The sequence below is a fragment of the Cucumis melo genome, chromosome 6, assembly GCF_025177605.1.
Source record: "Cucumis melo cultivar AY chromosome 6, USDA_Cmelo_AY_1.0, whole genome shotgun sequence".
Classification (NCBI taxonomy): domain Eukaryota; kingdom Viridiplantae; phylum Streptophyta; class Magnoliopsida; order Cucurbitales; family Cucurbitaceae; genus Cucumis; species Cucumis melo.
The window spans coordinates 30,316,402-30,434,315 of NC_066862.1; the positions used below are offsets into that span (position 1 = coordinate 30,316,402).

At 32.7% G+C, this 117,914-nt stretch overlaps 17 protein-coding genes and 1 long non-coding RNA gene across 31 annotated transcripts in view; 6 read left to right on the forward strand and 12 right to left on the reverse strand.

Annotated features, from left to right (window-relative positions):
* The window catches only part of LOC103490950 (probable LRR receptor-like serine/threonine-protein kinase At1g12460), a 3,862-nt gene extending 2,690 nt beyond the window's left edge, over window positions 1-1,172 (forward strand). Inside the window, exon 2 of the mRNA XM_008450709.3 lies at window positions 1-1,172. This exon is cut by the window's left edge and continues 510 nt beyond it. Within this exon, the coding sequence (XP_008448931.1) occupies window positions 1-976 (976 nt within the window). The 3' untranslated portion in view covers window positions 977-1,172.
* Window positions 1,173-19,635: 18,463 nt separating this feature from the next.
* Window positions 19,636-24,786, forward strand: LOC103490953 (protein TPX2). 2 transcript variants are annotated; one of them, XM_008450711.3, is made up of 17 exons: window positions 19,636-19,983; window positions 20,351-20,494; window positions 20,598-20,687; window positions 20,911-21,064; window positions 21,397-21,502; window positions 22,007-22,057; window positions 22,401-22,498; window positions 22,597-22,672; window positions 22,770-22,832; window positions 22,986-23,101; window positions 23,198-23,276; window positions 23,355-23,420; window positions 23,506-23,565; window positions 23,674-23,751; window positions 23,878-23,922; window positions 24,161-24,264; window positions 24,355-24,786. In XM_008450711.3, the coding sequence occupies exons 1-17, from the start codon at window positions 19,815-19,817 to the stop codon at window positions 24,371-24,373; spliced, it is 1,518 nt and encodes a 505-aa protein (XP_008448933.1). In that variant the 5' UTR covers window positions 19,636-19,814; the 3' UTR covers window positions 24,374-24,786. The 2 variants fall into 2 exon arrangements, with proteins under 2 accessions (XP_008448933.1, XP_008448936.1); XM_008450714.3 differs by having other exon boundaries at window positions 19,637-19,983; window positions 24,148-24,264.
* LOC103490952 (guard cell S-type anion channel SLAC1) lies at window positions 24,476-29,526 on the reverse strand. Its single transcript, XM_008450710.2, has 4 exons — window positions 28,890-29,526; window positions 27,773-28,234; window positions 26,230-26,573; window positions 24,476-25,249 (listed from the first exon to the last, which is right to left on the reverse strand). The coding sequence occupies exons 1-4, from the start codon at window positions 29,442-29,444 to the stop codon at window positions 24,886-24,888; spliced, it is 1,725 nt and encodes a 574-aa protein (XP_008448932.1). The 5' UTR covers window positions 29,445-29,526; the 3' UTR covers window positions 24,476-24,885.
* A 2,873-nt stretch (window positions 29,527-32,399) lies between these two features.
* LOC103490954 (probable sugar phosphate/phosphate translocator At1g12500) lies at window positions 32,400-33,957 on the reverse strand. The gene has a single exon (XM_008450716.3). It carries the CDS (start codon window positions 33,844-33,846, stop codon window positions 32,770-32,772), a length of 1,077 nt encoding a protein of 358 aa, XP_008448938.1. The 5' UTR covers window positions 33,847-33,957; the 3' UTR covers window positions 32,400-32,769.
* A 3,879-nt stretch (window positions 33,958-37,836) lies between these two features.
* On the reverse strand, window positions 37,837-43,054 carry LOC103490955 (uncharacterized). Of its 12 annotated transcripts, none has more exons than XR_007821866.1 (8): window positions 41,290-43,045; window positions 41,020-41,170; window positions 40,770-40,917; window positions 40,434-40,679; window positions 39,740-40,019; window positions 39,385-39,561; window positions 39,015-39,147; window positions 37,837-38,405 (listed from the first exon to the last, which is right to left on the reverse strand). XR_007821866.1 is itself a non-coding variant. In XM_051086502.1 (7 exons), exons 1-6 carry the CDS (start codon window positions 42,932-42,934, stop codon window positions 39,741-39,743), a joined length of 2,370 nt encoding a protein of 789 aa, XP_050942459.1. In that variant the 5' UTR covers window positions 42,935-43,045; the 3' UTR covers window positions 37,837-38,405; window position 39,740. The 12 variants fall into 12 exon arrangements, 4 of the variants coding, with proteins under 4 accessions (XP_050942459.1, XP_008448939.1, XP_008448940.1 ...); XR_537978.3 differs by having other exon boundaries at window positions 39,015-39,170; XR_007821865.1 differs by having other exon boundaries at window positions 39,381-39,561.
* A 1,176-nt stretch (window positions 43,055-44,230) lies between these two features.
* Window positions 44,231-47,778, reverse strand: LOC103490957 (copper chaperone for superoxide dismutase, chloroplastic/cytosolic). 2 transcript variants are annotated; one of them, NM_001328450.1, is made up of 6 exons: window positions 47,515-47,778; window positions 47,386-47,412; window positions 47,097-47,169; window positions 46,569-46,703; window positions 45,524-45,747; window positions 44,478-44,741 (listed from the first exon to the last, which is right to left on the reverse strand). In NM_001328450.1, exons 1-6 carry the CDS (start codon window positions 47,776-47,778, stop codon window positions 44,478-44,480), a joined length of 987 nt encoding a protein of 328 aa, NP_001315379.1. The 2 variants fall into 2 exon arrangements, with proteins under 2 accessions (XP_016900661.1, NP_001315379.1); XM_017045172.2 differs by lacking the exon at window positions 47,515-47,778 and having other exon boundaries at window positions 44,231-44,741; window positions 46,569-46,714; window positions 47,386-47,402.
* Window positions 47,779-48,915: 1,137 nt separating this feature from the next.
* On the reverse strand, window positions 48,916-51,873 carry LOC103490958 (uncharacterized). The gene is made up of 3 exons (XM_008450720.3): window positions 51,612-51,873; window positions 51,120-51,235; window positions 48,916-49,658 (listed from the first exon to the last, which is right to left on the reverse strand). The coding sequence occupies exons 1-3, from the start codon at window positions 51,717-51,719 to the stop codon at window positions 49,169-49,171; spliced, it is 714 nt and encodes a 237-aa protein (XP_008448942.1). The 5' UTR covers window positions 51,720-51,873; the 3' UTR covers window positions 48,916-49,168.
* Window positions 51,874-54,420: 2,547 nt separating this feature from the next.
* LOC103490960 (PGR5-like protein 1B, chloroplastic) lies at window positions 54,421-61,374 on the forward strand. The gene is made up of 11 exons (XM_008450723.3): window positions 54,421-54,757; window positions 56,544-56,656; window positions 57,231-57,327; window positions 57,415-57,515; window positions 59,126-59,182; window positions 59,430-59,506; window positions 59,809-59,860; window positions 60,437-60,547; window positions 60,650-60,747; window positions 60,830-60,906; window positions 61,116-61,374. Exons 1-10 carry the CDS (start codon window positions 54,562-54,564, stop codon window positions 60,897-60,899), a joined length of 972 nt encoding a protein of 323 aa, XP_008448945.1. The 5' UTR covers window positions 54,421-54,561; the 3' UTR covers window positions 60,900-60,906; window positions 61,116-61,374.
* A 60-nt stretch (window positions 61,375-61,434) lies between these two features.
* On the reverse strand, window positions 61,435-63,089 carry LOC103490959 (histone deacetylase complex subunit SAP18-like). The gene is made up of 6 exons (XM_008450722.3): window positions 62,858-63,089; window positions 62,697-62,729; window positions 62,293-62,403; window positions 62,094-62,189; window positions 61,845-61,919; window positions 61,435-61,755 (listed from the first exon to the last, which is right to left on the reverse strand). The coding sequence occupies exons 1-6, from the start codon at window positions 63,008-63,010 to the stop codon at window positions 61,723-61,725; spliced, it is 501 nt and encodes a 166-aa protein (XP_008448944.1). The 5' UTR covers window positions 63,011-63,089; the 3' UTR covers window positions 61,435-61,722.
* A 1,412-nt stretch (window positions 63,090-64,501) lies between these two features.
* Window positions 64,502-67,357, forward strand: LOC103490961 (transcription initiation factor TFIID subunit 11). The gene is made up of 4 exons (XM_017045088.2): window positions 64,502-65,055; window positions 66,589-66,676; window positions 66,881-66,980; window positions 67,108-67,357. Exons 1-4 carry the CDS (start codon window positions 64,709-64,711, stop codon window positions 67,233-67,235), a joined length of 663 nt encoding a protein of 220 aa, XP_016900577.1. The 5' UTR covers window positions 64,502-64,708; the 3' UTR covers window positions 67,236-67,357.
* A 1,884-nt stretch (window positions 67,358-69,241) lies between these two features.
* Window positions 69,242-69,781, reverse strand: LOC103491125 (putative CCR4-associated factor 1 homolog 8). The gene has a single exon (XM_008450953.2). The coding sequence runs from the start codon at window positions 69,779-69,781 to the stop codon at window positions 69,242-69,244; it is 540 nt and encodes a 179-aa protein (XP_008449175.2).
* Window positions 69,782-72,219: 2,438 nt separating this feature from the next.
* On the reverse strand, window positions 72,220-72,681 carry LOC103491126 (probable CCR4-associated factor 1 homolog 9). Its single transcript, XM_008450954.3, has one exon. The coding sequence runs from the start codon at window positions 72,679-72,681 to the stop codon at window positions 72,220-72,222; it is 462 nt and encodes a 153-aa protein (XP_008449176.3).
* A 2,911-nt stretch (window positions 72,682-75,592) lies between these two features.
* Window positions 75,593-76,231, reverse strand: LOC103491127 (putative CCR4-associated factor 1 homolog 8). Its single transcript, XM_008450955.1, has 2 exons — window positions 75,996-76,231; window positions 75,593-75,842 (listed from the first exon to the last, which is right to left on the reverse strand). The coding sequence occupies exons 1-2, from the start codon at window positions 76,229-76,231 to the stop codon at window positions 75,593-75,595; spliced, it is 486 nt and encodes a 161-aa protein (XP_008449177.1).
* A 1,001-nt stretch (window positions 76,232-77,232) lies between these two features.
* On the reverse strand, window positions 77,233-78,630 carry LOC103490962 (expansin-A18). Its single transcript, XM_008450726.2, has 2 exons — window positions 78,429-78,630; window positions 77,233-78,322 (listed from the first exon to the last, which is right to left on the reverse strand). The coding sequence occupies exons 1-2, from the start codon at window positions 78,592-78,594 to the stop codon at window positions 77,694-77,696; spliced, it is 795 nt and encodes a 264-aa protein (XP_008448948.1). The 5' UTR covers window positions 78,595-78,630; the 3' UTR covers window positions 77,233-77,693.
* Window positions 78,631-86,199: 7,569 nt separating this feature from the next.
* On the forward strand, window positions 86,200-87,405 carry LOC103491129 (uncharacterized). Its single transcript, XM_008450956.1, has one exon. The coding sequence runs from the start codon at window positions 86,200-86,202 to the stop codon at window positions 87,403-87,405; it is 1,206 nt and encodes a 401-aa protein (XP_008449178.1).
* A 3,862-nt stretch (window positions 87,406-91,267) lies between these two features.
* LOC103490963 (uncharacterized) lies at window positions 91,268-93,301 on the reverse strand. The gene is made up of 4 exons (XR_007821868.1): window positions 92,794-93,301; window positions 92,620-92,695; window positions 92,483-92,539; window positions 91,268-91,856 (listed from the first exon to the last, which is right to left on the reverse strand). It is a non-coding gene; the product is annotated as an uncharacterized LOC103490963 (long non-coding RNA).
* A 3,055-nt stretch (window positions 93,302-96,356) lies between these two features.
* On the forward strand, window positions 96,357-102,356 carry LOC103490965 (phospholipase D beta 1-like). The gene is made up of 10 exons (XM_008450729.3): window positions 96,357-97,590; window positions 97,995-98,111; window positions 98,696-98,890; window positions 99,627-99,875; window positions 99,986-100,054; window positions 100,159-100,306; window positions 100,614-100,762; window positions 101,128-101,298; window positions 101,412-101,612; window positions 101,917-102,356. Exons 1-10 carry the CDS (start codon window positions 96,628-96,630, stop codon window positions 102,208-102,210), a joined length of 2,556 nt encoding a protein of 851 aa, XP_008448951.1. The 5' UTR covers window positions 96,357-96,627; the 3' UTR covers window positions 102,211-102,356.
* Window positions 102,357-104,408: 2,052 nt separating this feature from the next.
* LOC103490966 (hydroxymethylglutaryl-CoA synthase) lies at window positions 104,409-109,171 on the reverse strand. Its single transcript, XM_008450730.3, has 13 exons — window positions 109,012-109,171; window positions 108,856-108,927; window positions 108,088-108,194; window positions 107,805-107,937; window positions 106,944-107,087; window positions 106,618-106,776; window positions 106,334-106,407; window positions 106,178-106,253; window positions 105,992-106,047; window positions 105,801-105,888; window positions 105,581-105,721; window positions 105,351-105,500; window positions 104,409-104,880 (listed from the first exon to the last, which is right to left on the reverse strand). The coding sequence occupies exons 2-13, from the start codon at window positions 108,916-108,918 to the stop codon at window positions 104,674-104,676; spliced, it is 1,398 nt and encodes a 465-aa protein (XP_008448952.1). The 5' UTR covers window positions 108,919-108,927; window positions 109,012-109,171; the 3' UTR covers window positions 104,409-104,673.
* Window positions 109,172-117,914: the final 8,743 nt, after the last annotated feature.

Sequence of the window (117,914 nt, forward strand, 5' to 3'; positions counted from 1 at the left end):
TACACCGCTTGGTTCAACCGATTCAGGCGTCATAATTGGGAAACTGGTTCTTTTCAGCAAAACTTTGCCTTCCAAGTATGAAGACTGGGAGGCTGGCACCAAAGCATTGCTTGACAAGGAATGCCTAATAGGGGGTGGCTCGATCGGCACCGTCTACAGAACAAGTTTTGAGGGCGGCATCTCCATTGCTGTGAAGAAGCTGGAGACTCTAGGGAGGATCAGAAGTCAAGATGAGTTCGAGACTGAAATCGGACGTTTAGGAAACATCAAACACCCAAACTTAGTCGCTTTCCAGGGCTACTATTGGTCGTCATCAATGCAGTTGATTCTATCCGAATTCGTCACGAACGGCAATTTGTACGACAATCTACATAGTCTGAATTATCCAGGCACCAGCACAGGCATTGGCAATGCGGAGTTACATTGGTCTAGAAGATATAAAATTGCACTTGGAACAGCTAGAGCTCTTGCTTATCTTCACCATGATTGTAGACCTCCAATTCTTCACCTCAACATAAAATCAACTAACATACTGTTAGATGAAAACTACGAAGCCAAGTTATCCGATTACGGGTTGGGGAAGTTGCTTCCAGTTTTGGACAATTATATCTTAACAAAGTACCATAGTGCCGTAGGGTACGTTGCACCAGAGTTAGCACAAAGTTTGAGAGCTAGTGAAAAGTGCGATGTGTATAGTTTCGGAGTGATTCTACTGGAGTTGGTAACAGGGAGGAAGCCAGTTGAGAGTCCAAGAGCAAATCAGGTAGTGATTTTGTGTGAATATGTAAGGGAGTTGTTGGAAAGTGGTTCTGCTTCTGACTGTTTCGATCGTAACTTACGTGGCATTGCTGAAAACGAGCTCATCCAAGTGATGAAGTTAGGATTGATTTGTACATCTGAGATCCCTTCAAAGAGACCAAGCATGGCTGAGGTTGTTCAAGTTCTTGAGTCGATACGAAATGGATTAGGATCATAGGAATAACAATGCTGGGATAGAGTTGTAAGGAATGGATAGTAGCAGAAGCTCAAAGCTTTTTTATTTTTCCCTGAGGATTCTTTTGCATTCTTTCTTCTATTGTTTTGTGATTAACATCATCGATCGATCAGGTTGTTCCTTCGTTCGTGAAATATTGTAACTGTTGAGCAATAAAATTCTTTATTTATTGCACTCAGATGGATCATCTTCATCTTTCTAAACACTATGCAATTCCCTCCCAATGTTAGTATGCAAAACTCCATGAAAGTCTTATTTAAGAATGATAGATGACTCATTTTGTTTGAGTTTTCTCTTACAAATAAACTACATATGTTTTATGTTGAATTGGTTCTTAGGTTTCAAAATTAAACAATTAAGTCCGAACATCGGAAAAAAAAACTCGATTTTGATCCCTCAGTTAACATCGTTAATTATTTACGAATGACTAATGTGATAATTTTAATGATAATAAAATAATTAGAATTAAAGTAACAAAATCAATTATTAAGGTTGTTAAGTAAGTTAGAGAATTAAAATTGATTTTACAAATGAATCAATATATAAGTATAGAACAAGAAACAGCATAGAGGAGGAAAGGGAAAAATCTATTCATCTTTATCAAATCTTGAACTCAACATATTCCACAATGAGATAAGTAGATGAAGTTTGGATAGTTGGACAGCCCAATTAGATTGGACACAATGGGCCTACCCAAAAGATTGATGGGCTTAGGTTTAAAGCATGTGACCCATAATCCATGGATATATATATATATGGACACTTTAATAGATATATAGCCTACATTAAAATACAAATTTGATTCTTACATTATGGATAGGAAAGAAATTATAAATATTTAGAATTTTTTTAAACAATGGTAAAAATGTTAAATTGGTGCAAAATTAAACTTCAATTTCTTTTTTAACAAAATAATTCAAAATCTAGAACATTTATAAAATATATGATGTCCAATGAGTTTCCATCAAAAAATTTCTTAAGCTAATTATGAATTAATGAAATAGTTGTAAGAGTATTAGTGAAATGTAAATTTAAAACATTTCAAATCATCCAATAGAAATAAATTAAAAAAAAAACACACACACACACACACAACACAACACAACACAAAAATCTACATGCAAAAATATTACAAAATAAAGAAAGTCATTTATGCATGTCATCTAAAGATTTAGAATATCTACCTTCCTTGCAAACAAACAACTCCTATTTCCATATGTATATTCTAAAATTCTATTTAACTCTATAAGCTTTTTCGATACACTAATTAATGGTCGTGAGATTGAAACCTCTAGAGACAAAAGTCATGCTAATGTCACTTAATCAAATTCACTTTTAGGAGTGAATTTTGTGATTAAAATTGCTATTTAACTTGGTTTGATGCAAAAGACTAAAAAACTAAATCAACTTAAATGGGTTAAAATAAAATGAACTTAATCTACCTCAACTCGTCCAAAATTCTACTTAATATCTTTTAAATATTTTGGATTGTTTAGTTTCTTCCTAACATATCTACCATTAATAACGATGTCGAATGAATTTTTCTAAAAGAGATATTTTGAATACTTCATGACTAAAACGTAGAATAAGTTTAAAAAGATAAAAACTAGGATATAAACTTTTTAAGTCAAAATTATGAGACAACCCTTTTAAGCTTGATAGGTCAATGGGTATCTAACCATTGGAAACTTCTCAAAAGTTAATATAATAAGTGAAGGTATAAAAATATGAATATTATTCAATTACTGTTAGAATCCATAATTTCTTGAAAACTTAACTAAACCTACAAAAAAAATGAAATGGGTGAGTTGTTTTGTTGTGGGGGCATGTGTGTGTGTAAGTATATGTATGGTTCATTAATATGTTTGAAAGTGATTATGCAAATAGAAAAGAGAGATAACTTAGAGACAATGTCAGGCTGAGAAATGGACCATAAATTATTTATTAAATTATCAACTTCAAAAAAATTGGAAACAAAAAGAAGAAGAAGAAGAAGAAAAGAATAGAAATAGAAGAAAAAGTAGGTAAAAATATTCAAGTGAAAACCATGACATTATTTAATTCCACATTTGTCTTATTCATTCAATAGCTTATTATTATAGCATATAAAAAGAAACAATGAATATTTTCTGAAAATCTTTAGCTGCCATCCAATTTAATTCCACATTTAATTTGATGTGTAAGTTTTGAGCAATCTCATCCCATCAACAAACACATTGAAGAAAGAAAGAAAGAAAGAAAAGAAAAGAAAAAAAAAAAAGGACACAATTTAAGTCTACTTTTGAAAACTAGTAGTTGAATTGGTCGTAAAAGTCAATTTTTTATTTGGAGTATAGTTTAAATTGTCGAAACCATATCGATGGCACAAAATTTCTAATACTATCATTTTTACTCGTTTTGAGAATAATTCAAGAAAAAAAAAACAGTCTCACTTAATGACGTGCCAAATCTTGACGGTATGTATAATTATTGGAGGATAGTGAAATTTAATTTAAATAAAAAATTTGGTTGACTAAAGTTTTTTTTTTTTTGGGTTGAAAGTGTTTCTGATTTTAGAAACAAGTTTTAATATTTTGTAGGTGAGTAGTTAATAATGTTGATATTGTATTTAATATGGTAGTATGTTATTGTTAGTGATTTTGTTATTAGAGCTTTTAGTTGAAAAGATATTGGGAAATTTTGATTAAATGTGATGTTTGAAAAATAGATTGATGAATTAATGAGGGCAATGAATGTGTTTACTCAAAAGAAGTTTGAGAACGAATGTTTTGATTAATTTTTGCTTTGTGTTTGCCTTTATGTGGAGGATATCATAATAACTAAAATGCTTACGATTACGAGTAATTTTGTTTTAAGCTTTTTGAGTAAAATAAAATAAATATTTTAAATATAACAAAATGACCGTGAAATTATCGATTCTATTAATGATAGATATTGAACAGTATCTATCTATCGGTTTGTAAATATCAGTGATAGATTCGAAATTTTGATATATTTTATAGTTATTTTCGATAGTTTTATTATTTACGATAATTCTTCTAAATAGCATTATAAGCGATATATATATATATACTTTTAAAAGAGTATAAAGTTAGTTTTTGAAAACATGTAATTATTCGGCGGTGTTTGGTAACTAATTTATTTTCTAAATATAAAATCTACTTATAATTAATTTCTTACCAATGATTTGCATATTTCTTATATATTCAAACTTTAATGAATCTATGATGTGAATTGAAAATCAAATTTGAAAAATTACCTTGTGAAGAGTTAAAAAATGACTCAATTTGGTGGCTTTCGCGAGCAATACACAATTCACATATTTTGCAACATCGGCATTAAAAAGGAACAATCTCGATCTTAATGCTATTAAGCTTACACCAATTATATAAAAATATCTTAAAAGACAATTAAGAATAGACCCATCGAATAAAATTGTGTAAAGAAAGTAGTGATCAAATCCTAACTGACTTTGTATTAAGTTAAGAAGGACTGTTTGTTGCTCGGCTAAGTGCTCTATATTGTTTTCCTTTCTTTACGGAAGAAGATTAAACTCCCTGTAATTATTGTATTAAAAAAATAGATTAAAAAGGTGTCATAAAATAAACTCGTTTGTCATTTTCTTATTTAGCCAACTTTTTTTTTTTTTTGATGTGAAGGATTATATGAAGAATATATATATATATATATATATCCACTTTTGATTTGAGGGGCATCTCATGAGTGAAACCTTTATAGAAAGTATTTGTTTCAACTTTTAGTACTAATATTCCTCAAATCAAACTAATAACCTTTGGTACTTTTCAATTTGGAGAATATAATTCAAAAGGAATCTTCTATTTATATATATATATATATATATATATATATAACCTAATTGGTTAACAAAGTATTATGTGTCACACCAACTTAGTTCAATTCACACATTACTTTTATATCAAATGTTATATTTTAATATATAAAATATTCCTTTTTCTTTTCCTTAAAAAGATCAATAATTTTAATAATTTATTTGACCTTTATTTTCTTTGCATTTTCAAAAATAATAAAATATTGAAACTATTTACAAAATATAGCAAAATCAAAATTCATCAAATTCTCTATTGCACATTTGAAAATTTTGCTATACTTTGTAAATAGTTTCATTTTTTGGATTATTCATTACAGTTTTCTTACCATTTATTTGGGTTTTATTTTATGTTTTTAAATTAAAATGGTTAACCATAACATACAAAAGATAAATTATCTTAAATGACAAAATTAATACATTTTTTATTTTATAAATTAATTATGTAAATTAATAAAAATTAAATTTGTAAATTAATTATATAGGATATTATTTTTAGGCATATTGTGTAAATTAATTATGTAAATTAATTCAATTTCTTCTATGTCCACTCTCTTTTCTCTTTTCTCCCTTTAATACATTTTTTATTTTATAAATTAATTAAAAATAATTATGTAAAAATAAAATTTGTGTTTATAAAATTAGGTTAAATTTTAAATTATTGTGTATGTATTTAACTACCCTAATTTAATAAATTAATATATACTTTCTTGTTATTTTAATTTAATAAATTAGTTTATATATACACATATATATTCATACTCATTTTTAAATACGATCAAATAAAGTATTAATTAATGAAGTTAGTATGAATTTATTTCTTAATGATTTTATAATTAATTAGTTTATTATTGATTAATTCGAATTTAGAATTATTTTATTGATTAATGCATCATAATTATATCCGCCTATCAATTTTTTCTTATCAAATTGCTCTTTAAATCCTAATAATTAATAATTTAATTTATATTATTATTTGATTGTTAAATAATTAATTTCGATATGTACAAAAAAGTTTATAGAATTTTCATGATTACTCTTACAAATAAAACAAAAACAAATTTATTTCTATATACATTTACGTTGTACCAGAACATCTTTAATTCTCAATAATCTTATTTTCATCCAAAATTTTTTAATTCAAACGACCCTTAAAATAATTGTAATTATAGGTTCTAGAAAGTGCTAAATTGTCAAAATGAGTACAACTATTTAAATAGTGTCTGTATTGTCAACCTTAAAGTTAGATTCTCCCATCAACCTATTTAATTTAATGTCTTTTGAAAAAAAAAATGTTGATTCATGCATTATAAAAGAAAACATATGAGCTTTCCCTTTGGTTCCAAATCATCCCAAATTAATTTGGTGAAATTTAAGGATTTTTTTTTAGATAATGCTATTTAAATTATTATGAAATAGGATAGGGGTAAATGTATTGTAAAAAATAGGTGGCGAAGTTGTATACCGAGGCACATGACTACCAGATGTACTGGAAGTCATGTATACGGTAAACAACTTCACCGTCATGTCTGCGACTGACTCATCGATGTTGTAGTCAAGTACGAAGTCATGGACTAGGTACATAACTTCAATTCTTTCTCATTACCTAAAACATTTATCATGTGTAATTATATTTTTCCATAAATAATAATAATAATGTAAAAGGTGAGATTTTTCTAATTAATTTTGAAAAAATTTTTGTTTGTCAAACTTAATTTTTGGTACTCATCAGGTTAGATAACAAGGAAACTCAATGATTTCAATCTATTTAAATTACTTTTTATATATTTTTAAGAGATTTTTTTTTAAATATAAAAATTTGACAAGCTATTTAGTTTGCATATAATAAAATCACAAAATTTATTACAATTGATTTTTTTCATAAAGTGTAAATACTTTATCAAATATTATACTTTTAACAATTTTCCTATTTGTAATTACAACCTCAACTAATTTAGATTTGCATTCTCAAAAGAAAATATTTAAATATTTTCATCATTTTACTTTTAAACTTCATCGCGATAATATATTTCTTTAGAAATCTAGGAATAGTTTTAGGTCACCAAATCTTAAATTTCTTTAAATTTTTTTATAAAATTTATATTTAATATGTCCATTTTAAACTATCAATAAAAATTCAAGATTAAAATCGTAACTTTTGAAATTAGTTATACATTTTTAACGCAAATAATAAGGTTTTAACTTTTTTAATAATAGTTAAATTAGTGCATATATATTCCATTTTTAAAAGAATAATAATAAAAAAAATAAAAAAAATAGTGGTGCATCTCTTTGGTTAATCTAGTCTTCAATTACATGAGTTGTGACTAGAGAAATCGTGTATCAAGCACACGACTTCTCCCACAACATTATTTTGTTTATCTTTTTATAGTTACTTTACTTTTGTCGTTATTTTAAAAAAAACATTATTCTTGATTTGATATATTAGTTCAATAATGAATGGTTTAATGCTTATATATGTGGAAGGGTTGCTTTGAACTTCATCTCTTGCTTGAATGAGAATGTAACGACCCAACTCCTTATGCTGAATCGAAGTCATTACTAAATATAGAACAAGTGGTTTAAGTCTAAAAAATTTTATTAAAAGCATACGGTTCAAGAAATTCATTTATAAAAACATAAACAAGGTGGTCATGCAAAAATGTAAAAACGTTCTGAAATCCTACTCGGGCCCTATCTACATAAAAGATAGTGAAAAATAAAAAGTACTCAAACTCAAATGCTAAAATCTGAAATAAGAAATAAGCGGAAGCGGTAGTCCCTATGGCCCTCCTCGGTCTCACTTCGGGTCGCTCGCCAGCTTGCCCTTGCCCTTGCCCCGTCCTCTACCTGAAAACATAAAATGGAGAGAATGAGTATAAAAATACTCAGTAAGGGACCCACTACTAGTCCCACTAGGTGCCTGTTAACTTCCTGTTAGAGTCCTGATAACTGGTACCCAATCTCTGGCACGTTCCCGAACACGTGCAATCATGCGCTCCCGTAGGAACGTAACTCTGGTCTTCGGTGCCCGGGGACACCTAGGACAGTCGGGATGCGAGGACCCCGTCGAGTCACTCGAGTCATGTCTATATCATGCTAGACTGGCGTCCCGTCGGACCACACAGTCCTCAATAGGTGGTGATCCCGAAGGACACCCATGCAGGTACGACTCTAACAGAATCAAGCTAACAGGTACCCTAATTTGCAGTATACATACACATGGCATCAGCATATAACATGTCACATAAATCATTTCTACACTCTCCGTCCCGACATTCGTCGTAACCATAATAAATCTTGCCACGCATAACAGGCTATAGCACAACTATATCGTCATTTGCATCATACTAACATTTATTTCAGGCATCATACTGTCAAACTCTCAATATGCAACATAGGGCATACACAGTCTCATACTTCAAACATGAAACTAGTAGTAGAATCTCTTACCTGGAGATCTACTTGTCGAGTCCTAACCGCGAGGCAGTACGCTTTCCAAGCGACGAAGTCCTAACTGTTTAATAAGTCAAAATTCGTAAACAGGTCGCCAACGACCAACGGTTCGAGACTCAATTGAATTTAACTTACCCTAGAAGGAGGTTGCAGTGCTCGAGCCCCTACTGAAGGAAATCCCGCGCTGCAGTAATTTCTTGGTCCAAGACGTCCCTTGAGGAAAATAATATAATTTAGATCCAAATTAATTTAACTAACGTCCGAGCATGGAGTCTTACCGGAAAAACCACAATAATTAATTAGCTTACCAAAATATAGGTGGATGGAGCCAATTTAGTCCTGGCGGCTCGGCTGGAAGAAGACAGGACCGGCTCGGCTTGGGCAGACGCGGCTCGGCTCGGTACAGGGATTTCGCGTGCGGCTCGGCTTGCAACAGGGGGAGACGCGGCTCGGCTTGCAACAGGGAAGACGCGGCTCGGCTACACAGAAGCGCGCGGCGCGGCTTCACACGCGGACGCGGCTCTTCGGTTTCGGCTTCGGGCGCGCGGGCGTGGAGCGGCTCCGGGTTCGTTCGTCGGCTGGAGGCACGCGCGGCGGATCGGCTTCGAGTGGCGGCTGCGGGAGACGGCTGGGCGCGGATCGAAGTGGCTCCCTTCGGCTCGATCGGAGCGACGCGGCTGACGGAGCTTCTCGGATCGACGCGGCTGACGGAGCTTCTCGGATCGACGCGGCTGACGGAGCTTCTCGGATCGACGCGGCTGACGGAGCTTCTCGGCTACACAGATCGGCTCGATCGAAGCGACGCGACGCGGCTCGGCTATCCTCCTGATCGGAGCGGCGCGGCGTCGGCGGTCTTCCTTAGGTCGAAACGGCGCGGCGGGTTCCGGCTCGGCTGGCGGCTGCGGATTCGGCTGCAGACGCGCGGAGGATGGCTCGGCTTCCACTCGGCTTGCAGACGCGCGGTGGGTCGGCTCTACTACGGCCGGCTCCGAGGGTTATTCTTTCAGCTGGCGGCGGCGGCGTGCGGCGGCGTGCGGCGGCGTGCGGCGGCGTGCGGCGGCGGCTAGGGTTTCCTCTTCTATTTTTTTTTTCTTTCTTTTCTTTGGGAAGGTGAAGAGTCTCACACTTCCCCATGCCTCTTTTTAAAAGAAATAAAAATAATAAAAATAATAAAAGAATCTTTAAAACCCTCTTTCCTCTCTCCTCCAATAACCACTTTTGACCCTTTCCAAGGCCATTTATTTGTTAAGCCAATAATTTATTTCACCCCCCTAACTTCATAATTAAACCATAAAAACTTTAGTTTAATACCAATAATAAACACACTTAGGATTAATATTATTAGTGGTCCAAAATAACAAAGGAAACCGAAAATGTTGGGCGTTACAATCTTCCCTCCAAAAAAAAAACTTTCGTCCTCGAAAGTTCTAATCCTCGAACAGCTCGGGGTGCTGGGCTCTCATATCCTCTTCTTTCTCCCACGTTGCCTCTTCCACTCCATGGTTTTGCCAAAGGATTTTAACCAGTGGGATTTCTCGACTGCGAAGCTTCTTGACCTCCCTTGCCAGGACCTCGACAGGCTGCTCCTCGTAGCTCAGGTTCTCGCTAACCTGCAGTGGCTCGAAGTCCACCACATGTGTTGGGTCTGCGACATATTTCCTCAGCATGGAGATATGGAATACGTCGTGCACTGCAGCAAACGATGGGGGTAGCGCCAAGCGGTAAGCCACGGGGCCAATCCGCTCCAATATCTCGAACGGCCCTACGAAGCGTGGGCTCAGCTTCCCCTTCTTCGCGAACCTCAGAACACCCTTCATGGGTGCAACCTTCAGAAAGACCATATCTCCCACTTCAAACTCGAGGTCCTTACGTCGTACATCAGCGTAACTCTTCTGTCTGCTCTGGGCTGTCAGCATACGAGCTCGGATCTTCTGTATGGCTGCGTTGGTCGTCTGCACTAATTCGGGGCCTAGCATCCTCTGCTCTCCAACCTCGCCCCAGCAGACAGGGGATCTACAGCACTTGCCATACAGAGCCTCGAACGGTGCCATACCGATAGTAGCCTGGTAGCTGTTGTTATAGGCAAACTCCATCAGATGCAGATGGGAGTCCCAACTTCCTGAAAACTCTAGTACGCAGGCTCGCAGCATGTCTTCTAAAATCTGGTTCAATCTCTCTGTCTGACCATCAGTCTGAGGGTGGAATGCCGTGCTGAAGTCCAACCTTGTACCTAATGCAATTTGAAGTCCTTTCCAGAACTTCGATGTGAAACGGGCGTCTCTGTCTGAAATGATGGATACGGGTACTCCATGTAGTCTCACAATCTCTGTCATATATAGCTGCCCCCACTTACTGGCAGTGTAAGTGGATTTCCCTGGCACGAAATGGGCCGACTTCGTGAGTCTGTCGACCACGACCCAGATCACCGTGTAGCCCCTTAGGGTCTTGGGCAGTCCCGTAATAAAATCCATCGACACACTCTCCCACTTCCACCCTGGCACACTCAAGGGTTGCAACAACCCTGCTGGATGCTGCCTAGGTGCCTTCACCTGCTGGCACACCAAGCATCTACTGACAAAGTCTGCCACATCCCTCTTCATGCCCCTCCACCAATAGACACTCCTTAAGTCCTGGTACATCTTCGTACTCCCAGGGTGCATGGTAAACGGGGAACTGTGAGCCTCAGTCAAAAGCTCCGTCTTAACTGCGCTGTCTTCCGGCACACAGAGGCGTCCTTCAAACATAAGGCCATCGTCAGAGGATATGGAGAAGCCTTCACCTTGCTCTGTCTCTACCACGCGACGCTTCTCTGCCAGATAAGGATCATTCAGCTGAGCAGCAGTGATCTTTTGCCTCAAGGTTGGCTGGACTGTCAACTGAGCCAACTGTGCGGTAACCTCACCTACTGAGACTGCAATCTCTGCCCTCTCAAAGTCCCTGAGTAAGGGGGTCTGCTTGGTGATTAGCGCTGCTGAATGTGCAACTTTCCTACTTAGCGCATCAGCCACTACATTCGCTTTACCTGGGTGGTATAGGATCTCGCAGTCGTAGTCTTTCACCAACTCAAGCCACCTCCTCTGCCTCATGTTCAACTCCTTCTGGGTGAAGAAGTACTTTAGGCTCTTATGATCGGTGTAAATCTGAATCTTCTCACCGTACAGATAGTGCCTCCATATCTTCAGTGCAAAGACTACAGCTGCCAACTCCAAGTCATGGGTAGGGTAGTTCTGCTCATGGATCTTCAACTGGCGGGAGGCATAAGCAACTACCTTACCCTGCTGCATCAGGACACAACCTAGTCCCTTCTTGGAGGCGTCACTATAGATTACAAAGTTTCCCGAACCATCGGGCACTGTCAGGACCGGTGCAGTCACTAGCTTCTGTTTGAGCTCCTGAAAGCTCCTCTCGCAAGCTGGGCTCCAGACAAAAGGGGTTCCCTTCTTGGTCAACTGGGTCAACGGGCTGGCTATACGTGAGAAGTCTTCCACGAACCTCCTGTAGTAACCTGCCAAGCCCAGAAAACTTCGAATTTCACTAACCGTGGACGGTCGGGTCCAGTTGGTCACCGCTTCAATCTTTGCGGGATCTACTGAAACTCCCTCACTGGAAACCACGTGGCCAAGAAACGTCACCTTCCTTAACCAGAATTCACACTTGGAGAACTTGGCATACAACTTGTTGGCTCGAAGGGTCTCCAGAACTTGGTGTAAGTGCTCCTCGTGCTCAGCCTCAGTTTTTGAGTAAATGAGGATGTCGTCAATGAAGACTATGACGAACGAGTCTAGAAACTCCTTAAACACCCTGTTCATCAGATCCATGAATACTGCAGGAGCGTTAGTCAAGCCGAAAGACATCACAACGAATTCGTAATGTCCGTACCTCGATCGAAAGGCCGTCTTGGGGATGTCACCGTCCCTAATCCTCAACTGGTGATAGCCTGATCGCAGGTCGATCTTGGAGAAGACGGTGGCTCCCTGCAACTGATCGAACAGGTCATCAATCCTGGGCAAGGGGTAGCGGTTTTTGACTGTCACCTTGTTCAGTTCTCGGTAGTCAATACAAAGGCGCATTGACCCATCCTTCTTCTTCACGAACAATACTGGGGCTCCCCAAGGCGACACACTGGGCCGGATGAAGCCTTTGTCCAGCAACTCCTGTAACTGGACCTTCAACTCCTTTAGTTCGGCTGGAGCCATTCTGTAAGGGGCCCTCGAGATTGGGGCAGTGCCCGGCTCTAACTCGATAGCGAAGTCTACTTCTCTGGGAGGCGGAAGTCCTGGAAGTTCGTCTGGAAAAACGTCGGGGTACTCTCTTACCACTGGTTCGGAAGATAGGGAAACTTCCGGCTCTCTCACATCCACTACGCTTGCCAAAATACCCCAAGTACCCTGGCTGAGTAGTTTACTAGCCTTCATGGCTGAGATGACCTTGGGTATACATACCATGCCTGCCCCCCTGAATTTGAAACTAGCCTCGGAGGGAGGGTTGAAGACAACTTCCTTGCCATAACAGTCTATATTTGCATGGTTGGCTGATAGCCAATCCATGCCTAGTATCACATCAAAATCCTGCATGTCTAACACTAGCAAGGTCACGTCTAACATACGATTCGCTATCTCTACCCGACATGCCTTTATTTGTTCTTTGGATAACAGGACCTCCCCAGATGGAGTAGAAACCGACAAAACACTACCCAAAGGCTCTACCTCTAAACCCACATGCTGAACGAAAACGGAGGATATAAACGAGTGGGATGACCCAGAGTCAAATAGCACAAAAGCATAGTGCCCCAAAATTGGGAGCGTACCTGTCACCATAGTGCCAGCTCGCTCAGCCTCCTGCCGGGTAGTGGCGAAAACTCTCCCCTGCTGGGCCGCAGAAGGCTGGGGCGGTGTCGTCTCAAAGGGTTTCCGAGGACACATATCAGCAGTGTGCCCCGGCTGTCTGCACCTAAAGCAGACTCCACTTCCAGCCAAGCAACGACCTCCGTGGACTCTCCCGCAGGTAGTACAAGCGGGTAGCTCTCTCAGAGTCCTCCCGGCTGCTGCAAGCTCCCGTCGGTGTCTCTGGAAGACACCTCCTGACCTCAGTGTTCGCTGCGGTGCTACGTCAGGCTGCGTCTCAACCTTTCTCTTCTGTCCCAAGGCTGACCCTCTGCCGGCAGCCTTAGACGCATCGGCTCTCTCAGGCAGGCTCAAATCCAGTGCTATACGTAGTGCATCAGCATGCGTGGCTGGGCGGAGGGCTCTGACAATGCCCTGAAGGTCTAGCCTGAGTCCTCTAACAAATTTCTCCGTCCTGGCAGCCTCATCTCTTACCATATCGGGAGCAAAGCGGGACAGCATATCGAACTCGGCGTCGTACTGCTCCACCGTCATGTCGCCTTGCTCCAAGTTTAGGAACTCTTGCAGCTTGGCGTGCTTCACATTGGCGGAGAAAAACTTAGCATAGAAGTTCTCCTTGAACTGCTCCCATGTTATTTTGCTTACATCGCCCCCTAGCATTCTCTCCGCGGTCTCCCACCAGGCGGTGCCCCTGTCCTCCAAGAAGAAGACTGCACACTGCACCTTCTGGTCTTCTGGGCACTTCATGTACCGGAAAATAGTCTCTATGGACGTCAACCACATTTGGGCCTTTGTGGGGTTGTCCATGGATCCGTCAAAGGTCTTGGGATTATACTTCCTGAAATCCCGTAAGTGTTTCGCCTCGGCCGACAGTTGAACTGGTACTGGTTGAGCTTCCTCAGGGGCTGGAGGAGCGACGGCCTGAGCCTGAACAGGGGCGGCCTGGGCCTGAGCAGGGGCGGCCTCGGCCTGAACAGGGGCGGCCTGGTTCTGCTGGGCGGCAAGGAAAGGCGCCAAAGCAGCTTGCAGCATGTCCTGATAACGCTGCTCCATTGCGGCGAGATCCGCCTGGGTGACCGGTGCGTTTGGGTCGACTGCCGGTGCAACAGGTGGCGCCTCCGGCTGGCCACGACCGGCTCCTCTGCCTCCCCTACCACCTCCTCGGCGTGTACCTCTACGTGGCGGCATTCTCCCTAAAATTCACCAACAAACTTCTCACCACAAGAACTTAACACCCTATATCTAGGTCTTAGACTATTCAGGCAAAATTGTAATCTTAACATTAGCAAGGCTTTAGACATACCTGGCGAGTGCCGAAGGACCGTATAGCCATAGGGTGAAGTAAAACCAAACAAAAATGACTTACATCGTAGGTCAGTCTACAGAACCTAAAACACTGTGCTCTGATACCAACTGTAACGACCCAACTCCTTATGCTGAATCGAAGTCATTACTAAATATAGAACAAGTGGTTTAAGTCTAAAAAATTTTATTAAAAGCATACGGTTCAAGAAATTCATTTATAAAAACATAAACAAGGTGGTCATGCAAAAATGTAAAAACGTTCTGAAATCCTACTCGGGCCCTATCTACATAAAAGATAGTGAAAAATAAAAAGTACTCAAACTCAAATGCTAAAATCTGAAATAAGAAATAAGCGGAAGCGGTAGTCCCTATGGCCCTCCTCGGTCTCACTTCGGGTCGCTCGCCAGCTTGCCCTTGCCCTTGCCCCGTCCTCTACCTGAAAACATAAAATGGAGAGAATGAGTATAAAAATACTCAGTAAGGGACCCACTACTAGTCCCACTAGGTGCCTGTTAACTTCCTGTTAGAGTCCTGATAACTGGTACCCAATCTCTGGCACGTTCCCGAACACGTGCAATCATGCGCTCCCGTAGGAACGTAACTCTGGTCTTCGGTGCCCGGGGACACCTAGGACAGTCGGGATGCGAGGACCCCGTCGAGTCACTCGAGTCATGTCTATATCATGCTAGACTGGCGTCCCGTCGGACCACACAGTCCTCAATAGGTGGTGATCCCGAAGGACACCCATGCAGGTACGACTCTAACAGAATCAAGCTAACAGGTACCCTAATTTGCAGTATACATACACATGGCATCAGCATATAACATGTCACATAAATCATTTCTACACTCTCCGTCCCGACATTCGTCGTAACCATAATAAATCTTGCCACGCATAACAGGCTATAGCACAACTATATCGTCATTTGCATCATACTAACATTTATTTCAGGCATCATACTGTCAAACTCTCAATATGCAACATAGGGCATACACAGTCTCATACTTCAAACATGAAACTAGTAGTAGAATCTCTTACCTGGAGATCTACTTGTCGAGTCCTAACCGCGAGGCAGTACGCTTTCCAAGCGACGAAGTCCTAACTGTTTAATAAGTCAAAATTCGTAAACAGGTCGCCAACGACCAACGGTTCGAGACTCAATTGAATTTAACTTACCCTAGAAGGAGGTTGCAGTGCTCGAGCCCCTACTGAAGGAAATCCCGCGCTGCAGTAATTTCTTGGTCCAAGACGTCCCTTGAGGAAAATAATATAATTTAGATCCAAATTAATTTAACTAACGTCCGAGCATGGAGTCTTACCGGAAAAACCACAATAATTAATTAGCTTACCAAAATATAGGTGGATGGAGCCAATTTAGTCCTGGCGGCTCGGCTGGAAGAAGACAGGACCGGCTCGGCTTGGGCAGACGCGGCTCGGCTCGGTACAGGGATTTCGCGTGCGGCTCGGCTTGCAACAGGGGGAGACGCGGCTCGGCTTGCAACAGGGAAGACGCGGCTCGGCTACACAGAAGCGCGCGGCGCGGCTTCACACGCGGACGCGGCTCTTCGGTTTCGGCTTCGGGCGCGCGGGCGTGGAGCGGCTCCGGGTTCGTTCGTCGGCTGGAGGCACGCGCGGCGGATCGGCTTCGAGTGGCGGCTGCGGGAGACGGCTGGGCGCGGATCGAAGTGGCTCCCTTCGGCTCGATCGGAGCGACGCGGCTGACGGAGCTTCTCGGATCGACGCGGCTGACGGAGCTTCTCGGATCGACGCGGCTGACGGAGCTTCTCGGATCGACGCGGCTGACGGAGCTTCTCGGCTACACAGATCGGCTCGATCGAAGCGACGCGACGCGGCTCGGCTATCCTCCTGATCGGAGCGGCGCGGCGTCGGCGGTCTTCCTTAGGTCGAAACGGCGCGGCGGGTTCCGGCTCGGCTGGCGGCTGCGGATTCGGCTGCAGACGCGCGGAGGATGGCTCGGCTTCCACTCGGCTTGCAGACGCGCGGTGGGTCGGCTCTACTACGGCCGGCTCCGAGGGTTATTCTTTCAGCTGGCGGCGGCGGCGTGCGGCGGCGTGCGGCGGCGTGCGGCGGCGGCTAGGGTTTCCTCTTCTATTTTTTTTTTCTTTCTTTTCTTTGGGAAGGTGAAGAGTCTCACACTTCCCCATGCCTCTTTTTAAAAGAAATAAAAATAATAAAAATAATAAAAGAATCTTTAAAACCCTCTTTCCTCTCTCCTCCAATAACCACTTTTGACCCTTTCCAAGGCCATTTATTTGTTAAGCCAATAATTTATTTCACCCCCCTAACTTCATAATTAAACCATAAAAACTTTAGTTTAATACCAATAATAAACACACTTAGGATTAATATTATTAGTGGTCCAAAATAACAAAGGAAACCGAAAATGTTGGGCGTTACAGAGAAGATGTCACATAATAATATAAAACAAAACTATATCATATAAAAAAGACAAAACAAGATGTTACCAAATATTCTTTGCGCAAAAGATATGGTTAAAATACCATATTCGAATCGATTCAAACACAATTTAAATAATTAATTTTGTTTAATAACTATTTGATTTTTTCTTTCAAAGTTTGTAAATACTTTTTTCCATCTATTACTTTTTATGTTACGTTTCAAAATTGTCTTCAAAATTAAAGTCAAAATCAGAAAATCAATGTCTCATTTGGTAACTACTTGTTTTTTGGTATTTGGTGAAACATGTTCTTTCTCAATTTTATTTTACAATAATTTGCGTATTTCTTTAAATTCTTAACCAAAAATTAAAAAGAAAAAAAAAATACTTTAAACCTTTTTAGCTTTCAACATTTAGCTTGATTATTGACAATATTGGTAAAAAGTAGGTAAAAAAAAAGTAAAAAATTTAGACGTGAAAATTAGTGTTTAAATGCTTAACTTTCGTTAAAAAGCGAAGGCCTCGTTTGATAACCATTCAGTTTTTTGTTTTTAAATATTAAATTTACAAACATCAACTTTACCTCTAATTTTTTTGCTTTGCTATCTACCTTTTACAGGTGTTTTTTAAAAACCAAGTTAATTTTTTAAAACAATTTTCTGGAAACATGTTATATCCCCAAATAACCATTATTGTGTGTATATATATTTCTTTAGATTTGGTTGTAAATCAACGGTTTGAAAATATTTATTAGATTATCGTAGTTTCTAATAGGTCGAATGTTGAATCCAAGACATTGGAGAGAGAAACTAAAACTCCCACATTCTTCTAAATATTTTCACAACTACAATATATCATTAATTATTTTTAAAAACTACAATATTTATTCATATTTACCGTAAATCAATTATTATAAGTCGAATGAGTCTATAAAAAATAATTATTGATAATTTATTTTTATTTTAAAAAGTTTAACTAAAAATTCAAATTCCAAACTAACTATCTTCAAATAATCTAACAATCTAAATACCTCGAATTATCCAAAGGATGGGGTCCAAGAAATCTTTTTAACACATCAACCCAATCCATAAATCCAAATTATGAAAATGACAAGTAAGAAATTATGAGAAAGAAAAAAAAAAAGCAAAAATATCAATAAATCCAAAGAGCAAAAAAGAAAAAAAAAAAAAACGCTTCAAGCAAATAAAAAACAATGTTATTATTTAAAAAGAAAGAGTTTCAATGGCCTTTATATAAATATTTAAATTTAAAAACTTAACGTATCACATGCAAAAGAACCATAAAAAAGAAAAAAAAATATAAAAAAGGAAGACTGACAAAGGAAAAATAAAAACCCATTGAATTACCGAAAGTACCCTTTTGGTCCAACGTTCCATTTCCACAATTCATTTGAATTCTCCCCTTCGCGGGCCCGGCCCCTTTCCTTCCCCTTATAAAACGGCTAAAAACCGTTGGTGGCATTCTCGTAAATTACTCCAAGTTACGAGCCCAAATAGACGAAGGAGCCGAAATTTTGCTCAGTCTTCCACATCAAAGAATATCGCCCGCCGCCCGAAATCAGAAGAAAAGCTCGAACCCCCACGTTTCTGTTCCCTCACTTTCAACCCTAACTTATCTCAAATCACCCTTTTGCCCTTCCCAATATTTGAATTTCGAATCTCTCTCCACCTCCTTTTCCATAACGCTTAGGGGTGTAATCGGAAGAATGTTTTGAATCATTTTTATTTGTTCTTAATTTTTATTTTATGTATAAATTTTCAAATTTTTGTTATTTTGGAATCGCAAACTCCCATGAACGTTATATAAGAAATAAAAATAAAAACAATTTAACATATAGTTTGATTTTTTTTTTTTTTTTTTTGTCTTTTCTAAGTTTGATTGATCGGTGATATCTATTTACAAAAATAAAAATAAAAATGATATATTAAAATAACTTTTTTATAAATAATAAATTAGTAAAAATATTTCTAAAAAATACTATTATTACAATAACAATAAACATATTTAGACTTTTGGTTTCCTTGGTTTCAAATAAATTGAAATATTCTTTTATAGGAAATATTTAATAAAAAATAAAATAAAAATTATATCTAATAAATTTAATTTGAGTTTTAAAACAATTTTTTTTTTGAATTTGATGTCAAGGTATAATTGATTTAGTGATATTGGCATGCTCTTAATAAGTAGAGGTTGCAGATTTGATTTTTTATCCTGTAATTATTGGGTTAGAAAATATATTTTAGAGTTTGACAACATGTGAGGGGAGAAGTTCAAATATATCAAACACAATTTAACTATAAATTTCGAAGTATATTTACCTCTAACGGAATGAAAAATAAAATTAAATGATTATAGTTAAAAAAAAATTAGTGTTTAGTTTATCTCAAATATTTTTAAAATTTGTAAAATTATTAGATATTTGTTTAGGCCCAAAATAATAAAAAGTTTTTTAAGAATTTAAATAAAAAGAAAAGTTAAGGGATTAAGGGCTAAAATAAATAATGAACTCAAAAAAGGTAAAATAGCATTGTTTCTTTTTGTTAAGCCTTTTGAGAACTTATATATTCCACATTTAGGAGTTTGTCCCCATCGGGTTATTTTTCAAAAAAGAGTAAAAGTTTTTCTTTTTTTTCTTTTTTCTTTTTTCCCATATTGTTAATATAAAAATATTTTAATTTTTTTTTTTTTTTGTGGGGGCAAATAAATATTAAATTGATTCGATATTCCATAGATTTTCGCTACAGTGAAAAACCCACGCTCCTCCTCCTCCTCCTCGTCTCGTCTTCTCTTCTTCCTTCTTCTACAAATCGATTATTCGATTTCTGAACTTAGGGCTTTATTGGCGTGTTTTCCGATACACATTGCTGCTGCTTGTTTCTTCTTTTACCAACAAGAAGGCGATCGCCATTTCATTAACAGTGAAGAAAATGGATGAGGAAATGGAGGTTGAGCCGGTTATTTTTGAGGCTTATGAAGTTGACATTGAGTATGAGTTTGATGCGGCTAGGTATTTTGATTTCACTCGTGAGGAGAGTTTTGATGAGGCTTCTCAAGCTGAGCTTTGGTTCCAGTCTGCTGGAAGTTACCCTCCTTCTCGTGAGTGTTGTGTTTTTTTGGATTTTATTTGACTTTTTTGTTTCTGTTTTCTGACTTGCTTATCGTTTTCTGGAGGATTTCATTATCATAGGGATTTTTCTGACTAATGTGCTTATTGACATTTTCGTTTTTTGAATCTTAATGATGTTTTGATTTGGTTGTTTTAGCTGTGGAGTTTGTTTCTTTGGTTTTTGAGGAGTGAGGAGTGTTTTAAGGGGACTGGGATTTGTGATTTTCTTGAAATGTTTTTCATGAGCGTGTCCGACGAACTGGAATTCATGATTTTCTTGAAATAATGTGTGTCATTTTCACTGGGTTCATTTCGTTTCTTTGAATTTTCTTTTTATTTTTTTATTTTTTTTGTCAGCGTTTGTAGCGAAACTGTTTTTGAGGGAAGAGTGTCTTTTCGCTATTGGAAATGCTTCTAAAAAATCTGAGGACCAGAATAACACAGTTGATTCCCTTAACGGCGGCCCCCAAGAAGGTGGATCAGTACGCGAGAATGAAAGAGGTATGTTTTTGGTTTAAGGACGTTCTGTTTTCTGTTCATCTCTGCTTTGATATGCTATTCTGGTTGTTGGTTGACGATAACCAATTACGAGATTATCATGTAGATTGCCAAGGAGCAAATAGAGGAATCTTCACCAACTTGCGGGATGGAGACGTACAAAAAATTCACAATCAACAGCTTCAATTTACATCAGGTGGTCTGTCTTTTTCTGAAGAAGTAACTAGTGAATGTAGAACATGAAATCAAAATCTTTAATTAGCTGCATTTTGCTTCTGTCAAAACATATAATTTTCATCAAATATGAATGAACTTTACGGTTGGGGTTGGGTGAGGGGACTATATATGGGTATATGTATTTAAGACTTTTTCCCCCCTTTTTAATATGTTTCTTTTCTATCTTTATTTCTGTTTTCCAGGATCTACATCACACAATCATCTATCTTTGAACAAACCAAAAGTCAAACCCCCATCTTGTGTCAAACCATCTAAACCCCGGGGGACTACTCTGATGAAACCAACAGCAAGCCACTTGGCGAGACAAAATTTCCCTACTCATTATACTGATACCAAGTGAGTACTAGTGATGGTCTCTTCATTTCATTTTCTTGTTTGTCTCGAACCTTTTTCTATTATTGCTGTTTATTATTCTACGTTTTTGTTTGCATAATTTCACCAATCTTTTTGTATTGCACAAACTATCAGGAAAACTACTTTAACTTGTTTGCAGATTCTTCTAATGTATACAATTGTCACAATGGCCTCTGAGTTTGGCTAGAGTGGTCCTTCGTCCTTATTTATTTTCTGAAAAGCCTATTTGGTTACTGAGGCTAGTAATGATTCTGTTAAAAGAAGTCTTCAAAGAGTAACTGACTTGGGTGTATTCATTCTTCTACTAATTTTAGGTTGCAGAGAGTACTTGTTAAGAACAATGAGACAAGTGTCTGTAGCTCTGGAATGGAAAGTCAAGCTATCAAGAAGCAGAAGTTGGATGGAGGTCACTCACGTAAGGTATAATTTCGTCAATTTGTCTCCATAACTTTCTCGCCATACATCATCAGTATTTTTTATTTCTACTCAATCTTTAGTTGAATTGATGCCTAAGTTTAATCACTGTTTTAAAAGGCATCTTTAGGTCTAGGCTCATGGAAGTGCACCTTTGGATGTTGTCGGATGGAAATTGAGATAATCTCACTCAAATGGTTAAATTGTATATCTCAGTAATATCACCATGGGGTTTTCGCCCTTCTTTTTCTTTTTTGTTATAGAAGTTATAAGATACAAACTATTATTTGGCCTAGAATAGTTTGTACGTAAGACAGTCATTTTGTAGATAACTTATTTCATATGATCTTTGCATGCATTGTTGATGAGTTTATCTCACCCTTCAATGGCTTGCATTGTGCATGCTTCAGTGTGAAGTTAGCTAAGTACTTTGGTAATCATGGAATCTTTTGAACAATTCTGCTATGCACTTAAACTTTGCATGAGTTCTAATTTTAACCTTGCATACAGGTGAATGAAATAAAGCAACAGACTAGTTTAGTCCACAAGCTTCCCAAACAGGTGTGCTTTTATTATTATCATTATTAATATTTATCAGCTCTATCTCCTTGGATAAAGTTCATTTATGAAAGATGAAGTCCATGACATCTTTCAAATGACCAAGTAGTATGAGCATGTTCTTAGAGATAAATGCAAGTGTGTATCTTCAAATTTTGGCATTTTAGACTGTATATTCTGTAGATTTTCCATACTATTGTATGTGTTATCAGCCTTTTATTTTTTCTTTGCCTGCACTATTCTTAATTCAAATTTGAGGCGTTTCAACTGATTCAGGATTCTAATTATTGAACAAGAGACTTAGTTTATTATACGCAACTATCTGAGTATCTTGATGTATTGGCAGGATGGAGTTGCTGAAAGAACTACTTTGAATGCCAAACCGAAGATTACAGTTCCTAGGCAGCCTGACCTTGAAACAGCCCATAGGGCACATAGAATAAGGTTTGAAATTGATGCTTCTTTAGTTTACTTTAGTTAGAAAAATGTAGGTCCCAGATTATTCATAGGGTTTACAGTTACTTAAATTGCTTTGATGCCAGACTGAAAAGTAGGATGGAAGAAGATTATGAGATACCAAGTACTCGAAGATTTAGAGCCCGCCCGTTAAACAGAAAAGTTGGTACTTGTATCCGATAATATTATTAAATAATATAATATTTTATTGATGTTTCCTGTTTTCTGATTGGCGATGCACGCCCTTTTCATATCGCAGATTTTAGAGGCTCCCTCACTTCCGCTTCCGAAGAAAAGCACTCCCAAATTGCCTGAGTTTCAAGTAAGACATTTTCTGTCTTGTTCAACGAGGATACTTATAAGAAGTGTCCTTGAAGAAGAATAAAAAAAGCAGCAATAAAATGTAGAGTGAGATGTGACAAGCTTTTATACTATTCCTCATGTTGTCTTTTGTGTTTGTTGCCATACCTCTTAGGAATTTCACTTGAGAACGTTGGAGAGGGCCATGCAAAATACTTCGGCTGTTTCGTCTTCAGCCTTTCATCATGATTATTCTGACATTACTGTCACTAGAAATTTGGAGTCCAGAAGGTATTAAAATGAAAAAAGAATCTTGTACTGCTCCCAGTAAAATACAAATACCGACTCTTTCGTCACAATACTGATCGGTTGTATTTGTCTGTCTAGATCAAATGCCATTGATGCTCAAAAGAATGATGAGTATCATGTAATGCAAAATTTCAAGGCATGCCCTCTTAATAGGAAGGTAAATAAAATAATTTATCGATGCTTTGCATGATAATGCTGAGCAATTAGGCTTTTATTTATGGCGTGACTGGTGCAGATATTTTCAAGTAAAGGTGAAATGGGTGTTTTTAGAAATAGCAAGCAGGAAACCACAATACTAATCGTAAGCTCTTATTTTTCCCCATATTTTCCTAATGCACATTCTTATCTTTCCTATTCCTAAATCTGTAAGATGACATCATATTCAGGAATTTAAATTCCATAACGAGAAGAGAATTCTCCAACCACCAACAGAACTTTTCAACAAGGTAGTTATAGGTTAATTTGTTGTTGTTTTTATTAATTAATAATTGATTAATTATAATTCTGTCTCTTTAGTTTTATGACTAATGTGATTGTTTTAATATTCTTACTAGCTTTCGCTGACATCTCAACTCCACTCAAATAATGGACCCTTAACAAAAGTTCCTTCCCGTCCATCCATACCTTTGAAGGTATTAATTCATTTTCATAATTTCATAGTTTCCTGGATTCGCTTAGAATTTTCTCAGTCATCTTTCTTTAGAAATTAAAATTTTCTAACGTCTAAATTCTTTTATTCTCGATCTTTTTGGGATAAGAGCTCAAAGGAAAATAATTCGGTGTTGTTTCAACCAGAACATAAGGTAAATGCTGTACCTTCTTTTGGAAAAGATCTTTCCTCCTTGTTCAATTTCATTTTAATGACCGACACTGGTAGAAGTGTCGTTTCAACCAGAAACAATAATTCGGTGTTGCTTCAACCTTATGGGTTTCTTTTATGGGCTCATAAGATTCTGCCTTCACTGGTAGAAGCAAGTTTTTTTTTATTTTTTTATTTTTTTATTTTTAACTTTTGTCTTATGCATTAGCATTCTATTGCAGATAACTCAATTGGTGAAAGAAACACCTGCAATTGCGGCAAAGCAGATTTATATGGGAAATAATGGATGCATATCTGATTCCTGCAACAATCAGTTGACCGTGAGGTATGCCATATAGATAGTCGTGAATGTGATAGTATTGCTAATCATCTTACCACTTGAAATCAACTAAAGATAAATCTCTTAACCATACAGGAATCCGGGAATTCGCTAAGCACATTCAAAATTCGGAAAGAGTAGTTTCTTTCTGCTGGGGCATCTGATTTTTGGTTTCAGCCATTAAATAGAAACCATTACATGATGTTGATAACAACAGTACAGAAAAGGTTGTCGAGCTATTTTTTCTTCATAGAAATCAATTGAAGTCCATAATAGTACAGGAAAAGTTGTCAAACAGTTGTTCTCTAGATTTATCTAACCCCCAACTCCTTATGTTTCCCCCAACTTGTATCCAAATCCAAATAAAGCATGCAAGTTTTCCGAATATGTATAGCCCCCATTCTCCCCCCCCCCCCCCCCCCCCCCTTCCAGCTTCTTTGTACCCCTCGTAAATGTATTGTTCGCTACTTGAAAAAATATAGATACACAGCTTCATCTTCACAGTTACATCCTCATGTTTAAAACAAATCTTCGAATCATTAAACCGGTCGTGGAAACACTGGTGTATACATTTATATATATTGATGAACTGGTTGAGGCATATTTGTGTAGGGAGGAGGAAGAGTTTCAAAATGGCTCATTATGTGATGTTTGTTGTGCATCAAAATCATCTTTATTGTTGTTGTTATGTTTGGTAAGAGCTTGCTTTGTCCAGCGTTTAAGGTCGTAAGCCTTTTTGAATGGTCTTCTGTCCTTGATAAGTCTCTTCTTTGTGATAGCAATGGCCAGGTCGTTGGGGAACAGTGTCTTCCAAACAAAAGCATGAAGAAGAGTGGAGACAAAGAGAAGAGACACCATAGTTGAGGACATGAAAGAAAGGGTAAGTGCTAAACCTTTACTTACAACTGTAGGGACATGCTCTGCATACTTTATGGTTGCTACTGAAGCTGTTGTCATTGGAAATGTGTAAGACCACCAAGCTACTGAAAACCTGCAAAGGAAATTCACATGTTTTCAGGTATATTAATGAAAATAATAATTATTTTTGATTTGATTGGTTTCTCTTGAAATCCAAAATTTTATTCAAATCTCTGTTCAAATTTTCAATCAGTAGTAGTGATGGGGTTGTTGGTGTGATCCAAGGCAGTTTCTTGGGTTTGATGGAATGAAATGGTGGTTTCAGAATGGGGCATAATACAAAAAGTAGATTCTATGGTTGCCCACTTGTTTTTTTTTTCTTTTTTCTTTTTTAATAAATAATCAAAAGTTGGTTGAATCATCATGTATCTGAACTTTTAAAATCAATGATTAGGTGTAATTTCTATGCATCTAATTTTTTAAAATCTTTCGCATGACATTTTTTTTTATCAAGGTGTCGTTTTGACTACAATTCTGGATGCACTAAACTTTTCTTTTGTATTTAATAAGTTTTGTACCCTTTTTAAAAACTTGTAAGATCCATTTTTGTAACAATGTCGAAAGGGACTAAATGGAGAAACTGAAAATTTTAAATTAGATTCTACGAATGATTTTTTTTTTTTTTAAATAGTAGCAAATAATCTCCGAATTTTCTCTTGATTTAGGACATCCCTATATTTTCAAAACAATAGCATTAAACTTTCGTACAAAAACTCTAGAACTGAACATCAACAGTGTAACATGTTGGGTCGAGTTCAAACATTCATTCATAGTCACTTTCTATATCACCTAAAAATCAGAACTCGATTTCTATTTTACCGTAAATATATTTTTTAAATGTACATAAAAGCACAATTGCATTTTTAAAACAAATAACAAAGTTTAGGAGTAATTTTTATGCCCTAACCGTTATTTATCACATCAACCATCAAGTTCAATTCAATCAACGTGTCACATCAACCAACAATAGCAGTCATACCATTAAAAGAAAAGGAGAGCTTTTAAGAATCTTTAAAAAGGAAAAAAGAAAAGAAAGAAACAACAAGCTCTGACCTGAATCCAGTGAAGAAGTTGAGCCTAACAACGAGAGAAATATAGAGAAACAGAGCAATGAAGAAGCAAGTTCTTGATAAGCCATCAAAGTCATCATAAATGGTCTGCCAAGCAATGCTGGCTGCAGAAGGGGCAGCTATGAACATTGAGTAAACAGGATGCAGTTCCTTAGGCAATGCCTCACTCGTCGGCAGCCTTTGATAAAGTGTCACAAACACTACTAAATAATGTGCAAACCCAACTGACCATAAGAACTTTGCTGCCTCCAACCACCCACATTTCGCCGCTAGTATCGCCCCCACGAAGTTCCCGACCACTGACAAGTGCGACGACGGGTTCACCACCTAACAACGTATGAATCAATCATTAAATTTTATTGCAGTTTTTTGAACTTCAAACTTTTGGATTTGGTGGTAATAATTTTAGTAGGATTTCGTGCCTTTCGAATCATTAATTTTCCATTCAAATTAGTATTGATACCCATTTCTTTGTTAAGTTGGGTGCTTTTACGAGTAACTTAGTGGTTATCCTTATTGGATTTTTAAGTTTATTTTGATATGATGCTTCCAAACGTTCGAATTGTTTATTTAAGGGACTGTTTAGACATATTGAGTTGGTTATTATAGTATGTGGGTATTATATTTGGGTTATAATATTCTGCGTTTAGGGTATAAGCTATTTTAGTTTGAGTTATAATAATTAAGAATTTCAACTTGCATATAATTTGTTTATAAATAGGCCTCTTTTCAAATGGAAAGATTTTTGGCCATTTTGCTATTTTTGAATTTTCAAAATATATTTTTTCCTCTCTTCAAAAATAAATAAATCTCAACCCTAAATTTAATCTCCAATTTCCATCACTCTCTCATTTCCTTCACTTAATCGGGTCCCACAACCCGGTTTTAAGTTTTAGTGGGTCAATACTAGTGGTGGTCTCAGTTCGAGTTTGTGAGAAGATTACGAGGATTTGGGAAGCTACATATGTTATTCTTTCAACCTTAATTTAGCTTAATTAGGGTGGTTATTGATACACGTTAATCTCTAAGTAGTTTGATGTATCTAGACTAAATTTGATTTCTATCATATGCTACTATTATAATAGGAGATCCAAACATTGAATGGACTATAGCAGACCATTCTACACTCAAAGGATGTAGGGGTCTCAAACTTCTTTGAAATTTTTTGAATATCATGGTAGTATGAAAATTTTTCATACTACCTTTGATTCATTGCTTGCCATGATAGCATCATTTAAGAATGACGTGAGATCCACAAAATTAGTTAACAATAAAGTAGTACATAATTCGACAACATATCAAGTCACGAGGGAGAGTAGTTACGGTAATACGAGAAAATTTTCCAAACACCCCTATATGAAAACAAAAAACTAACTTTCCCCTTGCATTTTTCTTTTTGAATAAATTATAATATAGATATGGTTGTGAGTTGATTAAACTAAAATAAGATCTCTAAACCAAGATTAGACAAGCGTAACATATAAATTAAAGCTTTTGGGTTTAGTGGTAGTTTAATTCAAACGCACCTTACAAAGACGACGTTTCCCACCGGATAGCCATTGGCCGTAAATCTTAAGCTCGAGCAAGAAGTATGGGCCCATGAAGGCACACCAAACAGCCGGGTGAAGCGGACCGGACACAAACCGAGGCGGGACGCTGATGGCAAGGAACATACAGACGACCCAAGGGGCAAAGAAGAAGTTAACACGAACAGGATGGAAATACTCTCTTCTAACAGCTTCAAAGTAGAAGATGCACTTGAGAACGTAAGCAAATGTAACTGAGCAAAGGGCAGCTGTGGCCAAGAGCCAAATCGCAAGGTTGATGAACGGGGAAATGTGAAGGAACTCCGTGGCAGGGCTCGTCGAGAGCGCACGCCACAACACGGCCTGGCTGCTGAGACCAAGGCAGATACCGTAGCATCCGATCGGGAATCGGAGAAGGAATGGCCATTTTTCGTCTTTAGGGAGTAGAATGTCTTCATAGTCCTACATGAAAAATCATATTTCAAGAGTTTAAATATAAGTCTTGTCGTTGTTAAGATATATTTATTACATTATTTCATCGTTGAGTCAAAAGCTTAATTAGCAATAAGTTATGACAAAACTTTGAATTTTTAGTACTAGGATGAAGTACCGCTTAGCCTAAGTACGGTTTGACATAATTGATTGTGTTAAAGTTGTGTTGAGTTGGTAACTTTGATGTGTTGGCATCATAAAATTTGTCAAAAAAGAAAACTCTTTAGATGACGGTTAAAATACCATTTAAGTTATCTACTTTGATTTTTATTTTTTATTTTGTAACTTTCAATAAATCTTAAATTTAGTTTTTTATAGTTAATTTTTTTTTATTAAAATCGATTAAAAAATAATTTTTATGTAATTAAATATAATACGTGAATATGTTTTCAAAATTTAAAATAAAAAGGCTTATAAACTAAATAAAGTATTTTTAAAAATTTGATTCGATTATTAGAATATGACTAAAAATTCAAAATATATATACAAATAAACGAAAACAACAAAGTTGTAAACCGTTATTAAAAGTTTGAGAAGAAACAAAAAAGAAATGTATAGTTCAAAAACAGAAAACAAAAAACGAAATGAACATGAAACGGATAAAAAAGAGATGATTATTATATACCTTGACTTGATCAAGTTCAGGTCCTCTAAGAGCAGCAAAATATCTTCCAACAGGAACACTTTTATTCTCAGATTCATCCCTTCCTTCACAACTTTGATCCATTTGATGATCTTTCTTCAATGGCAATAGAGAATTTTGCTTACTAAGAGTTGATTTTGTTCTAAACATACTAAAATCACCTTTCTTCCCTTCAATTATTGTTGAATCAAACCCTCCAAAACTTCTTCCACTCCTTGGAAGAGCCATCCTCTCAATTCCCTTCCCTTTCGAAACCCTATTCAAACCCGTTTCCAACGACATCTGTCGTTCAAACCCCCCCGTCGATCGCGGTGGCGGTGGTGGTGGCCGAACCCGATTATTATTGTTATTATTGTTGTTGTGTTTCTTCGACCGCTTCTCAACTGCATCGGCCAATGCAGATGTCAATATTGTTGGCTGAGCGTTGTGTTGTTGTTGTTCTTCTTCTTCCTTCCCTTCGTCATCCTCTTCTAGAATGTCGACGAAATTAGGGTCATTTGCATGAGAAATGAAAAATGGGGTTTGTTTCTTGTCCATTTTCTCCTCTCTATATGTTCGTTTGGTTGTTTTTTGAAAATTTGAAATTGTTTCAATGGAGGAGATGATATACTATATATATTGTTTTGAATTGAGTTTAGATTTCATATGTTCATGAGGTGTTCTTGATCTTATTGTGTTCACGAGATTTTGGTAAAAGTAGGGATTTTTTTTAGTAGGTGAAGGATTGATATGTTAAATGAAATTGAGACCAATAATAATACTTTGGTGAAGGGATATATCTCGTGGGGTGACATTTATTGTTTTTACTAAGTAACATTTGTGGCCATTATTTTATGCCTCCTACTAAGGTCGGTTGCTTTCAAAATTCAAATTGAGTTTGTTTAAAGAATAATAAAGCTTAAATTATATATATAAATATCTTTAGGTATAATATCTATAAATTGTAATATATATTTTAACAATGTTAGAAATTCGGATTGGGTTGGGTCAACCCGAGAAAATGTAACTCCAATCCAATCTAACCCCCCAAAAAAAAATAAGAAATTTAACTCAATCCAATCCTTATCATTGAAGTTGGGTAGTTCGAGGGTTGGTCGGGTTCTCGAGTTATTTGAACACTACTAATATAAGATGGTTTGTAATAATAATAAAAGTAACAAAGAAGGGAAGAAAGAAAGAAATAATAAAGAAAGAAAGAAGGACAGTAGAAAAAGCACAATTAATTAAAACTCACAGGTTGAATATGGAAACCATAGAAAAAGAAAGAAGCTTTTTAGAAAAGTATCAAAGTAGGATTCATATTGATTTAATGCATTCAATTGTCTATTTGGAAAGACAAAGGTTATGGCTGTCAATATGTTTTGTGTTAAGGAAAGTTTGGTTTCAAATAATTAATATAAATATTTAATTTATAATTAATCTCCACCACTACTTTAAATTTTATGTTCGAAAGGTTGCTCAAAGCCAAAGTCGATGTAAGTCCAAAGATATATCAAGAGTTTTTAGGGAAATTACATGTTTCAAAGATTCAAACCGTCAATCCCCAAAGTTGGCCAATTGAACTTGTTTCATTTCACCAAAAAGAAAACAATTGACTAACAATTTGCAACTTCGAGTGTGACCCCTACATTAATATCATGGATATTGCATACACCTCAAGTGGATTTCCACCTTAAGGAGGTAAGCAATATTCTAAGTGATCCGATAAACTAATTACGTTTCGTGTATTATCTATGTTTAAATAAATGATACATTACCCTTTTACCTCTCTTTGCTATGAATCTAAAACTTCTTAATTTTGATTTATTTTCAATTTAAAGGTAATACATAATTTCATTAATTCATAAGTCAATTTAAAATAAAATAAGTGAATCATATTGGTAACTTTTTTTTTCAATAAAAGACATACAATTTTGATACACAGAAGAATAGGTGGACATAAAGCAGTGGTCAATCTTTATCAAAGTCTCAATTTGTTCATTATTGTTTTAAAGAGAAACAAAATAAACCCACATGGCCAAGTTTTTTTTTTTTTTTTTTTTTCTTGATGTAGATAATCCACTATTCACCAAATCAAATATATAAATTTGATGGATAAATTTTACTCATTTTAATTCTGTATTGTTCAATAAATCAAAATAAAATGTTGATTCTTAATCTTTTTTACCCAATCCTACTTCATACTTCTGAATTTAATATTACCCAACAATTTGTTGATTCAAAGTGTTAATTAAACTTTTAAACTCAGTCAGATTTAGTGAATATATAATTTACGGTCATACAACTAAAAATAAGTTCTTCAAAGTTTGAACTACAATTAACATAATAAAACATATTTTTGATAATTATGATTTATTAAAATAAAAGTAAGGAAATAGAATAGAATAGTTTTTTGCTTCGAGAAATATTGGAAGTTTAATAGTAAAATTAGTATAACCAATATAAACATGACTCGTGAAACAAGTTACAAATTATCATCGTAAATACTTTTTCACTTGTGGAATAAGATCATTGTTTTCTAGAGAAGCTAATGACTAATCCAAACTCAAAGCAACAAGGTTAGTTCGTAGCGTAATTCATTTGTTGAGAGTTGAATTGTGGGTTAGGTCTTGAATCATTTTCACCTAAAGAATACAACACTTGATGAGAAGGAAATTTAGCCTCAACAATCTTTTGAAAATGAACGGCAGAGTTTGGAGTTCAAAGCCTTTGATAATGAACTTCTTGATTACTGAAAGAGATCTCATAATCTCAAGCAACCAACCATGGGGACGAATTCAATCCAATACATAATTGAGATTATCTAAAATGATTAACTACAGTTTCTCCAAGATTAAGCCAAATATGGTTTCTAAATTTTTTGAATCTCTTACTTTTAAATTGAAAGCATATGCCCACAATTGGTTTTCTCTAATGGGCTTCCAGAGGAGAGGATGGTAGATTCCTAGCTCATGAAAAAGCACAAATGGAGATGAAAAGAGCATAAATGTAAGTAATAAGGTTATGAGCGTTTCGACACAATAAAAGAGCAAGAACTCAGTGATCAGAAGCAGTTGGAAATTCTAAAGAACAATTGCTTTTCATGGGAGGAAACAATATCTTAGGAGTTTTTATTAGCTATAAACACACAGAAATTTTGTAGAAAAAGTATATACATTTAAGGATTATGAAACAAGGAAAGAAATCAAAAGGTGAAAAATCATAGCATGTGATAATAAAGTAGACAGCCAGAACACGGATGGGCATTTGAAGCAATAGCAACAAAAAAAAGTTATTCAAATATGAGACAAAAGAATAAATTGACATATTAACAAAGAACAGTAGATTATATACATATATTTGACAGTGGATTACATTGATTTTGAAAACTACGCAAGTTCAACTCTGTATAATCCTTTTCATGTAACCCTCCTATTTTATCAACCATTAAAATTTACATACATTAGTAAAAAATTGTTCAATTGAAAGTAATGTACTCTAAGAAGAGAGAAATTTTCAACAAAATGGAGGTGGGGAGAAGAAATTACTTCCCTCCCCACAGAATCAAATTGAACATTTATATATTTGAATCATCTTCGTGTTTCTCAATATGCAGCAGAAGTATACAAGCTACAAGAGGGCCCCAAAAGGAGAGGGAATTCACTCTTAGTAGTGGCCACTCCAATCGAGAAGAATTCAAAGAAGAAAAGAAGAGATCAATAAACTTCCCTATTCTCCATGAATCCTATACATTCCATTCTCTACTTGAAAAGATTTAGCCAAAAAAGCAATAAATCAAAGAAAAATGGACGCACCCTTATTTCCATAGTGCTCAGACCAGATCAATGGGCATATAAAGTTAATCCAATTCATATCTTTATCTTCAATGGGTTGTCACTTTGGACCTCTTCTTGGCCTCACTGTAAAGCACTACACCCATGATAGTCACAGCAAATCCAGCCATACCCATCACCGTAACAGGGTTCCTGAAGATCAAAACAGAAACAACAGCCGCTACGGCAGCCTTTGCATTCCCAAGAACCTGCAATGTGAGGGCACTTGTGTGCTTGGTGACCAAGAAATTGGTCAAATTCACCAAATAAGCCACCGTAGCATTGCCAAGCAACAAGAACACAATAAACGAATTCCCTCGAGCTTTTTCGACAGTAATTGCAGCTACATTCCCTTCAATATAAAGACTAAAAGGAAGCAAAATCATAGCAGCCATTGGAGCCATGTACAACAACAAATTCATAGAGTGAAGTTTTTCAGCTTCTGAGGTTAACAAAATCCCTTGAACCACAGATTTCAATGCCCGCCCAGCAGTAGAGCCAACACAAACCAAAAACCCAAAGAAATGAAACAATGGCTCACTATTACTAGCCAAAACAATCCCAAAAACCACAGGCAAAAGCGCAAGATAAACCTCAGCAGACTCCTTCTTACAAGTAATCAAAAAAGCAAAAATGGCAGTGAAAAACGGGGTGGTAGCACCAATAGCTTGGTTAAACGAAACGGGAAGGTAACGAAGAGATGTATTTCCACAAACAACGGAGAAACAGAAAATGGCGCTAAGAGCAAAGATTTTAAAAAACTGTTTACGAGAAAGAATGTGTTGCAACGGAACAATCTCAAGAAAATTAATCGCAATATAACTATAAGCCGCACAAGCCAGCATGTGAAGCATTGTAAGGAAGATCGGGTACCGATAGCCATAGAAGCTTAGAAGGTATTTGTTGAGAAGAAGAACACCAATGTTGGATAAGTACCATGAGAGTATAATTACCATCGTCAATAAATTGGGCGATAGGTATGATCCGATGGGGAAACCGGCGGCACTGTTCCGAACGTCGCTAGGTGGCGTCATTGGAATGTCGACGACCTGGTCGGCGGCGGCCGTGGAGGAGTCCAGGCGAGGGTTGCTCATACGACGAGTGGTCCATGTCTGAGCCTCCACCATGGCCAAAAAAAAATGGAAAGAGAAAGAGGAAGCTAAGACTTTCTCTCTCTAGAGAGGTATGAGGTTATAGAGAGAGAAAGAGAGATCGGATCTGAAGGAAGAAGAAGAAAGAGACGAAGACGATTGATAAACGAAGAAGAACGTGAAAGGTTTTTGGAGGGCTATTTGATCGGACGGTCTATCTTTAGATTTGGGACAGCTATGGATGTCAGCCGTTGGATTAGGATAAAAGGTATTTTTTTTTTCTTTTACTTTTATAATTATTTATATACATTGTCGGTATATTATTGGATCAATTTTGGAGACTTCGGTCTCACGCTTAATTACTAGCTTTGCTTATTAAATCAAATCCTTTTATTCATTTACGGGTCTTTTAAAAAATATAATACCACCATATATTTAAGCTAAAACAATTTCAAACATTCACGATAGATTTGACTATCGATTATTTAGATTTGATATACGTACACGATCCTTTAATTTAAATTTACATATACGATCCTATAGATTTAGTTAAATAAAATTTTTTGAGGAAAAGATGATCGAAATAAATCAGATTTAGCTACCACGTAAAAAAACGAAAGAGGAAAAAGAAGAAAACAACGAAAAAAGAAAGAAAAAGAAAAAAGATGATAGAAAAAAATTAGAGTGGAGAAGAGAAAAGATGGAAGGGTAAACATGTAATATTTAAAAAATGACTAACATGTATATAACACGACCAATAATATTTCTCAAATTTATTTATTTATTTATTGAAATAACTCAACGAATAAAAGAAAAATAATAAATAAAATAAAATAAAATATAGTATTAGTTATTAATAACAATTTTATTTACTTACTAGAAAAAGGAAGCATTTAAGAATTGGGTTAAACTCATAAATTAGAAAAATAAAATTAATTCACACAAATCTAATCTTCTATCGTAAGATAAAATATTTACTCGTGTGATTAATAAAAAGGAAAAGTGTAATATTTGATCAAATATTTATACTTTATAAAAAAAATTAAGTATAATAAATTTTATGTTTTCGTAGTTTTATTTTATAAAGTACAAATAATCTATCAATTTTTATCTATTTTTGAAAAAATCACACACATATATAGTAACAATTTATTAAAATTGGAAACTCATATGATATATGATTCTCATTTTAGTAAACTCATGTTTCTTTAGAATCCAAATAATCTTAAATATGTCTCATTACTTTGCATCATTACTCCAATTCTACCTAAATATCTATTTTTTTTTATTTACATTATTAAAATTATTTTTTTCCAAAACTATTCTAAAAATTTCATTTACCTTTTAAAACAAATTATTCATGAACTTAAGATTTCAAAATATAAAGATGGAGTGATACTTTAAACAAATATTTAATTCAAAACATCAAATAAGGCATTCTTAAGTATATAATTAAAAATGTTTGGGGTAAAAAAAAAATGTGTCGATTGTATCTAAATCTTTTTTTTCTAAATCACTTTTCTAACTATCGCTTTCAAATACATTCTTAAAATAATCAGTTGTAAAAATAAGTAAATAGTCACTTAAACTAAGAAAAGGTAGGTTATAGTATTTTTTTTTAAATGCAAAAAAACATCTCATTTTTAGATATGATATCTATAATAAACTTCTAAACAAATACAAAAAATTTTTGATTTTAGATATAATAACTAAAATAGACTTCAAATAAATTTCTTTTAAAATTTTTATTTTGATAATTTAAAATTTAAAATTATTGTTTAATGTGATAAAATTTGTTTGCTATAAATTAGTTTTGGAGTCATTTTCAAAAATAGTAAAATCTATCCATCTTTAGTCCATTTAAATGTTAGTATTTTTTTTTTTTTCTAATCATAACAATTTTCCTCTAGTTTTTTAAAATATTAAGAAAATAGTTTATTTTTTTATATTAAAAAAAATCAACATGGTAATGTATTTAACAAACGAAAAATAGAAAATGTATTTGTATAAGTGAGAAATAGGTAAATATATCAAACAAATTAATGTAGTTTTAAAAATATTAAGATTTTCTTTTTTTCAAATGACTTTTTAATTGTAGTCAACGCAAAGCCAAACATAGCCTTATTTTATATCAAATATTCAAAGTTACACAAATGAGCTAAGCTTTTAAAATGTAATAATAATAATAGAAAAAGAAAACAAAGATGACAATCCCATGTGTGAATGTGATTGTAGTCTTCCAAAGATTTTAATATTGAATGAAAAAAAAAAAAGCTTCCAAACGAAGGAATTAACATTTCAATTTTTAATCCGAGTACATCTGAATTTGAAATCACATTCAATATTTCAAAAAATTACAGTTATAACAAAATCTATCAATTCTATTACTGATAGACTCTTGTTGTTTGTCATAGATCAAAATTTGTAACATGAACTATGAGTGATATACTTTATCGATAGGTTATGATAAATTTAACTATGTTTATAATTTTTTTTTAAAATGATAATTTTTAAATCTATTTGTTATATTTGTAACTTTTGTTCATGTATTTATTATTTAGTAAAATAATGTGCATTGTATTTATTGGGATTTAATAAGATCACATGGGGATCATAGATTCAAAACATAAAATAGGAAATTGTAATTTAAAATTGAAGAAGATTGATGCTTTTAAGTTTCAATAAATAGATGATAGCATTATTGCGAGTCATAGTTGCAAAGTTAGTAGTTGTTGTTGTTCTTTTTAAATGGAGTTCATGTCTTTACACACAAACTTCTTAGATCTAAGACCAAGACTGCTGTTTTTTTTTTCAAACCAACACAATGTGGAGCTTTAGTGTTGTAGCCACTTGAGAGTAAATGAAATCTAAAAAAGTTAGCACAAAAAATACTTCGTTTTAAAAGTACTCCTCAAATGATAAAAGTGACTCGATCGGTTTTTTAAATAAAAGAAAACGTCAAATGGTTTTTTGTTGATGGTCTGTATATATTTTCTTTTCTCCGGCACTCTTACTTTCTTTCTTTTTTCTTCCTCTACACAGTCTTCTTCATCTCCGGCACGAAGAGTCCAAGTGGGCAGCTTCGATATGACCAACTTTTGGTGACCAAGAGCAAAAGAGGGGCATGATTGTGAGTGAGACCGAGATTGAGCAAGAGACATAGAGAGAGAGAGAATTTTTTAACACTGAAAATTAGATTAATGAAGTACTTGAAGAAAAATAATGGTTGTTTCTAAAATGCACCTTTGGAGGAACCCTCTTTTTCGTGAGTTGAATGATTTTGTAGTTTGATTTAAATTTATGTTTTAGTCTGGGAAGTGGGGGATGATATATTTTTAAGACTATTTTAGTAATGTCCCTCGAATTTAGTGTAAACAAAGGGTGATTCGGTTATTATTTTTTTTCATTTTTTGGGTCATCCATAAATTTCTTTTATTATTATTTTAACAAAATTGATCCAAAGATGTTCTTTGTTATCATCTACCAAAATTTACACTTGATCCCACTCAAATGTAATATATATATAATTTGTCACCAGCTACATAGTGTATGAGACAAACTAAACGTTTACATTTTGCTTAGGGTTGTGAGTCTAATCTATAGTTTCGATTTCGACTATAACATGTTTTTCTGATTCAAAATCAAATATCCAATAAGATCCTAAACTTCTTCAATAAATATTTAACTGGTTTCTATATTCAATTTCATGTTTAATAAATGCTTAAGTTTGAAAATAACTAATAATTCTCTCATTAAAAAAAAAAAAAAAAAAAATCTCATAAACTTCTCGTTCACAAAATTGTAAGACCCAACAATCAAATATAAACCAAATAGTTTGGATATGCAAAAACCTATTATACAAATTAAGCCATTATTCACAAATCATAGAACTACAAAAAGGGAGGGAAAATAACATAAACAGGAAGGAGGAACATCCTCTTATTCTTATGAAATTAGCACAAGTTTAGAGGAATATACTGCATCTAATAAAAAGAAAGAAAAGAAAGAACATAATGAGTCAGATCATGGAACAAGCAAGGAAAAGGCTAATATATACAATACCATAGTCAAGGAGGAATGCATCTTCCATCGTGGATTATAACAGAAACAAAATAATCATAACATTATATTACACGTACATGCTCTTATTCCTCTTCCGGTGGTAAAAAATTGATGGTTGGAGAGACTGATCACAGCCCTTCCATTCTAGTTGAGGGAGATTTAATCATAATGGAATAAAAGATCAGCTGCGACGCCTTTGATGCGAACGTGTGGTTCTCGTACAATAACTAACATAAGAATGGGTTGACTATATCATAAATGTACCTGTGCTGGAGTTGCGTTGCATGGCTTCTCATTTGTTATGGTTCGGCCTCTGCCCTTTTGTTTTGTAAACAATTCCTTTTAAGGTAACTAAAAGAATGGGAAAAACTCTACTGAAATACAAAGACCGAGACTGGGGATGTTTCAAAGCTTTTCTCATCTTACATGCTTTGCAGTTTGACTAAAATGGAGTGCAATCCTCAGATTAACTAGGGACAGTAGCTTGATTGAAATATGTTGTGCTCCCGGCAAGCAAGTTTTGACAACAAAACCTACGTAGAACACATAGTAAGATCGGAATTAGATGCGATGAGTGAAGCCATGACATTAAAACACGGGTGGAGTTTAGTTCAAGTTTCAGTTCTATCAACTAAGAATACATATAGAAGCAGCAAAAGTGATATATCAATTGGAGTTTCATTAACTATGTTGGAAGTCAAGCACAAAGAGATTTTCTTCACCAGCACATGCCATTGCATCAAAACAGAAGACAGATAACCATATTAAATTTCCAAGAACTTGTAATTGTAAGATGGTTAGATTCAGAAGGGGAGATTCACAAGAGAAGGCACTCAGAATTGTCAAATGAGCCCTTTTACTGTTCAAATCAAGTCCAATAACATCAACTTTTTGTCCAAGGCAAACCCAGCTATCCATTTTTCTGACAAATTCCTCCAAGCACCAAATCCCAGTTATCATGTTCTGGATTCCAGCAGTCACACTCACCGTCAGTTTTTCAGGGTAGAGGTGATATAAATGAGAGGAGCACAGAAACAGAAAGGAAAACATTAAATGAGAGAAACAAAGCTACTAATCCTTAAAAAAATTGATTTTCTGTCTATTCTCTAGCTTAAATCCGAGGAAACGACTGAGAAACTCACCATATTTAGGAGTGGCCAAGGGCAGCCAATCTTGCTTCTTTAAGAACCTTTGTCAACCAACCCTTGCCTTCTAGACCACATGTTCTAAGTCAGCCTTGAACTTGAGAGTGCAGATTGAGCAAATGTGAACCATCTACCTTTACGGATATGAGCAATCTATTTAACTAAGTTAGCCTTGAACTTATACCAATAGGTCTCTTTAGGGTTATCATCAGGGTGAAAGGAAGACAACAAATTGATTTTACATCATAAAATTCTATTTAAATGTTCATTGTTGCAATGCAAATGTTCGAAATTCTTAATAGTAGGATTTTTTTTTTCTAATTAAATTGATAAGGAAGACTTTAAAAATGAAATAAAAGAAACCTACAGGTTAAGCAGCTTAGAAGAGAGTGAAACTTTTGGATCACTCTCCCTCACGTGCTCTTGTGGCATCTTTGTTTTCGAGTAATTGGTGCCATTCCTGAATTATTGAGTTATTCATGCAATGTTCTTGGCCAATTTGGTTGGAAAGAGGGCAGTGAACTTTTGAAGAATTCCCAACAAACTTTGAGGTAAAAAGAGACATAACTCACATAATTAGAGGCAAAAACGAACATAATCCACATAAATGAACAAACTACATACATCCCAACCATAAATTTCTGCTTCTTTAACACAAATACACAGAGCTTCCAAACAAAAAGCACGATTAGGATATTAGAAAAATTAAAACAGACAATTACCTCAAAGTCGTGCATAGGATCGAATACGGTTCAACGGGTCAACAAGCCATGCAAAGTTTGCAAGCCGTGTACTTTGCTTCTCATCGGAACGTGCCTCTGCACTCTTAGATAGGGAACAAAGATAAGATAACGACTGTAGCCATGAGACTAACATAGGTTTACGGGTGACATCATCGGCTTCCGAAACGAGAGAGTATAACTGATCAAGAACCAGATTTTGGCCTTCTGTAGGTAACTTGATGATCAGTTGTGCTAAACTCTTCATCAAGCTTGGTAGGACCTAAAACATGTCAGATACACAATCCAAACTACACAAATTCAGATAGAAATTTTGCAGCTGATGCATGGTCTATTTCATTCCTCGATCAAAATTCTTCCTAGATAGGCAAATATAGTGCAGTGAAATCCTGGTAGATTTGAACAATCCCAGATCCCACCATCACTAGGCTAGGTTAGTTCAGCAGTAACTACTAATTTGAGTTTATCAAATACATGAATTTGGCTACACTAACAAATAACTGTAAGCCACCAACATTTAATTTAATAGTATCTTGGCTACAGAATTAATTTCATGAAATTAACATCCCAACTTATAAAATAAGTTAATATATTGTTTAAAATAGTGAAAATAAAATGCCTACTGCACTAAAAATGGACAGACAAACATCTTAGGTCGTACAAAGTAAAATGGTACCTGTATATCAACGAGAGAAATGAGCCGTAATAGCATGTCTAAAATTTTCTTGGAAGGCTCCAAGTCTCCTTGCCAAGTCTTCCACAAATCTCCGTCATCCATGAAGTTTTCACTGCAAAGGCTAGTAGCTTTTACAGTAAGACTGTCAATACAATAAAAGATTGCTGGACTTCCTGCAGGAAGATATCGAACCAAAGCTGCAACTCCTGAAGCCATGCCCTCGAATGGTGTAATGCCAGGATACCCCTAAAATCATAGAAGTTGAAAATTTAACATCAGGTCAAGTTATTGAGTTGATAACAAATAAAGAAAGAAGGGTTTAGTTGAGAGTGATACTGATAAAGATCTCTCAACGTAGTAGAAAACAAGCTCCTCCTTCAATGTTGCTCTCTTTTCATCGTCAATGTCATCCTTCCCGGACATGAAAGCTGTAAACACAGAGTGTGAAGCACGGGCAACTTTTGCATTTTGATGTCCCATATATCTTATTGACTTAGTAATAAGGAACTAAAAAGTTCACGAGGGAAAAAATAAAGAAGGAAGAAAGAAGAAACAAGGAGAATTTGCACATTTTAGAACAGGATACAAAAACATTGTTGGAGCTACCACCTTCCCATACACTTGAGTAGGAACATGCTCGACGCAAGTTGGAATGACTCGTATATAAAACAACATACGTGCAGTTTGCACTTCGTCCTTCACCCATGAATATTTTATTTTCTGCCCAATAGAGTTATCTGGAAAATGTTGAATTTTAAATTTCAAATGCTTGCTTCTACAATATCAGAATAATTGAATCGAACCATCAAGTAACATAATCTAATCTTTACAAAGTAAAATAACTTGAAACCAGTACCAGGGCCATTTGTTTGATCTTGGTATGTGGGCATTGACTCGATGAAAGAGACACAGGCAGACTCATTCCCCTGAATGCTCGCAACAACACCTCGGATAGTTTCCATATATTCTTGCAAGCGAATACGCCTAAAGTATTCCATACAAGAGAATGAAACAAGTATTCTTACCGATACATCAAACTGACTTTCTAGTGTATATTTGGAATCCAACTTTTCTTTTGTGACAGCTAATGCAAAAACTACAACCATGAGAAAAGCAGACTCTGCAATTTTCTCGATATTCTCTAGTAATTCATCCTCTCTGCCACGAAGCACCAAACCAACTAGTCTGTGCCTTGAGTAGACATCTCGACAGTAATCCCATACAAGATTCTCCACAATACTTCTTTCCTCTTCCCCAAGTGAAGCATACTGACTGCAAAGAACACCAGCAATGGCCCCGGCTTCCTTAAAAGGAATACTACCCAGATGCTCCTTCACTAGAGTAAGCCCCAAAACACCCAACTCGGCAAAAGAAAATTCATTGATTTTGGCATATAAACGCTGCAAAGGAAATATTTCAGTCAACAAACCATAAACAACGGAAATGAGCACAGGCGGGCGAGCTGACACAGGGCCACAACGTGCTATTGCCAATGAAATACACAATAGAAGCACGCTCCTTCTATGGTCATTGCCTGTAATTGAAGATGCTTCCATAGTAGAAATAAAATTCCTTGCTATTGATTCTAAACAATCCTGAGCTGCAATCCTTATTCTAGATATCGTTTCTCTTTCTGAACTATTCAACAAGCCTTTGTAAGTATTAAAACCCCTCAATATTCCAGCAGCAGCCATTACAACAGCAAATGAAGCATAACTTTCCTTTGAAGACACTAAAGTCGCATGGCTAAAGACATCTAATTTCTCAAAAGAATGAAGATTAATCAAACCAGAGGTCACCCATTCAATCATGTGAAGAATCATTAACCCACTAGAAAGAGTATCAATAGGGCCATTTACCTTACTCCAAATTCCTAACAAAGAATCTAACAATCTAACAACATGAGCATTTACTGATGAAGATAAAGCATAACCAATCCCAGCGAGAAATTCTGGAACTATCCCTCCAACCAGTAGGTAATCTTCTTCCAAAACCCTGCAAAGTAACTCCAAACAGCATAATTTTGACTTTTCTGAAGCCGAAAGCTGATACGAAATTGCACCCAAAACTAAAACCCCTTCAGAGATAAACAAAGGTTTCTTCCGCAATTCAATTTTGGAAGAGAAAATCTGAGAGAGAACCTCAACGGATGAATCGAGAAGAACTAAAGAGGGTCGGAGAGATTTTCTGACCCAGATATAAAGAATCCTCAAAAAGAGGGGATAGGATTCATCAGAAATAGAGAAATTAGGAGAAGAAAGTAAAGAAATCACCAACTTAGCTTGAGGGTCTGCAACATAGAGTGAAGACTGAGAGTTAACAAGAATTTTAAGGGATTGAATGTGACGATCATCGAACAATTGATGCTCCAAAGAGCTTCTAAGCTCAGCCCAGGCTTGGATAATTTCTCGAGCAGAAGAGGAAGTGGGTTTGGAGTTATCAATACCGCTGATGCTCTTCAACCATTCTTCGAGGAAAACTGAACTCCCCTGCTTTGCCATCTTATCATTTGGAGGTGCAAAAATGGTGGACAGAGAGAGATATGATGGAATTGAAAAGGAAGAAGACGAGGGAAGTAAATCATTTATATATGTAATTGGGTTGTGGTTCGATTGTCTAATGGCTTTAAAGTTTCAAACAATCAAAATTATTTCGGCCATAATTCAAAGTTCAAAGCAAAACAATCTTAAATGACTAAACATCACTAACAACAAAAACCTCTTCAAAACAATCTCTTATTTTGTAAAATCAAATTAAGATTTCAAATTTAAATTTTTTTCCTTTAAATATATGAGTTTTAAAAAAGTTGTTTTCTCATTTTTTATTTTAATTTTTAATATATATTTTTGGGAAAATTACTCTTTTAGTTTTCAGGTTTTGATTTGCATGTAATTTTAGTCCTTAAGTTTTAAAAATGTACATTTTTAATTTTCGAGTTTTTAAAAATAGATCAATTTGGTCTCTTAGTTTCAAAAAGTACATTTTTTGTGTCGAGTTTTTAAAAATATATTTAAATGGTTTTAGAAGTAGATTTTTACTGGAAATATGATTTATATAATTCATACTTCTAATTTTAAATATCATATAATTATTTAAATTGAAAGTATAAAATTATTTGAGAGGCCTTTTAAACCTATTTTTAAAAACTCACGTATTCAATTTGTTTATTTTGAAAACCCTAAAATCTAACAAGTCTATTTTTATAAACCTAGGAGCTAAAAATGTACATTTTAGCACATATTCTTCAAAACTTGGGAATTAAAAAGGTACTTTTCCCTACGGTTTTTCTTTAGCATTCAAGCTAACCGACTTTTCCCTACGGTTTTCCAAAAAGTTCCAAATTTTTATATCAATTTCGGACTTAGTTGTAGTTGAAAACGATCATAACATATCGACCAAAGTCAAATTTTCAAATTTCCAAAATTAATGTCAATGAAAGAGGTATCAATGACGGTCTAATGAGAAAAAGAATACAAGACCCCAATCAATCTAGTTGGTGAGGTAGTTATCGTTGTTTGAATATGGTATAATCCTAGACAACCTAAGATATGTAGACATACTTGAAGATTAGACAAGTGCTCTTCCAACGGTGAGAAAGCTCATCGCATGTGGAACAAAACCTAGAAGACATACTTGAAAAGATGACTTAGAATTGAGGTATGTTAGTTGCGTAGAAAAGAATGGTCGACGGGTTTAGTTCTCACAAGGGGACTACAATTAATTTGTAATTATTGAAATTAAAATTCAATTTTTGAAATTCATCTATGGAACACATATCTAAAAACATGAAATACAACTTGTCTAAAAAACTTGATATATGACCTTTTTATTCTTTAACAGAGAAGCCCAGAACAGAACTGTCACAGCAAAACATAAAATATTACATGATGTGACAAAAAGCAAGAGGATGAGTACATGTGCCCCTCACAATTGGGACTTAACTTCTTTCTTCTATGAAGACACCAAACAAAAAGAAAAAGTGAAGTAGATGCCTTTGCTAAGGTAGGGCTAGTTTAAGTGTGCTTGTTTAGTATGAAGATACCATTAGACTTTGCTGGTGACAAAATCCCTGTCACTTGCTTCCCATATGGTAGTCCCATCACAGGTGCATAGCTGCTTGTAGTTTTCTCCAACACCGGCACTTCGAGCAACTACTGCTGCTGCAATGCCTGGCACCGACTTGTCTTCGGTCTCATACACAGCTATTGACCGTCCAATAAGGTCAGAAACTCGCAGCTTCTGTTTGATGCCAGAGAAAAAGGCTTCACCCTTTTCATTAACATCTAATGTTCCCAGGTCACCCAGAGGCTGAAAATGCATTGCGATCAACACGACATCATGTTAGTTTGAAAGAAACCCATAAAGTACATATAGAAATCATAGGTTAATTTACCGATTTGGTCTTATGGTTTAAGCTTAGTTTCAATTGGGAGTTTTTGGTCTTTAGGAGACTCATAAAGAACATATAGAAATCATATATTAACTTACCGATTTGGTCTTATGCTTCAGGGCCTTTAGGCTTAGTTTCAATTTGGCCATTTTGTTTCTTGTCTTGAATTTGGTACCATAAACTAATTATCCGCCAGGTGTTGTTATCTTGAATTGGAGGACTTTTTGTATAGTTAGGATCGGCTTTTCTGGGGTGCTATCTTTTTTGTATGTCCTTCTGTATTCTTTCATTTTATCATAACGAGCGCCTCGATATTTCGTAAAAGCAAAAAATTCATTCCTGCTGTTATAAATCATTACTAAATTGAATACATGGCGCACTTCGTTCCACATAACTTAGCCTTTTGTTCATTTGTTCAATTGACTCTATTAGGAGATAGTTTAGATCGATTATGAGATTTATGGACTAAATTGAAACTTTGACTGGTAAGATAAACTAAACCCAGACCCTAAAATCTAAATTGGTAACTTCACCTAAATTATGACATACTTATCAACAGACCTACGAGCTGATAACAGCCAATCATCCCAACAGTAACAATAAAAATATAGCAGAAGCATGGTCCCAAAGAACAGCCACATGAAATTTATGGAAAAATAAGAAAAGGAATGGCATTAAAAGTCATAAGTTGAAAGGTAACCTCATTGCTAGGGTCAGAATCTGCAGAGCCAAAGATTTTTCCTGTGCTAGCAGCACCTTTTGTCAGATCACCAAATTCATTGATTGACCAACCATGTTTTCCAGGTGATAATCCACTAAAATTGGCCTCAACCCTGGCCAATTCCATATTTACCTGAGCCAATCTAACCACACCAAATATATTTGGGCCTTTAAATTCAGCAACAGCAGCAGAAATTAGGAAATCTGCAAATATAGGGCAGTGATTTTTTAGATCAATGACTGCATATATAGAAACATTTTATTAAATTAAATGAAATAGGGAAAATACAATACCTAAAACGACATGAAAGCTTTTCTAATTAGAAAGAAGAAAAAAGATAAACTCTAGTGGGTAAAAGGAACCTTAGATTTACACCAAAGAAAAACATTAGTAAGAATTATTAAACTACCAATTCACCCAAAAGCTTAAGCTGGTGGTGGAAGGCAAATTTAATTATATATCACTAACAATAACAAATTCATAAAATGAAGTAGAGGTCAAATCCCAGAAAAAACAGCCGCTTCGGTCACCCCAAAGAGTCCAAAAGAATGCACGTGCGTGGCCAACCAAATTGCCCATTGCAAACTGTTACATACTGGCGCATGCATACTTCGTATAGCTAGATTTTGCCCTTTCATTTATCTCAATGGAGCTGGTTTTCTTGTTAAAAGAGTCGATCAATTCTCATAAAAAAGATTTATCAAATGAAAAAGTGTACTAAGGCCATCCACACCACACAATAAAGACAATGTCAACCTCACAGCGTAAAACAGTACTGCATTCAACCCATCCACATCAGGGCTTAGAATAAAGAAACTTAAGCAATTTTTTAAACAAGTCATAACAAAAATCAATTAAAATTGAGTTAAAGTTTAACGTCTACTTATCAATTCGAAGGCTTTCCAGAAGCAGCATTAATAAAATATTCAGAGAAATCCAAAATATTCAAAGACGCTTTATCATCACAAAACAGATAACCATCAGATTTAGAGGAAGGAGAGGGGGCAAATTTTGTTAGACATACCCTCGGGAACCCCTTGCCCAATTAACCGAGCTTTTCGACCTGTCTGCTCCAGAGCTTCTGTCATTATCTTCACAGGCGTTGCACCCAATATCCTAACCACTTGATTACTCAAGTCCACATCTACACTCTTTACACCTGAAACAAAACTTCAAGAAATGCAACTAATGTACAACAAACAAATAAGAGTGTGCTTAAAAATTCTCCTAACACAATTTATAAAAGTAGTTTAATTATAAGCACTTTAACGAGAAGTGTTTAACAAGAAATCATTTCAAGACCTGGTTCTATGGACTCTTAAACGTGCAATTTTCGGGTGCTTTTGGGTGGCCAAAAGTACTCCACTAGTAATTTCTTCGTTAAGAAGAACACCTTACGCTACTTCTAAACATAAGTAAATTAAAGGCATTCACAAACATAGTCTAACAAGAGATCAGAAACCAACCAAAAGGTGAAACGATTAGAAATTAAAACTTGAAACTTAAACATCAAATAAGATTTTAAGAAAAAATCTTCTTCTAAAACACTTACCATCAACACCCTGTAATTTGTTCTTGACGGCATTAACGCAGCCCTCACATTTCATATCCACCATATACTCGGTCTATCACCCAAACAGAATCAAAGAGTTATCAACGACAGACCAACCAGCACACTAAAAGCAGATTTAAAATCTCATATCAATCCATAACTAAAAGACCCTTAAGAATTTTGACCAACAAAGTTCCTTAATTTTTTTTTTTAAAAAAACATCAATAGCCTGAAAGCTACGAAGTAACACACCCACAAGAGGGGGAAAAGTAAAAAGAACTAAACTCACCAAAAGTTCAGGCAGATCAACATTGTTCTGCATCAACCAACACCAATTAAGAGGAATTAAAACTGAAACACGTATGATAACGAAAAATTGAGGGAAAATAAGAGATGAGTTTAAGAAATCAGAGGAAACCTGAGAGGAAGAGATTGATTCCGAAGTGGGTGTTTCCATACGAACAGCAGAGGGAGGAGGGGCAAAGTTTCTGACGAATCCGAAGGAATTTGAAGTTGGGAATGGAGGGGAATATAAAGAAAGGGAAATGGGTTTGAAGGATTGAGGGAAATGAAAAGGGAGGGAAGATGAAGAAGGGCCGGTGAAGATGAAAGCTGCAGGTAAAGCAGATGCTGCCGCTACGGCAAAGCTAGTTGTTGTTGCTGTGGACCGTAGAAATGCCATTAAGATGGAATATTTTTTGTTGCTGATTTTCTTTTACACATTTGTCAGCGAAACGAGCAAAAATAAGAGAACAGTTGAACAGAATAGTTTTTTTTGGAGAAAACTTGAAAATTTCTCGAAATTTCTATTAACTTTGCTGCTGGGTATTGGGATGGCTGTTTTGGAATTTTACTTTAAGCATTGTAATTTCCTGGAGAAATTACTCTAGTTTTTCTCTTCTTTTTTAGCTACCACAGACAAACAAGCATGGCGTTTGGTCACCTGTGATGACATTGGAATACATTGCAAATTTTCATATTGTTTTGAGTCCAATATTAAATGATTTTTACTTTTTACATTTTATTTTTTTCCTTAATTTTATGCATTCTAACATTCCTCTAACCACATTATAGAGATGTCTGATTTTTTTAGTATGATAAGTTATATCACAGCACCAAAATTATAGTTTGAAAGACAAAAGGAGAAATCTAGAATAGATAGAAAATATTACCTCTGTTTTCCGTAAAATTAAATTACAATTAGAGTATCAAAATGAACATGGTGATAACTAACACGTACTGTTGTTAAGGTCGATGTTAATTCTCATGCTCCTTACTTAAAGAATGCAAATTTGTAATTTGAGTTACTGTTTTTTAAGAAATTGTGTTTTACGATTCAAAATAAAATAGATATTTTAAAAGAAGAATATTAGGATAAAATGCATTTTAAGAACATAAATCGAAAATAATCGATCATTTCAGATTTGGTCTAGAACATTAATCAATCAAAGATGGACACAACATTACATATTTAAGATAACTAAGCAAATTTATAGGATGAAGAAAGACAATCACCTCAAGACAGAAAAGAATTCTAATTAATCGCTAAACACGACAATTTCTTTCCAATTTCTATGGATCAAAAGTATTGTTTTTAGAATCTCGCAAATCAAATAAACTTTACGCTTAACAACTAAATCTGTATTTTGCCTTCGACACTACTACTTTTTCGATTAAAAATTTGTCAGAGTCAGGTTTGCTTAAAAATCAAGGAAATGTTATGATTTTTTTATGCCATCAATTTTAAGTTCAAGGAAAATGCACAGCAATTTAGGATAACAGAAACATCTCGTATGGTTAGATATTTCTATCAAACATCTTATACCTTAAATATGAACTAGGTTCTATTCTCAACATAGTGTTTCACAATTCAATCCACATGGAACTCAGACTTTATACATTATAACCATCACCTGCATCCATTACAAACCATGGGAGACGAGATGATCAGTTGTTCAATCCCGACTTTGTTCATCACGTAGCAACACAAGATTTGATCAAATACTTGTTGCTATATGCTCAAAACTGGTGACTGCATAATAAGAAGAAAACCGAAGTAAAAATCTAGTTTTTCAACCGAAGCCAGGGGGAACATCTGGGTCTTCATCATCATCAACATCTGGGTTGTGCTTCCTGTTAGAAACAAAGCCTGGCGGCAGATCAACATTATCTGCATCGGACACGTTGTTTGGATTATGTCCCTCTAAGTTTCGACTATCGTTGCTGTGTCTTCCTTCACGATGTTTTGGAAATTGCAGATCCTCTATGTGCTGCTTTCCATTGTTTGTATGATTACCAGCAAAAGAAAAACCGGGAGGTTCTTCCGGATCAGCCTCAGAATGTTCTAACTGACTGGTGGAGGCCTTCATAGAACCATTATTATCACCTTCCTTCCAAACTGGTACAGCATGGTGGGTAGATGCTTCGGCATTTTCCTCCGCTTTCGGGTTCGCTAACTTATTGTAGACAGATTGCACCGTTTCAGTGATTTCATTTTTCATGCCATCAGCTGATCTGATTATCTCCCATAAGTTATCAGAAACCTTGCTCATTATTTCTTCCCTAAAGACAAGGAAAATACATCATTACCTTCTATCTCTGAATGGAGACTTTAATTTTCTTCAAAATTAAAGATCATTTCGGTACAGACTATTAAAAGAGGAGAACAGCGATATATTGGTAAATTGTATAAGAAAATTGACCTATCTTGCAGCCTTCTTAACAATTATATCTGTCGATGCTTATCCAACTAATTCAGCACTAGATAAGACTTACTGATCCTAAAATTCTATAGAACCACATGCCAACAAACAAAGGTATCCAACGTATTTTGGTCTAAGGCATAGATAACTTGGGTCATTCATCCACTCAGATTTTGAAGTTAATTTAGTTAATGGACAATTCGAGAAATAGTCAGACTCAAGGGTGTATATTTCTCTATCTTTTGGAGCAATTCAGTCAACAAGAAAAAGACAACGCACTTTGGAATATGAAGGATATGCTGTCCACAATATTAACGTTGGCAGAATCGATGAGGAAGTAATGGAATCCATTGAGTCGTGAAGGATGAATTAGTGCACTTCTCAAAATTCGTTTTTGGACATGTTTTCTTAGCTTGGTGGGAGTAGTTTTGGTTGCTCTAGCTTGTTGATTGGTTGAATAACTCTGGAGTATTTTGTTAAAAGATATATACAATACAATATTACAATATTTAGAGTTTTCCGCTTTTTTTGTAATTTGGTTTTTTTTTCACTCTATTAGGAAGTTCGTTTTTCTATCCCTTCATCTATCAATAAACGATTTGTTTCTTTTTTTAATAAACAACTGCATTCACCGAGAAAAACAAAAGAATACATGGACATACAAAACAACAAGTCTACAAAAACCCTTAGAGAAAGGGTTTTGAACTAAGGAAGACCTAGGTGTTGTAACAAAAAGTCTTTAAAACTAAAGCCCATAGAGAGGTATGGAACGTCACCAAGGACCGAACCTCACAAGGATATCCACACCTCTAAACACTATGGGTTGACAGGAGGGCCTCTAACAGGATCCAAAGCTCAAGTTTGGATGGACTGTTTTGAGCCGATTTGTAATACCAAACTCACTCTATTCTCGTAGTTTTCAACCTAACCTGTTTTCACGCTCCACAATTCCATTTCTACTCTACCCTCGACTCCTCACTCATTCCAACATCCCTCAAATTTCCAATATTCCTAATTACATTCCATCCTCCCAAACAACCCCCAACATACGGGGATTTTATAGAATTTCATAGTGAGAAATGTATTAATGTGAAACAATTACTTCATCTGGCTGGGATGAAACTTTCAAGTACCACGGTACAAAGTCGACCAATCCTATCCCATCCAAATTTTAACTATCACAGCACAAAATAAGCAGTCATCATCCCATCTCCACAGCCTACTTCAACTAAAGAAACTCAATAAAAGTCACAATAACTATAATATAACTAACGCCAAAGAAAACAAATAAGAACATGGGATGACAGGAATTTGGTCTTACCCAACCTCATCATATATCGCATCAGAAATTTGCCGAGGCTTCACATTTTCAGTTCCTGCCCGATTAAGTGCTGCCGATTGCTTCACTATTGCAACAATATTATTGCGCAATTCTTCCTATAATTAAACATACTTTTCTATAAGAATCCAAAATTCAACAACTACGTCAGCATTCTTGGAACTTCCATTATACTACCACTAAGTGAAGTCAAATTTCTCCAATTTTCTCCCTTAAAACCCTAAACAAATATAGTTCATTTGGAATGAGACGAATGAAAGAAGGAATAGCTCAAATAAATCAGCAAATCCCTCTTTCGGCAGAGTTTCATTCTCTATCACACGAATTCCATGCGAATGATTAGTAATTACGACTGGATGGATAGAATTAATGAAACTATTAAGAGAAAAAATGAATGAATAGCGAAAACTATAGAACAAAAACCTAGGAAACAGAGGAAATCGGGACGGAAATAAAATAGTAAAACGAGGATACATTGTCTTTCAGCTTGCGAATGATTTTGAGACGGAGTTTGTCGAAGTCGCCGTCATCCTTGAGCTTTTCAATAACAGCTTCTCCACTAATCTTGGGGCCGACCTCCATTAACAACAATCAGTGTTTTTCTTTCAAGCTTCGAAGGTCTACGTGTCTTCTATTGTCGTGATCGTCTTTGCCCTACAAAAGATAGCTTTGTAAAATTATCATTATTATTATTATTGTTAAAGAGAACGTAAACAAAAACAAAGCAAAGTCTTTCAACAATTTCTTTTTTTTTTTTTCTTTTAAATAGCGAAATAAACTTTTTTTTTTTCTTTTCCGTGAAATATAGAAAAATTTCATATTTTATCGTAGATAGATATTAATAAACTTATATAAGTGTTTGATAAAATCTTATAGAAGTCTTTCAAATATTTTGTAAATATTTTTATTAATTTTGCTATTTACAATATTTTTTTAAATCATACGCAACGAAAACAAAATAATTACACAATAACGCCACGAGACAAAGCTAGAATAATGAACACTATGAGTGAAGAATAGCGATCTTCCAATACTTATGTGCAACGTAGAGTGCTAAAACATTATGACTAACTTGAGCATGAGAAAAATTGATCATCTCCATCTTTTCAACAAGATTTTAGAGTTCTTAATGGAGAAGGAGACTTCAGATTAAATCAATAATCACATTGTTTATAATGTTGATAAACTCTAAGCAGTCAGATTCAACTATCACATTTGATATATGAATAGTAGAAATACACTATAATCCAACACAAACCATCATTTCTTAAGTTTTGTCTCCTTGCGTAGGAGAACAAACTTCAAACCATCCATACAAACACACAACTTAAATAGTCTCAAGTCACTGTACTCAAACGATTGGAGTTTGAGCTAAAGCTCCAAGCAACAATTAGAATAAACTATAAGTAACGATTAGAATTCAACTTCCAAAAATCAGCCTCATGGGATATTTAAAGAAAACGTAAATTAAAATTAGCATCATTTCATATTGAACAAACTACAAAAATTAACTCTAAAAGATGATGGTAACTACAACTAAACCTTCAATTTTTCATTGTAAAAATCGAACTCTTAAACTTGTTCAAATATTAAAATTTGACCCTCAAACTTAAAAGAGCTAAAAAAAGACCTTCAAATAGTAAAAGTAGAACTCTCAAGCTTATAGAATTATTACGGTTATGATTATAGCCATAGATGATTCAATCGATTTTCCTCCAAGATGATGGAGTATAATTCTTCAAATCTAGCTGCTTAGATGTTATCACGATAATGAAATCATATGGGAACTCAACAAAAAGAAAGCACTTAATGTTGAAAGACATTATTCTTTGGGTGTTGAGTTGGGCGAACTTGATTTTTTATTATTAATCCGCAAAGGACCTTTTGAGTAAGTTGTGGCAATCTTTATTGGAGTGCTAAGATTTGTTATTCGAAATTTCTTGTTTTGATATTTTTCCAACTAAAACTAATTTTTTTAAGAAATGCACCTTCAACTGATTTCATGCGTGTCCTTTTGCAAGACTCGCATGGGACATAACACATCATCTTATATGGCAAGGCCTATGTGTCAGTGGAGATTTGACGTCAATTTCTTTCCACTGAGAGTCGTCCTCTTTGTGATGGCAGAACTTTGGAGAGTCATCAAAATTGGTTCTTTGAAAATGTTTCTTATTTTGATTTTTTTTTTTGAAAGAAATGAGAGGAATAAGATATTTTTACGAGGACTCTACTAGTGGGTCAATTTGCCCGCATATGGATATGCATAAGAGTCCTTTTGGAGAGAAAGGGTATGATGGAAAGACATTGCAAAGGCCCGTCCACTAACTTTCTATTATACAATTAGGTGGAAGCCACCCATAGCAATGTCTTGGTTGAACACTGATATTACTTGAAACCATGCATTTAAGATGTGAAATCTCGACTAGATGCTTTAGGAATTTGGATTGTGTCTGTTTTGTTGAATTCAAGTTCATTCCTAAATACCATGAAGTTAAGATCCTTGAAGCAATGAAGACCATTTATTTAGATCCTTAATTCAAATCTCTTTACTAAAGATGATTGTTTATAAATGATCAATTTGTTGAATGATGTTCTACTTGATATCTCTAAAGCATCTCTTTTCGGTGAGAAGCCCACAACTTGAATAGTATTCCATAAATCATCTATTTTTAGTTTCTATCATGTTCTTTAACATCAAAACATTTTAGCGCACTCTCTTATAACTAAGACTTAGAAAAACACGAATCTTCCTTTCTTACGATATATATCCTAAATGGTTTTCTATATTTGTGCCTTACAATATAATCAATTCTTTTTCTATTTGATATTGTCATAAAATAATACTGATAACATAGTTTTTATGTTTTATTAACACCTAACAAGAAATATGGAAGACGTTAATATATCTTCAATGTCGATATTGAATCATTTTATTTATGAATATATCCACGCGTCAAAAAATATTTTAATCATTAACTTCTAGGACTAAATTCAAACATTCTTGGAACCATAGACAAAAGAACAAAATTTGCAACTTCAACAAACAAAATTTTATCTTTACATTTGCGGCTACAATTCACAAATTCCCAAACCATGATAGAAAGGCCCCAATCTCCCACGTGATAAACACACATATGGCACGTGACCAAATCAAAATCATCCACATGATGAAAACTTAATGGACAGCTCGGATCCCAACACCCAATAAAAAGCAGCCATGAAGCTGACGTGGCAAATTTCCCCGAAAACCTTTTAAATAATAAACAATAAAAAAATATATACATAACCGTTGGCAACGTTTTTCCCTCCACACATTTTCCCATTGCCTTATCTTTCTTTCCCTCCAAACAGCGAGGGAAGAAGAATCCAATCATCTTCTTCCAATAATTTCTAAAACGAAATTCTGCTCGATTTTCCCTCTCCAATGGCGACCAAATTGACTCTCTCCTTACCCTCCTCGAGTTCGCTCGCTGTTCCGTTTCAGAATCAGAAACCGGCAGTTCCTCTGCTTCCCTCTTCCTCAAGGTCGTCGTCCCAATTGATTAGGGTTTCTAGTCGCCGCCTGTTCCTTCGCCGGAAAGTCGTTCTTCCACCTCCTCGAGCAACTACTGATCAACCAGGTTAGGGTTTTATTTGTTTTACCAAAGCTACTGAACCAATATATCAGTGTGTGCGATTTGCTGACTTTTAAGGTTGCTGGAAGTGAGGGGCAGGGCTAGAAAGATTGGCGTGTGTTTGGGATCATATTGTCGTCTTGAAACTATCATACCACTCGTTTGAACTTCTACGGATTTTTGAGCCTACGGGAGTGTTGAAGTATTTATATAATGAAATTTAAAGTAATCCGTCTGATTAAGTTTTTTGGGTTACTTGGTATTTAGCATTGATGTATGTTCTATGGTGCTTGTGTTCAATATTTGGCAGTGTTTTGTCGGAACTTTGATGGATGCTTTTAACCAATAGAGAAAAGGATAAGTTAAAGTAGTTTGATAATCTCTGAAAACAGATAAAAATGAACTGAAAAATGCTTTTGGATGAAACAATTTCTTTGTAGAAGAGATGTTTCAATGCTTTTTGTTCAAAGGACATTTCAAATCCACCCTTAGTTTGAAAGTTAAGGTTACTTGGGGAAAAAATTGTGTTAAAACATGAAATATTTATGCGGTTTGTTTCTTTCATTTTCCTAGTGTTTTGTTCTTTACTAATATGTTTTTCCCCCTAATTTAAGGGCCTTTTTACCTGGTTTTGAAAGGTTTGGATCACCTTTTCCCCTTCAAAATCACAACGAAAATTGTTTCTAATCAATTAAAATCATTTTGGTTTCATAAAAATCACTAGAAGTGTAAAGCCGAACATTAGATCAAATTTTGAACAACTAAAAACATGTTTTGAATGGAGTGGTTTATAACAATTTTAAAACAACTCTCAAGTATGCCCAATGGCACTCTGTATTTCGGTTATAATATTTGAGGGTGTTTACTTCTAATTAAAAGTACAAACCAGAAGTAGAGACTACGCTTAGGATTTATTGAAGCATATGAAATAGAATAAGTCCCAAAAGTACAAGGACCTAAATTGTATTTTAACCTAAAAATTACTTGAATTAGCAAATAAGTTAGGTAAAGTTATAAATTTACTCCCTCGACTTCCCAATGTTTTTAAAATTCATGTGTTTACTTATACAAAATTTTAAGTTTTCGGCTACATTAAACATAAAATTCAAATTTTATCTAATTGTTCAATTAATACTAAAAAATTTTGAATCCATGAATGATTTATCAGACACAAAATTTTAAGTGTATGAAACTTTTAAACACAAAATTGAAAGTTTAAAGAATCTATTAGACACCTTTGAAAATTTATTTTTAAAGTTCTACTGGATAATTTCTAAACAAAAACATGCATGTTAACCATTTCTTGTTTTCTTAGTTAAAAATGAAAAATTCAATATAAAAATTAGCTTATAAAATTAAAAATCCAAATTTTCTGTGTTATATTTTTTTAAGCATTTTATAAGTTAAGTAATGATAAAAAAATTCTTCTATTTATATTTTGGAAAAAAAATCTGGAAACAGCAGTAAAAAGTTGATTTTGTGGTTTCCAAAATTTCTACACACTTAGAAACAAAAATAGTTCTCAAACGCTTTTATATCTAAAATACTGGACACAAAAACACGAAAAACAGGAATGAAACTCATAAAATTAGTCCTGTGAGATCGGTATTGACCAAACATCTAATTCTATAATTTTATGAAAGGTTTGGTATGGCCACGGGAAGATAATATTGAGAACTTCTTGGCTTTCGCACCATCTTGTTTGCCTCTAGAGAAGCTTCAGAAAGGAAAATTTCATTAATCTTTGATTGCAAGACCAAAATGCAATGTGCTGAGATCAACTCTCTTTCAGGTCAGGTTGAGGGAGATGAGGTTGTTGATAGTAATGTCCTTCGATATTGTAGCATAGACAAGGAGAAAAAGACCATTGGAGAACTTGAGCAAGAATTTCTTCAAGCTCTACAGGTACTTTGTAAACAAATTTTCAACATTCAATTTTGAATCTCTTTATCAATGTTTTCTTTTAGTTTAAGCAAGATTTGATATATGATTATAAATTTGGCCCCATGACAGATGAAATTCTAGCTTATAAAACTATATTGACTAGATTCTAACCTTTTTTGAAGGATTAGGACTAAATTTGTAATTTAACCTATTTTTTATGAGAATCAGAATTGATCCAGTTTGAACTCGGTAAACTTATAGTGCTTTTATGCCTCTAAAAGTTAGATATCTTAGATTGTATGCACTCTTGAATTAGAATTTTCATATTTGGATTTGTTTTAAGAAAGTCGAAAGCAAGTTTCTAAGAAAGCACTTGTAAGAGTACTTTTTGGTTCAAATAATTGATGAAAACCACTTCTAAAGTACTTAAGAGCATAGAATTAAGAATTAAAATGATTTGTTAATATCAAAAACAGTACTTAACAATTAGAAGTACCTTTAAAGTACTTTTAACTAAATGTACATATTCTTCAAGCATAACCAAATACATCCTAAAATAGTTTCTCATAGTTTCTCATCGCTTCGCTTGGTGCAGGCATTCTATTATGAGGGTAAAGCAATTATGTCAAATGAGGAATTTGATAATCTCAAGGAAGAACTCATGTGGGAAGGCAGCAGTGTTGTAATGCTGAGTACTTACCTGATCAAACAATCAAATCTCTCCTTTATTACTTAATTCAATTGAAGATTGATCAGATACTTACAATTTTTTTATGCAGGTTCTGATGAACAAAAGTTTTTGGAAGCTTCAATGGCATATGTGTCTGGAAATCCAATTATGACGGATAAAGAATTTGACGATTTGAAGCTGAGACTTAAGGTATGTTTAACTAGTTATAGTTTTGAACTCTATTGGAAAGATTGAATTGGAACTTTATCTTGATTGATGCCTACATGGTTTTAAAGATTGAAGCTGGAACTTTATCTTGATTAACGCCCACAAGAAGTTATTAGAAGAGGCTGCCACAATGTGGAGAAATGTATTTGAAAATTATTAGGGGCATGCATATTTTTTAATCCACATCCAACTGAATAATGTTTCCTACATTATCCCTTCCTTTGGTTGATGATTTCTAATGAGTGGATCAAACATTTTGTTTTTTCTGGACTTGGATTAGTATAGTTGCTAGGGGACTAATATAATTATGCTCATAAACTAAGAATGCCTTATGGGATTTTATCCATGTAACCCTGTTTCTTCTACTGTCCTTTTCAAGCTCATTTCACTTCACAATCAACAGTCCTCAAAAGGCTCAAGAATTTGTTTGTACCATGACCCTCATTATATAGTTACTGCCTTACTGGATTCGAAAGAGAAGTTCCAAAGGAGGTGCCCAATGTGCATTTTGTCCCAACCCAACCTTAGATGGAAGATGATTTTATGAATATACAGTGGAGAAATGTGTGTTCTACTCATTTTCAGGAATTTTGGAAGTTTAAGAATAGATGCACATGAGGACTTGGGATAGCTCAAGCCAAAGACGCTACCTTTTTCTACCTCGTTCTTTAATATTCTTTTTATTTTGGTAAAAGATAACAATAGAAAAATTAGCCTTGGTTTGTGAGTCAAGTGCAAGAAATATCAATACTCTACCCATGTTTGGGGCTTGTTAAATATCTATCTAATCTTATTCCATGTTTTGGAGTAGAAAACGATGTGAAGATAATAGTGGCTTACATAAGATAGAGACATAACTTGGAACTACATAGATCCATAATCATGAACCATCTACTCTTAGCTTGGTGGTTTGACACTCATTACAAAATTATATTGCTACCATTCCTTCCAAGAACCTAGGTGCCTCATCTCTAAGGTTCATTTCTTCATGAACTTGCGTACCAAGGCCAAAGCGAGAATGCATGCTACTTATTATATGCATGTCTTAAACATTGGATTCCATCTCACAATTATACTCCTAAGCATGTCATTCAACATGTCCAAATAAGCATGAGCATGATCATAACTGCACCTTGTATCTTATTAAGACAATGAACCTATAGATATCATTGCAATGGTATGATATTGTCCACTTTCAGCATACACCTTATACCTCATGACTTTGCTCTAAAAGCCTCATATCATTAGACCTAGTTCTCCACCCGTATACTTGATCACCCTCTTATCTAGTCAATGTAGAATGTTGGTTGCATTTTCACATATCTCTATCATTGTATGTTGACTTGCTAAGAGGGGCCTATGCCTAAAGAAAAGGCACTTGCATTGACTGAATTCATGTGCCAAATTCAAATAATTCTACAAATCTTTATAAATGAACAAACAGGACACTGAACTCTTTTTCTTTTTGCAACCGTTCCTACTATCCTACTACTAAAGCATATAGAGAGAACAAATAAAATCAAGTTACTACATGAAAATTTGATCGGTATTAAATCTCTTATGTGATAAACTTGAATATATTGAATTTTCAGATGGAAGGGAGTGAAATTGTGGTTGAGGGTCCCCGATGCAGTCTCCGGAGTAGAAAGGTATGTATAATTGAGTATGTGGTTTCAATCCATTTTAGAATTGCGTGAGTTTAGAATGGTGAAGAATGTTTGTTTAGTCAAAAGCAATTTTGGATTCCTATCCAAAAGTCCTTATAGATAAAATGTTCTTTTTATTTCTTTCAATGCAAGTGCAGTTTCTTATGGATATATGTATTTACATATATATAATGATTCTTCAATGACCAGAACGGGTTTGTATGAACTCTTCTGTTTACATTTCTTACAGGTTTATAGTGACCTTTCTGTGGACTACTTTAAAATGTTCCTCTTGAATGTTCCAGCCACCGTAGTTGCACTGGGATTGTAAGTATCCAACTAACTATTTCAATTTAGTCTTTTTTTTAAGAACCATCTCACTCAACCAAAAGATTTATCAGAATATGTGATAATACCTGTTTTAGAAAATCTTGAAAGGCACATAAAATTGTTTAAAAGAAGGAAACCCAAAGTAATATTATTATGTTAATAAGTGCGGCTTAAAACTAGAATATTAAAACTATGCTATGGTAACTCGTGATATTGCTATTTTATCATGCTTTACCACTATTTGTTTGCATATTCACTTATAAAATCTAAGACATTCATTCACTTATGGATCATTTTAGGTTCTTCTTCCTGGATGATATCACTGGATTTGAGATTACATACTTGTTGGAGGTAAATATTCATCTTTTTCTTTAATAGCTTCCCCTATTTCTAATTCTGTCAAAATGATATCTTAAATTGATTTATAATTCTCAAGCCCTTTTGAATTTTCCTTAACCATATTTTGATCATAACGGCATCTCCAACGGAATTCGAATTTTGTTCAGCACTTCAAAACTACATAGTTCTTTTTTTCTTTTTTTTTCCGGAAAGGTATTATAATAAATGCAGGGGTAGGGAGATTTGAACCCGGTACCTCTAGTTCACATGTACATATAGGTGCAACTAAACTTATGTCGGCAAAAATTACGTAGTTCTTGTCACACAAAGAACTAAATTCTTTGTAAGCTTTACAGAACTAGTTTTTAGCAAGCTATATTAATGACTACCATGATCTCTCTCTTTCTATTGCCATATGCATTGTCAATCAATTCTTTTTGGAGAAAGTTCTATTGCTGAAGAATAAGGTAGCAAAGAGCCTCCACCAAACTTTGTAGCATTTGTTTAATTCTGAACTCTCATAAGACATAATAACGTCTCCTTTATGCTTTTATAACTTGGAATTTGTTCACACTGAGTTGTATGCAGCTTCCAGAGCCATTCAGTTTCATCTTCACTTGGTTTGCTGCTGTACCATTTCTTGTCTGGTTAGCGCTCACCCTTACAAATGCAGTTGTTAGAGACTCTTTGATCCTGAAGGTAGTTCTTTGTCACCGTTTTTATTATTATTATTCTTATTTGCCAATTTACACCTTGAAATGGCATATGAACCAATCTTGACTGAAGAAGAATCTTGTTTAGGGACCTTGTCCGAACTGTGGAACTGAGAATGTCTCCTTCTTTGGCACCATACTATCAGTTTCAAGTGGTGGCAACACAAACAATATCAAGTGCACAAAGTAAGTACGAAGCTCATAAATTTGCAGTCATTTGCAGCACAAGCTTCTTTTAACTTTTCGATGTAAAAACTATGTATTTCAGCTGTGGAAGTGAGCTGGTTTACAACTCAAAAACCCGACTGATCACGTTACCAGAAGGAAGCAACGCCTAAGTGAGAGGTACACATGAATATCTTCAATCCCCCAAGGGAATTGTCTTTTAACATGCCATCTATTAAAACATTAATTTCTATGTAAACGAATGTCCCCCCAGTTACCTCCTTGGTTTGACATTAGAGAACTCTTGCCCTTTCTCCCAAACTACATCTCATTCAAGTCATAAAAGACTTTCATGCTACTTACTATTATATCTGTTGACAAAATTCCAGGAATCGTTAACTGTAATTCCGGGAGAAACAAGACCAAGGGATATCATAAGGTATTGCAAGAATTCTCCATGGTTGGATATGAATGATATTAAGATATTTAAAACCCTGCCTTGTAGAGAGAGGATTTTTCCAGCTGTTGTACAACATTGTATCTTGGTGTACAAATTTGTGAATACTCATCATGTATAAACGATACCTAGAGAAGGGTGTGATGAAGTTTCAAAATGCCATCCAATAAAACATAATTCATGTATGTAAATCATCAATCTAGTTGAATATTTCAAGAATTTGCAGTAGAACGGAAAGGAAAAGTATGTCCTTTGAGAAATAAAGTTTCTATTATACATAGAGATCTAACAATACAATCTCTGGGGAAATAAGAGGTCATTAAATAATGGCAAATCGTACAAGAACCAGATGACCGAATGAAAATTCACAATCAATACAATCTATTCTTCTACCTCTCATGACATCTCAATATAGAAAATAAAAAATGCAGAACAGAATCGATACTACAGAGGGCGCCAAATCCAATCTTCTAAGGTAGCAAACAAATAACACTCGCTCTCCAACTAATTAACAGCATGCTTCAACATAACCAAGATTTCTACAGGATTGCAACGTCCAAATAGTCTCCAATCTACATTTGTAAAGTTAAAACAGATTCAGAGGATATATTAGTTTCCTCATAAACTTTCAAACAATTTAATTCATAAACCCTAATTTTACCTGGAAGTCCAATTCACCCAATGCCTTGCTATCATCTAATCTCCTCCCATTTCCATAAGAATGTGTCATCCCCACCTTAAAAATGAGCATATCGGTTTTCATATTAAGAAAATGACAACAATTTATCCAAACAAGTAGTGCATTTAAGAAGTAAACACCTAGCATATCGTTTAGTACAACTGTAAATGAGAATGTATAATTTAAATTCCATTGCAGTTGCAGGTGATGTTTTTGTAAACATTCACTAACCTGTTTTAAAACAAATCGACCACGCTTGTCGGGATAAACAAAAGCAAAAGAAAGCTTCGCATTTCTTCTTCTAGCCTCTGGAGCAACCTCCTTAACCTAAAATTAGATGGTCATTTGTCAAATACAGTACACAGCAGCAGCAAGAATAGGTAGAAAAACACTAGAAGAAGAAACGAAATAATGTAGGTTTTCAGCATACTAGATCGGTCAGCTCCCGGAGTGTTGCATCTTTCCATGTATAAATCTGAACCTCATCTTTGGGTTCCTTACCCCTAATTGCAAAATCCTCATCGGTATGATGACCTCCAACCTGAAAAAAATATGTAAATGAAGCACATTTTGCATGCAGTATACTAATGCAATAAGATGAAACTACATGGAAAGATGAACCCCACTCAATTCTATATCAAAGTTCTCCCAACTGCACCAATCAGGAAAAAAAAACATGGGGACAACAAGAAAACCTCCATACTGATTAACGACGAAGTATCATCAAAGGTAATGGCAAGTCAATAATGTCAAACAGATAACTCCATTATCTCAATTTTCAGAAGAACAAAGATTAAATTTAACAAGAAAGCTTCTCGATGAATTCAAACATACCTTAGTAAAAACGCGAAGCAACAAAGGGCAAGTCTTGAATGCAAGAAACGAAAAGAAGAGAAGTGTTAGTGGAAATAACGAACCTAGATTTCAGAAACCAAAAACTTATCTGAGTGATGTAAATAAAAATAGGAGAGGAAGCAGGAAGCCCTAAGAGAAACCTTTTCGCGGTCGACGGGTTCGAAACGAGGACGAGGATTCGGCGGCGGAGCTTTGGTCTGAGACGGTGGAGGGAGTGGCCGCCCTGACGGTCTCCCTTGCGTCGGAGCAGCTGCAGCTCCGCTCGTCTTCTCATCTCTGCTTCTCTTGTCCATGGTCGCAGTGTTACAAAGCTTCCGATTCCTCCATGTTTGGTTTAGCCATTTCTTCGTCTCGTTTTGGGCTTTTGGAATGGGTTGGACCCAATTTGGGAGAAGCTAAGCCCACACAATTTTCATGTATAAAAGCCCTAAATTTTTATTTTTAAAAAATATCAAATTGTTTTCACCATGGTTAAGATAAAAAAATTGTTTTCACCATAGTTAAGATAAAAAAAAATGTTTTAAATGTAAAACTTCTCATCATATTTACATGTATAAACTTTCAAGGCGTTTTTGCTTTTTTTTCTACCTTGTTCTTTGGAGGCTTTCCCCACATTAGAATCTTAGCTACTCACCTTTTGAACGACCGTTCTTTGCTTTTTGAGTTCTGGTCAAACTGTCTTTTGGCTTTGTTGTTGTCGTCCTTATTGAGAGTTATAACTTATTTCAATTGAGGTACTCTTAGTTAGAGCCATTGTAACATTGAAGTAAAATGTGTCCTACCTTGAACGAAGATGAATAGAGACTCCTTGTGACGTCAAGTTTGGATCTTGACCTTTCCTATCCGCCAATAACCATTGCTTTGCATATCCTAAATTATCGTCGATAGAACTACTATTTGGGTCTATAGCAGTCATTTTTGCTATATATATATATACATTGGTTCATTTTGCTATATTTGAAAACAATCTACCAATTTTTAAATAAAAAATATTAATTAATTAACATCTTAATAAAACTTGAAACTTTGTTATGTTCTCGTATTACTCAATGTTCTTTTCTTTGCTCTAGTGCAAGATTCATCGTTAGCTTTTTAGATTTTTTCTATTTTGTTTCAAACATTTTTAGAAATTTCATAAATGTTTTTATGTTTAAAAAGGGTTTGAATATTTTTAAATTAGCAATGGATTCTCAAACTCTTTCGAGGTTGTTTAATTAAAGGATGACTTTTTGGTTGTTTAGGTCATAAACTTTGATTTATGATGATTTAGCATAGGATTTATCAATTGGTCAACTTCAAATCTCTGCAAGAACTTTTATCATACACTTAGCTCCACTTCTAAATGTTGTCTTTGATTTGGTATTGCTACCTTACACGACTTTGCCATGATGATGTACTTACAAAAACACATTTATCTTAATATTTTTATTTTTATTTTCGTGAAATTGATTTCAGTGGACTTATGAATGAATACATGTGACACCTACCACTAACATTTTGATTACTATTAGTCGATATTTATTGATATTGACAAAACAATATAGCGTTATGATCCACTAACATTCAATTTTTTAGATTTTAAAAAAGTTCTGAGATAATCAATAAACCCTTTAGTTAATTTGAAGGGAAACTTTTATAAATATAATAAACTATTAAAATATTTAGACCAGTAAAGTTATCCATATATATACTCAAAGAAAATATTAAAAAAATATTTATAAAAATTTCTAATATAAAAGAAAATGTTTTATCATTTTAAATTTAAATATTTCATTAAATAATAAAAGAATTTCGAGATCTAAATGTAAAAAAAAAAAAAAAAAAAAAAAAAAAAAAACCCCGAACTCCGTCATCCATTCCCTCCTCTTCCCATATCTTATTCTCTCCCACTCCCCATCGGCGAACTATCTCACTCCTCATCGGCCAGCACAAAACTACATCAGATCGTTCCTTCCGATCATTTTTAACCTAATTAGAGATATTTCACAAAAATGAAGCAATCGAAGGATCCGTTTGAAGCCGCCTTCGAAGAGCAGGAGGAATCACCTCCGAACTCTCCTTCTGCTGCGGACGACCTCGAAATTCCGACCACTGTAGCCCCTGTTCCTGCCGACGCTTTTGATTTGCAAGACGGTGACGATGATCCAAAATCCGCTTCTGTCGCTACACATTCCGTTACTCCTGTGTCCACCACTTCTATGTTTGTTTCCTCTTCCTCCCATGTATCTGCCGCCCCTAAAACCAAAGAAGACGACGAGGAAGAAGAGGAAGAGAATGTTGAAGTTGAACTTGCAAAATTTCCCTCCAGCGGTGATCCGGATAAGATGGCAAAGATGCAGTATGTTCTCTTGGATCTCTCATATATAGTTTTAAATTTTATTTTTAATTGGTTTTTCTGCTTCAAGATGAGTTAGCTTAGTCTCAATGTTACCCTTATGGGAAAAAATACTCGAATTACTTGATGTTTAAAATGTTGGTAGCATGTAGCCCTTTGGTCGGGTTATCATCAGTTGATTTACATGTTTTGATTATGAACTAGTTCTTTATTTAGTTTCTCCAATAGAAAATTTAGGAAGATAGAAATTTACGAATTCCTAATGCCTGCAAAATATTGTGCTTTTGAACCTGGTGTAGCTTTTGGATCTTGCTGTTTGATCTTCTTCCAAATTACTAGGTGTTCCCATTAAGAATACTGCAATAGCCTGACATTGATGTTCTTCATCAAGAGATCCAAAAGATATCCTTTTCTCTGAGAAATCTCCGACTCCATTTGGTTAGAAAAGCACGATTGTTTCTTTGTAGCGAGGTTGCTAATATCCACACCTCCTATTTCAGTTGGAAGAGAGGTAGTTTCCCAATTAGTCATATTAGTAACCCCGAACTCCTTACTACCTTTTCAGAAGAAGTTTCTAATAAGTTTATTGAGCCAATTAATCATAGTACTGCTGGGACAAGCAAATATCTAGAAATAGTAAAGTGCGATGCTAGTAAGAATAGACTCTGCAAAGCAATTTCCCCTCTATAGAGGAGAAGATTCTTCCAATGCTCCAACTTTTTTTCGACTTTATTAATCATAGGTTGCAAAAAAGAGTCTTAAATTTACCACCAATACGCATGCCCACGTACTCAAGAGGCCATATGCTAGCCACAAAACCCCTCTCCTACGCATCTGTTGAAGCCTTCGAGTTACAAATATTAAGCCCAACCAAGAGAGTTTTAGAGAGGTAAACTCTTAAGCCTGACATCACCTCATAACCTGTAACAATGTTCTTCAAGTTATTGAACAAGGGCAGGTTGTAGTTCGAAAAGCAAAGAGTGTCATCAGCAAATTGAACCTCTCCATCTCTAATGGGAAGGCCCTTCATGAAGTCATCCCTCAGTCCTTTGTCGATAGGCCTGCCAAAGACATCCACCATCAACACCTAAAAGAGAGGGGCAAGTGGAACACCTTGCCTAAGCCCTTTAGCAGCGTTGATTTATCCTCTTGGATCATAATAGAGGAGGTGTTAGAATGTTAGTAATACAAGCTTTGATCCAACCAATCCAATGACCGCCAAAGCCTTTACAATTTAGCACCTCAAGGAGAAAGTCCTAGACTCCTACCCAACCGTACCCAAAGGCCTTCTCAAAATCCAGCTTGATCAAAACCCAACCCTTTTTCTTTCTATTAATACAATCATCAAAAAACTTGTAAGCAACCAAAATCAAGAATTTGCCTTTTTTTCCTTCTTCTTCTCCTTTTATGCTTGCAACTTTTAAGATGAATATGCTAGATCATTTTTACTTTGGTATCTTTTTGAGTGAACTAACACATTATGAAATCTTCACTTAAAAAAAGAATCCTCTTGTAACTTGTCTTGTTATTTTCCAGAGCAATTCTCTCACAATTTACAGAAGAACAGATGAGTCGTTACGAGTCCTTTCGCAGAGCTGGATTTCAGAAAGCTAATATGAAAAGGGTATGGATTTTAATATTTTCTCTTTTCGAAAGACACTATAGATAGCTAGGAAGGTTGGGGTGGGAATGCATTCTAGGTATTGGTTGGTTGGATCGTTTGTTTGTTTGTTTGTTTCATTATTATTTTTTTATTTTTGGTTTGAGATGTTAATCTTTTTGAACTTGAACTCAGCTCATCTTGTTTCATTTCACTTGTAAGCTGTAGCTGTTAGCAAGCATCTCGGGAACACAGAAAATTTCTGTACCGATGACAATCGTAGTGTCTGGTATAGCAAAGATGTTTGTTGGTGAACTCGTAGAAACAGGTATGTAAAAACCCAATTCCATTGTTCTTTCCAATTACATTTTATGCCAATATTAAACGTAGACCTAAGAATCTGATTTTTTTTAAAAAAAATTTGACTTATTTCAATACTTTTTATTTTGTTTCAGCAAGAGTTGTCATGACAGAGCGTAATGATTCGGGACCTATCAGACCGTGCCATCTCAGAGAAGTATATAGAAGACTAAAGCTTGAAGGTAAGATTCCTAGGAAATCAGTGCCTAGGCTCTTTCGCTAATCACTCTGTTTATTATAGGTGTTTTTGGAAGAAAATTTCAATATTACAGCATAAAAATTAGGCAAAACATCTCCATGTGTGTATATATATATATATATATATATCACTGAAGTTCCTAAGTATTTTTGTACGAATCTGACTTCTCACTTTACTACATACACGAATTATTGGAAGGAGGAAAACACAAACATAGATTTTCCAGCACAACCTATACATGATTTAAATAGTAAAACACATTTGATGATTATATAGAGTAGGAATACAAAGTCGCGTATAGCGTATTCGGGAGGATGGAATGGAATGGATTTGTAATGGGTTTTATTCCAAGTCCATCCAAATTTGAGTTTTTTGGGCCCGGTTTGTAATACCGGACTGCTTTTTATAGTTTTCCATCTAACCATTTTTTTTCAATATTTTTTACATGGCCCACCTATTTCAATTCCAAGTAATCTTAATTACATTTCAATCTCCCTAAAGGAGTGTTTTGATAATATAACACGCCGTGTTCATATGTGACATTTAACGTGCGCTTGGAAATGAAAATTTTGACCCACGTTGTAACACACCATATTTCTAATTTTTCATCATAGATATGGTACGCACGTTCTGTGTGTTGTAGATGTATATTATTTTAACTTTTAGTACTCTTACAAAGAGAGAAAAACTTCATTTCATTTCTAATTTTCTCACATATTTGCATATAATTATATACAAATATGTGTTAGTTTTGGTGAATTATTTAGTCAAAAGTAGTTGTGTGAATAGAAACTTGGTTCTATTTTGAGAAAACTGTTTCATTTGTGCTTGTATATTTGGATGAATGGTTCATCTTTACGATACTTTTTTTAATTAGTATTACTTAATTTATATATCTTATATATGTATTTAAAATTATATTTAAGTTAAATTACTAGTTTAATTTATTAGTTCAAATTATGACTAATAAATTCTTATAAGATTGAAATTTTGATTTAGTAGATCCTTTAAAATTGTCATACAAAGTAAAAGAATTCACTATGTTTCATTTAACCATAAAATTTTAAGTTTTTACCTAATAGATTCTTTTTGATTAAATCTAAATTAGAGTTTATTCATTTTTTATAAGTTAGAATTAAATCTGTACTAAGGTTTTTCTTTATCATACTATTGGAATTAAATTTTAATTATAAGCTGTATGAACAGACTGTATTTGCAATTTAACCTATTCACATACTAAGAAAAAAGTTTCACAGTACTCAATTCTTGCGATCGATAGGTTAAATTTTATTGCATAAAGTTTAAATTGGGGACTACTTGAATTATAAAGTTCCAATTGTATTTAATACGGGACTACTTGAATTATAAAGTTCCAATATTATAAAGTTCCAATTTGTATTTAATACACAAGTATGTGTTTTTGTGTTAATACATTTTAAGTTGACTGATTTATTAGACTTAACTGGAATTTTAACGTATTCAATAGTTATATAAAATTTAAAATAACTTCATTTTATTATTAAAAATGTTTAATCCAAACTTCTAATATTTATTTATTTATGTATTTATAACATAGGAGAAATGAAGTAAGCAACTATATCTTTAAAATCACTTTTTTTTGCTACTAAAATTATATATGAATTAAAATTGATTTTAAAAAATATAAAATTATTTTAAATTGATTTTGAGGAATTTAAGTGATATGTGATTTTTGTTAAGTGATTGACGAGGGATATCTATTCAATTTTTGTGTAAAATATTGTTAGATGGCCATTTTTGGAATAGTTTTTTCTTTAACTCTAGATATTGGAATAAAAGATGACAAACATTGTAGTCAATAAAACAAAAAAATGTATGTTTTGAATTTTCTTTCAATATTTATATATAAACATATATCAACCTTGCATATAAGAATAAAATAAATATGAATAGATCTCTGTCATAATTATTTATTATTTCTCAAATAAAAAATATAATTACTAATTAGGTAACCGTAGGATATACATAACTCAGGTCGGGTTAGAGAAAAATTATAGACCAATCCAAAGTTTCTGCGAGAAAATGACAATAAATGTTAAGTGTTCACAATTGCGAATCATGTGCTTGAGGTCGTTCGCTGTACCAAGGTGACGTTGAGCTATGATGGCGAATTCCACCATGGACTCTAACATGGTTCTGATCATCATTAGCTTCAACAAATAAGCAACATCGTAAATGTGATGGAATGTGTTCCATTTGGTTATTTGATTGCTAGAAAAGATGGGCAGAAATAATGCACGTCGAAATTCAATCGATGGAATTCCATCTTTCCTCTGTTTCATGAATTCAAACCCTTTGTTGTTCTTCAAATATTGGATTGACGTAGGACTAGAAAAGTCTTTTTGTTCATTAAAATCAGAAAAGGTGAACACCCAATACAACCCAACATGCTCATTCTCATCCATCAAAGTGAGGCCGGCCAGTTGAAGAATTTTCAAATGGTTTAGATTGAACTTCAAATCTTGGTAAAGATGTTCCTCGGGAGCACCTCTCGTAGTTGATCGGAGAAAGCCAAGGAACTCAATGTCCATCGCGATCACTGGAAACTTGAAAAGTTGGTCGTTGAGAATGGACAATTCTTGGGTGAGATTATGATACCAAACTTGTCGAATGAAACTCATGATTTAACAAAAGTTTTTACGTCGAGAGATGATTGATGATTGTTGGGTTCTCTAAACATATATAGATTAGAGAGAATTTTGGAATGGAGATTTGTAAAAGGAAAAGGAATTGAGTTTTCTTAAGGAAAAGGGAAAATAAATTCCACTAATTAACTACTTTTATTAAATATTTATTTTATTTTTTATTTTAATTGGACCAGATTTGTAGCATAAAAATATTTAAGGGAAAAGGAAAATAATTTTGTTTTTATTTCAGTGTAAGCCTAAAATGATTATTCATTAAAGGGGTATTTTTAAGAATAACAAAATATTGGGACGATTTACAAAATATAACAAAACTCATCAAATTCTCTAGGGTTCATTGGAGTTTTTATTTTTGCTATATTTTGTAAATAGTTTTTTGCTATTTATAACAATTCTCCAATATTTTTATAAATAATATTAATTTTTCAGAGTAATAATCTCAAATTTAGTTCATCATTACGTTACAGTTTTAATACTAATTTGATTTTTGAACTTTTAATTTTGGTTCATTTTAGTTAATCATATATATATATATATATATGATTGCATATATATGATTAACTAAAATGAACCAAAATTAAAAGTTCAAAAATCAAATTAGTATTAAAACTGTAACGTAATGATGAGCTAAATTTGAGATTATTTAAAAAAATTATATATATATATATATATATATATATATATATATATATATATATATATATATATATATATATATATATATAATTTTTTTAGTATATATAACAAAATGAATAAAAATATTTGTAAATATAACAAAATATCATTGATAGATACCGATAAATAGTTGATAGATAGATATCATCTATCATTAATAGAATATGAAATTTTGCTATATTTATAAATATTTTCGGTGGTTTTATCATTTACTTTGTATTTGTTAAATTATTTTTGTAATTAAATTAAATAATAAAAACATTCCTTTATTTTTATTGGAACTCATTAAATAAACGATTAATGTAATAACATACTGAATAATACTAAATTTAATTCAACCCTGCAATATTAATTACTCTCTTACATTTAATTAAATAATTACTTAGTTTTAGTTTCTATAAAAAAATTGGTAGAATGAATATAGATATTTAATTTAGAACATTAGTATGTATACTCAAACACTGACATTAAAGTCTCGTGTAGTTTTGTTTGTACTATCAACTTCAAAGTTTAAGATTTGATTTTTTACCCTATGCATTAATTCAATATATTTACCAAAAAAGTCATCAACAACAATTTGATGATTAGTCTAATCGAGTTTGAAAATTATGTGAGTTCCACTAACTTTTTAGTTTCATTAGAAAAATGTAACTCAATTATTTTTCACGCAAATACAACTCTCAAAATTCTAAGATATAAATTGATTTTTGTCGCAATAAATATTGAAACCATATCAAAACTCACTATATATTATTAAGATCTTAACTTATAAAATAACTACTCTTTTAACACAATTATATATTGAGTCGCATGAATGGATGGAGTTTAAAGATTAAAATATAACTAAAAAAAAAAGAGAGTACTAGAAAAGCATAAGAAAAAAGAATAATACTCAAAGATAGCATTATATATCAATAGATTTCAAAAGATAGCATTATATATCAATAGATTTTCAAGAGTTTTTGCACTCTCCCAAATTAAACCAAATGAAGTTCCTACCTAATAATAAATAAATCTTAAGATCCTAACACACTATGTTTGCATCCAAAACTAAGGAGCCAGCGGTTTTTAGTGACCGGCTTGTGCACTGATTATTATTACCGATCGATTTCATCCATTAGTATATTCATTCAAGTTCACCATTTTATTCACCACGGGTTGTGAGAAGTAGCAATGTAACTTGGAATGAGTACCAAATCAGTGAAATAGCAGTCAGAAAGATGGTCGAGATGAAAGTTGTGGAAAGGCAATGAGTTTGGGTAATATGATAATGTAGTTGTTAGGTTGTTGAAAATTTTGGAAAGGTAATGAATTTGGGTAATATGTTATTGGATAGCAAAAGGTTCTATATCCTCGAATTCTGTATTGAAAACCATACAAAAATCCATTAGTAATCTCTAGCGAAAACTTGAGCGTCTTCTTCATCTTCATATAGGCCAAAGCTATCAGCAAACTATCAAAACCACCGTTGAAAATAGTGTCGTTCACATCGAGTAACTCGACAAGTCTCTTAAGTCCAAGTTCACCGTCTGTTAAGTGTTCACAATTGCGAATCATGTGCTTGAGGTCGTTCACTGTACCAAGGTGACGTTGAGCTATGATGGCGAATTCCACCATGGACTCCGACATGGTTCTGATCATCATTAGCTTCAACAAATAAGCAACACGTAAATGCCATGGAATGTGATCCATTTGGTTATTCGATTGCTAGAAAAGATCGGCAAAAATGCACGTCGGAATTCAGTTGATGGAATTCCGTCTTTCTTCTGTTTCTTAAATTCAAATCCTTTGTTGTTCTTTAAAAATTGAATTGACGTAGGACTAGAGAAGTCTGTTTGTTCATCAAAATCAGAAAAGGTGAACACCCAAGACAACCCAACATGCTCGTTCTCATCCATCAAAGTGAGACCCGGTTGAAGAATTTTCAAATGGTTTAGATTGAACTTCAAATCTTGGTAGAGATGTTCCTCGGGAGCACCTCTCGGAGTTGATCGGAGAAAGCCGGGGAACTCAGTGTCCATCGCGATCACTGGAAACTTGAAAAGTTGGTCGTTGAGAATGGCTAATTCTTGGGTGAGATTATGATACCAAACTTGTCGAATGAAACTCATGATTTAACAAAGATTTTTACATTGAGAGATGATTGATGATTGTTGGGTTCTCTAAACATATATAGAGAGAATTTTGGAATGGAGATTTGTAAAAGGAAAAGGAATTGAGTTTTCTTAAGGAAAAGGGAAAATAAATTCCACTAATTAACTACTTTATATTAAATATTTATTTTATTTTTTATTTTTATTGGACCAAAAATATATTATTGGATTTGTAGCATAAAAATATTTAAGGGAAAAGGAAAATAAATTTGTTTTTATTTTAATGTAAGCGTAAAATAATTATTATTAAAGGGGCATTTTTAAGAATAACAAAATATTGAAACTATTTACAAAATATAACAAAATCCATCAAATTCTCTACATTGGAGTTTTTATTTTTGCTATATTTTATAAATAGCTGTTTTTTCTATTTATAACAGTTCTCCAATATTTTTATAAATAATATTAATTTTTCAGAGTAATAATCTCAAATTTAGTTCATCATTACATTATAGTTTTGATACTAATTTGATTTTTGAACTTTTAATTTTGATTCATTTTAGTTAATCATATATATGCAATCATATTTATATAACTTATTTAGTATATATAACAAAATGAACGAAAATATTTGTAAATATAAAAAAATATCATTGATAGATATGGATAGGTAGTTGATAGATAGATATCATCTATCACTAAGAAAATATGAAATTTTGCTATATTTATAAATATTTTTGGTGATTTTTTTCATTTACTTTGTATTTGTTAAATAATTTTTTAATTTAATTAAATAAATGTTAATAATAAAAATATTCCTTTATTTTTATTGGAACTAATTAAATAAACCATTAATGTAATAACATACGGAATAATACTAAATTTAATTCAACCCTACAATATTAATTATTCTCTTACCTTTAATTAAATAATTACTTAGTTTTAGTTTATATAAAAAAAATTGGTAGAATGAATATAGATATTTATCTTAGAACATTAGTCTGTGTATTCAAGGACCGACAAGAAGAATGACAAAATTAGAGGTTTGCTTTGGATAGATGATAAATTTATTTTTAAATTGAAAAAATAGCAAAACAGAAAATTTTTAAATAAAAATTGGGAGAACAATGCTTTAAATGCTCTTATATAAGTGACAAATGTGATTTCTAAATACACTTGTAACAGAATCTACAAATACTCTATAATTAATACAAACTATGCACCCACACTCGAATATTCTAATTTCCTTCCAAAAAAAGAAAATAAACCATCAAATCATCTGTAAGATATCACATCCCATTCAATTTGTGCATGTTACCATTATACTCTCCGAAGGGCGTTGAACATTTTCTTCAAATGATTTTTAGGGTTTTGAAAATCTCCTTCATCCTTTCCACATCATTCTTTCTTCCGGTGAGTGTTCAGCAGCACATTCTTGCCTTCCGGTGCGGATAAATGTACGTACATTGTTACTATGATGGGGTATATATATTATATATAGTAAGGGGTATATATATACTTAAATATAATGCAATATTGTATATCCGGATGAATGTACTTGCATTGTTAATATGACGGTTTATATATTTATATAAACAGAGAACACATGTAGCTATTGTAACGGAAATTTAAAATCTAACATACAATATATTGGGTGTATATTGACATATGATGATATTGTTAAATAGACTAATCGGATATATGTGAAACGAAATGGAATCGTGAAATAAAAAAACGTCGGAAAAGCTCTTAGACAAATCCGGTGGTGAAATTTCTTTTTCGGTCAACGACGATTTTCGACGGTGGTCAAAAGATTCGCTTGTGTAATAAAATTACGACAGAAAAAAAAATATAAGGATGGTTGAGGTCTTCTTTCGGCGGCGGAAGAAAATTTTTCGAAGAATTGATATAGATGAACAGTTTTTGGCTAATGGGAAAAATCTTGTGAGCAGTGAAAATAGGCAAAATTAAATGAAAATATATCTTTTTGAATAATATTTCCATAATAAATGGGAAACATTTTTTTACTAATATAATTAATTCATATTTATGTAAAATATAAATAAGGAAATTACAATGTATACAATTATGATAATAAAAATGTAATTAAGGAAATAAATAATAATTAAATTCGAAGATTATATATATTAAATGATAATCATAAGGACAAAATAGACCCTAAAAAAGAGAATTTCTATTCATGTAAAAAACGAAGAATTTATGTTAAGTGTGAAATTTCGTTGTCAAATTAGGCATTTCCTCTAAATCTTTCTTAATTATATTGGATGTGGTAAAGAAAAACAATCCACATAATAACTTCTTCTCTAATATCTCGGAATTCATCTAATTGATTCAACATTTTAAACAACTTTATTCCATCTTACTAATTTCAAAATAATCAAATTATAGTCTTCATTTCGTAGAATCTCAACCATACATTTTATTTCAAAATAACAAAATTTCAAAATAAAAAAAATTATTATTTTTAGATTCAAAATTTAACAATCTCAATGATAAATAAAAAATTATTATTTTTTAAAAAGGGTAGATTTTATATAAAAATAACCTTAATTGAATTTTAAAATAAAAAAATCATTATTTTTCAAAATTTAAGAATGATAGATTTTATATAAAAAATAACCTTATTAAATTTCAAAATAAAAATTTTTATTTTTCAAAATTGGAGAATCCCATGTTATCTCAAACAATTAATTGGTTGAATATCAAAATAATCAAAATTTTTATAAATAATATTAATTTTTCAGAGTAATAATCTCAAATTTAGTTCATCATTACATTGAGTCGCTCTCGATGAGATGAAACTAAAAAGTTGAAAATTTTGGAAAAGTAATGAGTTTGGGTAATATATTATTGGATAGCAAAAGGTCCTATATCCCTCGAATTCTATAATGAAAACCATAGAAATCCATCAGTAATCTCCAACAAAAACTTGAGCATCTTCTTCATATATCTTCGCATACACTAAAGCTATCAGCAAACTATCAGAACCACCGTTGAAAATAGTATCGTTTACATTGAGTAACTCAGCAAGTCTCTTAAGTCCAAGTTCACCGTTCATTAAACGTTCACAATTGTGAATCATGTGCTTGAGGTCGTTCACTGTACCAAGATGACGTTGAGTTACGATGGCGAATTCCATCATGGACTTCGGCATGGTTCTGATCATCATTAGCTTCAACAAATAAGCAACATCGTAAATGCCATGGAATGTGATCCGTTTGGTTATTCGATTGCTAGAAAAGATCGGTAGAAATGCACGTCGGAATTTAGCCGATGGAATTCCGTCTTTCCTCTATTTCTTGAATTCAAACCCTTTGTTGTTCTTCAAATATTGGATTGACGTAGGACTAGAGAAGTCTGTTTGTTCATCAAAATCAAAAAAGGTGAACACCCAAGACAACCCAACATGCTCGTTCTCATCCATCAGAGTGAGACCCAGTTGAAGAATTTTCAAATGGTTTAGATTGAACTTCAAATCTTGGTAGAGATGTTCCTCGGGAGCACCTCTCGGAGTTGATCGGAGAAAGCTGGGGAATTCAGTGTCCATCGCGATCATTGAAAACATGAAAAGTTGGTCGTTGAGAATGACCAATTCTTGGGTGAGATTATGATACCAAACTTGTTGAACGAAACTCATGATTTAACAAAGGTTTCTACGTTGAGAGATGATTGATGATTGTTGGATTCTCTAAACATATATAGAGAACTTTGGAATGGAGATTTGTAAAAGAAAAGGAATTGAGTTTTCTTAAGAAAAAGGGAAAATAAATTTCACTAATTAACTACTTTATGTTAAATATTTATTTTATTTTTTATCTTAATTGGACCAAAAATATATTATTGGATTTGTAGCATACAAATATTTAAGGAAAAAGGAAAATAAATTTGTTTTTATTTTAATGTAAGTGTAAAATATAATTATCATTAAAGGGGCATTTTTATGAATAACAAAAAAGTGTTATAATTTCGAATTAAAACTAAGGGTAGAAAATAATCTTAAAAATAACGTTAGAATATCAAATATGTATTATGTATTTTTATGTATATTTTTCATCAATATTTCGAAAAATAAAAAATACAATCTTTGAAGTTATTTTAGAAAATTTGAATTCAAATTGACGATTTTAGGGGATGGTGTAGATTTAAATTGTTATTATTAGTTTGTAATATGTATTATTTAATATATTTTTTTATAAATAATATAAAATATACAAATTCGTTAATTACTTGATTTTGTATTCTAATAATTAGGGGATGTTAAAACTAATGTCATATTTTTAGGGAATTGTTGGAACAATATAATATTTTTTTTGATTTAGTTAAGAATTATCAAAATAATTTAACAATTTGTTAATTTTTTTTTCTATTCATAAATTTGCTATTTCCAATGTTTTCGTTTAGATTTATTATTAATCACACCTAACATTTACACATGAATTGTGGTGAAATTGAAAATATTTTAAATGCAAAATCAATTAAATATATAGGATCTAAATTTTTTAAAAGAATGAAAAAATGAAAAAAAAAAGGAAGAGTCCAGAGTGCACATGATACAAAATTCAAGTTCATAATACATAACCTCAAATAATTGGGTTACAATTTTATACATACACACACACACATATATATATATATCAAACATTACTACTTCCATAATAATAAACACATCATAATTAAATGGAAGTTTCCCATTTACCTATAACAGACACAAAACTTTCAAATATATAAAATGATATGCAACGGCCTAGCTTGGCTTTTAAGATGACAAAAAGCTTCGAAATGACCTTATATATGCAACCTGACATAAAGTTTGGGGTGTCCACGTTAAGATAATGAACTCAATTCAATTCAAAACCTAGAATGAATTCATTACAGTATATATATTTAAGTTAGATTGACTTAAATTACCCCGTGGTCTGAACACCTCACACACAATTCAAAAATAATTATTCTAACGTTGGCTGTTGCAGATTGTATGATCAGCCTCTTCGAATAATTTGTAGAGATCATCAACGAAAGTTGATGTTGGCGTTGTAGGTCAAACCAAACCTCCAACTAGAAGGAGCAACGTTCCAAGCTGTGATGGTCTCTTTGGTTGTGTAAGAAGTGATTCTAAAAGACAAAGATTGGCCAACCAAAGTTGAAAATGCTTGATATGAAGCTCCCCAGTTATGGCTCATTTTGATCCAACCTGTTTTGCTCCCTTTCACCCACATTCCCGACACGTCGCCGCCGCCACCGACGTTCATCACGTACGCCAAAAGCCAGTAGCCATTTCCTTGTAATGTGAACCGAAGGCCGCCTTTTTTACCGCACGGGACACGTCGGTACACGACAGGGATGATCCCAGCCTTCCAATTGGCGATCTTCATAAACGCTGGCTTCGACATGTCGAAGTGAACCCTCGGAGGGTTGCACCATCCGCCGTTGTCCGAAGGTTTAGCCCAATTTGGCGGGCAAAGGTTGGTTGCAGTCACCGTCGTGAAAGCAACATTACGGTAACAAGCTTTGGATTGAGCACATTTGATTTGAAAGCAAGTTCCACAAGCGTAGCCATTGTTGAAGAGTGTAGAGCTTAGAGCCACCGTATCAACGCCATACCCATTTGTGAACAAGTTTCCATAACCACAAGCTCCTCCTGAAAATAATGTTTGGACGATCGTTTTAAAACAGGTTGTATATATATAGAGAGAGAGTTTGAAAACTTAACTAGAAACACAAAATCATGAAAGAAGTCTACATACCCATTGTCTCAGATGCAGTCTCATCCCCATAGAAGGTGGCATGGGCGAGCTTCCAAGGACTTGGTCGGAAGATGGCGAGCACTGATTTAGTTGTCATCTCCGGCATTGTAAACGACAAGAAAAAGATGATGGCGACAAGACTCCAACGAGGGACCTGGGAAGCCATTGTTGTGATTCAGTATTGAAAATTTTGGTTGTATATATATATATATATCATGATCATTTCTATTTATAATGTATGGAAAGAAATTGGGTTCATTCCTAAATTCGTGGCCCTTCGTGACCCTCACTAACAATCATCAACTTCTTCACAAGTCAAATTCAATTATTCTTTTTATCATTATCATCATCCATTATTATATTATGTTTTTTTTTTTTAATTGGCAAAAGTCAAATATGATGAAAGGTTGTTAGAATCGAAATTGGATGTATCTTCTAACATTTTAAGGCTATTCTATTATAGTACTCGAGATGAGGGGAAGACGTACGGATATATAATCATTTACTAAGAAATTGTACATATTTTGGTTAAATACCACTTTTGATCACTACATCAACTCAAACTATCTTAAAATGTAAAAAACAACAATGTAGTCTTTAATATTGTAACCTCCCTTTTCATGCCTTGCCATTTATTTAAAATGCCTAATTTACAACATTTCCAACATGAATTTATTTTAATGTTAATCAAATGTGTAAGAAAAGGGAATATTTAATTTTAATGTGTAATTAATTAGTAGGGAACTATATATATATATATATTGTTTTAGTTCTAATATATATTATATATATATATATATATATGTGCCAACATAAATACTGGTGAATTTACTATCAATTTTAAGATTTGAGTTTAGTCTTTTTACCTCATATTATATTGTAAAAAGATAGGTTTAAATTTCTATTATATGTGTATATATTATAAAAGCATCAATATATTCTAGAAATGAGCTTTTTATTAGAAATAAAAATAACTTAGAAATGGGACTTCTTCAATCCTCAAATAAATAATTTATTTTTGACCCCTCAAACTTAAATTTAGTTTTTAAATATTATCGTATAATGTCATGTACTTCACTTTTAATTAAAATAACAACAATTTTCTTATGAAACTTTTGGAAGAGTCGATTAGTTTGGATGTTAAATAAATATGTCATTGTTTTGCCATATAAACATTTTATCCTATAATTGCGGGTTGTGATTTAAATATATTATTTGTCAAATTAATTAATATTATTTTTCAGACAAAGAAATTAAATCTTCATTATTATTTATTTCACTTCATTTTCATTAATAATTATTGTTGTCTTTTCTAAATTTTTATAAATTAATCAATGGCAGAACGTGCAGTTAGAAAATATTTACAAAATTTAGCAAAACTTTTTATTCTTTTAGTGTCTATCATAGATAGAATACGAAATTTTGTTATATCCTACTCATGTTTTCAAAAACTAAAATAAGTCTTGAAGACTAGGAAGTCTAGTTTTGGAAATTTTAGAAATTTTGAGTATGAATTTTACAACAAAAGATAAAAACCATCAACTGGAATTCGTGAAGATTTTTTTTTTTAAATTTATTAAATGGTAAGGCCATGCACTTGTTAACTGTAATGCTCTAGGCCCGAGGATTTAAAATTTGAATTCAGCAGTTGAAGGTCCCAGCGACTTGACTTATCATTGTTTGTCTTCACGTGAAGATTCCACTAAATTTTCACAAACTAACATAGAATCTTTCAACATCTTTTTATTCTCACTCACATATATTTTAGAAAAATTCGCAAAAGATCATCTTAACATAGTATTGTTTTAAGTTAAGCACACTTAATTTCAGAGTTCCTATATAACTCAACAACTGAGATAGAAAGTGTACCTTAGCTTATTAGTATATGTAGTAATTTCCAATTATTTAAAGCATTTCTTAACCATACTTTTATATCCTTGAGATCCCTCTCATTTGAAATACGATCTCTATTCAACTATGTCATCTTCCTAAACTTGGATCGTTACAACAATGGCCATTAAAAAAAAAACACTAACTTATTTAAACATTTTCACACACTTCATTGTTTATTATCACTCATTTACCCCTATCCAAGGATAAAAATGGTAAATTTATGGTATATATTTAATCCCAAATACTCTCATTTGCATATGATATATTCATGCTCCTTTCTCATAATTAACCAATATTGATGTACATCAATATAATAAAAAAGATATATATATGCTTTAAAAGCAATATTCGACTTTTCTCCGTAGTTTATTTGTTGGCCTATTTACACATCATTTGTGCCTACTAATTTAGACAACTTAACTATAAACGTATATATTATTATTGGCCCGTACGGTAGACTTCAAAAAAGTTTATAAAAACCAAACACAACTTTAGACGTTTATCAATGTTATTGATACAATCGATATCTATTAACGATAGATATATATATATATATATATATATATATATGAATGTGAATATAGAAAGAGAATCATGTAAAAAATTAAATAGGTGACAAAAGGTTGAGATGGGAAATTGAAATTCAAACTATACTACAATGTTATTAAATATTATCATTCATGGGATTTCTTCATCTGCTTATAAATAAACAATATATATATATATATATATATATAATAGCAATTTTTGTTGTTTGTGGGTCGATTTTATTGTAATATAAATAATAAAAGTCCACTACGTGCTCATCACAACTATGTCTATAACTTTTTTTTTATTTGTATTATTATTTTGGGGAGAGTTTTAATTAATTATATCAGCATAGATCAGTCAAAGCTTTTACATTATTTTTTGTTTCTAATAATTTGCAATATCTATATTGTTTAGATAAAATTGAAAATCGTATTTTCTTATAAATTCTATGTTATGTCCAATTTTAAACTCGCATGGATGAGAATAATAATGTGAATGTTTGTCCTCAGTAAGAGTGTTTGTATATATATCCTTAAAGCACATCTTATGATGATTTGAGTATTGTCCTTCTTAATAATTCCCATGAGAATTTTTAAGAGACAAGGAAGAAATAAAACTTAGGCAAACCATAGTTTTTGTCTAGCTAATAACATAATAATATGTATCATTTCATGATTGAGGCCTTAGATGAACACTTATAAAGAGCTACATATATTTACAATTTTTAAAAAAATGTCGCTACATATTTAATTATTATTTTTAAAATTATTATTCATTATAATTATCGATGAGAATAATTTCCTATACTTACCATTCTTTCCCTATGAGCATAGCATATATATTCTCAAACTCATTTGCCTAAACCTAGATTTAATTTGTCTAGGTCTACTTTCGTAATCATTTTGTTTTTTTTTCTTTTTGTAGTAGTTTTATGGTCTCAATTCTACACAATTATATTTATCTCAAACTTGAGTCAGTTCCTTTTTTTTTTTTATTTAAGTTTTTCTCTCGTCAAATTTACAGTAGACACCAAAATATTGTCTTATTTTCTAGAAATTGTGATAAAAAAATCAATTATAGTCTAATATTCAAATCTACAATGAGAGTTTCATTAACTAATTATAACAATTTCCATCAATTTAATTTTCTGTTTTTTTCTAAAAACTTCATCGATATTGATATTTCCGTTGAAATTCCTATAAAATCGGGACTTCTATATTTCCATTGGCATCGATATTTCGAACCTTGAGTATGACAAATAACATGAACATAGCTTAATGAAAAAACGTCTATTATCAACTTCAAAGTAAAAAATTCAATAATCTTCGCTCAACATCGATGTTGTAAGTAGAAGATAAAGGACCACAGCTTCCATATATGTGTCTATACCATGTTATTAGGGGAAGCCATAAATATTAGGATAGTATATAAAAAATGGAAAATATTGATGAACGCAAAGTATGCAGTACACGGTATAGTTATTATTACCATATATGACCATCTCAAAGCACTTACACAGCTATATAAAACCACAGAAAATAATGTAAATGCAATCATGCATAAATACATGTTAAAAGTTATTGAATTCTTGTTGTCCACTGGTAAACTGATCAAGCTAATGTATGTAATCCCGGTTGGAAAAACCAACCTAAAATTTAGAAGTCAAACTAATGTAAAGATACAAAAGACAAAAGAAGTGAAGACAAACATGTTGAACCACTTACTACTCCTAGGTTTTTTCCAAGAAAATTATTACATAGCTTCTGCTTGCTAGCTGCTGACTTAGATTGCAACGTTTGAACTCCTGTACGTCCAAGGGATCGATTGCAGGGCATCAAGTGCATCTAACGTCAGCTTCCAGCTGCCATTTATTGGCCCTACTGCATGCATGCTTCTACTGCGAGCATGCAGCAGCAACATTTCCATTTTATACCCAAGGCCAAAATAATAAATAAGAACTATTACTATCTTATTACATCCAAACCCATCGATCATATATATACATTGTTGTTGTGTTCTATCATCTATAGTTTATTTTTATTGACTTTGTCTCATCAAAGCAAATCATAAAACCTTTCTTGACTTAGCTTTTATTGAAGCCCTACGTTGATCTCTATGAATATGAATGCTTTACCGTGATTATTAGACATATGATGTAATTAATGATGATTTATTCCTTGGTTCCATTATTAAATTTAATTAAGTCTTTTCCTTTCAATGGAAGTTAAAGTTCGAGTTATTAAATTTCAAATTATTGTGTTAGTTTTCAAAACTCTAGAAACTAACCATCTTAATTAATATCATTTTGTTTGGTTATTAACTTAAATAATGACAATAAATTAATATATAGTTTACGAGGATTTATATGACTAATTTTGATAAATATTATTAGAATATTGATGTAATGTAATTACACAATAATTAGTACTATTTTTACTTATCATAGTTTTACTAGTCCCGAAAAAATATCAAAATGCAAACTAAAGATTTATGTTTTGTTTTTAGAACTTTTGTTTGTTTTATTCTCACATTCAAACATTATATATATTCTAAAACATGTTTTCTTTCTTAAATTAGTTTTTGATCTTTTCAAATTTCTAAAATTTACTTTTCTTTTTAGAGGAAGTATTTATATCAAATCAAAATTAACAGATAATGAAGCCAAGTATGTAGGATAAACAAGTGTTTCTTTGTTGTTGTATTAAGGCTTGAATTGAATGCATATATATTCACATAGCTAACTGCCATATTTATTGGTTCTATTTTTTCATTAAAAAAATCACATCACATATGCTTATAAAATCCCAACTTTTGAAGTTGATAATACACCATACTCACTCCCTGTCTCCTTCGTAACTCTCTATGGTTTCTTTCTCCTTTATAACTCTCTAGGATTTCTTCTTTTTCCTTTGCTGCTCCATTTGCGTTTCTTTTTTATCTCTCTCACTCTTAGCTAATTATTTTTATTCATTCACACAACAAAACCCTTATTTTATTTTCTCTTATTCTTCTACCATATTTCTCAGCAATGGAAAGTAGTAGTAGCAGCAACACAAACAAAGAAGAAAAAAGCAGCAACACAAACAAAGGAGAAAAAGGCAGCAATAACAATGACCCTCCTTCACCAAACAGGGTGATATGTCACTTGTGTGGGAACAATATTCCAGAGAAAAGCTTCCTTAAGCATCAATCTCGTCATACCGGCAAGTTTCATACTTGCAAATCATGTTTGCTGAAGTTTCAGTCTAAATGTGATTTGTGGAGACACCAAGACGAGAATAAACATAAGTAAATATGAACATTGATCTTATTTTTACCACTTTCTCTTCTTCTTCCTAACTATCTTCTACCTCTCTCTTTTTACTCATGTTATTATAATCACCCTTTCTTGTTTTACAAATTAATATATATGTTAAAGTTGTGTTGTATTTTAGTTAAGCTTAATCTTTTATTCATCGTAATTCATTTGCAAACTTCACAAGAATGGATTAAGTACTCACTTAATTTCGGAGATTGAAATTGTGTATTAAAGTTAGAATTTTCAGCGGCAGATAGAGCGACGTTTTAAGTACAGAAACGAAGATGGAGGTAGTGGCAGCGGCAGATAGAGCGACGGACAACTCTAGTGCACTCCATTTTTCTACCCATCTCTTTCCCCTTCTTCGCAGATCTGTGAAGAGGGGAGAGTTTTGTAAAGGCTAACTCCCGACGTTGTACTTAAAACGTCGGGATATATCTAAGTAAAGCTTGGGGAATTCTTGCATCTCCCGACACCTCAATTTACGCGTCAAGAGAGGCCCGATCTTTCGACGACATATCTTCCGACGGTGTAAACGACGTCGAGAGATTCAGAATTTCTTGTAGTGAATATATATATTTTAAAAAATATGTAATATTTAAAAGTAATGACAATGTCAAAACGACCCATAAAATTAGCAAATTTTATTAATGAAATAAATGAGAATTTGAGACATTTGTGTAAAATCATATAGAGATTACGTCTTTTCTCTAAATTTTTCTTTTTTTAATTAATCAATGTTAAGTACAATTTAATTATGGGTAATTATAATATGTAACAATTTTAGGAATAATAGTTAAGTATATAGTAACATTTTAAAGAATTGTAAATATATCAAAGTTTATCGGTAATAGACTTATATCGCTAATAGACTTATGGATTATCGGTGATACACCAATATTTGCATTATAGTCTATTAGTGATAAACTTCTATCATTAATAGATTTTGACGGTTTTTGCTATATTTGCAATTTTTTTAAATATTGCTATATACATAATTATTTTGAATCTAATTTCTATATTTGCAACCATCCATTTTATTATTATTTTTAGTAACTTTAACTTCTTTTTTTTAAGAGAAATTCTACTTTAATTTAACCTTTTGTTTTAATTGACTATTGAATTAAAGTAAAATATCAACCTCCCTCTAAGCAATACATATATCAACTCTACTAGCAATGCAGATGAATGGAGAGATATCCATAAAATAAAATTAAGGTGAGGATTTTTTAACTAGCACAGTCTTGTACACCATCAGTTTTGAAATTTAAAATCGATCCTTAAACCATTACCACATAACTTTGTTTAGGGAAATCGTAAAAAACAGAACATTTGACAAAATATTTACGTATAATAAATTTTATATTTTAGTAGTTTTGTTATGTAGAGTGTAAATTATTTATCAATTTTTTTCCATTTTTAGAAAAACCCTAACTTTATATATAAATGGAGCATTAGCATATATGTGTATATATTATGAAATTTATTTTCTAAAAGTAAAAACCTCCTACTTTGTATGAAAGAAAATAGAAACCTACTTTTTAGATATATTTGAGTGTTCTTTTTTTTCTATTTAATTTAAATTTGATTGTTTGTAAGTATATGTTTGGAAATAAATTCTAAAATAGGGACAATTAAATATACACTAAATTTTGTATTATAATATATATCATAAATAAATGTAGAGATTTCATAAAAGGAAATTTCTGGAAAAAAATGATTATTTTCATTAGTTTAGTTTTATTTTTAAGCTAAAATAATGACATCTTGACTTTATGGATAGAAACAATTTTGGAAAAATATGGAAATAACTATATATTACCGCACAACCATAATCCAAAAATAGTCAATAATTATATACAAATCTGTTTGTTTCCTTTTTAATTTTATTATATTTACTTATTATATTTGAAAGAAAATTAATATCAATCTAATTGCAAATGTAAAGAAAAGAAAATATATTAAAAAGTGTCGTCCTTCGTAAAAGTTCTCTTACTTGTGATTGATTAGCCACGGCAAAAACAGGAAAAAGAAGAACAAGGAAATAACATGGATTGTTCGGAGTCTCGAGATTGGACAACACTTGAATACGATATACTTGGTGTGATTCTTAACAAAATGATGTCTCTCTATGATTATCTCCAATTTAGCCTCGTATGTAAGTCATGGAATTTTGTTGCATTACGCCACAAACACCAACGATCTGTAATTACTTCCGAATTTCCTCAACTTCCCATGCTCATTGTTCCCTCAATTAAAGATGGTATTGAAAAACAACATTGTCTTTACGATGTCACGAACAACAAAATCCGAACCGCTGATTTCAAATTCTGCTTCAACAAAAGGTGTTGTGGTTCATCTTTCGGTTGGTTGATCATGCATGAAGAGACATTTGATGTTACGTTATTCAACCCCTTTTCCGGTACTGTCATTCGTCTTCCTCCGCTTCCTAAAGAACACGAGGATGACGATTATTATCCATGGTACATATTGAAAGCTATACTAACCAAAGATCCATCGTTATATCCAAATGATTATATGGTTGTTGCCATCTACGGTATATCTACAAAACTGTGTCTCATAGAAGCAAAAAGTAAAATCTGGAAGAAGTATGATATCCCTCCTGGTCAAGATTACAACCCTTTCGAAGATGTTTATGTTTGTAACGATACTTTATACGCTTCGCATTTGGACGATGTGCAACTAAACCTTTGGAAAGTCGAAGTTGATGAAAATTCACCTATTTCATTACAAAGAGTTGCTATCATACTGCAACCTAGTTTAAGTACACATGATTTTGGCCCAATGTTTATTGTTGAGTCTTCTAAGAAAGAGCTTTTACTCATTAGAAGGATTCTTTCAGTAGAGGATCATGAACAACCAGACTCTGATATTACAACGACGTTAGTTAAGACTATCAAGTTCGTTGCCTACAAACATACTCATACATGCAATGATGGAACACAAAGGTTTGAAGAGGTGAAGAGTTTAGATGATGATGCTGTGTTTATTGGTGAACAATCCATTTGTATTTCAACTAAGAATTTTCCCAAGTGTTTACCAAATTGTATATATTATACAGATAACCGATACTATTCCCATGATCCTTTTGTAAATGGACCTCAAGATATAGGGATTTACAATCTAGAAGATGGAAGCTTTGGTGAACATTACATCCCAAATATTGCTCACCAGAATTTGCCTTCACCCATATGGATCGTCCCGACCATACACTACAAAGATTCTGAGTACTAGAATTCATTTTGTGGGTAAATGAGTTTGTTTTTTGAATCCCACTATTGTAATTTTGTTCATGGAATTAATAATTAATATTGTGGTTCAGACCATATTCTTTCTTATCTATTATTCCTTCTCTAAATATTGTATTTGTATTTTTTTTTAATTGTTTTCGTTTTGTTAGATTGGAAATTGGAATTTAAATACCTCATGATAGTACCAATTTAATTCTGAATTAATTTTTTCATATAATCAAGTAACTTAGAACCCGTTTGGTAAGGTTCCTATTCTCTGTTTCTTATTCTTTGTTCCTTGTTTCTTCTTTTTCAGAACAAGAAATAGTAATGTGTTTTATAACTGTTTCTATTTCTTGTTTCTTGAAAGAAAGAAAAAACAGTAACAAAAAATGTGTTTGATAATTGTTTCTTGTTCACTGATTTTCTTCTAGATTTATTTTTTATTTTTCACATCTACTTCAATTAAACATTAAACAAAAATATAGGTCTATCCATCAAACATAAAAAATAAAATTATCAAAAGTTTATTCATTTAATACGAAGAAGTATCAATGCACGAATAAAAAAAATAACATAAACATAAAATTGTATTTATCCTTCAAATGTTGCCAAATTTGATTGGCAATATCATCTCTCACTCAAGCCATTTCTCTTTGATGATGTTGACTCACTTCTTAATCCATCAATTTCAACAACCTCATTGTTATTTTGTGACATCTAGAATTTAATATTAATTTTAAAGTAAGTTATTATGTCTTCAATATTCAGAATTGAAAGAAACAAAACAAAATTTAACATTTAACTCTACTACCTATGATGCTTTAGAGAAAAAATCCACAATGAAAACCCAGATTCACTCAAAGAGGAAGACGAAAACTATGGATTCGACGAAGAGGAAGAGTTCGGGTTGTCGAGGAAAATGATGAGTGAAATAGGAAGACGATGATTATTTGGGGAAGACGATGAAGATAAGAGAAAAAGGAAACCAATAAAAATAATTAAGAAAAAGGAAAAGGAAACAAATAAAGATAATTGAGAAAAATAAAAAGGAAACCAATAAAAATAATTGAGAAACATGAAAATGAAACTAATAAAAATAATTGAGAAAGGGGGAGATGAAACCAATAAAAATAATTGAGAAACAGGAAAAGAAAATCAATAAAAATAATTGAGAAAAAGAAAAAACCAATAAAAATAATTGAGAAAAATGGAAGGAAACAAATAAAAATAATTGAGAAAAAAGAAAAGGAAACAAATAGAACTAAAATTGAGAAAAATGAAACCAATAGAAGTAATTGAAAAACGTCACATAAGAAACTACTTTTTTTTTTGTTCCTAATAATTATATTCCTTATAAAATGAGAAACGTTTTTACTTCTGTTGAGAACGAGAAACAAGGAACGTTATCAAACACCTCTGTTTTTTAAAAAATGGAAACAGAAACAGGAAACAGAGAACAAAAACCTTACCAAACGGGCCTTTAATCAGTAGTAGCGCCCAAAATGGAGGCTTTCTTAAAAAAAGAAGATAGAATAATAAAAAAGTTAGTTTAAGTTTGTTTGGCCCTTAATCTATTTAATTTTACTTTATATTGAATTTTTAGTTTATGTGACAATTTTTTGAATTTAAATTTTAAAAAAATTGAGGTCTCATGTTTTTTAATTATTTAATAGTTAACATAATTGAAAGTAGTATTTAGAGGCTCAATTAGAGAAAACCTAACAGATTGAACTAAAATGTTAGGTAAGTAAATTGTTAACTAATGGGTTGTTTTTTTTTTTTTTTTTTTTTTTTTAATAATGTAATATTTTTGTTACGTGAATTTTTCAAAAACTAAATTCAAATTAGATTTTAAAGCTTGTTTTCTTTTTTGAAATTCAGCTATAAAATGGTTATAAAATATGGAAAAAGTTATATAAAAATGGCAGAAAAATAAGCAAAATTTATAAAAAAAAAAAAAAAAGAAAAGAAAATTAAAACCAAATGATTCACTAAAAGAATCAAGTTTTGTGATTAATTGACGAAAAAGATAGGTTTGGAAAAAAAGAGTTTATGATATAAGTGGTTTTGTATTTTAGTTTGGTTTAGAATTTATATTTTTAATTAAGAAATATGAAAATCATAGTAAAAGATGGTGAAAAGAAAAAAAAAAACAGTTTTAAATAATAGACTTTCCTCTCTTTATCCATCCATCCATCCATCATTTTTCAAAAAAATGTTTTAATATAGTTTTCAACGTAAGTGTGATGATGAGAAGGACTGCACACAAAGATGTGATGTTCGAGAGGAGTGTCCAAGTATTACCCCTTTTTTTAATTAGATGCATTGCAAACACTTCCTCAACTTTGTAAGTTTAATGCGAATTTTCATAAATACAATCAAATTTGAATATTCATTAATAAAAGAATAAAAAAAATACAACACATGGGTTTAATAAAATCGAACCACGGTGTGAAGAACAAGTGACATTGTTTGTTCGGTACCTTATTTTTATATTTTCAAAATTGTTTTAATATACCTTAATTAAGCCTAAACCTTTCTATTATCTTTTTTTTCATAAATACCATGGTCTACTAAGATTTAAATGTTAAACTCAATTGCCATAATTAGGAAGGTTTTAAAAAAAGCAAAAAAAAAAAAAAATTGAAAATACACTTTTGGGGAAGATATAAAATCACTTGCTTAAAATTTATTATTTTTTCCTCCTACATGCATTATTATGATATTTGATTTATATGGAGAGAAGAAATAATTAATAAAGATTATTAAATAATTAATTACATTATTCAATATAATTTACTAAATATGGAAAGACAGAAAAAATAATAAAGATTTACATTTAAAATATTAAATAATCAATAATGATGAGGATTTACTTCATAAAAAGTCAAACGAAAATGAAAAAGATTTAAAACATGGAAGCATTCGTAATTATAGAAATAATTAATAAGTGATTTATTATTCATATGACTTAGGAATAACAATGAAATGAAATGGGACAACACACAACTAACATAAAACTATAAATGGATCATGATTTAGGAAGAGATTTTATAATTCTACACCAAAATATATAAATTTTTGAAATTATTTACTGAATTATAAACAATTTGATTGATTTTAGTATATTTTATAAATAGTTTTATTTTTTTTTAATACTTTTAAAAGTTTTTCCGTATTAATATTTATAAAACTAAAATACGGAGAAGAAACTTTATGGAGAAACAGATGGAAACAATATAAAGCACACTAATGATAACAATTAAGAAAGTAAATTTCAAATTTATTTTCGAAACGCGGAAGAAATACATTCTTTTTTAAAAGTGTTTTTGAATATGTTTTTCTTGACATATTTAAAAGTGATTATGAAATGGTTAAAATCATGTTTTTTTATTAAAATTATTTTATAAATTATAACTTTGAAGTTGGTATTAAGTATTTTATTAAAAATATTAAGGTCTAACCGAGATTGATAGCACAAATATTAAGCTTGTTGAGTTGGTGGTCTCATTTTTTTATTTATTCATTTTATTTTATTTCTGGTAAATATTATTAATAGTTATGTTGTTGGGATTTATTTAGTTGTGATTTGTTTGATTGGTTTTTGGCATGTTTTTCTTCGTGGTTCATGGGTGTGTGGTAGAGGGCATATAGACGGACTGTTTTCTATAAATAAAAAAAAGTAAGAGAAAACACACACTTAATAATTGTTGTACTGTATGTTGTATCGAAAGTTAATAACAGAAAGAACAACTACGGAAGCACATAAAAGCACAGACAACACAACAAACTTTGTTAACTCAGTTCGATGACACATCTATCTTAGAACCATGATAAGAGATTATATTGCTCGTGTAGTAATTGATCATTACAATGTTATAAACCAGGGTACAACACTCTAAACATGAACCAACGTACTAACCATGGGCTGACTCAACAATTAGAACTATATTGCACAAAAACAATAATCATAACATTAATAGGATTACTCCCCCTTGATCAATAACGACTTGCAATCCTAGCCTCAAGCATCCTTGAATAGCCGATCCATCTCTTATGTTCATAATGTTGTATCGTCACACATTAGTTCTCAAAAGTACATCCTGAGTGTTTATGTAAAGACCCAATCTCTCACACTAAGTAGAGGACTTTACTTTAAAAGAAAAGAAATAAAGTTTATTTAAATTAAATAGAAAATAAAACAAAACTGCAAATTATTAATAAATTCATAAATAGAGCGTATGGGAATAAATTAAAACAAAATCCTATCTCGGGCCCTAGTAGTTTTAAAGGAAAAACAAGGAAATAAGTAAAACATAAATGGAATGAAAGGAAATATAACACTGAAATCTGACACATGACACAAGCAGATGCAAACGTGTCCCTATGGCTCGCCACGGTCACTTTTGGTCATTCGCCAGCTTGCCTTTGCTCTTACCTTTTTCTCTGCCTCTGCTTGAAAAAATAGAAATAGAAAGAGTGAGTACAAAAATATACTCAGTAAGGGACCCACTACTAGTCCCGCTAGATGCATGTTAACTTCCTATTAGAGTCCTGAAGAGTGGTACCCCTGAACTGACACGTTCCCGAACACGTGCAATCTGGGATCCCATAGGAACAAGCTGGCTTTGGTGAACTCAAAGGAACACCTAAGACGATCGGGCTGTGAGTGATCTCGTCGAATCACTCAAATCATGTCTATGTCAATGTCAATGTCATTATGGACTTACAATCCCGTCGGACTACACAATCATAAAAAAGTGGTGATCTCGAGGGACACCCATGTGGGTACGACTCTAATAGGTAAAGCTAACATACACCCTATCCATAGCATGCACATAACTTATCATCATCATATCATATCATATCATAACATGTCATATCATATCAAAAAAAAACATAGGTGATAGCATCACCGTACTATCAGCTCTAGCCACAAAGTCAACCAGCAATCATAAATACATGTCAGTCTCTGTCTGTAACCTCAAATTATGTATCTATCCATCATCGGTACATAACCATGCATACATGTGGTTTCCTTAATTAAAGCTTGAGGGTCTAGTAGTAGAATCTCTTACCTGGAGATTAGTTCGGTCGAAATTAACAGCAAAACACGCTTTCCAACCAACGAAGTCCTAAATAGTTAGAAAACACCAATTAATAACTTGACCCCCAAGGAATTAAAGGTTAAAAAACTTCAGTTGAATCAGCTTACCCAATATCAAGGTTGCAACAATTTCCTTTAACTAGAAAGAGTTCCACAGCCCAAACTTCAATTGATTCAACTGGTCCTTTAGAAAAATTAATAATTTAATTTAATCCAAAATTAAATTATTTAGGTCCAAAAATTAAACTTAGTTGGGCATACCAAAACCCAATCAAAACTTACCAAAAACATGTGGAAATGACCCAAAAAAAACAAGCTTGTGGCTCACAAAAAGCTTGGCGGCTCGGTTGGGAGGCAGGCGTGGCTCGCAGAGGGGAGGCGCCGCTCGGCTGGGGCCACGTGCGGCTCGAATCCATGCTGGCAGCTGGCACGAACGGACTCACACAGGTTGGGTTGAGGGCGAATCGGCTCAAGTTGCTTGCAGCTGACACCCAACGACGACTCGGATGGCTCAACGAAGATGGCTCGACGATTGTGAACGGCTGAAGACGTGCGGCTGACGATCGACGATGGCTGCTGCTCGGCGGTACGACACGACGAAGCTTCACGTGACGGCTGGCGATCGTGAATGGTTCGACTATAGTGGAGCGATGCGACTTCGAACGGTGAAGACGACGCACCTGATGTAGCCGATCGGTTCGGACTGACGTCGGCGGAGTGGCGATGGCGGGTTGCAAAGTTAGGGTTTCTCTTTTCCTTTCCTTTGTGAAGAAGATGATGGAGCATTAAATGCACACACCCCAACACCCTAAATAAACCAAAAAAATAATAATCTAATATTATTTTCCCCTTTCCTTTTCCTTACTTTAATCAAATCAAATCTTCTCTCTCTTCAATTAAAACCCACCAAACCTCCCTTTTTATCTTCTTTTTATCTTTTCCCAAATAAAATCACATATTCTCTCTCCTCAACCAAGTCAATCATATTTATCTTATCAAAATATCTTTTCATAATAACTATATTATTTTCATAATACAATTATTAATTCATTGAACCAAATAATACCTAAACATAAATAACCAAAACCCCTAAAACCCAATTAGATATTTTTTTTAAAATATCTAATAAATTTCTAATTCCTACAACCAATTATTCCAAAAGTCTAAATAACACCCAAAATTTCGAAAATAAAACTTAAGACAATTACAATAAAAATTACCTTAAATTTTGGGTGTTACAGTTTACCACTCATCATAATAGATTTTCTAATAATGCAGAATCACACAAGAACTTCCATCTCTGTCATTCACGGCCACACAACCATATATAATTTGAACGGATGTAGTACTCCAAACCTTCCTAGAATATTGGGATATCATAACAAACATCCAAACCATCTCAACAACCAAATTAAGTGGAGTCACATAACTAACAAAAAGCACGTAGTGAAATGGAAAAAGCTGGTGAACTCCCGTGGTGAGTCAAATTTGATGACAATGTTTTCTTATCAAGAATAAGAAATGAGATTTGAGATTGTCGAAGATCAAGTGCTGCTTGATTGATTGTTGAAAGTGATATTTGATTAGGGGAATGTTTTCCTGTGTTCTGTCTATGAAAAATACTAGTGAATGTTTTTACTGTAAGAATGTGTCATTAAGTACAAAATGTTGAAAATATGTTGAGAATTTTGTACTGATAGTCACAAGTCTGTAATCATGAATATATCACAAGGCAATACATAATCTCTTATTTTGGGTTAAGGAACCCCCAGATGTAGATATTATGTTATTGAACTGAGTTAACAATGTCTGTTGTTCCATTTCTCATTTCTGCTTATTACTCATTTGGTATCAGAGTGGGTTGCGTAATCGGTGTGTCTTATGGAACTTGTTCGTGAAGGAAGCTCTACTACAAGACCTCTTATTTTGGATGGTTCTAACTATGTCTATTGAAAAGCTCGAATGACCTTTTTGAAATCAATTGATAGCAAAACTTGGAAGGTTGTTGTTACTAGATGGTAACACCCTACTATAACTAATGCTGCTGGTAAAGTTTCTCTGAAGCCAGAAATCTCCTGGTCCAATGTGGAAGATGAAACATCTCTTATCAACACTTGTACGTTTGCAAATGAGGCTTGGAGTATTTAGGAAGTGGCTTATGAAGGTACTTCTAAAGTGAAAATGTCACGATTGCAACTTTTAAAGTCAAAATTCAAAGCTCTCAAAATGTTGGAAGATGAGTCCATAGCTGAATTTAATGTGCGTGTTCTTAACTTGACATTTCTAATGAATCATTTGCTCTTGAGGAAAATATTTCAAATACTAAGCTTGTTCGAAAAGTCTTGAGATCTCTTCCTTCTCAGTTCAGTATGAAAGTCACCGCAATTGAAAAAACTTACGATGCAACTTTTGTACTTATCAATGCAAAATAATTGTAAGAAATGAATAGAAAATAAGGTACAAAATTGAAAGTTACAATCTTCGTCCCGTTGAAAGTTATTATAAATATTTTTTATTAATCATAAATAAACTTGATTTAATAATAGAAAAAAAAACGATAACTCACAGTCAAATCAAACCAAACCAAACCGAACCTAACCTATCTCAAATTTTAAGAGTTAGTTTGAAGACCTTGTCGAGTCTTTGAAGTCACGAACATGACTTTTCTCCAAACTCACAAACATCCCTACTTGAGAGTGATGTTTACAATGAAAGAAGTATTGATGGCGGACGGCTGCGGATTATCTAAACAACTTGCGTCATTTATTTAAAAATTTAAACTAAGGCAGCAGCTGCCCTTTTGGAGTCCTTCCTTCCCCCTTTCCTTTGACCCAAGACTTTCCCTTTTTCTATTCACAAGTTGAAGCTTTACAACAATTTTTTATTACATTATCAATTACCAAATATTAAAAAGTTTCGTAAAGCTACTTTTTAAGTTCTTTAAATCACAAATGTAAAAGGCATTGTAATAATATATTTCTTTCGAGATGAGTAAAAAAATGAGAAAAATGTGAATTCGATAAAGAAATCAAACAAACTGTCTGTCGTGATGTTTTCGTTGAATAAAGAATATTGAGTTCATTCTATAGCTCTACGTCGATATTATAATTTAAAAAAATGAAATAGATTTAAGTGAATCGTCATTATTTGTTTTCAATAAACTTTTAATGTTTTTTTTTTACCTAAACGACAATAGTATTATTGGAAAATTACAAAAATTAGACCAATTTTAGAGGGGTTGAAGATTTTTAAGATTGAATTTGAAAAAAAAAATAGAGTTTTAAGACAAAAACAAAGTGAAAAGTCACACAATTAATTATATTGTTTTTTTTTAATTCAACAATATATGTACCGAAAAACTCAAACTTCTAAACTATTGGTTGAAAGTATGAATTATGTCAATTGAATTATGTTTATATTAACAACTATATTTCTTGTTCGTATGAGTAGAAATAAATTTTATGTAAATTATTAATAATAAGCTCAACGTTGACTTGGTCTCCTCCCCTAAAAGTTGAAAGAAAAAAGAAACAATAAATCTATGTCAAAAATGTCGTAATTTCAACAAGAAGAGCAATGGTTACAATGTTTTAACCAAATGTTTTGGTGAGAAAAATCTTTTAAATTTAAACGACTTTTTAACATATTGCATTTAAACAATTTGAATGTTACGTCAAGGGGTCGGCTTCTCGAGAATGGAGGACTTTTCTTTGTATGTATCATTCTTGGTCAACTCCATTGTTCATATTCTTCTGTAAAATCCAATTTTTTTAATCCCCACTCTCTTTCCTCGCAAGTGACATTGTTTTAAAATTTTTCAAGCCAACCAATCATGTCACTTTTCTTACTGAAATCGCCCATGTTTATATTTCCAGTCAATAGATTTTTTTGTTTATTTAATGGGAACTTCTCATTTTTGAAGCAGATTGTCAATAATATCCATCTTCAACACAAACCCAGATTCAGATTTCTTCTCTTTTTGCTTCTTTCATCTTCCCACCATCATTATCTTCTATATACCTGGTTTGATTTGAGCTCTTGTAGGTTGTTTTGTGCTTAAAATTGTTGATAATTTGAGCTGTTTCTTCTCTGTTATTGAGTTTTATTTTTGTGTTTATGGCTGGTCGTATATTTGAAACTTTGTCCTTTGGTGGGTCTCAACATGGTCAAGGTAATCAATCTTTGCCATTTTCATCTGGAAATACTTCATTGAAGATCTTACTGTTACATGGTTATTTAGACATTTGGGTTAAGGAAGCTAAGAACCTTCCCAATTTGGATATGTTTCACAAGACTCTTGGGGATATGTTTTCAAAAGTGTCTTTTAAGGGTTCAAAAAACAGTGATGGGGAGAAGCCTCCAAAAGTTACTAGTGATCCTTATGTGACCGTTTCTGTATCGAATGCTGTAATTGGAAGAACTTTTGTGATTGATAATAGTGAAAATCCTGTTTGGATGCAACATTTTAATGTCCCTGTTGCTCATTATGGTGCTGAAGTGCATTTTGTTGTTAAAGACCATGATGTTGTAGGTTCACAAATCATGGGTGTTGTTGCAATTCCTGTTGAACAATTGTATTCAGGAGCCATAGTTGAAGGAACCTACCCAATTTTGAATAGTAGTAGGAAGCCCTGTAAGCCTGGGGCAGTCTTGAGTTTGTCGATTCAGTATACTCCGGCTGACCGTGCGGCCATTTTTCAAGGTGGAATGTATGCGTCTCCTGACCACCAGGGAGTTATAGGCACATATTTTCCTCTTAGGAAGGGAGGTAAAGTTACACTGTACCAAGATGCTCATGTTGAAGAGGGTTGTCTTCCAACAGAATTTAGGCTTCATGGTGGAGTTCAATATGAACATAGGAGCTGTTGGGACGATATATCTGAATCGATCAGTCAGGCTCGCCGTTTGATCTATATTACGGGCTGGTCTGTATACCATAGTGTTAAATTGGTTAGAGATGGAACAAGAAAAGAATGCATATTAGGGGACCTTCTTAAAGCCAAGTCCCAAGAAGGAGTAAGAGTATTGCTTCTTATTTGGGATGATCCAACTTCAACTAGTATGTTGGGATATAAAACGGTATGTAACTGAATAACATGTGATATATTTATATGCTGCTGTTGCTGGACATTATGTGTTTCACGAGTGTCTTGTTGATTATGCATATTTTAGTGAATTCTTTGTTTGATGGCCATTTAATTTTTCTGTTTTTCGTTTCTGAAAGTTAAGTTTATAAACACTACTTATCTTCATGTATTTTCAAAAATCACGTCACATTTTGAAAATAAAAGAAAGGCAGTTTTTTAAAAGGTTTCTTGTTTTTGGAATTTGACCAAGAGTTTAAACATTTCTTTAAGAAAAGGAGAAAACCTTAGGAAGAGGATTGGAAGGAAAAAACCTGCATATATTTGATATATTTGTTTAGTTCTATTTCAATGAACGCTGTATGCCATTCTTTAGTTACCTTTTCTTGACATATACAGGTTGGGATGATGAATACAAATGATGAGGAGACTCGTCGATTTTTTAAGAACTCGTCAGTCCAAGTGGTTTTGTGCCCACGATCCGGTGGAAAAGGTCATAGTTGGCTTAAAAAACAGGTCAGAAATAATGCAATTTTCTGTTTAGTCTAGGCAAGATAATTTTCTGAATTCTTTCAGTGAAGGTTCTATAATGTGAAGTGTTGAAACTTTAAAAAGCTCGTGCATTTTATTTTCCACTGCCATTGCAAGGGGAAGCTCCCTTTGTACATAATTAAATCATCTGACAAAGCAGTGACAACATCAACATCAACATCAACTAATTGCTCTCTTTCTCCTATTAGCATTTTATGTTTGATCTTTGTTGTCCTTTCAACAAAGATTGAAAACTCAATTCTTTTTTCCACTATCTTTAATTCATATTTTGTGGAATAAGTCTTATTGGCTCGATGCCGACTTCTTGTTTCTGTTATTGCATTCCATTTTACCTTTATGCTCCCTAAACTATGGTTAGTTTTTTTTCTTATTCCCCCCTCTTTTCTATACGATAAGGTGTAAAACATATCTAAATGCAACCTTTGACTTTAACAATATGTGCAAGCAGAGATTCAAACTTCTGGTTTTGTTTGTGTCTATAAAAGTGATGTATTTAATCTGCTCCATTTCTTGGTTTTGACTCTATATCCATTCCTCTTTCTCAACAGGAAGCTGGAACCATCTATACTCACCATCAGAAGACAGTTATTGTAGATGCTGATGCTGGAAATTACAAAAGAAAAATTGTAGCTTTTGTTGGTGGTCTTGATTTATGTTTGGGCCGATATGATACCTCAAGACATCCTCTTTTTCGGACATTGCAAACTACACATGTGGATGACTTCCATAACCCTAATTTTACGGTACGCTTTTGATTGAAGAACATCAATATGCTTTCCTCATTTTATCTAGTTTCTTGGCAATAACTTCGTAATGAACGGTTGTTTAGACAAAAAAAATTGTAATGGTCAAAACAAATGCACCTACATCACCGTCAAGCCTATGCCAAGCTGCATACACTTAAAATCAGTCAATATATATCTTCAATTTAGTTAATAAGTATGATACTCTATTGATGTGTTTTTCCCTTTCTTGGAGAGGAATAAGCTAAGAAACATGAAAACAGACTGAAAAACATGTAATTCTATTTTCCAAAAAAGAAGATACAATGGTGACATATTCTTAATATAAACTTTCTTATTGTATACCTTAACTAATTTAGTAATTTTAAGATCTACATCTTTTTTTTTTTCCTTTTTAATTGCCAAGATGTGTTATTCATTTGAAGTAACACCATGGCTGCAGTGACATGAGTTTGAGAATTCTTCTGAAAAAAAGCTATGTTTACATCCTTAGCCTCAATTTTTAAGATGTTCACATAGTGTCCATTTCTAGCTAAGGCATTGTGAAATGTCATTTCTGATGATCGGTTATTTTCATCTATTTTTTCAATACACTTTTGCAATTACTTAGAGTTCCACCAGAAATTCTTAAAACTCTCTCTCATTAAGCTTTGTGGTTGAGTAGCTGTGCTGCCATGAAGATGTTGTCATTCAGCTAAGTCTTTCTTTGAAGTACTCTTACTCTCTTTGAAAACAGGGTCCAACTACTGGCTGTCCAAGAGAACCATGGCATGATTTGCACTCTAAGATTGACGGTCCAGCGGCATATGACGTACTTGCAAATTTTGAGGAGCGTTGGATGAGAGCTTCAGAGCCTCATGGCCTTAAAAGACTAAAGAAGTTACATGAAGATGTATTACTCAAAATTGAAAGAATTCCTGAAATTTTGGGGATTGCTGATGTTTCTCAAATGTGTAATAATGATCCAGAAGGTTGGAACGTCCAGGTATAAAGAAATAGAAAATGATCATGAACAATTTCACAACATTTTTTTAATTCATATTTTGTATTATAATGAAAGTCACGGGGTTGAATGAGCACTTGATGATATTGCAGATTTTTCGCTCAATCGATTCCAACTCTGTAAAAGGGTTTCCTGACAAGCCAAGAGATGCCATAAGTAGGGTAAGAGAAAACTAACAGTTTGTAGTCGCATTCTTGAGATTTGAAATAAAAATGAAGGGGAATATATTTTAAAAACTAACCTTTTGTTTTTCATGATGTAACAGAACTTAGTATGTGGAAAGAATGTGATGATAGACATGAGTATACATTCAGCATATGTTAGTGCAATTCGAGCTGCTCAACGCTTCGTTTACATTGAAAACCAATACTTCCTTGGGTCATCTTATAATTGGAGTGCTCACAAAGACTTGGGTAAGAAACTCTGAACTCCAAAATGAAGAATTTAGCAGAAATGAATTTTTAGTAATGGAGTTTTTCATTTTTGGTGAAAGGGTTTCACTTGTTTCCATAGAATGTTAGTGAGTTTTGAAAATACAAGGATTGAAGTATTTTGGACCCTTGGGATTTGGGGCTTGATGCACTTCAACCATTCTTTCTGGAATTCTCATTTTTCTTAAATTTCTGTGTTGGTGGGCATTAGTCTAACTTTCATTTTTATTATTTGCTTATTTTGGGTCCTTCAAGTAACAAAAAGGTTGCATATGTCTTTTATTTTCAGGGGCTAATAACTTAATACCAATGGAAATTGCCCTTAAGATTGTGGAGAAAATCAAAGCTAAAGAAAGATTTTCAGCTTATGTGGTTATTCCAATGTGGCCAGAAGGTGTTCCTACAAGCACTCCTATTCAAAGAATTCTTTTCTGGCAGGTTTGTTTCATCTATTATTTCTTATTATTAGCTTATCAAGCCTTGTTCTGAAATTTTTAAATCATACTTTTATGTTTTTTTTCTTTTTCTTAATTGGTAAAATGGACTCACATTGGAAGTTAAACAAATAAAATAAAACAAAAGGGGGATAAGGCATGGACATCTCTTCTGATTAAAGATTTACTTGAAAATACCCGAGAACATAAATGATGCTTATCATTTTCTTCTGGTGAATCTGTTGTCAGTATGAAGTTTCTACAAGCCATACTTGTCAAGAAAAAACTTAACAGTGCTAATCGAATGTATATATCATTGTTACTTCTTTTAAGTTTCTTTTCTCACCAGTGATTCTTTGTTTTCTTCAGAGTAGGACAATGCAAATGATGTATGAAATGATATATCAAGCGTTAGAGGAGGTTGGACTTCACAAAACATATGAACCTCAAGACTACTTAAATTTCTTTTGTCTTGGAAACCGTGAGGTGCTTGGTGTGAGAGACGGTGTTGAAGCCGGGAATGGAGAAAAGAATGCTCAAGTACTTAGCCCTTACCCTCCTGAGTGAAGCTTTAAATTTCTTGACTTTACTTTGAAAATGTACTTTCAATTGTTCATTTTATGTTCCTAATGTATCATTTATTGGTTATACAGTCACTTGTTCGTAAGAGTCGACGCTTTATGATCTATGTTCATTCTAAAGGAATGATAGTAGATGATGAGTACGTCTTACTAGGATCAGCAAATATCAATCAACGGTCCCTTGAAGGTACCAGAGACACTGAAATAGCAATGGGCGCATATCAACCTCGTCATACATGGTCATCAAGCAAACGCTCAAGCCCACGTGGTCAGGTATGTATTAGAAAATCATGACCAATTGAAAATAATTGTGCTTTTGGTACAAACAAGACCAATCTTTTTCATGCCTAAAAGAACTTCCAACATAGAGTGATCATGTTTGAAGTGATTTCTAAGAGGTGTTAAACTGCGTTGCGACAAAGTGCTTGCAGTACCTTCGCCAAGCAACGATCAAAGGATAAGATACCAATTACCTTTTATGGAAAATGTTTATAATGAAAGTACCTTTGCCAAATTTTAATAGAACATCATTCATCTTCATGAATCATTAACGACAACGATTATCTTTTCTTTGCAGGTGTTTGGATATAGAATGTCATTATGGGCAGAGCACACAGGAACAATGGAGGAATGTTTTGAAAGACCAGAGAGTATTGAATGTGTAAGAAGAATGAGGTCATTGGGTGAGAGAAATTGGAGACAATATGCAGCTGAGGAAGTGAGTGAAATGAGAAGTCATCTTCTTAAATATCCATTACAAGTTGATCCAACTGGTAAGGTCACCCATCTTCCTGGCTCTGAATCCTTCCCTGACCTTGGTGGCAACATATTGGGAACATTCACAGTCATACAAGAAAATCTTACAATTTGATTCCCACTATATATAATTTTTTCTTCTTTTGGAAATTCTTACCGATTGTTTTAGTTAGAAACTTCATAATTGAGTCTTGTTTCTCTTTTCATTGTGATAAATATTACAAAGGGAAAAGTTATATAGAAAGAAACTTCCATTGTCAATCTATTGACTGTTGAGCCTTCCAACTCTTAATTTAATCATTTAATTTGTTAAGTTATATTGAATTAAAAAATTAATAGCCATTGGAAGTTAAGGTCATAAGGCTATAGGGTCGACCACGAGAGAACGTTATGGGCTAACACTTCTACATGTATATAGGTCAGGTAGTGAGATAATTTCAACAATTTGTAATGACTAGTAACAGTTCGGTTAATCATCTTAGATATTAATTAGCCAATAATCGTTACGAAACTATAGCTATATAACTAAGGAGGTTTGTGATAAGGAAGGTAAACTGAAAAACCTTCAATATAGCTCTCTATTGAGATAGTAATTAACTTGATCGTAAGAGTGTTGATAGAGGACTACTCAAGAAAAACATTGGTTGTATTTATAGACTTCAAATAAACATGTCTTGTATTCAAGGAAAATTTCAATTTGTACCCCTAAAATGCAACTATCCACCACAAATTCGAGGGTCTAAAATTGAGGAAAATCGAGCATATAAATTTAAGGCAGGAACTTAATGGATTGTTCAACATCAACCAAAAGCTAAAAGAATTCTTACCCACAACATGTGTACATGACACACGATGTCAATCGAAGATGTATGACGCATCGATTTGATACTTCAACTTTCATAAGTATGTAAATTTACGATCTCTTCTGATTTTTATGTGATAAATATCATGTGAAACTTAAAATTTGCATCAGTTAGATACCAAAAATTTTCTAATCTAATCAATTTAGACTATTTTTTACGATTATTTTTTGAAACTCATGTATACATCAATTATCACACTCGTGTTAATTTCTTCAAATTTTTTGTTTTACAAATTGAATGATTAGAGTTGAGTTGATGCAGAAGATTCTTAAAAAAGAAAATATATAACGAACAGACTAAATTGATTTATTTATTGAAATTTGGGTTTATGAGTGAAGGTAAATTAACGACACCTCTTACTCATAGGCTTAAAATATATAAAAACGTAGAAATTGATATTAATTGGAAAGAATATAACATTTCACAAAATCTCTGGGATCTTTTGCTTTAATATTGCGATAAGTCACTTATTAACTCAAAAACTTAGATGGATTGTAAAAGAAAAGTTATTGTAAATAACAAAATTACTATATTTAAAAATGTCTCACGGTAAATATAGACTTCATATTATATTATCTAACAAAAATAACAATCAATTTTTTAATTGATACAGCCCAAAAGTTTAAAAATAGAAATTAATATTTTTTTTCTTGTATTAATTTATATGAATTCTCCTCCGTAAAGAACTCGCAAGATCCCTTCAATTTCTGATGTATAAATTCTCCTCCCTAAAGATTTCGCAAGATCCCTTCAATTGCTGAAAACTATTTTACTTAGCCATATTGTACATTGCCTCAAGTTTCAATACAATAGGTGCATATATTAGTACACTATAATCCCAATTAAACGATGATCATTTTGACAAATTTATTGTTGTAAACTCGATAAGAACACAACAGAATAGATACAAAATGAAAGATAATAATGTTGCAATTTTTGAAAGTATATAGAATACTTTTTAAACAAAAGATAATGTTCCAGCGTATAAAACTGACAGAAAGCAGCTAAATGACGAGACAGGTTCGATGAGGACAGATTTGCACAAAGATTTTGGTGGTGTTGCACCAAAATCAGAGGCAGGACTGAAAAAGAAGTCAGGACCAACCACATTTTCAGTCACCGAAATTTCCAACGAAACCAAAGTTGACAAAAATTTCCAACAAAACCAAAGTGAATGCATTTACGTAGCCCACAAAAGTCCAACCAGGTTCGAAATACTACAATTTAACGATACAAATATGAGTTTTTTTTTGTTGGTAATCAATTTTTCTGAAGTTTCTTTAGCATCCAAATGTTAGATTATCATGTGAGAATAGTCGAGATGTACGACATAAGCTGGCTCAAACATTCCATGAACAAACAAATTTGAAGAGAATTACCAATATAAGTGAAAAATGGAGGGGGGGGGGGGGGGGGGGGGGGGGGGGGGGGGGGGGAAGGAGTCTCTACATTACATCATCAACAACATTACATTTTATCTTGTGAATAAATAAAAGCAACCAATTATTGAGACAATTTTCCTAACAGGAAGGGAGAAAAAAAAAAGGGAAGAAAGAACGACAGAAAACTACAAGTTGTGAACGTACTGCCTTCTATAGCTTAGCTTAGCTTGTAAATAACTTATGATAAAGAAAAATTCTTGTTGACACTTACAATAATCAAATGAAGAGCACAGCATTTGGCTTCAGTCCACTTGTTTATTTGTTGTTATGATTTCAGTGGCCATTAGCAACCACACCATTCTCAATCTTTTCACTTCCGCCTTCCTTCTTGGCGTAGAATCTCCTGTACAACGAATCAACTTCAGTGAGATAGTAGGTGCCTGTTGATAGCAGGCTGCAGTCCTTGCTCGTCACGAAGTCCTTGGCCCCGTACCGATGCTCCATCAGCTGCATTATTTCGACAAATTTCTCGGGTACCAACTGCATGAAAATTAAGTGTCCAAATTCATGGATTAATATAACCATCTTAAAGTTCGATTTTCTCAAGTACAAAACAAAAAAAAGCTAAAGACAAAAGGCTCTTAGAACCAAAGATCTATGAAGGTTGACTTGATAAGTGTTTTTTATAAAAACCGAGCTTTCATCTAGAGAAATGAAAGACTATACAAGAACAATCAAATATTTAACGGTAAGTTTTAAGCAAGCTTTTCAGTTTAGTGGTGATTTTTTAACACACCGTTGTCCAACTTTTCTGCAAGTTCATCCAAAGTTTGAACTGTCCAAACTATTGGACAGATAACAGCATTCAGGCTAAAAATGGCATTGTAGCATCGGCTTAAAATTAAGTTCTCTCTCAATTACATTTGAGACAATTGGTCTGATGATGATCTATATACTACCTAGACTTCTGCATAATAGTCAAGTTGATAGAAAACCTGAGAAATAATTACCTCGTGCCTTGATTTCAACTTTTTATCCACGTTCAAGATAGCTGAAATGTTGGACAAACTAAAGGGATTTTGACCTTCATTGAGTTTCAATGAGAACATCGTTGCAGTTGACCCGCTCCCATAAGAGAACAATACCACCCTATTTCCTACCTGGTATGGAAACAGACCATTTAGTTTGGTAAAAACAGAGCAGCCAGATTGTGTGTGTAGGTGATAGAGATGATGTATACCAGCGAGTTATTCTTGTTGTGAAGAAGTGATATAAATGCTGCGTAGAGAGAGGCAGTATACATGTTTCCAACTTGCTTTGGTATCAAAGTGGAGGGTTGGACCTTTGCATCATAAAGAGGCTTTGCAAGTTGTTGAGTTATCTGCAAATCCATTATATTAGTTAATAAAATGTGAAAACCAAATGACCAATAAAAGGATGTCTGTCATGAGGTATAAGACCTTTTCGAGATCCCGACTCTGGTAACTTTCATCGTTAGACAAGGCTGAAAATGGGGCCAGCTTTTCTTTAGCAGCTACGTCTATTGAGCTGTAAAGAGCAGAGAAAACTTTAACATACCACCAGAAACAACCAGATGTTTTGAATTTGAATTTGAGAAGTGAGAATTCTTGAGCAGAAGTAGCATATATACCTAGCATTTCTCTTGAAGTCATTAAAGAGTAATCGAGCAAAGCTCTTCTGCACAAGCTGCAGTACATGAAAGAAAATTGAATCATTAGGTAAACATTTCCCAAGCTCTTGCTTGGAAAACACAGAAATACCGGATAAGTTTTTAGTAATTAAACAAGCCATAATCAATTTTCTTTACATATATTACCTTGTTATAGGGAGAATGAAATACGAAATAGTCGGCATTAGAAATGGAAAATTGTTTGCCTTCCAGTTTCTCATACCTAATAAAAGTGCAATGGAATGTTAAGATAAAAGACCTAGTCTGCAAAAGAAGATTAATTTATTCGAATTATGAACTTACTTATGACATAATTGTTTGTAGCAGGAATCCAAGGCCATGAGGTAACATGTTTGAGAGAGCTTACCATCAACAACCTGCAAGCATTTTGTTATAGATGGCTCAGTAAATGTAGCCAGAAGCTATATAAATTATTAAAACCAGGATAAACAAAATGAGGAAGAAAAGTTATACAAACGAAAAACAACTTTAGTACAATAGAAACTGAAGCATAACATGATGTCGTATAAATAATTCAAAAGGTTGGAAATAACCAGCGAATTACGATTTATTCTGTTAAAGATTACCGGGTATTCGCTGGCTAGGTTAGGCTTGTAAAAATCATAAACGTGAGACATATGGCTTCCCCTCAACTTGCTTTCAAAAGCAATAGGAGCATCAGGTCCTATCAGCATGGCAATAGCTGCAGCCCCACCAGTAGGACGAGCTGGTCCTTCAGCGTAGACCTAACAAAAGGGACCAGTCAATAACACAGGATTTGACAGCAAATATTCCAAGAAAATAACGGCATAATATATTTCAACAGAACAGAGTCAAATAACTCTTTATCTTCCATTTATATAGATGCACTATCTGTTTATAGAATAATAACATAGACCAGTTTATATCATACCGCACTATCTGTGCACACCACGAGACCATAACGCCCATCCCAGGAGCTGCTCTCTACCCAGTTGACACAGTTGAAGAGAGCAGCTGTACCCCCATAGCACGCATTGGTTGAATCAACACCTTCGATATCGGTATTTCCATGCTTCTGCGATGATGAAAAGATAAGAACATTCAGTAAAGTGCCCATCAATGAACCGATATTTATAATATCAAGAAAAGGATTCCATTCAAACAGTGTAGTAGATAAAAATCGAGATTCACATCTTCAAAACTACTAAACTTAAGCTATCCTTGTCTTCTCTCTATATTATCCATGTATGTATGTATGCATGTTATTTATTGAAGTATTATAGATTTTTAATAAAATAAGTAATGTTAGTGATCCATACTTTTCTTCTATTACCATGAAAAAGGGGGAAATAAAGAATAAAAAAATAGTTGTTGACAAGACTCCAGTTTTTTGGCTTCTCTAATGAACTTTTAAGTTAATAAACCGTGTATTCCATTTGATCCACTGATGAGAAACATCGCAATTATTTAAAATTAACTAACCCGAAAACTCCCTTAAAATGTTGTCCACCCGTGCATCAAATGAATTGGCCCTTATTATACTTAAAAAACAATTGGTCCAAATATAGATTAAAAGCATTGTTTGAGTGATTTTAACACTTTCAAAATCATTTTCAAACATGTCAAGCATACTTCAATGTCAAACTTTTTGGTAGATACTAACTTCAAAAAAATAGAAGACAGATAAAATTCCACTTTTAGTTTTGATAACCCTCACTTTTGGTGGCCCTTCGTTTTTCATTTTAAAAAAGTGCAAGAGAAATAAAGTCCATTTGAGACCCAAAATTTTTACCTCAAATATTTGCATCAGGAAAGTCTTAATTGATTTGCTTTTATCTATAACAGTCTCACTGCCTACTTCTAGCCGGCCAATTTGTTTCGGATCAATTCCATACTTTTCAAGAAGAGAATTGACAACTGTCAAGCTGAAAATCCAAGAACTTAGATGTCAAGAAGATTCTTTAAAATACAGAACAAAGATATTGAAACTAACAGCTGTGTCCAGATATAAAACCACATAGATTTTAGCTCAGGAAAAAAAAAATTAGCAAGAGAGGATGAAACATGGTCACTACCTCATTGAGATGACATCTTCAACCTCAGTACAGAATGCCATGCAATCCTGTCCAAGCCCAATAGTGTATTTCCCCTTGCTTGCACCATCATGAGCTTCCAATGCTTCCTAACGTTCCCAAATCAGAAGTCATATTAATTTCAGTAGCAACCAACCATACATGTAAGTACAAAAACCAAGCAGAGAGCCATGAAGATGCAATTCTTCATTCATACTACAGTAAAATATCAAACGAATCTTCCTAACAAAACTTGATGCAGATCCAAGAAGACCCAAGTAAAAACAAAAAAGGAAAAGAAAATAGATCAACAAACAAATTTTAATCCAAGAGAATCGTTAATGAAAGACAACATGCACATGATGTGTGCTAAATATGAGCTCAAAAGCTGCCACCAAACAATTGGGTCCGGTCGCATAGCCCAGAAATGAGCTCAAAAGCTGAAGTGGACCCAACTCATACACATACTCAAACAGACATTATAATCACACATACACGTGAAAATGCATAATTCAAAATCAATCCACAATCGCAAACAACCAAACAAGAAAAGGGAAAGGGAAAAAAACAGAATAATCATCTAAGATCTCTAAAAAAAAACACTGCAACTCCAAAATTACGAGCGAGAAACACAAAATTCAACGAAACAAGAAGAAAAAGAAAAAACAACCCCCAGCTAACGAATTTGTCCAAACACTAGAAAAATACAATCAGAAACAGGAAAGTAGAGAAGAAAGGTTAAAAGGGGAGATGAAAAAGAGAGATCTTCACCTGCTGAACATAGGTAGGAGGGAAGTAGATATCTATAGCGAGAATTCCGACATTGTTAGCCATTTCTGGAAGCTGTCAATGGGTTTGAATTGAAATTAAAGGGGATCCAAAGCAATAAAGAATCAAAGTAAGTGATGAAGGTGATGGATATTGTACCTCAAATGAAGAAATGGGAGAGTGAAAAATTTTGAGAGAGAGAGAAGAGAAGAGGAAATCCTTGAGAATGGCAGAGAAAGATGGTGAGGCTCACATGGGGGCGGGTCTTAAATAGAATGCAGTCTACATGAACTTCCTCCCAAATATTTTTGTAAACTCAAGTTTCTTTTTATTTACCTTTTCCCCCTCCATTTCCTTTATATTTACTTTCTTTGCCCTTCATTTTTTCCCTTTCTTTCAATTATTATTACTTTTTGTTAATGTTTTTAATGGTAGAAAAAATAAGTCCATATTTTTTAATAAAAATATCTCGAGAGAAGGGTGGAGTTGGAAATTAAACCTCCCACCTCTAGAATGAACCGTCATGCCACATATCAAGCTCATCTTATAGTTTTAGAGAGTTATTTTGTTACAGAGCATATAAATTTTTAGTTAATAAGTTTTGAAATCGATGATTTTTAGCCGTAGGTCTCACAATTGAGTTAGCATTTGTTGGGCCAAATAACGAGTAGTTCCTAGGTTTTTCTTATAATAATCAAACAACAACAATAGATCGCAAGATTCTCTGGATATTTTTTTTTTCTTTTTAATCTAAGGAATGATTATTGCAATAATGATTACAAGGACGGTTAACTTTTCTTACGACTAATTTGTTGTCTTGTTTAGAATTTTAGGGAGACAATATGAGATAGAGGATAGAGCATCTCACATCTTGAATAAAAAGTTACGTCAATTATTACTGAACTAAACTCATTTTTTAAATTATACTTAATAACATGAGCTACATAATTCAAATTTAAAAAAAAAAAAAGAAAAAAGAAAAAAACTTAGTATATATGTTTTACCTAGAGCATGAGGAAAAAACTTCGATTTAAAATTATACAAAATTTACACGATTAAACACTCCTATTTAATTCTTACTTTTATATTTATATATATTTTCAAAAATACCTACAAAATATAACAAATTTTGAATTCTATCGATGATAAACTGATAAACTTTTATTATTATCTAACAATGTCATCGATGGAAGCATAACAATGTCACTTATTACGTCGTGTTTTATAAAATCTGAAATTTTACTGTATTTTATCAAATTTACCATTTTTTACTGTTTTTCTTTTATAAATCATAAGATATTTATTAATTATATATATACACACTAAAAAGTTGTTAACTATATTTAATTATATATTGTAATGCCACACAAGACAAAAAGTATCCATTATTCTGGTAAATAAAAAATAAAAAACATAGAGAAATAATATTAACTAAAAAGTTTTTTTTAAAAAAAAAAAAACATATTTACAAATGAGTTTGAATTTAATCTTAATTTCTATTTGAGCTGAATTTTGATAAATTTACTACTACTAATATAACAATCATTGAATTTTGTTTCTTTTCCAAAAAAGAAACATTTTTATTTTATCGTAATTTTTTAAATATAGAAAAATAAACTAAAAGTATATAAAATATAATAAAATTATAGATTCTAAAAATTTGTTTTATGATTAATAAATTTTAAAATTTTATTATATCTGCATATATTCAATAATTTATCATTTATAATATGATTTTCTTTTTAAATTAAATTAAATATTCAAAAACTATTAGAAAAAAAAAAAGCAACAACAAGAATTGAATTCATAATGCAATAATGTCAAATTATGTTTTTTTCCAAAGGAATATTACCAATATTATGTTATTTGTAATAACTAAATCTACGGAGGTATTCCTTAAATAAATAAACAAACAAACTATATGGAAGTAGAGATTAATTTTCAGGGATGGAATGAAATATTGAATATTACATAAAATAGGGAACCAAATGTTTGATAATTTAGTGCTTAATTAATACCTAACTTTAATAATGAACTCTATGATTTATATTTCAACGGTTACCACTACATTATGTTATTAAATTACTTGAAATTGTGCTAAAATTAGCGTAGTTCATCAATTGATGTAAAACTTATATTGTCCTTTTTTTTAGTAATAATACTTGTGGAGATATATAATCAAAATTTTGATCTAAAAATATATATGTTAATTAGTATTAAATTAATCTCAATAGTAATCATAAATCAACATTGATAATGTTGATGAGTATAATTCCATTAATAAAGTGATCATATTTTCAACAGTTAATCATGAAGGTTTAGTTTTTAATTAAATATATATTTTTGAGATTCCATTCCATTAGGGAGTGATTAGAATATACAAAATATTAAATTTTGTAAAGTTTACTTTAATTTTATTATGTGGAACTTTTTTACTTTCTAAGTATTAAAAAAATTGTACTTATTTTTATAATGTAAATCCTCATATTTTTATAATACTATATATAATTGTTAATAACGTTATGGTTAAAATATAATTTTAGTCGCTAGGTTTTTTAAATTTTGAGAGTTACACTATACATACAAACAATGTAGTACGGTGACATTGACTCTTTAATATACAGTTAGATATATTACGTTTTATATAATTTAGACTTTTCTTTAGAAAAATTGTCAAAAAAATAGTAAAGTTGACAAAATATTTACGAAATATATTAAAGTTTCAGATTCTATCAATGATAGATATTGATAGACAGTGATATGTTTCTATCAGTCATATTGGTAGACAATAATAGAAGACTATCAATGACTATCATTGATATAATCTAAAATTTTGTCATATGTCGTAAATATTTTAGTTTATTTTACTATATTTAAAAGATGTCTTTTTTTTGTGGTTTTTTATTTTGGAAGAAATTTACATAATTGACTCTATCCCTATTGACTCTCTATAGTTAACATTTGGTTAAAATCTTATTTTGTAATTGAATTTTGTATCTTGTTTTATTTTGGTCCTTAAACTTTCGAGAATGTCTGTTATAGTCTCTGAACTTTTGAAAAAAACTTACTTTGGTTATTTCTCTTAACTTTTTAATAGAATAATGATGTGACTTATATATTTAGATGATTAGGTGTTAGATTAATCATATTAATTAAATCAATAAATAAACAAGGAATCTTACCAATTTATTCCATAAATCTTTTATGTCAACACCACACTTGAATCAAATAAAACCCAAATTAAAAACTATTTTTATTTTTTTTCCAGAAAACGTAAAGTAAACTAAAAAAATAAAATGTGTGCAACACATGTATAAAATAAACTCAATGAAATTGCAAATAAATATTTCCACCATAAATCACAAAACCCAAAAAAGAAAGAAGAAAGAATAGAGAGGAAGAGAAAAAACACCCCAATAAAATTACAAATGCTTTTAAAATTTCAGTGATTGAAAATAGAATCAAAATATGATTTAAGCCCGAACATTTTATACCTTTTAATAATTTCATAATCAAATGTCACTTGCAATTTTAAGAAAAATTATTGTAATTGATAAAACTATTCAAAATATTTATAAATATAAAAAAAATATTATCGATTATCTACAAATAGACTGTTTACGTTGGGATAGACTTTTTAAAAATGGATACTTGTTTATTTTGATTGATGGGAGTATTTGTGAAGAGAGATATACGAAGAAAATTTATTGATATTATAATAGTATTTTAATGTGTGTCACAGATTACTAACATATAATATTTTCTTTTCTAAGGGATTGTATAGTTATATAATTAATAACACACAATTTGAAATATTTAAATAGTACATGACTTATAAATGCATCCTTTGAGAACAGCTCCACATTTCTTTTATAAAATACTCATATAAATATAAAATATATAACCACGAGAGGAAGGCAACCAAAATAAAAATATTTAGATTTTTATTTATATGGGTTTTAAAGAAAAGGGTTTTTTCCGAAATAATAAAAACTATAAAATATTTACACTTTAAGTATGAAAAAACACGAAAGACAAAAACTCATTACGCTAATATATATAAACTCATTCTCTTTTTCAAAGGACAAAAAACAACCTACTATTTTCACTTCGTATAAAAGACCACAAAACAAAAATTTATTATCGTAAATATTTTGTTCATTTTGCTAACTTTTATGATCTCTCTATTATTATATTATATGCAATTTTTCTTTCTTTTTAGTAAAAGTAACATGTATCCATCTAATGTTAGATATAAAATTTTGTTATATTTTTTTAAATATATTGACAATTTTATCGTTTACAATTTTTCAAAATACAAACTTAAATTATTGAGAGAAACAAAGTAACATTTTTATTTATGTTTAAATTAATATTTTATAATCCGTTTGAACTTCGAAATTCCTTATGATATACGATAAGTGCGATTCTTCAAATAAGGAAAAAAAAAAAGAAAAAAGAACCCTAAGATTCTTTGTTTTAAAAGCTTGAAAATTTTATAAGATTATGGTTAAATATAGGGTTTTTTAAAAAAAAATTGACAAATGTTCTATTTTTGACAATTTTCCTTAAATTTATAAGGTAAAATTATTTTCCAAAAAGAATAAGTTAATATAATATTTTTAATCTATATCATTTAGGTTTTGGTTTGTTTTGAAAATTGTACTTTTAATTATTCAATTTTAGCCTAATAAATTTTATGTAGAAATTATTGGATAGATAAAATATAATTTTAAATGACTAAATTTAATTCTTTTTTTAATAAAAAACTAATTTTAAGATTTATTGAAGATATAAAAACTAAAATCAGATCATCGAAACTCTAACCATAATGTTGTTCATCCCCTCTTTCTTTTGAAATTATCGTGTTTTAATTGGAACTTTTTTCCAATCAAATCATGCTTGTGAATATTCCTTTTGCAAGGTTGTCACTAGAATAATACTAAGTTGAATTACATTATTTTAGTCTTAAAATAAATAATAAAAAAAATATATTTATTCTTCATGTCAAAAAACTCACAACAAATACTCGGTCAATTTTACCATTTTTCTAAAACTTTCTTAAAAAATATATATTTTATCATTAGAAATTGTTCATAATTTTTAACCTAATGTAGTAAGAACTAGATTAAGAATTTCTCAAAAGAATTAATTAAGAAATTAAAAATTATAAACTCTTTAGAAACAAAACTAATTTAATCGCTATAATATTACATTTTTTTTCTCTCCAATAAATAGGGGTATTTACTATTTTTTTTTTAAATAATTGAAAGTAAATATTTTAAAAGAAAGAAACAAACCCAATAGTCAAATAAAATTAGTTAGGTAGAGAGATGTCTAAATTAAATATGTCTCACCAAATTAAAAGTAGGAAACATGATACACCATGAAGTGTTCTATAAATATGATTAATTTAAAATTGAGCAAGCTTTGAAGACATTTAAATATTTTTCACATTTAATTAAATACAATTAATTAATTTAAATAATAATGATGATGGGTGAGTTATTATTTTTCTTATTGTTAGACTTTGTCCAACCATTTAGACCACATTATGGATGGCAAGGCTCCTTTAGGACCGATCGAGGAATGAATAGCGAGAGGAGGGAGTGATGAGTAAAAAAGAAAAACATTTGCATTTTAGAACTCTTATGCATTGCATGGAGCTTTAACCCTTTTGTATGAATAATTTAATTATTATATGTTTGAACGATTTTCTCGGTGGTCAGCTTAGTAAATGATAAGTCAATTTCGACAAATGAAGAAGAGCAAACTAGTCGTTTGTCGATTAATCCATTGGTTTAGGTTGGTTTAAAGCTTTTGAAATTTTTTTAAAATGTTGTTGATTTGGATTTTTTACAAATCGACGTTGACCAAACCCCTCTGCATCTCTGACCGATCGTTTTCAGTTTGATCAATTTTGGTCGATCGACTAGAATTTTTGTAGTGTTTCATGCTCATCGCTAAGGATGAGGAATAAAATCACAAGCAGATGATCTAACTAAATTTAATCCCCTGTGAACATCTGATATCCAAATTAATACAATTATTATTCTAGATTTTAATTAATATAATATAGCTAAATATTTAGAGGTATAAATTGTCTTTTTCTCTTAAAAAGTTGAAAATTTCTTTTAAGAAAAAAAAATACATAAATACGTTCAAACTTTCGTTATAAAGTTTGGACTAAACATAAATCAAATTAATAATGGTATAAAACAACCAAATCGAGACTAAGACAAGATCATGACAAATCAATCGGGGATCATCTCCCTTTTGCTCTCGACGTCGAAAGATGAGGTTGACCCCGTATCTCAAGGCCAAGAATCTGACACAGGATCCGATCAGAATATCAGATGGTTAGATTTCAAAAGAGAAAATGAAAAGACGTAGGTCAACGACCTCTTTTATAAACACGTCATTAAAATTCCATACAAGATGGTTGAAATCTCACTTGTAAGTCAAATTATTCTCGTTTCTGTTTACCAAATTTTGTCAGCAACCATTATTTACAAAGTCACTTAAATATTGAATTTTGATCAAACTCGTTTAAATAAATATACTCTAATGTTTTTTAAATAATATTTTCAAACTCTAACCTTGATGAAATCCACTATTCGAACTTGTTTTGGATTAACTTAAAAAATGTTCTTTAAAATACATATTTTAGTTTAAACTATTTCTATTAAAAGTGTTTACAATACACCTTTGTAGATATCGTATTTTGTTCGAGTTGCTTTTTTATTTTATTTTATTTTATTAATGTATATTATTTTAATTACCCTCTCACTGTCTATTTCTCTCTCCTCACTCTCACGTTCTCCCGTTCTCTATTTTTTTTCTCTAACCTCTCCATCTCTAAACTTCTTCCCACCATCTCTTCATTCTCTTTTCCTCTCTCCTTCTCTTCCCAATCTTAGAATAATATATATAATATTCAATTCAAAGGAAGAAAAATACAGGAAAAAAATTAAAATTGTAAATGTATATTACTTTCTTTGTCCAAAAAATAAATAACATTGAAAATTAAAAATTGGTATTAAAGGATTTGAGAATAGATAAAATTAAAGTATTAAATCCAAAATTAAATTTAAGAATTAGCTTCCTCAAAATAAAAGTATTAAAAAAAGTAGTATTTGTATCATATTATTAAAAATCCATAAATATATCAAACGTTTTAAATTGAAATTTAAAAGAAAAATAGAATTTACTAATTTCTTAAATAGATTTGAAACAAACGTCAAAGTTTGATGTTATAATATTTTTTGGGCTATGAAATTATTTTGAGAATCCAATTTTTTATTTTTATTTTTATTAATGACTTTGTCGTCGCGCATAATTATTACTTCATACATTATTTTTAGAATGTGAACGAGTAAACATGAGACATTATTAAAAACAAAAAGCAAAACAACATTTTGTGTACCTCATTAATTTTTAATTAAATAATAATAGAGATAACATTTGAAAACTATTTTCACCCACCTTCAAATACACCAAATAACTCCCAAACTCTTTTTAATTAGGTGTTCGAATACCTTTAATATGATTGGAATGACAACCTTAAAACCATTTATTCTAAGTGGACGTACACGTTACGATAATCTCAAAAAACTATTCAAATGGTTGTTGAACGCTCCAATACTTTTATAAAATGACGTACTTTAGTTTTTAAATTAAACTCTGCAAATGAAGTAATAAATAGAAAAATTTACTTTTTGTTTTTGGAAAAAATCATCGCAATTCGAAATGGTTTTTTTTTTTCGGGAAAAAGGACAAATATTTCCTTATGGTTTGCATGTTTATGAGACTTTGTAGACTTAAAAATGATGGTTACAAAAATGTTTTTAATTTATGTTTTCATCAACTTAAATAAATTTTTTCTAAAAAACGTTTATATTGCTTAAATTGTCTCATGTTGATCCAACTATCCTATTCTAATTTTATTATAAAAATTATTTATCATTTTAGTTTTGTCCTATTTTCTATCGTTGATTTTTTGAAAATATAAATTGAGTCCTCACTATTTCCACATAATTACTTTATAAACTTGGTTGTACTTATTTAAAATATATTGAAAATACAAAACTAAACTTTAGTAATTGAAAATATAAGTAAAACTCATTAAGATTTTAAAATATAAGGAACATAATTGTATTAATTTTTTCAAGAAAATATATACAAAAGGTCTTATTTGATTATAAACAGTGATAGAATATTTTTTTCAATGTATACGACTTCAATATTAAAATAAAAAATTATACATTTTTTAATTTTAAATAACAAAATGGTCAAAAGAAGGGTGTTCTTGGTTGTGGAACTTTGAACTCAACATTTAGTGTATAATAATTTGAGATACACGACGTTTCATTTGAGTTAACAAACACTATAAAGGACTTGAATCTTCTTAACGAAAGTGCGATATCCGTATCTCAACCTAATTGTTAACCTATTTATTTTATGGATATCAACTTGGTTATTTTGAGTTACCGTTTCGTAGTATAAGTTGAGCTAATTTATTTATTTAAGATGTAGAAGGGTTGTTTGAGGAACACATTTTTGTTTTGTTTTGAATGTTTGAAGTGTGGGAAGGAAAGAGAATAGTGCAGTTTAAAATTAGAATATTAAATTGAAATTCTGACATGGAATCATTTTGCCACGTGTAAGAGTGGGAGATCCGACGGCAAAAGAAAAAACGAATCTCACCAACCGTTTGCCTTATAAAAGGTGCCACCTCATCCCTCAACCTGCTCTGCACTCCACGTTGCCTATTTTATTTCTTTATTATATCTTCCCCCACAGCTTATATAACTTTGCTAAAATTACTTTTTACTCCTTAACTTTTTATGAATATAATCAATTATCTTTTAACTTAAAAAAAAAAAAAATGTATCTTTCTAGTTCTTGAAATTAAAATATGGGTGATTTGGTTTGTGGGTTCAAAATGCATCCTTACGATATATGGATTTTTCAAAACTACTTTTTCGATCTTTGAATTTGTAAAAATAAATTTAAAAGATACCAAAGTATCTTTTTGTTTGATTTTTAAAAATAATTATATG

Bases quoted from the DNA above. Each gene is read 5' to 3' on its own strand.
- LOC103490953 (XM_008450711.3), top strand. From the start codon at position 19,815: ATGGATGAGGAAATGGAGGTTGAGCCGGTTATTTTTGAGGCTTATGAA. The intron at 23,752-23,877 runs GTATTAATTCAT...TTTTGGGATAAG, and splicing joins GTCCATCCATACCTTTGAAG to AGCTCAAAGGAAAATAATTC. The intron at 23,923-24,160 runs GTAAATGCTGTA...ATTCTATTGCAG, and splicing joins TGTTTCAACCAGAACATAAG to ATAACTCAATTGGTGAAAGA.
- LOC103490952 (XM_008450710.2), bottom strand. From the start codon at position 29,444: ATGGACAAGAAACAAACCCCATTTTTCATTTCTCATGCAAATGACCCT. The intron at 28,235-28,889 runs GTATATAATAAT...TTTTTCATGTAG, and splicing joins CTGAACTTGATCAAGTCAAG to GACTATGAAGACATTCTACT. The intron at 26,574-27,772 runs GTGCGTTTGAAT...ATACGTTGTTAG, and splicing joins GGAAACGTCGTCTTTGTAAG to GTGGTGAACCCGTCGTCGCA.
- LOC103490954 (XM_008450716.3), bottom strand. From the start codon at position 33,846: ATGGTGGAGGCTCAGACATGGACCACTCGTCGTATGAGCAACCCTCGC.
- LOC103490955 (XM_008450717.3), bottom strand. From the start codon at position 42,934: ATGGCAAAGCAGGGGAGTTCAGTTTTCCTCGAAGAATGGTTGAAGAGC. The intron at 40,680-40,769 runs GTATCACTCTCA...CTATGATTTTAG, and splicing joins ACGTTGAGAGATCTTTATCA to GGGTATCCTGGCATTACACC. The intron at 40,020-40,433 runs GTACCATTTTAC...GACATGTTTTAG, and splicing joins TTTCTCTCGTTGATATACAG to GTCCTACCAAGCTTGATGAA.
- LOC103490957 (NM_001328450.1), bottom strand. From the start codon at position 47,778: ATGGCATTTCTACGGTCCACAGCAACAACAACTAGCTTTGCCGTAGCG. The intron at 47,413-47,514 runs GTTTCCTCTGAT...TGGTTGATGCAG, and splicing joins AATCAATCTCTTCCTCTCAG to AACAATGTTGATCTGCCTGA. The intron at 47,170-47,385 runs GTGAGTTTAGTT...TTTGGGTGATAG, and splicing joins TTGATCTGCCTGAACTTTTG to ACCGAGTATATGGTGGATAT.
- LOC103490958 (XM_008450720.3), bottom strand. From the start codon at position 51,719: ATGGAGGTCGGCCCCAAGATTAGTGGAGAAGCTGTTATTGAAAAGCTC. The intron at 51,236-51,611 runs GTATCCTCGTTT...GTTTAATTATAG, and splicing joins TTCGCAAGCTGAAAGACAAT to GAAGAATTGCGCAATAATAT. The intron at 49,659-51,119 runs GTAAGACCAAAT...CCTTGTCTTTAG, and splicing joins GCGATATATGATGAGGTTGG to GGAAGAAATAATGAGCAAGG.
- LOC103490960 (XM_008450723.3), top strand. From the start codon at position 54,562: ATGGCGACCAAATTGACTCTCTCCTTACCCTCCTCGAGTTCGCTCGCT. The intron at 59,861-60,436 runs GTAAATATTCAT...AGTTGTATGCAG, and splicing joins AGATTACATACTTGTTGGAG to CTTCCAGAGCCATTCAGTTT. The intron at 60,748-60,829 runs GTAAGTACGAAG...TATGTATTTCAG, and splicing joins AACAATATCAAGTGCACAAA to CTGTGGAAGTGAGCTGGTTT.
- LOC103490959 (XM_008450722.3), bottom strand. From the start codon at position 63,010: ATGGACAAGAGAAGCAGAGATGAGAAGACGAGCGGAGCTGCAGCTGCT. The intron at 62,404-62,696 runs GTATGTTTGAAT...TATTTTTTTCAG, and splicing joins TGCTTCGCGTTTTTACTAAG to GTTGGAGGTCATCATACCGA. The intron at 62,190-62,292 runs GTATGCTGAAAA...ATCTAATTTTAG, and splicing joins TCCGGGAGCTGACCGATCTA to GTTAAGGAGGTTGCTCCAGA.
- LOC103490961 (XM_017045088.2), top strand. From the start codon at position 64,709: ATGAAGCAATCGAAGGATCCGTTTGAAGCCGCCTTCGAAGAGCAGGAG. The intron at 65,056-66,588 runs GTATGTTCTCTT...GTTATTTTCCAG, and splicing joins GATAAGATGGCAAAGATGCA to AGCAATTCTCTCACAATTTA. The intron at 66,677-66,880 runs GTATGGATTTTA...TGTAAGCTGTAG, and splicing joins AGAAAGCTAATATGAAAAGG to CTGTTAGCAAGCATCTCGGG.
- LOC103491125 (XM_008450953.2), bottom strand. From the start codon at position 69,781: ATGGACATTGAGTTCCTTGGCTTTCTCCGATCAACTACGAGAGGTGCT.
- LOC103491126 (XM_008450954.3), bottom strand. From the start codon at position 72,681: ATGAGTTTCATTCGACAAGTTTGGTATCATAATCTCACCCAAGAATTA.
- LOC103491127 (XM_008450955.1), bottom strand. From the start codon at position 76,231: ATGGACACTGAATTCCCCAGCTTTCTCCGATCAACTCCGAGAGGTGCT. The intron at 75,843-75,995 runs GTTTGAATTCAA...AATGATGATCAG, and splicing joins TATTTGAAGAACAACAAAGG to AACCATGCCGAAGTCCATGA.
- LOC103490962 (XM_008450726.2), bottom strand. From the start codon at position 78,594: ATGGCTTCCCAGGTCCCTCGTTGGAGTCTTGTCGCCATCATCTTTTTC. The intron at 78,323-78,428 runs GTATGTAGACTT...CATTATTTTCAG, and splicing joins GACTGCATCTGAGACAATGG to GAGGAGCTTGTGGTTATGGA.
- LOC103491129 (XM_008450956.1), top strand. From the start codon at position 86,200: ATGGATTGTTCGGAGTCTCGAGATTGGACAACACTTGAATACGATATA.
- LOC103490965 (XM_008450729.3), top strand. From the start codon at position 96,628: ATGGCTGGTCGTATATTTGAAACTTTGTCCTTTGGTGGGTCTCAACAT. The intron at 99,876-99,985 runs GTATAAAGAAAT...ATGATATTGCAG, and splicing joins CAGAAGGTTGGAACGTCCAG to ATTTTTCGCTCAATCGATTC. The intron at 100,307-100,613 runs GTAAGAAACTCT...TTTTATTTTCAG, and splicing joins GAGTGCTCACAAAGACTTGG to GGGCTAATAACTTAATACCA.
- LOC103490966 (XM_008450730.3), bottom strand. From the start codon at position 108,918: ATGGCTAACAATGTCGGAATTCTCGCTATAGATATCTACTTCCCTCCT. The intron at 106,777-106,943 runs GTATGATATAAA...CCCTTTTGTTAG, and splicing joins TGGTGTGCACAGATAGTGCG to GTCTACGCTGAAGGACCAGC. The intron at 105,889-105,991 runs GTATATATGCTA...TGCTCTTTACAG, and splicing joins GACTTCAAGAGAAATGCTAG to CTCAATAGACGTAGCTGCTA.